Source organism: Onychostoma macrolepis, chromosome 25, assembly GCF_012432095.1.
Source record: "Onychostoma macrolepis isolate SWU-2019 chromosome 25, ASM1243209v1, whole genome shotgun sequence".
Taxonomy (NCBI): domain Eukaryota; kingdom Metazoa; phylum Chordata; class Actinopteri; order Cypriniformes; family Cyprinidae; genus Onychostoma; species Onychostoma macrolepis.
The window spans coordinates 156,281-259,225 of NC_081179.1; the positions used below are offsets into that span (position 1 = coordinate 156,281).

The 102,945-nt window shown below is 35.9% G+C and overlaps 4 protein-coding genes and 2 long non-coding RNA genes across 9 annotated transcripts in view; 3 read left to right on the forward strand and 3 right to left on the reverse strand.

Annotated features, from left to right (window-relative positions):
- LOC131534183 (neuronal cell adhesion molecule-like) overlaps nucleotides 1-27,781 on the reverse strand; it is a 66,889-nt gene extending 39,108 nt beyond the window's left edge. The window contains 2 exon segments of the mRNA XM_058766881.1: nucleotides 2,531-2,612; nucleotides 27,625-27,781. The gene's annotated coding sequence lies outside the window, so the exon portion shown is untranslated.
- Nucleotides 27,782-34,743: 6,962 nt separating this feature from the next.
- On the reverse strand, nucleotides 34,744-58,797 carry LOC131534735 (calcium-independent phospholipase A2-gamma-like). Of its 3 annotated transcripts, none has more exons than XM_058767786.1 (11): nucleotides 58,628-58,761; nucleotides 56,428-56,731; nucleotides 55,134-55,712; nucleotides 52,536-52,685; nucleotides 50,899-51,050; nucleotides 50,279-50,373; nucleotides 48,804-48,975; nucleotides 48,664-48,721; nucleotides 46,509-46,703; nucleotides 38,269-38,464; nucleotides 34,744-37,296 (listed from the first exon to the last, which is right to left on the reverse strand). In XM_058767786.1, exons 2-11 carry the CDS (start codon nucleotides 56,680-56,682, stop codon nucleotides 37,031-37,033), a joined length of 2,118 nt encoding a protein of 705 aa, XP_058623769.1. In that variant the 5' UTR covers nucleotides 56,683-56,731; nucleotides 58,628-58,761; the 3' UTR covers nucleotides 34,744-37,030. The 3 variants fall into 3 exon arrangements, with proteins under 3 accessions (XP_058623769.1, XP_058623770.1, XP_058623771.1); XM_058767787.1 differs by having other exon boundaries at nucleotides 56,428-56,647; nucleotides 58,628-58,738; XM_058767788.1 differs by lacking the exon at nucleotides 56,428-56,731 and having other exon boundaries at nucleotides 58,628-58,797.
- Nucleotides 58,798-67,779: 8,982 nt separating this feature from the next.
- LOC131534725 (endonuclease domain-containing 1 protein-like) lies at nucleotides 67,780-68,751 on the forward strand. The gene is made up of 2 exons (XM_058767770.1): nucleotides 67,780-68,172; nucleotides 68,635-68,751. Exons 1-2 carry the CDS (start codon nucleotides 67,885-67,887, stop codon nucleotides 68,749-68,751), a joined length of 405 nt encoding a protein of 134 aa, XP_058623753.1. The 5' UTR covers nucleotides 67,780-67,884.
- A 6,656-nt stretch (nucleotides 68,752-75,407) lies between these two features.
- On the reverse strand, nucleotides 75,408-80,553 carry LOC131534614 (proteinase-activated receptor 1-like). Its single transcript, XM_058767608.1, has 2 exons — nucleotides 80,448-80,553; nucleotides 75,408-78,736 (listed from the first exon to the last, which is right to left on the reverse strand). Exons 1-2 carry the CDS (start codon nucleotides 80,512-80,514, stop codon nucleotides 77,673-77,675), a joined length of 1,131 nt encoding a protein of 376 aa, XP_058623591.1. The 5' UTR covers nucleotides 80,515-80,553; the 3' UTR covers nucleotides 75,408-77,672.
- Nucleotides 80,554-88,052: 7,499 nt separating this feature from the next.
- On the forward strand, nucleotides 88,053-91,434 carry LOC131534176 (uncharacterized). 2 transcript variants are annotated; one of them, XR_009269321.1, is made up of 5 exons: nucleotides 88,053-88,244; nucleotides 89,531-89,634; nucleotides 89,886-89,962; nucleotides 90,799-90,887; nucleotides 90,996-91,434. It is a non-coding gene; the product is annotated as an uncharacterized LOC131534176 (long non-coding RNA). The 2 variants fall into 2 exon arrangements; XR_009269320.1 differs by having other exon boundaries at nucleotides 90,799-91,434.
- A 6,996-nt stretch (nucleotides 91,435-98,430) lies between these two features.
- LOC131534174 (uncharacterized) lies at nucleotides 98,431-102,682 on the forward strand. The gene is made up of 4 exons (XR_009269318.1): nucleotides 98,431-98,718; nucleotides 98,823-98,896; nucleotides 100,380-100,414; nucleotides 101,989-102,682. It is a non-coding gene; the product is annotated as an uncharacterized LOC131534174 (long non-coding RNA).
- Nucleotides 102,683-102,945: the final 263 nt, after the last annotated feature.

Consider the following 102,945-nt stretch of genomic DNA (forward strand, 5'->3'; position numbering starts at 1 on the left):
AACTCATCTACACAAATCACGCAGGATCTGACATCTTCTTGCGCACACAAACTCGGATTCTAACAGCAGCTTCGTCAGGAGCTCGATGTGGCCTCCATCTGTAATGATCCACAGCTCTGTGATTTATGGAGGTCAACAGAAGCACAGCTATTCAGATCAGTCAATCAGGTCACCCAGAATGCACTGCTGCGGATCATCATCACAATGCCAAAGCTAGAGCTGAGCGCACACATTCAGAGAGACACACACAGCGTTTGTTGTGTTAAATGATCAGCTACAACACAGTGCACTGAGATCAGAGAAACCACAGAATCAAAAAGAAGCATGCTTAAAAACAACACTTATTACAGAAGGAATATACTTAAGTGTGTACTAAATGTAAACATTTAACTCTGTTATTTGCAATTAAATGAAAATGAAAAAAAGTTTACATTTATATTAAATGCAATTAACTTTAGCTGAACTTTACAGTGTTTTTGACCCACATAAGTAGAGTCTTTATATGTAGTTTCATAATTACTTTAATTGTATAATTACATAATGATGTTGCAGTTTAGTGCATTTAAAATATATGAATGAATATCAAATAACACACTAGAGTCAAAATTATAATTAAGTACTTTACATGTGCTTTCATACGTTAGTCAACACATCAGAATAAGAAATTCTTTAAATCATGACAAACGAGTATTAAAACATCATGATTTCAATTGTGCTTTAAATTAAAACTTTTAATATGACATCATTACAATGTGCACTTAAGTGTACTTACTGTACTTAAGTGTGTTAAGAAACAAGTGCACTCTCTTTAAGTACACTTAAGTGCCATATTATATTATTATGTTATCTGCAAATACAGTTTATTAAAATACACTTTTAAGATTTGAAATGCACATTCACTACAATTAAGCACACTTCTTTTTCACAAGGGTTTCTTGTTAATTAGAACATGTAGTTTGTTTAAATCAGCTGAGAGAGATTTGTTTCTAATTTTCTGTTTTCTGATCATCAGCAGTGCACAAAGAACATAGAGGAAAACTCATATGATCACAACTAACAGGAAACCAAACAAACAGTACACTATGTAGTGCATACAAACAGCTAATGCTGACATGAAGCAGTCTGCAGCAGTTAAGATTCATACAGATTAATGAAGTGAGCATACTGTATTCGCAGTGTGAGCAGATACGGAGGTGTTCATTGAGACGCAGTGAGCATCTGCCACCCATATGACCGCTGATCTCAGACCTGCTGCTAAATCTGATTGGCTGCTCACCTGTAGAGAGCCTCCACGCCATATGACACTGATCCGCTCAAAGCATCTGCTCACGTTCACTACAGATCATCTTTACAATCATCAGCGAGAGGATGTGAATCGAATACATCTCATAGCTCCTGTAATCAATCGCAGGCTCCGCCCCCGACTCTCAGAGCGACGCCACAGCCAATCAGACGCCAGCTGACGTTTATGAATGACGTCGAAGCAAAGTGGCATGTTACTGATGTCAGAGACGAAAACACATCTACAGCTCATTTATATGCTAATGACTCATGTTTATTCATGGCATTTGTCATAACTGTGTCAGTATATTGCTGCAAACACATACTTCTTATACTTCTCTGTGTCCGCTGACAAGAAAACAAACACACACACACTCTCACTCTCACACACACACACACACACACACACTCTCACACACACACACTCTCTCACACACACACACACACACGCATTATATATGAATCCAGAATAGTTTGTCTACATGAACGAATTAGTGTGAAATTGTGGTATTGCATTTTTATTATATTATATTATATTAATGTAGCTTTCTAAATTGGGACATTCATAGACTTCTATTGCTTTTTTATAAATAAATACTATAATCTAATCCAATCTGACAGAAAACATGCTGTATTTTTACAACTGAAAGACATTTTGTTTGCTTTATATTAATACTGATATTGCAAACGAACCTCCCAAAAGTAGGTTTTGTCAGGGTGATCTCACTTCTGAGTTCAAATTTGTCTCCAAAATGTCCAAAAAGTCAGTACAAACACACAGATTTTCTGATGTTTTTTATGACTCTCAATTAAAGAATCACAGTGAACATAAACTGTTCTTGATGAATTCTTAGTTTTTGCGCTTCGATGAAGAACAGTGGTAAATCTTGCTTAAATTAAGCCATTTATAAGACGACAGACTTGTGTGACAGAACTAAATATCCCATGATTCAGCATAGCAGTGATAGTTTAAAGCATCAAGACTCGTTCTGATCCATTAGCACTAAATCGACTTCCTGCGTGTTTTAAAAACAAAACGACTTGAAGGATCTCAATGTAATCATGTTTCTGAACTTGTAAGTAGCAAGCAATGGATTCTATCGATCTGAAGCGCTTCCCAGTCACTGACTGATCAGGAAACATCAGAGCTGCGGATCTCACACACAAACAGTGTCAGATAACCACACGTCTCCTTCAGAGACACAGAGAAACCTCACATGAACTCAGTAATAAAGCAGCAGACACTCACCGGAGAAGATCTGCTTCAGCGTCCAGATGAGGAGAACCTGGAAACACAAACACACACGTTCAGAGCGTGGAACCACCGATGCCTGACAGAAACACAGATCAGAAAAACACACATCAGGTCCTCTGGAGCAGATACAGCTCGAGTCAGAGACGATGAGATGATGCAGGAGTCAATCTACGGTGCTGGAGAAAGCTACTTTTAAAAATAATACATTACAATACTGTGTTACTCCATAAAAAAGTAACTAATTGCATTACTTAGTTACTTTTTATGAAAAGTAATTTACTGCATTATTTCTACTTTATGTTTTCTCATCTGGGCCGGGCTCATTTTTCTATTTCCAGCAATAAAAAAAATAAATTAAACACACGTTATGTCATTTTTGCTTATTCATATGGTTGAATTAGATCAATGAAGGTCAGCAGCAAAGACATCAGTTAATAAAATGGGATTAAAGGTTATTTGCGTTTTTATAAACCTATTTCATTATTGTAGGTATGCATCATATTCTGAGTTTGGGCCATGAATCTGGTTTTGTGCAGTGAGATGAGTAAATACATAACTACAGTAAGATGCTTCTACACAATGTTTCTACATTTACTCCTGATTTCTCTCAACATGGCAACATGAGAGCTATCAGTCAATGCATGGGGAACAAAGTAACTGGTGTTACTTATTTGAAAAAGCAACTCAGATATTTTTGTTCAATTAAAAAGTAACTCATTACCAGTTATTTGAAAAAGTAATCTGATTACGTAACTCACATTGCTTGTAATGCGTTACCCCCAACGTCAATCTATGAGGCACACATACTGTACAACATACAGATACAGAGCTTAGAATCACACAGACATCAGAGATAAAATATCTTGTTTTCCTATAGTCCTGCTTGAGACTAAAGAGACATTTAATAGTTCCCACACAACAAAACAATAATTTGCAACAATAATGCTGCTCATATGTTTCCTCATGCTCAATTCTTAAATGTGCAGAGGATGCTGGAAAAACAAACAATGTGCAATTTTCCTGAAGCTTCACGAGTCACAGAACAAACAGAATCATGAACAATCAGGGCTGCGGTCCCTAAAAGCATCCTAAGTTGATCGTAGACCCATTGCCACCAATGCAGCTACGATCAACTCCAGCTTAAGATGCTTTTGAGAGACACAGCCCAGGACGATACACACATCAGAAGAACCAAAGGACAGAACGTAAACAGGATCAGTTCAGTTACAGAATGTAAAAAGACAAGAGGTAAACAACTCAAGCAATATTTATGATTTCTCTCTTTTTTTAAAGGATAAACATCTTGCAAACTTCTGCACTCAACTGTAGGACAACATCGCTTCACTAAAGCCTGAAATCATCCGAGTCCAACATCTCCAACAGATTCACATGCATGCATTCATTCAAAGAGTAAAGAGCGATGAAGACAGACCTGGATGAGTATTACTCCAGCAGTCAGAAGCTGATGTGTGTTCCTCCGCAGCGTCAGCAGAGACTGAGCCGGAGCTCCGGCGTCCCGCCCCTCACAGCCACATTAAACCCAGCTTTTGTCTTTGACTCAATGGAGGTTAAACATTTCCTGCTCTCAATCCTCACAGTTCAGCACACGCTACAGCAGCAGCAGTTATTCTTATTCATTACTTGAAAATGACAAACAAGTGGCTTTCCTGTAGTTTCAACATCATGGGTTTGATTCCCAGGGAATGCATGAACTAAAAAAGAAAATAACAAAATCCCTGAATGCAATGCAAGTTGCTTTAATATAATAATAACTTATAATAAAACAAAAAGTAAACATCCAAAATTAGAGAATAAAATCAGGTATTTAAATCAAGCTTTGGATAAAAGTGGCAACTGCATAAAAATGTAAAAAACAATATATATATCTAAAAAAAAAAACTTGCAAAAATCTAAAAACCGGGTTTCGCTCTCATTCCTCCATGCAGACAAAATGTTATAGTATATAAAGTCCAAATGATAATAATAATAATAATAATAATAATAATAATAATAATAATAATAATAATAATAATAAATATTAAAAATAAAATATAAAATAAAAAAATAAATAATTAACTTTATTTCATGTAGTGCCTTTAAACAGAGTTTCTCAAACAGAAAACAGGAAAATTGTAAAACAAAAAGTAAGAGAGAATAAAATTAAAGAGGTCCTATTATGCTTTTTCACTTTTTGAATGTTAGTCAGTGTGTAGTGTGTATGTTTGGGCATAAAAAGATCTCCAAAGTTACAAAACTCAAAGTCCACTTCAAAGGGAGATATTTCGTTTTAAAAAAAATCTCTTTTCAAAGAACTACAACGAACGGCTCGTTTGGACTACAAAGTTGTTTTCCTGTATTTGTGATATCAAAAATTGGTCCATTAGAATATCATTAAAATAAATCCCGCCTACTGAAATTCGAATGGTTGGCGGGAGAACGCTTGGTTGAGCACTGCACGTTTCAAAATCGAAGCCCGGCGCGGATGTTTTTCTATCACTGTATTTCTGAAGGAAACCGACTGTTTTCAGAAAATGATGGATGTCATTTTAATTTCATCTTGCATGTAATGTCTGATAAAGCAGCGTTTGAGAGCGGAGCGCTGCTTTGTGTGCAGCGTTACCAGGGAAACCTCGTTCTCTCCAACAGCGCCTCCTGCTGGCAGATAATTAATTTGCATATATATGCTGCCACAAATACTGTAACTCTGTGGGACTATGGTATAAATAAATTCAACTGTATAACAGTATAATCTGTACATAGTAAATGCAGTTATTTTTAAGCTGTTGTTGACATCCTATCTAAAAGGTGATTTAGCTGGAAAAAAACAAAACAATAACTTTAACACTTTAATATGTATTTCAATATTCTCGGGGTCTGAATTGATGGCAATATTGATGAACTTACTGCTTTGGCAAGGGGCGGGGCAGTACTGAAACACCGTCTAAGCTGTTCGCCAATCACAGTGCACTGGGACAGCCAACCAATCACAACACATTTCGTTTTTCGGAAGGCGGGCCTTCATCAAACCCGGAACTAATGGAGCCGTTTCTGTCATGTTTCTGTCAAAAAAGCATGACTATAATCAGTGTTATTTTAAGTATCATCAAGATGCTATTATATATTTTATTATTATTATGAATCAGCATTTTTTTTGTTTGTTTGTTTGTTTTTTTTTCTGTTTTCAGTTTAATTTTAGTTTTTTTTTTTTTTTTAATTAGTTTTTTTATTATAGTTTTTTTGTGGTTGCTGTTAAATGTCATATTAATTTTAATTTTTTTTCCACTTATAGTTTTAGTTATTTTAGTACAATTTAAACTAAATGAAATAAGAAATGAGAAAATAGCTGAAATATTTTGTAATTATTAAAAAAAAAAAAATTATTTAGGTTTTTGAATTTCATTTTATTTCAGTTAACATTTATTGTATTTGAAGTAATGAAAAAGTAATGACAATGTATATATCTCCAGAGAACTGCTCTGTTCATATAGATGCACAGCTCTGGACTCTGGTCTCTGAACACCTGATGACTTTAGGAAACGACTGTAGGAAACAGCATCATGAACGGAGCGCAGCAGATGTTGTGTGAGTCCTGCTGATGTGCTGATGGGAAAGTGTTTATGGCCATCGTTAGGAAGCTCTTTTGACGTCTCTTATACGGTTGTGGCTCGTGACAATGGAGGCTGATCTGTCTTTCAGAGCGTCTCTATTCTCCTGCTCACACCACAATCAGCACAAAAGAGCACGAGCTGAAACATAATCCAGCTCAAAGTGTTTTCTTCATCACTGCGGACAATGAGGCCGATCTCCACGACTTTAGACTCAGAATCACAGCAGATCTCATTACCGGCTCAGCTCTTTCTCAACATCACATGAGAAACTGTAAAGTTCTCCGCTCCTGTTTCTCCTGCTGCTGTCACAGATCTCAGTCTGAACTCACAGTCTCAGCTGCTCCACATTTATATTTTATATTCATTTGAGAACTGCAGGAGAAACATCTGATGCTTCAAAGGAACAGAGAACTTCATGAGCTCTGAAAGAGCAACAGCTGATCCAGGGTCAGTGTGAAACGGCAGATACAAAACAGTGTGTGTGTGTGTGTGTGTATTGGTAGGTTATGGTGACCAAATGTCCCCAAGTATAGTAATAGCAGTAAATTTTGACCTTGTGGGGACATTTTTGGTCCCTGTGAGAAAACAAGCTTATAAATCACACAGAATGACGTGTTTTGAGAATCTAAAAATGCCTGTAGTGTCCTGTGATGAGTAGATGTAGGTGTAGGGCAATAGAAAATAGCCAATCACAATGCACTGGGTCTGTGGGGGGGTCTGTGTGTGTGTGTGTGTATGGGGGGGGGGTCTGTGTGTGTGGTGTGTGAGGCACCATATTTCCAGCATGAATGGATCTGTGCTCTGATTGGCTGTCTGACTCTGCTCTCTCTTAAGTGTGTCTCAAGAGCCCAGCGGAGCCCCAATCGGCCCCTCCAGCATAAAGCAGGGCCCCATCCCGCCGTAGTCTGGGTGACACGGTTCACAAACACACAAACACCACTGATATCCATTAAAACAACATCATTCAGTGTGAGACGCCGCTGATTAACAATCCTCACCGCCGTCAACATCAACCACACACACACACACACACACACACTCAACGTGTTCAGTTATCACACACACCTCAAATCACTGACGTTTTGTTAATATTTCAAATCAGTTTTTATTTTTAGATTTTCCATTTTCATTAAGATTTTAGTTGAAATTTAGTTTTTCACTTTTTTTTGTATATGTCTGTATATGTCTATGTATTTTTCATTATTTTTTATTTCAGTTTTATTTTTAGTACATCAAGTTAAACTTAAATAAACAAGAGAAATGTTGCCTTGGTGATAGCTGGGTTTTTTAGATTTCATTTTGCATCACTTTTGTTTTATTTGAAGTAATAAAGTGTTTTTATGGTTTCAGGTTTAGCAAATGATAGTAAGCCCGACTGAGACGGAGACCTTCATCGGTTCATCTGTGTCGTCTCGGTGAGAATGTGGGTTAATTTAACAGGGAATTAGAGACTCTGAATCGATATGAAATGATTTTATGGGAGCGTCTTACGATACGCGTGAGTATTGAGGTGGGAATGAACACTATTAAAACACACAAATGAAACCCAATCCTGTGGGATCAAACGCAGCAGCCCGGGACACAGAAGCAGGACAATGGAGCCCGTCTGAAGGGATATTTACAAGATTTACAGCCCAAATCTCATAGAAAGCACACTGAGGTTGGCCTGGCCTCTTTACATCCGAACACACACACACAGCAACAACTGCCACGGTTTCCATGGCTCTGAGACTTTAGAGAGAGACAGACAGAGCGTGTTAGATGTGCCGCCCACTGACTCAGGGTTACCATCAGAACTCAAACTATCACAATTACTATTACTGTTACAATCCATCCTGCAGTGATTTATGGTCCCTTAGATGAGCTGGATGTGTTACTCTCAATCTTCCCTGAGGACGGTACTGCTTTGGTACGACTCGGTGACTTCAGAATTAAAATTTAGATTTAAATTTTAAATGACTAGTAATTTTGTTGTTGTTTTAGTGTGTGCATTAATTTACTATAACGTGTTTTGTTAATTTTACAAATGAAAACCATAATAGTTCATTAATGATATAAAACAACACCGATGTGAACACCATAGTATCTGCGCTGAAGTATATCTGTGACTCTCACAGGGTTCGGTGATAATAATTAAACATGCGTGCTAATGACTGCAGATGCTGAGGTGAGAATCAAACAGCATACGCAGATCACAGCACAGGTTCACAGGGCTTTCATGTGCTGCCAGATCAACTCTCACGAGCGCTCGTGTGCTGATCTACAGCTGGACGCAGAACAAGACCAGACACATGCACGAATGACCAGAAATCAAGAGAATATCATTGCAAACACATAGCAATGTTTCCGTTTTATTATAAAATGTCACATTCAATTCTATGTTACTTGTCATTTCTTTGCAATTATTGGTGAATTTCACTAGCAGTTTCTCAGTGAAAATCATGTTGAAGTAAACCAGTGCGGTTTAAATGCAGGTTATCGAAACTTTGATTTAAAATCAGATGAAATGTCAATGAAACCAAAACACTTTCAAGCTTTCAGTCGAACGCAGTGTAATTCTCGATTCATTTCCGCTCATAAACACTGATATAATACTGATATAAACCTGTGACTCCTGCATCAAATCACAAACAAATGAGCCCCTAAAATCCCACAATCCTCAGTGTTTTAATGACGAGGGCATCGGGACGCTACAGCAGTCATTCATTTGCAGTAATTAGGGTTATTATAATTAACTGAAACCATGAAAAAATATTAATTCCTCTAAATATTGCATCAGAAGTTCAGTGCGGAGCTAAAAGAGTGTTCTCCGCAAAGTTTGTGCGTGCAGCTAAAAATAAGTTTAAATGTTTTTTATCGTTATTGTTAATACATTTGTATATTGCTGCTGTTGGGTGAAGTTAGTCAGGGACTGAAGATATTAACTGCAATATTGTACTGCCATCACGATCCAGCAATCATTGTTCCTCTTATTATGGTTCACGACAGCTGTTTACACGCTTATCAGAACCGTTACGTGGATTATATGCTTCTTTGCACACGTACAGATGAATGCCTCAAGATTCACGTTGTAAAATATAAAATATATATATATATATATATATATTTCAGCTTATTTGCAAATCAGTATTTCCCATTTTCATTCAGTTTATCTTGATGTACTGATATAACTAAAACTAAAACTGAAATAAAAATGTATAAAAACTAAATAGACATATTTAAAATAAACAACAGCTAATAAAAATGACAAAACATACAACAAAATTACTAAAACTTTAACTAAAATTAAAATCAAAGCAAACATCTAAAATTAACGATACTGTCACCCAAAATAAAAGTTTTTGTTTACATAATATATGTGTGTGTACTGTGTGTATATATATGTATATATATATATATATATATATATATATATATATATATATATATATATATATATATATATATAAATACACACATGCATGTATATATTTAAGAAAAATGTGTTGTTTATATATTAAATATATTTATATATGATATAATTTATATGAATATAAATATATACACATAAATACATGTAAATATTTTCAAAATATATGCAGTATGTGTCTTTATATATACATAATAAATATATACAGTACACACAAACAAAAACTTATTTTGAATGTGATTAATCGCGATTAATCATTTGACAGCACTAATAAAATCAAATTGAAAATATTAAGAATAATATCTGACTGATGCTAAAATAACCCTGAACTGGACTCTGCAGTTAAGCAAACCCATTTCTGCATCCCTGCCGCAGCGTTTGTCCTGGTTTCCGCGATGTGAAACTGGTTCAGGTCAGTTATTACTCTCTTTTTCCAAGCACAGGCTGGAATGAGTTTATAATATTTCCATTCTGTCTCTGTAAATCGGCACAGTTTCAGTCTCTCATTGATTTTCTATCTCTCTCTCACACAGCAGATGTGGGGATGGACGGATGGGATTCAGCGGTAAAAGCTTCAGGTTATCGATCGGAGCACATTAGGCCCGAAGCGCTGGACTTCATGGGTCTGGCCACTAAAACACTTTCTGAATGTGGAGCGGGTCGCAGTTTAAACTGAAAAACAAACCTATATTTGTGACAACTGACTATTAGAGCAACCCGAATGACTAGTTCATCATAAAAACGGGAAGAACAGCTCAATAACTGTTAGATGGCTGTTAGAAACGCTGTTTCTGCCGCCCGCAGTTAGAACCCGCTTCCAGAAGAGATCAGAGGTGCTGAAACATTAGTCACATATAACTCATCTGTTTAGCTGTTCGTGTATTGAATGAGGCTGTGCTACGTCCAAACTGACTGCACTGTATTTTATGTATAATCATTTTCTATTCTTAACTGTTTTAATTCATTTTAAATCAATATTTAAATAATTAATAATACAGTTTTTTTAATTCCTTGTTTTTATTGTTGTGATTATTTTGAATGATTATTTTACTTCCTTTTATGTAAAGCACTTTGAATTACCACTGCGTATAAAATGTGCTATATATATATATATAAACTTGCCTTGCCTTCTGTGAATGCATTTGCGTCAGCAATTAAGAGTCCGCAGACACAGATCTGCATATTCACTGACACTCATCGAGCGCTGAAATGAAGCGCAGAGTTTTATTATGCGTGAATATGCGTCTGACAGCATTAACATGAAAAATGACTCATTGAGTTTAATGAAGAGCAGATCTGGCTGCATTCAGACGTGAACACAGCATCAGCAATCATCAGCGGACTCAAAGTGCTCAAACTCAAGCTGCTCACGTGTGGAGCATTTCATTAAAAAACATGAGTCATTTCAAAAAAGTCATTTCTGAGTGACTGGATGTTTTACAATAATTACAAGCTTTCAAATCAGACCATTCAGTCAATGAATCATTTGAGCCGATTCACTGAGTCATCTGTAGTGGTTCATTGAAAAATATGAACTGATCCAATGAGTCATTTGAGATAATTCTGCGAGTCATCTTAAATTATTTAGGGAGTCATCTGAACTCAATAAATAAGTTATCTGAAATGATTCAGTGAGTCACCTGAAATGTGTGTGTGTTGTAAATTTGTATGTATAGTGTCATTAAAACATAGTAAATGTAAAGATTCCTTTCAACATGCCCATAAAGCTATTTGAATCTGAATCTGAGTCATCTGAGCTGATTCAGTGAGTCACCTGAACTGGTTGAAGGAGTCATCTGAAATAATTCAGTGAGTCATCTGAACTTGTTCAAGGAGTCATCTGCACTAATTCAGTGACTCTTCTGAGCTGATTCAGTCAGTCATCTGAAACGATTCAATGAGTCATCTGCACTAATTCAGCAAGTCACCTGAGCTTATACAAGGAGTCATCTAAACTGGTCTATTTGGTCATTTGAAATGATTCAGTGAGTCATCTGAACTGGTCTAATTAGTCATTTGAAATGATTATGTGAGTTTTTTAAAGCTGATTCAGTCTATGATTCAGACTGATGAAGCCTGTGCTCTATAGGCTGTGTCTTATTTCAAAAGCTGCAGTCTCAGAAGGAAAGAAATGACAGCATGTTGCGCCTCACGAGGAATAAAATCAATTTTATAGTGGCTACTTTTCTGAAATGAGACATCCTCAGTGACATATGCAACACACCACCTCACCAGCCGAGTGATTCGCTGTTAAACCGAGCATCCCGCTGTGCTGTATGTGTGTCAGCGAGGACATGCGTAGTAAATGTTGTATTTTGCAGCGGTCAGTGTTTCAGAAGCACAGCTGCTGACTCAAACATCTGCTTCAGCTTCAGTAAATCCATCCTCTCACACAACAACCTCCATAACAAACACTACCGACTGTCTCAAACACACGGCATCATGGGAAGCGCTCGGCGTGAAGTGGACTCGTTTGGTCACTAGTGGAGACAGCATCTCCTTCACTGATTAATTAACAGATTAGTTGGATCAACACAGACTAATCAGACTAAACTCAAGAGCTGCTTTACTTTAGATAATAGAAAACAGGGTAAATTAAGCAGCTAGACAAACGAACATCAGCCCCGTGTTTGCGCGGTCAGTAAATGGACGTCAAGTGCTCTAAATGTGGTCGGTATTGTTAGGACTGAAGGGCTTGTTAACCCTTTTCAGCCGGTTTGAGTGGAGGAGTGTTTATTAAGGCCGTTGTGCGTCAGGAAACAATCAGCTTCAGACGGCTGTTATTAGAAGCATTCAGCGATGTTTGGCTACTCATCATGACGCTCACTCACAGAAATATAATTCAACACTACTGGATTCTACAAATCGCTCATACTAACTTAATTACAGATGTCAACTCCTAAAATGACACTTCAGTTTTGCAGCAACATTCATTCATCGTGTGACATTTATTACTAAAAACACTGTGAGAGATAATCATAATCACAGTAGATCAATCAATCAACCAATATCTGTCCACTTTTAGATATTTATACCTGCACACATAATCAATCAATTTTTATTTAAATATTTAGATATTATTTTTGTAAAATAAGTGTTTTTGACTTAGATCATTAACACTTTTTAATAATTTTTTTATTATGTAATAAACCAATTAATTCATTAATTATTTATTTTTATTATAATTTATTTAGTTAGTTTGAATATTTATATATTATGCACTTCTTGTATTAAAAAAAAAAAAAAAAAAATATATATATATATATATATATATATATATATATATATATATTTATTTATTTTTATAAAATTGCCTGCTACACACAAAACAGCCATTAATGCTGGATTTAAATCACATATGAATCACCAACATGTTTTAATTTATTAAAATATTTATATATGATATACTCATTGTAAAATAAGTGTTGTGTTTAATTCTGGATTTTTTAATATATTTCTCATTGATTTGCATGATAAAATGCATATTGAAAAAAAATAATAATAATGTTGAGTTTTGGTGAAATAAGCAACACCTTGCTTGAGACAATACAAAAGAGCTATTAAGCATTTTATATTCGGCATCCGTCAGAACTCTAAAGAGTCTCTATAATCAGGAATGTTTTTCTATGCTCACGTTCGGTCACTGATGTCATTTCAACTGTCATCTGCATGAATGAGTTCCAGCGTCAGTAAAAACCTCCAGAGCTTCTTTCATTCTGAAACTTCTGCTCTATACATACCAAAAGCCAAGAATCACTGCCCGACCAATCATCAGGAGCCAAACACAAAGCCTGTCAGAGTCCACCAATCATCAGCGGACAGGAAGTACAATAAGCCACCCAATGGAGAAGTGGAGACCCTTCCAAACCACCACACACAGCGCCAGGCGCTCTTTCTCATGATAAACACCCATCATGTTCCCTGCTTTGTCATGTTTGGCTTCAGTGTCTGGTTTATGGCACGGTAAAAATGCATTGTCCCATTGAACGCGGAGACTTTGACCGTGACATGGAGCAGGAGGAGGTCCATCAACCTCTGACCAGACAGACCCACATTCTCCATTCTCCACAATAGAGCCAGAGACTCTGATCCCAGCAGGCCGAGCATTCACTGGCCAGGCAGGGCCGTCAGCGTTACGGGCGTCTGCACTGGTAGGGGTGCTTACGCTAGCTGAAAGTCAACAATACGTCCATTCACTCTCAACGCTTTCAAAGTGTCTGCCAGGAGCGTAAGTGACTTCAAACGCCAAGAATCTTTCACATTACTGTCAGCTGTGATCTTCACATTCACATCATCTACAGTGAAGGCCTGCAGCACACTACACTCACTACTGATGCTGTACACGTCACACAGAACACTGTGCTATTCTATAGACAGCCACTCCACAGTTGGGGCGATACTCTTTCATTCTCTTTTAACTGTACAATATCATATCTACCTGCGACAAGTGTTACATTCAACTGCGACAAAAGTTACATTTAGCTGCTACAATATTATATTTACCTGCTACAAATGTTGCATTTAACTGCCACAGTGTTACATTTACTTGCTACTGTTACATTTATCTGCTACAATGTAATATTTAATTGTTACAATATTATATTTAATTGCTACAATGTTACACTTAAGTGCTATAATTGTTACAATTTTACATTTAACTGTTTTTTAAACTAAAACAGAGTTATATTTAGCTGCTACAATGTTTCATTTAACTGTGAACATCAAAACTGACAATAGCACGAATGATTCTTGGTGTTTAAACTCTCTGCATTCTCACTTACGCTCTTCATATCCAGGTGTAGGAGGCCAATCAGGAGTTCATTTAATTGGATAACACACACACTGTAATGACTGGAACTGGGATGAAGGTCTTAAACCACTTAACTGCTCCCCGGAGCCTCGTTTAACAAGTTAACAAGCTTCTGCTAGCTCTGAATGACTGTATCTCCACTATTAACTATCAAGAACTAGCTCACTAGAAAACCCAACAATGCACGAAAAGCATGATGATGACATGAGAATATGATAAGATTAAAAACAAGCTCATGCAATATGAAAATCAAACATCACAGTTAATGGTCACATGCTTCTAATGAATATTATCCCTCATGCTGTCACAAAAAAGGTTCTTCCAGCCAATTAATATGGAGTTTTATGTCACTGTGTTTTTAATAGGTCTTTGATTTGAGAGGCTGTTTCAGCAAAGCTCACCATGACAACAGCCAGAAGAGCCTCTTGACACGCTGACATCATCAATGTGAGACACATATTTCACTGTCAGAAGAACAAGCGCGGCACAGCATGTCTACGGCAAGCGCTTGGAGACATATTTCATTATTTCCTAACAGAACGACCTCGTAAACGCCCGCTGAAGGCCGAGAGACGTGCAGCTTTTAAAGTCAGACGCTGTATAAACGCTAAAGGTGTAAAACAAGTCAGAGATTGAATGTGACACGTCGAGGGAACGCTTTGTTGAATCGCTTAACCTTGCCCGACTTCAGAAGCTCTCTAGCTTTCTCTTGATTGTCATGCAAATGCTGAAGGACAGAGGGCTGGGGAATTTGTAACTTGTGTTTTCAAAGGATTCTTAACCCGCCTTCAGCTCTAATTACATTTCACCTCTTTTGTTGCCAGCACAAGCTAGTATCAGTCCTGAGCGTGTTTCCCAGCGCATAACTCTAACTCTCCCCGCAGACGTGTTTGAAGCTCTCGAAGCATCAAACCATCAGCGGCATACAAGCGACGGCCGCTCTCCACGTCTGGATATTTGAGCTGAGTATGCTTGCTTTGGACACGCGGTCAATGAGAACAAGCAGAACGCACTGGAGACACTGTTCACAGCAGATTCTAGTTCCTAAAGATTCGCACTGCATTTGTTTATTGAGCGTGAAATGAAAGCATTTGGGTGTAAAAATCAATTTTCCAAAGCAGTTGGTGATTCTGTGATTTGTCACACATTACATAAGACTCCTACAAACGTATATCCAGTGTTTCCCACACAGAGTTTACACGGACTGCACAGGTATATTTGGCATCTCTATCGCAATTATATTCACATGACACTGCCGTGTTGCTTTCGCAAAGCCTTTTCAAGCATTTCTAAGCTCTGCTAGTTCAAACTTTCACTCCATTTAAATAAATCAAGCACAATAAAGCTCAAGTTTCTTATTGTTTGTAATAATTTGTTGTGGTCTTGTCTTGTTTTCAATAAGGCTGGGAACGTATTATGCATCCATTAATTAGACAAGTGTTAATTGTTGCTGTGGTATCAAAATAATCCAAAAAAGTGGCATCTAACAACGTCATTTTCAGCAAAAAATAACTATATTGTGATAAATATAGTTATGGTGAAAAATTACTCGTGATAAAATATTTTTAGTAGAAATATTAATAGAAATAACTGAATAATTAAATATAAATATTGTATAATATATATTTGTAATTTATTCTTAATCGGAATATTAATAAAAACATTGCATACATTGTATATTGTATTTTATATAATGATGTATTTATAATTTTTCATTATATTTTCATTCATTATTTTAATAGAAATATAAAAGAAATAATTGTATGCACTAATATAAATACTTTATAATATGTAATATTTTAATATTAATATACTAAATATTAATATCAATAAATGTATACTTTATAAATATTGTACAGAATAATCATTTACATTTATTTATTTTTAATAGAAATAATTGTTTACTTTAATATCAATATTATATAATAATTGATATAAATAATATACTTTTTATTAAAAATATTGAATGCATGAAAACATTGTGTTAAAGGTCACATTATTTGTTGTTTATCGCATGTTTTGTGTATTTCCAGCAGCTAGCAGCTCCAGTGTATTTCAGACGTGTGGGAAACGGCGCATCCGTCATTGAATGGTCTCCACAGACTCGATCCCTCCACACCCTCGGGACGGGCACAGGCTGTTTGTTTTGTGCGTGTGCTGGATTTATCACTCTCTCGCAGGACTTTAGACGGATCGTAATCCCAGCAGGTCTGACTGCGGGCACCGCAAGGCTAATTGGATTTTTTTCTACCATGGAGAATCCAATCACAGTCGGGCCCGTTCAATTTCACTAGCCCGCGCTTTTAACCAGCACAGATAAACTCGCAGGATCTGGAGTGATTTTACCTCCTACTGCACTGGATGTCTTCACTCCCACAGCACACAAATCAAATAAGTGGAAATGAAAGCACGCGAGCATCTGTTAGGTGTGTCGGAAACACAGAGCCGGTGCATTTAATACAGACGGCAGCTTACGTTACAGGTTAACAAAACTAGCCGTCTCTAGTTACGCTGAGAGGGGTGTGTGCGACCTCAGCCTTTCACAGGCAAACTGGATCTATAGTATCCGGATCAGCCTTCCTCTGGACCCCTATGGAGATTCCCAGGAGAACAGATTAGAGCCGGAAAACACAGCCGGAGGGAATCCCTCCACATTAATGAGAAACATACAATTAATACACAAGCGCTGGTGAAAATACTCAAATGTATATCTGTAAAGTCAGAATATATGAAGATCACAAACCCCCTAGCAACCACCCACACACCTTAGCAACCGCACAACACTGTGATAAAACCACCAACAAAAACACACAACACCCGAGAATCATATGGAAGTAAAGTTTGCACGGACAGCACTCACATCTTCAGAAAATGTAAATAAATAAATAAATAAATAAATAAAAACACATTTTCTTTAGCAATATGTCTATACAAAAATACATATCACAATTTCAGAAAATAGAAATTATAGAATAAAAATATAAAATCTAATGTTCTTCAGGAAACTAATAAAATCTCTCCCATTTTCTTCAGAAAAAAAAATAAATAAAAACTTTACATTTAAAAAATACATATTACATTTTCTTCAGAAATATATATATTTTTAAATTAAATAGATCATTTATATTTCCTGAAGAAAATGTAATCTATATATCTATATAGATACATATATACATATATATATCGTTTTTTATAGATTTGGAGAAATTTATTAGAACTGGAGAAAATATGTAAACAACGTATAAATGAAAGCTATTTTTTTTTTTATTGTTGCCTGTATTAGGCACAGTGGAATAGTGAAACACAACCTGTAAACTGACCATGACACCAACTCAACCGAACATGAACATCTCAGACATCAGCTTTACATCGTCCTCCAGTGTTTCTGAAAAGATTTGCCCAAGACTGGTTTAAACTCAGGTTCACAGACAGACGGCTGAAGCCCAGCAGAGAGCGAGAGCTAAACGGCAGGCTTTACACGCTCAGGGCTAAGGATCATGGTTCTAATCTCACTGCGTCTGTGGGATTGTTCATTTCTCCAGCTGTCTTTAACTCTCTGCTCATATGAACTCGTCTGACAGCACATCTGTAAGCATATGGAGCAGCAGACTCTCAAAATAAAGAATTTCAGTGACAGATGAAAAGAAAAAGCAGATAATGTGCAGTAAATCTGATATATGTGCTCACGCTAACACAGCTGTTCGTGAGAGATGCTGCGCTTCATTTCATCTGGACTGAGAAGAACAACTGCATTTGCACACCAGGAAGAAAACAGTGAATCAACAATCCAGTGAAACGACATGAGTGTAACAAAATAACATTTAGCTAACGTTCTCATTACGTTATGAGAACGTTATTTCTGAATGTTATCTGAACGTTCAAAACGTCCAGTTTTTAAATATTTCAGTGATGTTTTTTCTTAGTTCTACAAATGTTAAGGGAACATTCCATTTCATCATTTTGAAAACATTATAGGAACGTTACTTTTGAATGCTCTCTGAACATTCTCAAACAAGTTGTAACATTTAAAAAATATAGTCTAACTAAAACACTTAAAAAAAAAAAAAACATTCCATGAATGATGCATAAATAATGTTTTTGTGCTTTAACATTATTAATGACCAGATAACTCTGAATTAATGTATTATCAACATAACTGGAAGAACTTCAGAGAACCTTGCCAGAACGTTCTGAGAATGTTCCCAGTTAGTTCATGAATCTACATGAATGGACACACTTTGATGACGTCTGAGATTCAGTTTGCATCTCAGTTATAAATCCATAAAAAGTTCAAACAGTGAGTCTCTGGTTTGATCACAACATGTTGAAGACGGGTCAAACGAGAGGCCAATCACATTACTCTCTGCGGTCCGTCTCAGAGAGAGTTCTGGTCTTGAGCTCTCTGGAGATCCAGTCCAGCTCTGAAAGACCTCCATTAGATGCAGCTTGAAAACTTCTGCCAAGCCACAGGAACACGTTAACCTGATGAGATGAGGTAAAACACTGACCTGTAATGACTAGACGCAAACACCAACTCACTTTAGCTACATGACGGCTCGCCATACATCAGCCATTAGAGGTTATGCGAGGATGCTGGGATTCGCAGAAGGACACAATGGGCTAAAACAGACCAAACATCTGATATTCCAGCACAAAACACATACACTGAAAAAAATGGTGTAGAATAATGGCAACTAATGCATTGAATTAAAGTGAAATTTTGATGCAGAAAAAAAACTGAAGTTTTTCCTGTAAAACAGCCTATACTCTAATAATCTCTAATAATAAACTATTGTTTATAGTATGATTCCAGATCAACACGCAGGCTCAGAGTCATTATGACTGATTATAATTATTACGAGTAATTATATTCTAATCTTTCACCTCAAGACTTGGACATTAATTCACTCTGGCAAACAACTGCTTTACTTTCTGTGCGTCTCTGACAAACATTACCAGACTGCAATGAGTCGAATGAGTCTGAGAGCTGGAGGTGTTTCTCTTCATGTCATACTGATGAATTACAGCGGCAGAGCAGAGAATAAACACACAAGGGTTATCTGAACTGTTCTTCTTAAACAACGAGCCTTGATCTTTTCTAATGTGCTATAAACCAAAACACTGAAGAACCTCTAATGAAACACCAAGAACTTAATCTAGGAATCAACAAAGAATCAGATTGTAAATAAGGAATATGCAGCCAAAACTGGAATACTAACAACTAAAGAATGTTTATTGCTTTTGTTCTGTTTATAATTTGAAAAATATGCTGTTTCATAAATGATGACCATTCAGATTAATATCATAATGCATAAAGTAACTTGTTTTGCATTACATGTTTTTCTGAAATGTTAAGTTTAAATAGACAAACGAGGCATTATATAATTAAATCTGCATTAATTTGTAAGCATTTCCAGAAAATAAATGCGTTGGATAAAGCCAGATTCTAAATTCTTGTTTGATTTTGTTGACATGATAGACTTGAAGATTTTTACAGAGGATATTTTGGATTTATCTTTTTATCACTTCATAAATCAGAAAATACTGTCAACAGACAGAAAAAAAAAATGTTTTTAGAATTATAATGTTGTATAAACCAGTGTGAATGATATATGAACAAACCCCTCAGTAAAAACCTTCAGAATATAGAGAGGAATAAAACTCTAAGTGTTGGTGTATGTCAGTGCTTCTGGAGTGGAGAAACAAACTCATTACCTTTAAATATAGGCATTATCGCCATGTTTTTAGGTATAAAATGTTGTATAAATCAGTGTAAATGAAATATTAACAAACCCCTCAGTAAAAACCTTCAGAATATAGAGAGGAATACAACTCTAAGTGTTGGTGTATGTCAGTGCTTCTGGAGTGGAGAAACAAACTCATTACCTTTAAATATAGGCATTATCGCCATGTTTTTAGGTATAAAATGTTGTATAAATCAGTGTAAATGAAATATGAACAAACCCCTCAGTAAAAACCTTCAGAATATAGAGAGGAATACAACTCTAAGTGTTGGTGTATGTCAGTGCAGCTGAAGTGGAGAAAAAACTTGTAAAGATATGGACGTAAATTGAAATCTACAGACGGAAATAGCTAAAGTGCAATAAAATAAACACTTAAATGTGTATTTGAGATGTTTTCTTTCCATTAGTCTGAAAGACGACACGATATGGAAGCAAAATAGACCAAAATCTTGAAATTCACCAGTGCTTTGCCTGAAGTGTCTTGACTTAACCAAGCAAAACAACTGAGCGCAGAATGAAGGCTCTTCTAAGACTGATCTGAGATCTGTGCTGCTGGGTTCGTGTGAATGTGAATCTGTCACAGCTGACACACTGAATTAGGCTCCTGCAGAACAGCACTAATACCCATTGTCCTTACGCCTGCTCTGATTGGCCCGTTCGAATCCCTGGGGTCACGTGACCTCCTGGCTCTCTCCTGATTGATGTGTGGAGGGTTTTTCATTTGATTCAGTTCTAATGTGCTGATTTTAATGGGTTTTTGACCTCAATCTCTTATAAGCATTTCCAAGCCCAGACGAAGATTAGAGGAGGGAGATTATGATTTCAGCCAGCAATGGAACAACAAAACAAGACCTGCATTGTTACCCGCCGACATCATGTATTTTATAGCTTAATACTGTAAACTTTGGGCAAAACTGTCCTCAGAGCAGCTGGTGTTGGCCTCATTAGAAGGTTCCCAGGATTGTGAAGAAAGGCTGATTGGTCTCAGCGCAGCAGAGAAAGCAGGAGAGAGCCGAGCTGTCAGCCTCTCTGGATTAAAAACCCCTCGCTGTTCACGTGTGAAGGCACACAGCGGTAAACGCGAGGTGTTTTCTTCATGCTGCGTCTGCCTCCATCTGTAATCTGAGATCTTCCCTATAGAGTCAATCTGTCCATCCGACCTGCATTACAGCTCAATAACGCAAACAGCAAGAGCCTGACGGGCAAACCCTAAACACACTGCAATCAAATTATTATTCTGTTTACTTTAAATGTTTCATTTATGAATTTAGGCCATGTTCAGTTAGGTTGCACATCTACAAGGATTTCTGTTGTTGAAGTTTTTGTGGTTATCATGAGCTTATGGCAGCACTGAATTTACTGCATAACAATTTTCACTCAGAAATTGCTTGTAAATAAAGGAAGTAGAAAGACTGAAATAGTATTTTCTTGTAAAATATAGTCCATTTTTTTACAGTGTAGGTTGTACAATGGCATGTTGCTTCATTCAATGAATGTAGCGTGTGCTAATGCCAGTGGAATGACAAACTAAAAACACATGTTTGAAATGAAGATCAATTAACTTGCCTTAAAAAGGAGTAAAATAAAGCGTGTACACTGAGAAAAAAAAAAAAAAGCACAGAAGGAAGAGCAGCTCTGAATACTTCAGTCGTTCCACTTCAAAATGTCACATTTAATTTAATGTGTTGCTTGCAATTATTTGAGAAATTCACAAGCAGTTTCTCAGTAGAAATTGTGATTTTTTTCAGTGTATTTATTCACGTTGTTAATTTTACTTAAATTGGTGAAGTGGATTTTTTCTTTATGTGTGAATTTCTTTGAAAAATGTGCGTGCAAAAACTTGAAAAGACTATTTTCTTCTCCTTCTTGTTTTTCAGACAGATTGAGGCTGTTTGAGTGCAGACGCGTCAGAGCTGCTCATGAAGAACAGTTTGCAGAAGAAACGCTGCATGAAGCTGCACTGCTGTGTTTGCTGAGCAATTAAACTGCACAAGTGGGTCGAGAGTGTGTGTGTGTGTGTGTGTGTCTCGGGCCTCTTCAGATTATGCTAATGTGAGGAGGATTTGGAGAGCCTGAACTGAGCGTCTCTGTGTGTTGTTGTGAATTCTCACACTGCAGATATTATTATGATCATGATCTGCTCATGTTCTCCAGTCAGAGTCTGTTCAAACACACTAAACCTCCATCAAAACCGTCCATCAGCACAGAACATCAGCAAAATCACATTTATAGTAATGCACTTGCTCTGCCTCATTTTGACACTTTAGATTCAGATCAAATATCATACGCTAAGTTTTATAGAACCCTTTAACCTGGGACTGCAAGAGAGTGCTTGGGGCCCATGGAAATGTTAAAATAAATAAATAATATTACAACAAATAAATATTTCATTTAAATAAATAACTAAATTATTAAAAACTGATTAGATTAAAATAAACAAATAATAAACAAAAATAAATAAATAAATAGGTAAATTAGATATTTCATTTAAATAAATAAAATTAAGTAATAATTTGACATGAATAAATAAATAAATAAATATTATATTAAAATACATAAATAAATACAAAATGCGAGTAATTACAGTTTTTAATTAAGTTAAGAAATTAGTAAATAAATAAATAATACACCTAAAAGTACAATGCTATTAGCAAAAAACATAATAATAATAATAATTGATATTATTAATATTATTATTATTAATATTATTATTATATTATTAAATATATTATTATTATTATTATTATCATCATTACACTAAATATTTTTCAGATACATTTGGACATTTAATTGTTAATTATGTAATTACATTAAATATTAGTTTAAAATAAATTTTAAAATACAAAATGTGAGTAATTACAGTTTTTAATTAAGTTAAGAAATTAGTAAATAAATAAATAAACAATACACCTAAAAGTACAATGCTATTAGCAAAAAACATAATAATAATTGATATTATTAATATTATTATTATTATATTATTATATTATTAAATATATTATTTATTATATTATTATTATTATTATTATTATTATCATTACACTAAATATTTTTCAGATACATTTGGACATTTAATTGTTAATTATGTAATTACATTAAATATTAGTTTAAAATAAATTTTAAAATACAAAATGTGAGTAATAAAAATTTTTTAAATGAATAAATAAATAAATAATACACCTAAAAGTACAGTACTATTAGTGCAAAAAGTAGAATAATAATAATAGATAGAAACTAAATATTTTTCAAATATATTTGTACATTTACTAATTGTTAATTAATTAATATTTAAAAAATATATTTTAATATTTAATTAATTTTGTATAAATTTGGGGCTTTATACAAGAAATTACATAGATGCCTTATGAATTTGAGAAATACTTTAACTCAAATATTTCTGCTCGAAAATGATTCTCTGTAAAGGACTATTGCTCATTTTTACAGGTGATGGATCAGACTCAACTTTAGTGAAGGGTTCGAATGTTGGTGAAGACGTCTAAAGCATCTGTCACACAGAGGTCACACGGAGTGCAGCGGTGCATGCTGGGAAAGAGGACATTCCAGAGCCCCGTCTCCCAAACCCTCCTACTGAAGATAAAGACGAGAACAACGAGCCACCAACAGAGACGCAGCAAACAGACCGTCTTTGTCCTGCGCTTCCCCCCGTCCTCAGGCCTGAGATCTCACACACACACACACACTCGCACTAGTCCTGTCTCTGTGTGTGTCCTCTCGTAGCTGATAGGAGCACAACATCACAGCTTCAGTCTGTCAACACAGCATCCCGTCTGATTAACCTCAAACCGAGAAACACCACACAGGCGGACGACGAAGCACACAGCTCTGACCGGCCACCACTCTCGTTCTCAGCGCTAATAACTGATCGCTTCAGTGTCAGTTTCACATAATAAAATCATTCACACTTACATCGTTATCTCATGTCCATTTATTGATTTATTGGTGAAGTGTCTGTGTAATAGGATCTAATGTCCAGTCAGTCGGTCAGTTTTCACTGGTTAATAATCTGTTGACTCTGTAGATTATGTTCATAACCTGATATAAAATCTTCATCAGATCACACATCACATGATCTAACAGACACCGAACGATTACCAATTATGCAATATTATACAACAGTTTGACAAACAAGAATTAATATAGTTACATTTTACACACTATATTGTCTGTTTTTGCTCTATTTCACAAACGAAAATAGCCACAAGATAACAGCAATGTTTCATTACTCAGTGAATCCATGGTTTTGAACGAATCAGTGATTCAATTGTCAATTCTGTATATGAAATCATATACTTCCCTACTATATAGTCAGCGAAAAACAAAATGTGAACAGAGTAGTATGTCCGAATTCACCAGAACATACCTTTCTAGGCAGTTGCTAAATAATTACTTATTCAAAATAAGTATTTTGAATGAATCAATGATTCAATGATTCATTCATAAACACAGTCACTCGATTCATTCTTGACTGAATCAGAAGGACAGGAACGGTCTCATAGCAACTAAAACTCATGCTTAAATATTACTTTGCATTAATATACTTTCAAAGATGCCTGAAAGAGAGATTATAATCAGATGCAAAACAGATGCAATTATTCAGAAGCACCCTGAATCAGACGCAAAAGAGAAATAATGTAAAACAAGAATAAACGAGCTGAACATCATGAAGTATTAATGCTGATCTGTGACGGAGAATATGAGCTCAGATCTTGAGTTATAGACTGTACTGGACTGAAAGAGCGCAGCTCTGTGAATGATCTCTGATCTCAGATCTTTTGAGATTGAAGATCATACTCATTATTTCTCTTTTATTTTTGGAAAGAAATTAAAGCTTTTATTCATCAAGGATGCATTAAATTGATCAAAAGTGACAGTGAAGACATTTATAATGTTACAAAAAATTTCTACTTCAAATAAATGCTGTATTGTATTAATTTGTGAATCCTGACGAATAAAATGTATCACGGTTTCCACAAAAATATTGAGCAGCATGACTGTTTTCAACACTGATAATAATCAGAAATGTTTCTCAAGCAGCAAATCAGTATATTAGAATGATTTCTGAAGATCATGTGACACTGAAGACTGCAGTAATGATGCTGAAAATACAGCTGCGCATCACAGAAATAAATTACAGTTTAACACATATTCACATAGAAAACAGCTGTTTTAAACTGTAATAATATTTCACAATTTTTACTGTTTTTACTGTATTTTTCATCAAATAAATGCAGCCTTGGTGAGCAGAACTTTCAGAAACATGTACAAATCTTAATGACACCAATCTTTTGACTGCTGTACACACAGCATATATTCTGAACATAAAAATGCTGAGTACTTATATGTGTATTTATTTTGTATACTGCATATCTCAGCTCTACGCTGTCAGCTCAGTTCAGGTCAGTTTATATATCTGTGTAGAATCTGTGCAGGTATTTTTAGACTTTAAAATCCAAACCGGTCCAGGACGGGGAGAAATCTGCTCAAAAGACACTTGAAAGTGTTTCTACGGGATTTGGTGACGAAAGTAGGCCAAGCGGAGCACAGAGATCAGCTCGCGCTGATGAAAATATTAATATGACACACAGACACAGGAATCAGAGATGACATCAGGACTCTGTGTGTGTGAGTTATTGTCATCTTCTTGGGTTTGTTCAGCGTCAGAATACCCAGCATGCCTCAGCAGCCCACGGGCTGGAATAAGCAGCATTCGCGTCCTACGACACGCTTCTTTCCCACGGCACACGGATCATCCGCGAGGAGGCCATCGCTCATGTCACACAAACACGTGTCTGCGGAGCCTCGGCTAACGCGGCCCATCTGCTGGTTATGGATCGCTGGGAAGCCAGCAGTATATTCACTCAAACACAGACTCCAGTCATTCAGTGTCCCCAATACTCTCCGTCTGACTGGAAACGTGACGGTTGAGCTGCTATTGTCCCGTCGACCTGAAGCGCTCCGGAGCAGCAGACAATGGAGCTCCTCACTCATTAGCATTGTATTAATTGGGAGACGTGACCCAGTAATGGAATGTAGTGAGAGTGTGTGTGTGTGTGTGTGTGTGTTTTTGTGAAAAGTCAGGACATAGATGTGTATAATGATGAGGGTATGGCAGGTATTACAAGGTGAAGGTGGCATCTCAGGACATTGCTCCATGTCCCCACTTTTCAAAACGCTTATAAATCACTCAGAATGAGGTTTTTTTGGGGAAAGTTGAAATGCACAGTCTCCTGTAAGGGGTAGGTTTAGGTGTAGGGTTGGTGTAGGACAATAGCACATACAGTAAGTACAGTATAAAAACCATTACACCTATGGAGAGTCCCCACAAGGATAGCAAAACAAACCTGTGTGTGTGTGTGTGTGTGTGTGTGTGTGTGGCGGGTCACCAGAAGTTAGCTAAACATGAACATGACACCCTCCACATTTGGAAATGGACTTTTTCAAGAAAAACTGGGGTGTATATATATATATATATATATATATTTTTTTTTTTAAATTATTATATTCAATTTTTCTTCATTTTTATCTTAATTTAGATCATAAAATAAAAATAAACTCTAAAATTATATATATATATATATATATATATATATATATATATACACACACACACACATATATACACACACACATACTGTATATCATAAAATAAATTAAATGATTATTATTACAATTGTTATTAAATAAATTATTATTATTATTATTATTATATATTAATTATTAAATACATTATCGTAATCTATATTTTTAAAATATTTATATTTATTATAATTTATAAGATTATAAAATACATTTTGTTATAAAATGATTTTTATATTATTTTCACATAATTAATCCTAAAAATAAACCTATTTTACCTTTTTTTTCCCCCATAAATATATATACTATATATATATATATATATATATATATATACACACTGACTAGTTAAAAAGTTCATAAACAAAACCATTGCTCTAACTCGGGCACTAACTGAAATAACGCTGTTGGTTTTTCCATTAAATGTGGACAAAATAAAAAAAAAGTACGTCATAAATTAAATATAATCGTATGACACCTGATTCAAACCGCGCGCGCGCCCGCGCTGCACCTGCTCGCGTCACCTGAACACATCACAACTACTATAACATCAGCATCATCACATTACACTACACAACACAACACAACACAACACAATAAAATACTGAGTATTACAGTCAGATATTATATTTCATGCCATTCTGTCCCCGTCTGACACTTCAATCCGATTAATAAACGAGACGAACTCACATCAATGAGAGCAAATAAGAGCGAAATATCACCTGAAACCGTCACATCTGAGAATATCACCTCATAAAATATCATGTCTCAGATAATGTAGCTCATAATCATGTGAGGAGCGAGAAATTAGAGATTTTGACACATTTGTCCAGTCCAGCGGTCCCGCGCGCTCCTGCGCGTTAAACTCGGGAATAACGCGATTAAAGCCCGATATAAGAGAACAAACAGCAGCTACTGACCTGATAAACCCGGTCTGCGGCTCGTCCGGTACCGTGTCCGTGTCCGTCTCTGTCCCGCGCTGCGACTGACTGCTGGACTCGCGGATCTCGGGTGCGCGCAGCCTCGGGGACGCGCAGGGCTCAGCTGAACTGGGACCAGCAGCACGCGCTAAAACACACACACACGAGCATCACTGGTGCAGAGGGATCGAGTTCAGTGTCAAATATGAAGAAGAGAACATGCTCGATATGATTAAGAGTCTTTTAGTTCATGTCTGCGGTTTTCGGCACAGCATATACTCCTGAAAGACGACAGTATCCACATGTATTATTTCCCAATCTCCAATAACGTTTTTCTACGGTTTCCATTAAGTTATGAGACCGTAATTTCCTAAATATCCAGTTTGTTTAAAAATAAATAAATAATAAAATATGAAGGTTAAGGGAACATTCCAATGTATCATTTTGCAACATTATGAGAATGTTACTTTTGAATCTTCTCTGAACATCCTGAAACAAGTAACAACAGTTCAAAGCCTTAGATGAGCTAAACACTTCAGAATAACAACATTTCATGAGTGATGCATAAATAATGTTTTTGTACTTTAAAGACCGGATAACTCTGAAGAAATGTTCTATTAATGTTATTTAAAGCATGTTTGATGATAACTGAGAATGCACTGCCAGAACATTCTGAAAATATTCCCTCTTAGTTTTACCCTCTAGAAATTAAAACAGCCAATAATATTGATGATTTATGTGTATATATATATATGCAGTGAGAGTGTGATCTTCATCTGAGGAGAGTCTCTGTCCTCTGTTCGTTTGTGAAAGTGCAGTGGGATGATGCAAAACTCAGGAGTCACTGGACATTTCCCAGAATTCAATTTGAAATCAGCCAGGCGTCACGTCTGAGAGCAGAGCGCCTTAAACTCCATCAGATACAGATGAAGGCCTGATGTCACTGCAACAGATGAAAGAAGCTGAATACAGCTGAGCGCATGAGTTTACATGAACAAAGCGCTCGCAGAACTCATACAGACTGAAGATAAAAGAGCTGTGTTTTTCAGTGCTGCCCTTCAGAAGCTACATGAAATATTTTCATATTAAAATAATAACAATTTACACTAATGACCATTCTGTTCTAAAGTTTACAAACCCAAACACGCAGCTCTGACAGTCCAAAAATATCACATACAGGAAAATGATTTCATAAAAAATGATTTCATTTTTAACAGTAGATAGGAATATTTTATATTAGTATGATTTAAGGCAAGACAGCACAGGTGAATAAAGTAAAGCAGTATCTAATCGGTTTTACCAAAGTTCCCCAATTGATTGATTGCATTAAGAATAACAGACATTTTTTGGTTTTACAAGTTTTCTGAATATGCAAATGTACAAATGTGGCAACATATAATTAAATATGCACTAATCTGCATACATTTCCAGAACAATGACATGAATATTGGTTCAAAATTCTTGTTTGATTTTGTTGTCATATTAGAGTCCTAAAGTCATAAAAAGTCAAAGATTTTTCCTAAAAATCAGAAAATACTGTCAACAGACAGAAAACAAACACATTTTCACTGTTTTTAGGAGTAAAATATTGTATAAATCAGCATGAATAAAATTTAAGCCTTAAAAATAATGAGAGGAATAAAACTGTAAAGTTTGGTGAATGTAAGAGAAAAAACTCTTTAAAGATATGGATGCAATAAAATAAACACTTAAATGTGTTTTGTCCACTAGTCTGAAAGAAGACATGGAAACAAAATAGACCTAAAAACTGACCAGTGCATGCAAAACACTGGATTTGCATGTAGTTTCTTGACTTCATAATCATAACTTCTATGTGATTATTCAGCAGATGTAGGAGCGGGATGTTTTAGAAGATCATCACATTATATCATTCTTCTCAGGTCTGATGGCAACACGACATCCTCTTTCCATCAACTACAGACTGATACATACAGATAAACCAGAGGAAAGCGAGTGTGAGACACAAAACAGGCCTCCAGATGTTACCAGAACATTACAGGCATTAGAGCAAGATTCCCCAAATCTTCCAGCTTCTCCAGCATGATCTCCATCAGCCCCTTGGGGTCCCAAACATTATAAACAGCAAAGCGTTATAGGAAGCCTGTCCTTGCTCTACAGCTGTCAGCAGAGGCAGACAGCAGTGAAGTATTTTTACTGTACTCAAGTAAATTTAAAAAGTATCTGTAGTTTATCAGAGTGTTTTTCTTTGGAAAACTTCACTACATTCCAAATACATTTTACTGCACTACATTTCATAAATAAAAGTTGTTGTTTGTTTTTCCTTTAATACTTAAGAACATTAAAAATGTAGTACTTTCTTGTACTCAAGTAAATCTTTGAATTATTTTTACTTGAGTAAAATTAAGAAAGTAATATATTTCTAATGTAATTTAGTATTAAATTATATTTAATATGAAACGCAGTGCAGTAAATAGTACAATATTATGCTTTGGAATGTTGTGAAGTAAAGTTTTCTAAAGAAAACCACTCTGATAGAGTACAGACACTTGAAAAGTACTTTTAAACCAGAGTAAAAATACTTCACTGTCCGCCTCGGTCTGTCAGAGGGAAGCGCAGCCTGCAGTCATTCACTCGTCATCTGCATCCAATTAAAACCATCACAGATCAGCAGCAGCGTGAGATCTGAGTTCAGAGAGAAGAACATCAAATAAGACTAATCTAGTTCATACTCGAAACATGGAAAGATAGAACTACATCTGAAAGTGAGTTTGTTTCATAATTGAGTTTTGCAACATTAACATGACTTTATACATTTCTCATTTTCATTTACTTTAACTTGATGTAGTAAAATAACCAAAATGACTAAAACCTTAAATAAAATTAAAGTGAAAACTTAAAAATAAAATCTAATTCAAAACAGTGATAGTAAAGACAGGAAAACTACTGTAAATGTCATTTTCTTCCTCTGCATTTTTGTCTTGGTTTCTAATGTTACGTCCTTGCGTTGTATTAATGTCTCTTTATTTCTTTCCCCGAGTCTCTCTTGTTTTTACTTTCACTTTCATGGTCACGTCCTATTGGCCCATGCTGCTCACCTGGTTCCTGTGATCCCGTGAAGTCACTGACCAGCCCTTAGATGGAATCAGGTCTAACATACATGTTGTTGGTTTAGATGATTTAACAAGTTTATACAATTCTTCATTTCCAATAGAAGAGAATGAGTGGAATTATTCCTCAGGGGATCTCTAGAGCACTATCTGATTCAATATTGTAACTGCATGGTTACAATTTTATCTCTAATAGTATCGATCTTGGAAGTAAAGTAATTCATAAAGTCATTACTGCTGTGCTGCTGGGTAATGTCTGATGATTTAGCCACTGTATTGAATAAATACTTGGGGTTGTGTTTGTTTTCTTCTAAAAGAGACGTAAAGTAATCAGATCTATCAGTTTTTAAGGCTTTTCTGTAGGAGAGAGTATTTTCCCGCCAAGGGATCACCACAGACCTCATCGTTAGTTTTCCCTCGTTCAGCTGAGAGGATAGAGACGGTAGCGATGCCTTCCCGCTGCTTTGTAGCGCTGCAGAATACACCTTCAGTGACAGTGAAGTAACAAAATCCTCCGCTTTCTGAGGAGAGTCGAACATCATCTGCTCACCTTTGTGCCGTAGTTTAATTAGCGCCGGATAGATGAGGAAGGACTGGAGACCAAGTGCTGTCATCTTCTTCAAGACTGGATTAAAGCTCTTTCTCTTGGTAGTTGTGGCTGGACTAAAGTCGGGAAAAAATTGTAGCGTGACATTGTCCTGCGTATATTTCACCGGATATGCCTGCCGAGCACCCTTCAGGATTGCCGATCTGTCATACCACCTTAGTACACGGAAGATGAGAGTACGCGGCCGATCGGAGTTTTTCCTTCCGTCATACACGCTCTGTGCCCGGTCAATCTCGATGCCATGGCCTTTCAGGAAGGGATCCAGTGGAAAGATTAGCTCTGAGGAAGCCAGCTGCATCGGAGCCCTCCGCCCCCTCCGGCAACCCCACCAGTCACTCATTATTTCTCCTGCTCCTATCTTCAATATCCGTCATCTTCTCAGTGAGTTGCTCCAGATGATTTCTTAAGTTTGTGACTGTCCTCCTATCCTCAAGTGCAGCTGCTTGCACGGAATCGACCCGGTCACGTGTCTGTTTCGCCGCGATGGCTAGCTTTTCAACTTCTGGTTTTAGCTCTTTTACAGAATCGTTGGTTGTTTGTATATCCAAATGTAGATCACGGAGTGCTGTGGTCAGCACAGAGTCTATCGCGTCTCTTACAGTCGAAGCCACTACCGAATCGAGAGTACTTTGTTGCTCTTTAAGCGCTAGCTTGATACCGTTAGCTATAGCAGCGTCGAGATCCTCTCTGGAGACGGTGGAATCTTTGAATTTCTTCTTTATTGGTGATTGTTCACCCATAGTGAACTAAATAAAGAGTGGTTTAAAATTTACTGACAGGATATATACAATTTCTGACAAAGTGAGCAGAGCGAAGGACTATGCGTGCAGTGCCGCCGAAGGGTCACGTCATCCTACTTTTATGAATTTTAAAAGACAAATCCTAGGATATTTGTCAGAAATTCTTACTTGACAGAAGCAATGAGCTCGTGGGAGGGAGAACCGGATGATTCCCGATGCAAAGCTTCAGCAGTCTCAATGGTTATAATTAATCACATTCTGAAGAGCTGATAATGGTCATCTTATTTGTGCCTGTTTACTTTGTCCATTAATTGACCATATGCACGATTAGTTCCTGGTTTTAGATAAGCCAGCTCAGTCATTTCCGGTCAATTGTACTGTGCTGTAAGAGGAGCGCCCTTTGCTCAGTTTCTCTACAAAATCCATTCACAATTTGAAGAAAATTTTTGTTTATCTAAGAGGACCAAACGTCTATGTATACCATTTCAGGAATGACAAACGCGGGTAAATCTGCTAAATTGTTCTGCGACTCATTGCTATGCCTGACAAGCCAATGTCAAAACAGAGCTGTGCATTAAGTGATTCAGACTAAATTCAGATCAGCAAAACTACAACAGTAACAAGTCTGTGTTGACTGAATACATTTAGCAGCTTTTACAGGTAAAGATCAAATTAAAAAAATGTAGTTACTAAATTAAATCTAAAAATATTTCAAAATATGTAATGCATTATTTAACTGTTATTCCATTAATAAAGAACTCATTTCATTTGTAGTTAACTAGTTATGCATTTAAATCATTCTCCCTTATACGCTGTTGGTGTCGGGGCATATTTATTTTTCACCAGAATTTGTGATTCCTGCACTTGCTATACTTTATACTTCAGTACAAAAAAAAGTACACAAATTTGGAAATTTGAAATGGCAGCTGAGCTAATGAGCGATCCTCTGCTGAGCATCTACTAGTTATAATGATAATTTAATATCATTTTCATCTTAAAAGTCTTTGTTTTCCGCTAGGAGACACATTTTTTTCATGTCATCTTCATGAATGAAAAGTATATCTTTAAAGTGAATTTTACTGCACAGCTATAGAGTTGAGAGGGCAAATATTTTAAGTGTTTAAAATGTGTTCATGACTATGAAGGTAAGTTATTGATTATCAATAATACCATTGTGATGTAATTTGGGAGATAGCATCTCTAGCTACCTAATGTTAGCCTAAACACTTACAATAGTGTTTAGTTGTCAGCATTTTAATGTACAGTTACGTGTCTAGGTACTCGCCTGGGATTACCAGACACGGCATATAAAATTATGTTGTTAAATAACATGAAACTGTATGTTAATGCCATCATCTATCATTATTGTTATGCTATCATTATGTAATGTTGCAATTATTATAATTTTTTCTCGATTTCTGACAAAAACAAGGCAGGAGAGGTTTCTATAAGGGTCTAAAGAGTCTCTATATAAACCACAATATTAAATCAGCTTTACCGGACGTTTATGATCTGGCTTTATGTGGAAGTTCTAAAGAGCGCTCCGTGCATATGGTCAATTTTTCCTCATTTTTAAAAAAAATGTATTTGAAGTAATACATCACTAAAGAATGCCAACAATAATGAGTAAATGAATCAGTCAATTAGGGTTAGTTTTTTTTTTTTTGAAAAATAAGTTAATTTCAATAGGCTACATCCATTATTATAATAAAGTAAATTACTAAATAAAATGTATTACAAGTAATTTCATTTAAATTCATTCACTATTATAATAAATAGAATTAATTAAAAATGAGGTTATTTAAATACATTATTATAATAAATCATTTTCATTAAAATAAGTTCATTAAATATGTTAATTTAAAATAAGTTGCAATACATGCATTATTATAATAAATAAAAATATATAAATAAATTAATAATAATTGATAACTACATTAGAAAGAAGTTATTTGAATAATATTTAATAATAATCTATCTACCTAGATTGCAGTTAATGTGTGACCACTGGAGAGTCTTGATGTATTTCACAACACTTCATCTTGTGAGTTTTATTATGGTAGTACAGTTATTAAAATAAAACAGAAAAAAGAAAGAAAGATACTATTTTGTGTTGCCAGGTTAACAAACAAGCAAACAATAAAGAAAGAAATAAAATAAAAAGAAATAAATGAGCTTAATTATATGAAAATATAGATTATTTTCTCCAGTAAATGCATCTTGTTTCGAGGTTGTTCTGGAAATCAAGACAAAAACACTGATGAAGAACACATTAGTGTTCATGAACACTGACAAGAGTTCAGCTTTAACACGTCAAAAAAAAAACATCAAGCGATACAACAAGAGCCCATTAAACTCAGCGCTTGAACCGTCTCTCATGCGCTCCTCCTCATAGAATGAAGGAGGAGCAAACACAGACATGAAGATTCATTATAACCAGCGCTGACTGTGTCTGGAGCGCAGAAGAGCACGAGCAGCACTCCTAAAAACACACCAAACACGCTCGACTTGTGCTCCAGACATCAGCCATTCCTCAGATCCTCAGCATTTTCACCTGCTGGAGCAGAAAACAGCTGGAACAATCCCACAGACCAGAAGATCACGAGACGCAAGACTGATCAAGACACCACGTGTGATGAGCAGCCAAAACCAAAGATTCACACAAATAAATACACCTCAAGGATGACAGATCATCATTTATTATACTGAAATATCAGGATCAGCAGTTACAAAACAAATAAGAAGCTAAAACTACATCACAGCAGCTCTTCATCATCTTCATCGTCAGAAAGCGTCTCATTGCTTCTCATGAGCTTCACTCTCAGTGTTTTCTGGAAACGACTTCATTTATTCTGGGATTTACTGAGCTTCAGACAGTGGAGAGGTTTACAGTACAGACTCAAACAAATACAACACTGGCTTATAAAGGAGCTCGATAATGCTGAGACGCTCTATCAGCAGAGGTCAAAGGTCACCATGAGCTAGATGTTTTAAACTACAGAGCACGAGTTCACGGGGGGTTAATTGAAATAAAGCTGAAATACTAATATTACAGAAATGTTGCATTGCAAACTAACTGAAATAAACTGATCAAAGCATTCAAGTACTAACTGGAAATAAATAAAAAATGACTAAAACAAACTTCAAATTAAATAAATTAATAAACCTAAATAGTAATATTAAAATAATAAAAATAACTAACTCTTAGACTAGAGCTGGACAATCATGCAATATCAATATGTATAGCGATATTTTTTTTTTTCAATATCGGTGATATGATTTTTAAACACATTTCCGATATTTCGATATACATTACCAGTGTTTCCCAAACATTAGTTTAATTGTGGCGTTTGACTTCGTTGAATAAACATGAGCACTGCACGTTTCAAAAAGCAGGTGATTTATATGAATGTATCTCTGAAGGGAACATACTGTCTTCAGAATAGTTTTGATGTTATTATAATTTAATTTTATCTGATAAAGTAGCGTTCAGGAGCGGAGCTGCTTAGATTACAGCCGTTACCGTGGAAACCGCTAGTTCTGCCGCTCTCAGAGCGCCTCCTGCTGGAGAGAATCAGATGCTACTCCGCTGTTTTCAATATAATAATAAATGTGTTTTGAGCAGCAAATCAGAAATTAGAATGATTTCTGAAGGATCATGTGACTGGAGAAATTATGCTAAAAATTCAGCTTTGAAATCACAGGAATAACTTACATTTTCAAATAGAAAACAGTTATTTTAAATGGTAAATATTTCAAAATGTTACTGTTTTTGCTGTATTTTGGATCAAATAAATGCAGGCTTGGTGAGCAGAAGAGAATTCTTTAAAAAACTAAAATCGTATGACTGGTGGTGTATGTTAGCCTATAGTTTGAAGTTAAAGATATTAATATTAATAAGGTGAGTCTGAGATGTTTATTTGACAGTGATTTCACATTTCTTGTTTGTATGAAGGCTAAATACAAATAAAAGGTGAACATTAATTTATTTTAATAAAATAAATTATATAGTTTAATAGGAGTTCATAGACTTGGCAAATTCATTTTTCATAAGTTTGTAGGTACAGACTGTAGTGTTTAAGTCTTTATTTGGTTTCCTAGAGTGAAATAAAGATATGAGCTGCCTTTATAAAATAAATCATCTCACGGTCGTATAAATGATCAACCGTGAGAGTGCTTTAAAGTCTTTATAATGATTCTAGCGGTCCAATTTTGCATCAATGTTTCCAATCCAAACTCTTGCTCTACAGCAGGTTACAAATGAATCAAACAGTTCTGAACTGAACTGAATGATGATTCTACTGTCTTCTGTAGAGCTGCTTTACAGCTTGGATTTTACAACATTCACACTGTTATTTTCCTGTTTATCACTGTGAAGCTGCTTTGAAATGATCTGTATTGTATAAACTGCTATAGAAATAAATGTGACTTGATTATTTTCTTTACTGGACTTTGTCATTTTCTGGATGCCTGATTCTCAAAGTTTTATTGTGAGCTTTGTTTCAGTAAAATAAAATAAAATAAACACAAACCCTAAAATAATAAAATAAAATAAAATAAAATAAAATAAAATAAAATAAAATAAAATAAAATAAAATAAAATAAAATAAAATAAAAAAAAAAATAAAATAAAATAAAATAAAATAAAATAAAATAAAATAAAATAAAAATAAAATAAAATAAAATAAAATAAAATAAAATAAAATAAAATAAAAAAATAAAATAAAATAAAATAAAATAAAATAAAATAAAATAAAATAAAATAATATTAACCCTAACCCTATGAATAAAAAATAAATAAATAAATATAAAATTAAAATAAATACATACAAATAAAATAAAAAAACATCGGTTTATTGCCCTGATGATCTGAACTGAGTCCCTGAGTGTGTGTCCCTGATGAACCCCGGAGCTGGAGTGCATCTGGTGTGCAGGTTTGATCTGAGACTCGTGGGAAGGTTGTGTGTCCTCTATCTCTTGTAGAAGCTCTCGTGCATGAGCGCTCGGAGCCGCAGCCACTCGCTCAGTCTCTGGACGGGGCTCTTGTCTCGTGAGAGCTCGCTGACGGCTCTCTGGAGCTTCTCCTGGTTTCTCTGCAGATACTGAAGACCCTCGGCCTGCATCTGCTCCAGCTTCTCCTGCCGGCTCTCGTCCAGAGCCACGTCTTCGCTCATGTACGGGTTAAAGCGGAAGTACGTGTTCGGCGGGAGCATAGCGTCCAGCATAGCGTGCACTTCTGCAACACAAACACAGAGACGGAGAATCAGCGTGTGATCCATCTGATGAGCGTCACGCTCTCCGGTGACTCCGGGCTCGTCAGTGCAGCTTCAGTTAATGCATTACTGCGTCAGCATCGTGCTACGCTTAAATTAACACATTAACCTACTAAATTTGCATTGTTAAATTAATTTACTACATTTAGTAACTTAGTTAATGGTTTATTCTGTTTGCATTGCTAAATAATGCATAAGAAATTCACATGAACGAGGCTCAGTGAATCGCATCATTATATAATGAGTCACTGTAAATAAAATCATAATTCCAGCAGCTGCGAGTCTCCGTGTGCTGATGCAGTGAACGCAGCGCTCGCTCCGGGAGGAAGGGAATTAATCTGGATTTATAATGACCCGTGTGATTACAGCACGAGCAGGTTTAATCTCAGATGGAGCAAAGGCTTCTGGGTAACACAGGTTCTTCCATCACGAGCGCTGCATTACTGAGAGACACGGCTCTCATAACACGACAAATTATCATTAACAAAACTAAAAGATGCCAAGATGACATTTCTCATTTTCACTGTTAATGGACTTCCTAAACTTAGTTGCTGGTTTACTTCATTTGCATTGCTTAATTAACTCAACTCAGTAATGTAGTTGCTTATTTAATGTATTTGCATTGATAGATTAACTTACTTGAATGAAGGGAATAAAGGGGAGCGCACATCGGTTTATCTAAATCTGATTCCATTCGAAGCTGTGAATTTAATTTGTTTTAAAAATTTGAATATTGCATAAAATGGATGGAAAGACAGACAGAAAACTAAGACCATAAAAAAACAGACATTTGAAATAAAAAATGTTAATTTAAATAAAATAAAACAAAAAAATAAAATATACAAAAAAATATTCTATGACATTTCTCATAAAAAATAATAAGCACGACTAAAAATGAAGTAAAATGAAAATCTAAAGAGGAGTGTGTGTCTGACCCTCGGTGTCGGTGGCGCTGCTGATGACGTGGCTGAGCTTGGTCTTCAGGCTGGTGTAGGAGACGCTGGTTCTTCCGGTCGTCTGGAAGCGTCCCGTCCCCAGAGACACCACACACTGCAGCGGGACGTCCGGCCACAGACACTGACACTCGTGGATGGCCAGAGCCGTGGGGTTATTGATCAGCATCCCGCCGTCCTGCACACACACAACACACGGACCTCACTTCAGCACAACACGGTCAGTGCACGACTGAGACGGCCAATCAGATCAAAGTGGGCGGGGCTTTAGATCACAGAAGCATGAATTCCAACGCAACACTTGGGTAAAAAATGGGTAACACTTTATTTCGATAGTCCACTTTAGACATTCTACTAACAGTAAGTTTGTAACTACACGTCAACTAGCAGTCATTAGAGTATTAGTAGACCGTCTGATTAATATCTTCTAACACTTTATTTTGATGGGTTCACAACATACAACATACTTACTCTACTAACCCTAAACCTACCCTACTGAGAGTTAGTAGACATGTAGTTGAGAATTAATGAGAATTAGTTGTATTTACATGTATTTACAAAGTTACTTATAGTTAGTGGACTATCAAAATAAAGTGTAACTGGAAAACATTTAATTTCTGTGACACACGGCACATCGTAACGATTACAGAGAACGGATGAATACACTTAAATTAAAATGCTACTTTTAAATTTTACATTTTTTATGTCTAAAATGCTTGTTAAACGAGTTAAAATGTATGTAGTATTCTAAACTATGCTGTATTCACCCAAATAAATCCAGTTTGTCTTGTATTTTGGCCACGTGTTCTTGCTTGATATTAAATGTTCATCATGTTTTGATTATTGCTGTTGCCGCTAGTAATTCTGTGTGTGATTTATAATTTCCAGTCCATTTTAAGCCAGCAATATAATAATTTTTAAACAATAGATGACTTAAATAAAATAACCCAGCATGTGTTCTGTCCAATATTTACCCAGCGCTGGGTTGCTAAAAAACCCAAGTTGGGTTGTTTTTAACCCAGCATTTTAATAGAAATGTAATAGAAAAATAAAACAACCAATATTGAGTTATGCAATTTTTTGGGTTTCATCTGAATTTTGTTCTGAGCTGTTTCTGACATAATAACCATATAATTAATAGTGAATGTGTATTTTAAAATAAAAAATATTGCTTGCTGTTAGTTCCAAAGGATCACTTTACAACACATTCTAGTTCTTACACTGAACTGAATTCCCTTTAAACCTTTTAATAGCAGCGACGCAGAACTACTTGTTTTTGTCAAATTTCAGAGTTCAGAAATGTATGATTCCTGTAATTCATAACAGAATATGATGAGATAATAAACATTAGCAGAGCTGTTTTCAGCATACTAGGAACATGATTAAGAGTGAACGTGTAAATTATTTTACAAAACATCCTAGATGTTGTATTGCTCTTTCTTTTGTCCTTTATTCCTTTCTCAAATCCCTTAAAATCCTTGAATTGTTTCATTACAAATCTAAATAATTTGAATACATGGTTGGGGCTTCGAGTATTTCATTAGTAACTGACTGTGGGGTGAAATGGAGGATTGTGAAATCTGTTAATCTGGTTGGTGATCTGATATTTATTATTATTTCGTTTCCCTGAACGACAAACATTGCAGTCCAATCTGAGGATCTGCGCCTGATTTCTGAATAACAGCAGAGGATGATGGGCAGGGGCCTGATTAGCACAGAGACCCGCAGGGGCCCGAAGAGAACCGGAGCCCAAGGGCCCTTTCATCATCACACACCGCGTCAGAGCCACAAGAGCCGCTTCATCTTCTGAAGACTCAGACAATCCTTTATCATCAGTGCACATGACTGAAAATCATTCAATTACTCTTTTAAATGACTGTCCTTTTCTGCTGATGTCATCAAGGCCGTGTGGGCGGGGAAATAAACACTGACCAATAATATCACAGCTCAACATTCACAACCCGATCAAATTGATAGCAGATACTTGAAAAAGGGAAGAATACTAGAAGAATATATACTGCTAACAATGTGATATTGACAAAAACCTTTAGCCAAAAAATATTTTCTGGGATTTGGTCGATCAGTTAGACAATATTTAATTTTTATGAGAATATCCTTCATGTTCTGTGCAATGGTCAGTTCACGGCAGCAACTGAATGAACTCGTTCATTACGTTAATTACCTTTATAAGAGCAAGTTTTCTAACCTTATTAGATCTATGCATCATCTAACTTGTCCAATTCTTACATTTAATCAATAAATTCTGTGATAACAACACAACATGATCAGCTGTTAGCAATCAGATGAAATCAGTATCAATAAAATCCATCTTTGCACTTCAGAAGCAGCATCTGAAACATGTATTTACACTGCTTTAAAATATTTTGAATATTTAAATATGAAATTACTTTTAAATATGAAACTAAACCTGAAAATAGGTCTTAATGCTTGAGTCATTGAGTCATTCATTCAACTGATTCGTTCAGATGGCTGATTCATTCGGTGATCAAACAGGTGACTGTCTTAATGAACGGATCACTGAATCATTGCTGATTCATTCAGAAAATATTTTCATTGGTGAAATGCAGCAAATACAGACAATATTACGTCTAAAATGTAACACAATATTAACTTCTTGCTTACCTACTGCACATTTGTGCCGATATTCAGAAAAATCAGCAGTAATGTTCCTGTGATAATAGCTTAATTATATAGAAATACAAGACAAACTCAAACCAGTGCATATATTGAATTTTGGGTCGACTGAGTTATTGGTTTCCAAACAAAAACTCTCAAAGCTGTTTTGGTTGTTTGGTTTTTGCAAAGTGAGTGACACTTGATGTCGGTTTACAATCACTAAAACAACAATTATGATATTATCATCAACAACAGATATCGCACATGCCACTGATTTAATTCGCTTCTTTCATTTACTGAACTATCGCTGAATGGACTGCTTATCAAGAGCTAGACTTCCACAGCTCTTCTGAGGATCACAGTGTTCGGGAGGTCAAAGGTCACGCGACCTGCTAATGTCACTCTCTCTTAAAAGGCAACATTAAGCAGCAGAGCCAAACGCGGCAGGGTCAAAGGTTAAAGAGGTCCAGAGATATAACCAGCAGTCAAATGAGACGTCCTCAAATCAAATGCATCTTGAATCCTGGTCTACAGCTCAGTCCTGGACTCGTTTGAAAGCAGGAAGAGTTCAAGAGAAGCCCAAATAGACTCAAAAGCGACTAACAATTCTGTACGAAACACTAGGATTTCAGAGGCCTCAAAAATATTTGAAATCGAGACAAAAGTTTGAGTTTCAGGTCTCTTTCCTCGCTCCGCCGTCTCTGATGAAATCCGTCAGGTTTTCTCTGTTTGTATGAATGCTTTTGTTTACTGCATCATTGCTGCATCACAAACATAGTCTCTTTTCTGCTTCTTTCTGCTTTTTAAAGTATTACTCCTGCAATAATGAACTGATTGAAACAGATTTCATGTCGAATCTTAAACTATATAGCGTTTGAAAGCTGAAAAACTTAAGAAGATGAATTGAATACCGGGTAGAACGAGCCGGTTGGTGGTACAGTATACGAGTTAAGAGACTTTGAGACCTTGAGACAAGTGTTGATTAAACATATCATTCAAAAATGTTGTTTACTGGCAAAATGGAACCCGATTATAAGAATATTACAAAACCAGGACAGAGAGAAAGCAGGAACAAGCAAGAAATCAGACACATATTTACTGTGTGTTATTGTGCTTGATTATAAGTTTGGTTGTTGTTGTGTATTGTGCTTGTTTTTATGTTTCTGTTCTATTTATTTGAACTGAATTAGGTGCCAAGACCTATATTTCTTCAAACATTACGATGGCCGGTCTGCACTCATTAAGTGTTTCATCAGAATCGAAGCAGGGGTAAAGGGTTCTGCCTTCATCAGGACCGGTGATAAAACACTTGCCCTCGTCAGAACGAAACGCTTGTCTATTCTGTCCCCTGCTTTGATTCTAATAAAACACTTAATGAGGGCAGACCAACCATTTTATTTTATTATGCTTTGCATTTGCACCCCTGTTGGCACTTTTAATTTGATCTATTTGTGATAATCCACAAGAACACGCTGTTTCTAATCAAATTGAACTGTTTTATCCAATCCTGTGTGCTGCATTTTCCTGTATATTAGATTCTCACATTATTAGTTAAACAACATTAGAGCGGCTGTCTGCTGACTTTAATGCCCTCAAAGGCTATTTTTGTACAGCAGTAAATACACAATAAACACACATTATAATAATCACTGCAGGAATAAACCCATTCTTCCATTTACTTGATGAATCTAGTCATCCTTATTTCATCAATTTGTGCAATATAAGTCAGTCCTCACTATCATGCTGCACATTGAGACTATTACTCACTTTACTCCTATTTCTTACCAGCAAATAATGGACACATAAAACACACTTCTATAAAACAGACAGAACTGTATGATTTTAATGCTTTTTTGTATTATTTGTTATTGCTATATATATTTTAGTACTTGTTGATGCAATGCTGCTCCTCTGTTGTTGTTGTCTGATAAACGCATACACGTCATGTAAATATTTTGTGCATTAATGTTTTGATAATATTGCATGCAAACACAATCATGTCAATAAAGTACTTTAATCTGAATTGTCATCTATATGAAACGTTTCCTCAGAAAATGCATGCACAATGCTCTCTTAGTAGGCAGCTGCTCGTGTAGTGAAGACAGTGTGACTCACACTCGAACGGTCGGGGCACGAGGTCATTACGCCTCATTATCTAATTACTCTGACGGCTTCTGCTCTCTGACCTTTGACCTCTGGAGTCACAGGCCTTTAAGGAGGTTCAAGTTGTGCTGATGAGGAGCGTGTGAGAGAGAGAGAGAGCGAGCGAGAGACCTGCCCTCAGGCTGAGACTGTAATGTCAGCAGTGAATAACGCAGTGCTGTGGGATTGTGGGTAGCAGAAGAGTGATGCTGCTCGCCATGAGCTGCGGTTAATTGTCAATTACTTCTTTAATTGTGTCTCATATTAACACAGCTAAAGCTCACAGATGAGGATCAGAAACACTCATCTGAGAATCAGTCACATGACCACAAACGACTCTAATGAATCACTTAGACACTTCAAAATAAAAGATGCAATTAGAACCTAAAGGTGTTTATAGCTTCTAACGCAGCTAACGCTTAATTCTGTAGTTCAGCAGAGAAACACTCTTCTTCTGTGGTAAACTCACTGTAATGTGGAGTTTCAAACACATTAATGGTCTTTTACACACAAACACTGAGTTATTTGACTCACTGCATCTAAGATATTATTATTATTATTAACTAATAATTTTATTTTGTTATTTTAAAAATACAAAATACAAAAATCAATTAAAATTGATTTCAATCAAATAAAAATATTACTATTCTAATAATACTATTAAACTGTCAAATAAAAACTATATTTAATTAATAATAATAACAAATAATAATATTATTATAATTCTAATATATATATATATATATTTTAATATATAAAACAAAACAAACACTGACATATTGACATATTATTGTAATATAATTAATAATATTATATTATTTTTAAATGTATATTTTTATTATTTAAAAATACGAAACAAAAATCAATTAAGAAATATATTGTAATATATTATTAATATTATTCTAAGAAATATTTGTATTTTATTATTACTAAAATATATACAACAAAAATCACTTAAGAAATTATTTACTGTTGCAATAATACTATTGCACTGTAAAATAAACCATATTTATTATTATTATTCATAATAATTTATTATTAAAACTAATACTTATTTTATTATTATTAATGAAATATAAAAAATATATATATTAAGAAATATATTACTGTCACAATAATACTATTGCACAGTAAAAAAAAAAAAAACAGGTATTTAATGATAATAATAATTTTGCTTTTAATAATAGCTTTTACACAGATGTAGGAGATTTAGCTTGTGCTGTGCTGTCAGAAATGATCCACGCATTAAATATATGTATTTTAAGTAAATATGAAAACAGCAATATTTTACATTCATCAGACTTCGGATCAGAAAATACAGAAATCTGTGTAAATACGTAACAATCACATTCCTCTGTTGTGTGACGCGTCTCAGATGTGAATGAAAACCGTCTGAAATGAGATGTCACGTGTTTTCTGGGAATCTCCAGCAGAAATAAGCACATTGTGATATTCAGAGCGCCCACCACGAGCGTCATGAACCCACATCCAGTGACTGGATCTTCCTCCGAAGCGTCTGTGCGTCAGTCTGAGAACAAACAGCCGTCTGTTCCTGCTGGACTGACAGAAACTAGCATTCTCATCCGTAACGAGCCTCAGACAGATGATTACACCAGTGTGTTAATGAGCCGGCGGAGATCATCAAATAATCTCTTTCATCCTGTAATTAGTTCCTCAGAATCTGCTGAATCTACAGCGCCACGGGAAACCAATCATATCTCACTGCAACTGAACGTCTGCCGTCTGAGACCAGAACACAAAACAACACTACGACACTTTACATTACACCGTCTGCATCGACAAAACACACACCGCTTCTGCTAAAGAATCACTCGACACGACGCGCATGTAATGGGTTTGAATCATTCTAACGAATCATTCACTGAACCTATCAGAAAGACTCAGGGTGAATCCCATTTCTCTGTCTTACCCCTAGCCCTCGTCCCTTGAAACCGAGTGGTAAGCGCTAGGGGTGAACACATACCACTATGAAATGAGACACCACTTGGTTACGGTTACGTCATCATACACCGTCGCTAGCTGGCTGCTACGTCACCAGAGCCGACAAGTGTTGATCACGAACTTTGGATCGTTTGACAAACTTGTTAAAACTGTAGACATGCATGGAGTCCATTCAAGGCTAGTCTGCGGGACCGTTGTGCAAATCAGCAATGTAACGGTAGCATCGCAATCTAGCGATTTTTTAAAAACGTTTCAATTAAGAACACGGTTGCAAATATATATGTACAGGACTGTGTAGAGCACAAAGCAAGACTGTCGTAATTTTTAAATAAATTATTTAAGCCGAAAATACTTTAATACTTGATGATCTGGCCGCCATTGTTGCCGGTTGCGCAGTGTGTTCTGGGTACCCCTCGGTTTTCAAGCTCGCGGAAATGCTTGGTTTTAAGGGGTATCTACCTCTTCCCCTTAGCCCTGCCCCTCTCACGTGAACGCGCAAAACTAAGGGGAAGGGGTAAGACAGAGAAATGGGATTCACCCTCAGCCTGACTGAAGCACATGGTTCAAACTAAATAAAGTGATAATTAGTCACTCACACACTCCTTGTATATACAGATGTGGCCATTAAGAATGCACATCATTTTTTCCCATGGCATGCCACAATTCGTCCCGCGGGATGCTGCTGAATCCCCGTTGTTTAGAATTTAAATAAATGTGTTGTACTACACAGAATGGCCACAAGAACAACATACTGTATCTACAGGCCAGATCAAATCACTTGTGAACACGTCGCAATTATTTATTGTCAAATATTTTATAGATTATTACAGTACATCTGATCAATTATTAACTGCACGTAATATTGTGAGAAAATATCCACAATAAAATATAAATAAAATTATATTGTAAATTAAATTATAGTACTATATTGAAATATATGATAAGGTAATTCAGACGCTCACGCTGCATTCGGGAGATCATGTTTACAGTAGGCTACACAATTAATATTTGCTGTTAGCTTACTGTATGAATAAAAACACTATAACGAATTTAAATAAACAGTGAATAAACCGTACATGGCAAATTACAGTATATGCATATACAAAGCGTAAACCTTTTTTCAGGGTTTAAAATGAGCACTTTGTCATTTGTAATACATACGTTGAGGATCTCATCCATCTGATGATTGTCAAGTTCTTCTGATGTTCGCTACTGTAATGTATAGCCTATGTATTTATATTTTATTTTTTATATTATTTTATTTGTATCTGTAATATTTTTAGTATTTACTTTTTATTTTTTACAAATATTTTCATTATTTATCTATTTTAATGTAAATTTTATATGTATGCACAGTTTTTCCTGCTGGACGTGTGAAGCTGTATTTGCGTCTCTGCTGCTGTATGTACAGTATGCTGCAGGCTCGTGCTGGCGGTGTGATCATTGGTTTCGTCAGGATCCGTCGTTAGGGTCAGCCGTACCTGGTGCAGGTCGTGACCCAGAGCGAACTCCTGGAAGTATCCCGGAGCAGCAGAGGAGGCGCGGATGGCCTCCCAGAGCCGGTGTCTGCAGGAGCCGCGGTAATGAGAACGCACCCCGAGAGGAAGCCTGTAGTTCCTGAAGACGAAGGCCTTCACCGGAGGAGTGCGGTTCACCACAGTGCTCACCGCCGCCACCTGCAGGACAAACACAACACAGTGCTCACCGCCGCCACCTGCAGGACAAACACAACACAGTGCTCACCGCCGCCACCTGCAGGACAAACACAACACAGTGCTCACCGCCGCCACCTGCAGGACAAACACAACACAGTGCTCACCGCCGCCACCTGCAGGACAAACACAACACTGCACGACTGTTCCACCCAGACCCCAAAACTCCCATCATCCTCACATTTAACTGACCCAATTTATACTGTCAAAACTATTAATACTGTATTATAAATATGTGGAAAATATTTAGTTTATATTACATTACATGAGATTTTTATGAATATTCTGAATTAGATTTTATTTTTAGATCAAATTAATATTAAATTTTTCTTTTTCAGTTTTAGTTTTTAGTTATTTTTATACATCAAGATGAAGTAAACAAAAATGAGAAAAAAAGTTAAATATAAAATAAAATGATAAAATAAATATTTTATATTTATTTTTATACATATTTACAGTGACGTATTGATGCCACACACATATTATTTTTCCACTGACTTAATTATGTCATAATAACGAGATGTATATAAATTAGTGCTGTCAAATGATTAATCACGATTAATCGCATCCAAAATAAAAGTTTTTATTTACATAATATATGTGTGTGTGTACTGTGTATATTTATGATGTATATATAAATACACACACACACAGTATATATTTTGAAAATATTTACATATATATATTTATATTCAAATAATTTATATTATATATAAATATGTTTAATATATAAACTTAATATATTTTTCTTAAATATATACATGCATGGGTGTGTATTTATATATTTACATCATAAATATACACAGTACACACACATATATTATGTAAATAAAAACTTTTATTTTGGATGCGATTAATCGTGATTAATCATTTGACAGCACTAATATAAAATTACATCTTTTTCTCGTTAAAATTACATATTTTCTCGTAATGAGACGTCATTAAAACAACATTTTGTCTCATAGTAAGATGTTATGTTAAAACGACATTTTTTTTTCTCGTAATAACATGCCATAAAACATGATTTTTTTTTTTCTATTGTAGAATCGTTCTGTTATATATCAATACATTATTGCAACAATATATCTTCTATAACAGGAAAAACATAACGTTTTTATGACATAATACGTTATTACAAGAAAACTGTCATTTTAACGAGATAATTATGTTTTAATGACATATCTCACTATTACAATAAAGATGTTGTTTTAACGAGAAAAAGACACCGTTTTAATGACTTAACTTCTTGTTATAACTAGAAAACATCATTTTAATGACATCTCTCGTTATTACAACACAATTTAATGGAAAAATAATATGTGTTGCAGTAATGCATCATTGTACATATTCATATTTCATATAATGTTTTGGTTTTTACAAATACGTTTTTTAATATTTCATTTTATTTCAGCTATTTATTCTATTCAAGTCACAAAAATGTTTTTATAGTTTTAGATATATTAGTTATAACTTTAATTACTTTTATTATGATGTTTCTTTTTCTATTTCTGTTGTTATTAACAGTAAAAAATATATATATTTTTTTTTACTTATGTACTTATTCATTTATTTATCTAATGTTTTTATTTTAATCCTGTTTTTGTTATTTATTTTAATAAAAATGTTTATGTATGTACAGCATTTTAACATTCAAGCATTTTTATCATTTATTTATTTTGACATTTTTAGCACATTTTTCTCTAAACATTTCCCAGGAACCCAGTTTGAAAAGCCCTGCAATAAAGGACAGATTTAATGCGCACTGGGATCTATTTTATGTTATTTCTTTATTTTAATTTCATGAATTTGTTTTAACCAATTTTGATGCATGTATTTATGTATTTTAAAGAGTTTTTTGTTTTTGAGCCGTGCTGACTGCACGTGTCTCGGGGTTCAGAAGTGAAGGAGGTGTTCAGAGGCGTACTTTGGGACAGTCGGAGTCGCGTCTGGTCTCGATCAGCAGCTCCGAGCCCATCTTCTCCCTGTGAGGAGGTTCAGAGAGACAGTGGGCTTTCAGGAGACGTCTCCACACATCCACCGAGCTTCTCACACTCACTCACTCACTTCAGCACGGTCTCCCAGATCTCACTGTCGTAGAAAGCGTGACTCCAGCTCATCTTCATCGTTCCCACGATCAGGTTCTGCTTGAAGACGTCTGAGCTCAGCGTCCTGTACAGATCCTCACACTCCTTCAGAGGGATCTTCAAGATGCCCAGCATGAAGCCCAGGATCGCACCTGAGAGACACACACTGATCAAAGCTGGAGCTGTCAATCAACTCATCATCTGTAATATTATCATCATTCATATCATTATCGGTAATAAACCGGAAAATATCGGTAATAAACAGGAAAATATCAGTGTTAATGTCGCAAAATTAATTTATTGTGAAACTCAATTTCAACAACAGAGCCGCTCTACAGAAAACAATAGAGACATTATTCAGATCAATTCAGTTCAAGATTTGTTCTCATCTAATAGCGTGTGCATTGAATATATATATATAATATTACTGAATATTAATTGTCTTTTAAACCTCATATATATATTCCTTTATCAAAAATAAATGCCTGGATCAAAATAATTACTTAAGCTTTTTGTTTCATAATTTTCTTGGCACTTTACTCTAATTCAGTTCAATTCCAATTTAAAGTATTTTATTGGCATGATTGTGTTGTTCCTATGCAATATTACCAAAGCATTATTACATAAAATAAATGATTACAAATAAGAGGAAATATACAATATAAAAATAACAAATAACTGTAAAAATGTTATTACATTCAATTATTCTAAGCAATGAATAAAAATAAGATTAAAATATATAAATGGCATGTAAAATGTATATAATATAAATCATGAAAAAAATATCTAATCTATTGTACTGTATATTGGTTATTTTTGATTGATTTTTTGTTTTTATTGGTTTGGTGTAATAATGCTCTAGCAATACTCCACGTAAACACAATCATGCAAGTAGCTCAGTTTTCAGTTTATACTGAAAATTATAGTCATAAATGTCAGCTTTCTGAAAACACACACACACACACACTCTCTCTCTCTCTCTCTCTCTCTCTCTCTCTCTCTCTCTCTCACACACACTCTCTCTCTCTCTCACACACACAGGCACACTGATGTTTTGAGAGTAAACAGCGCCTCCTGTGCTCATCAGGGGAAACGAGGGTTTGTAATGCAGATCCTGTTCAGTCCAGACTCCCTCTCTCTCTCACACACACACAGTCTCACACACACACACACACACTCTCTCTCTCTCTCACACACACACTCTCTCTCTCTCTCTCTCTCACACACACACACTCTCTCTCTCTCACACACACTCTCTCTCTCTCTCTCTCTCTCACACACACACACACTCTCTCTCTCACACACACACTCTCTCTCTCACACACAGGCACACTGATGTTTTGAGAGTAAACAGCGCCTCCTGTGCTCATCAGGGGAAACGAGGGTTTGTAATGCAGATCCTGTTCAGTCCAGACTCCCTCTCTCTCTCACACACACACAGTCTCACACACACACCTGTGCTGACGCCGCAGATGTAGTCGAACAGCTGATGAACAGGTTTTCCTGACAGCTCCTGTAAGCGGCGCAGCGTCTGAAGGGCCAGCAGACCCCTGAAACCCCAAACTCAGCTTTAACATATAATATAACATTTACATTTATGCATTTAGCAGACGCTTTTATCCAAAGCGACTTACACTGCATTCAAGTAACAGTTTTTACATTTTATCAGCTCTTGCTTTCCCTGGGAATCAAACCCATGATCTTAGCGTTGCTAGCGCCATGCTCTACTATTTGAGCTACAGGAAAGCTGTGCTCAAACACCTGCACAAACACAATTAATACTGCACGCCATTAATAAACCCATTCACTCTCAAAATCAATCAGGTAAATCACATTCATTTACTGAATTAAACACATTCAACTGTGAGTTTAAACAATAAAGACGTGTTTTGTTCAGTATTTACACAGTGAAGTTGGTTTATGTTCTCATTTATCAATTCACACATGAAGGAGAGGTCCATCGATACTGGACTCGCAGTCAAGTGTAATAATCACATCTATATCACAGCACCTTGATTCTCCTGTCTCTGTCCTCTAAACCTCTCACAGTGCTAACTAAGACAGCAGGCTCTCACCGGGTTCCTCCTCCGTCGATGGCCAGGATCCGGACGCCTCGCTTCTTCACAGCCTCCGTGAAGCCCAGCAGAGCCAGAGCCTTTCTGACCGCGGCCTGCAGAGAGACGTCCCCGGCCTGACGCAGACGCAGCAGACACGGGATCGCACGCTCCTGCACACAACACACACTTACATCTGATCTTCCTCTACAGCGCTTCACAAACATCCATGTGTCACTACAAACATGATTCTTATCTAATACTTCATGTTTTTATCCTCTCAGATTGTTCATTCAGGAGTCACACTCATGTCAAAACAGACCGCAGAACATAATCATATCATCATTTAATGTTTATGAAGTGAATGTTATATATCTGGCCGGTGAATACCAGGCAATCTACCTCAGTTAAATATTCCCACCAGTGTGCAATAACCTTATATTTATGTACCACCTACATCCTAGCATCTCATGCTATTCTAGTCATATTCTATCTATAGCACAACTGTACATACTATTTTTTGCAATTTTTTTATATTTATATTATATTTTATATTTATATTTCCATGTGTATTTTTATTCTCATCTTATTTCTTATTGTCTGTGTGTTGTTGTGACACTAAAACAAATTCCTTGTATTCGCAAACATACTTGGCAATAAAGCGCTTTCTGATTCTGATATATTTCATTTTAATAATGTTTTTATTTATATATATATATATATATATATATATATTTGGTATTTTCAAGGGATTTTATTTCATTTCATCTAAATTATGGAGCATTTATTTTTGGTAAAATGTAAAAAAGAGAGAGAAAAAAAAAAGAAAGAAAATTATGCTATTTACCAATTAATGCAGCACTTATGTTAAAAATGGAGCACCTAAAATGTACTGAATGGAGGCAGACTGGTGCCACCTGGTGGAAAAGAATATATAAATAAATAAAAATTCAACAACAGAGGGTTCAAATGCTACAGATTAATGTAGCTTCACATTTTTACATTTCCAGGGTTTCTGCAGGTTTTAAGGGTAAATTTAAGACCTTTTTATGACCAAGTAAAGAAAACCTAAGGAATACACTGAAGGGAACAAAATCCATCAATACGGTCTCTAAATGTAAATTTCTACATTACAATTTTTAGGATTTTAGGAAACTTTTTTTTTTTTTCGTTTCATAAAACAAAATAAGGGAATATCTTTTACTGTACACACTGCAAAAACAAATGAAGTGCGTTTATGATTAAAACAAGAATCTGCCAATAGAGCCAGAAAAATCTACTTCATTCAAAGGGAAACAAGTTTTCATTCCTCACTGATACATATTTGTTCTTGTTTTAATCATAAACGCACTTCATTTTGTTCAGTTTCTCAGAAAACAAGACTTGATGTGTTCATTTTGCATCTCCAGTAAATGTCTCTTGATTTAAGGATGTTTAGATGTTTGTACTGAAAAACAAGACAGAAATACTGAGGAAGATGCAGCACATGCAACATTTAATTCCACGACTTTATGAGTGTAAGACTTTAAGCTCTTAATTTGTGTAATTAAGACTTTTTAAGACCACAGAAACCCTGAAAAGTGAATGTTTTTCCTCAAGGTCCTTTAGCCGTGTTGTATTTCTGGGTTACAGCACACGCATACGGACTGAAGGCTCACCTGGACGGCCACGAATCGTGTTTCTGGGAACTCCAGCAGATGGAGACTGAGATCCTCCACCCGCCGGATGTAGAGCCGCACGTCTGACGCCCGACGGAGAGCCTGAACCAGAGCCCGGGTCCGGTTATCCACACACACCCGCGCCACGATCTGAAACACACACACACCGTCATCAGCAGAAATAACCAGAAGAACAACAAAGAGCAGTAAACGGTGAACCTGTTTGTGCTACAACACAGTGCGTTCATAATTAAGATAATGAATTAAAATAATGCTTGACAATGTCAAGCACCAAAACCAGTGGTTTTATACAGCTAGAAAAACTAGAAGAGGATGACTCCAGACACCAGACACATTACAATCGGCTGCGCCCGCTCTTACGCTGGATAAACACACAACAAAACTCTTCAACCTGCCAAAATACAAGTTCGGTTTAACTTGAAGAAATTGTGACAAATATATCGCTATTGTACAGTAGAAAGTATGTTTTACTGGTACTGCTACTAATAAAATTATTATGAAAACTTTATTTTTAAGGCATAATCACACAAATGTTCTTCCATGCTTTTAACGGTATTCATTTTAAGTATTAATATTAAGTATTAATAACTGTTCATTTTAACAGTAAACCTCTGCTGTGCAGCACTTTGTTTACAAAAAGGGTTTGTGTTTGTTTAATTTTCATTACATTAAAATATTAATTAAACTAGTGTTTTATGTCTTTATTTGATTACCAGAGAAAAATAAAATACATAACAGAATTTCAGGGAAAAAGACATATGGCCATATTATTGTTTAAAAAATGAGTTGTTTTATGAATTAAATTAATTACAGAAGCTTTTGATTATTAAAATGTATTTAAACCATTAAATGGAAACCAGAATTTGATTAAAAAAAAAGAAAAAAAACAGGTGAAGAAAAAAAAAAAAAAAAAAAAACATATTTCTCAGGAAAATAATTTAAAAAATTAAGATTTTATGTTAAACTTAACATAAATTGCTGTTAAATTGTATAAGTTGTATGATTTCAATTAATTAGACATGCTTTTTGATTAATACAATTTAATTTAACGAAAAATTAAAATGCAAAATAAATAAATAAAACTGATTTTATAGAACCACATTGTAGAATCATGTATTCAGGCCAGATTGCTGCCATCTAGTGTAAAAAGAACAATAACATCAATATCATAACTGGCCACAATGATGTAGTGACAATAACGGCCAGCAGGTGGACAAAGCTTTCTGAATTAAGATTTTATGCTCAGCAAAAGTGGATATTTGAGATATTATCCAGTTATTTTTTATTCAGGTTAGTATTTATTTGCTTTAAACCATTTATATTAAATAAACAAAACTGATCAACAAGCTTATAAGGGCTGAATGAAATGAACATATCAGTATTATTTGTGTCATTCTGAATCCGTACGCTGCTCACTTTTCTGCAGATTCATGTTTGTGTAAATGAGTGATTTTATGACACTTGTGTTGTGTGTTTGTGACACATACAGATCCTTCAGAAACGAACGAGCAGCATGAACATGACATGAGTACAGGCTCGTGTCTATATGACTGAACATTAATATCTTCACAGAAGAGCTCTGGAGAGATTTCAGCGTGTGTGAACTGAGTTATGAGCAATGAGGCGTCTGATGGGAGGTTATTTTTGACAGCTTTCCAAGAAATGAGCCGAACACACGTGTGACGTCATCATCAGAGGATCATATTACAGCAGATCAGCACGAGAAGCATGTGACACACATGAACACAACCCCAACATATACACTACTGTTCAGAAGCGTGCGCATTAAAATAAAAGATTTCAGTTTCAAATAAATGCTGTTCTTTTGAACTTTCTATTCATCTGTGAATCTTAATAAAGTGTATCACAGTTTCCACAAAAATATCGAGCAGCACGAAATTTTCAGAAATGTTTCTTGAGCAGCAAATCAGCATATTATTATGATTTCTGAAGATCATGTGACACTGAAGACTGGAGTAATGATGCTGAAAATACAGCTGCGCATCACAGAAATAAATTACAGTTTAACACATATTCACATAGAAAACAGCTGTTTTAGATTACAATAATATTTCAAAATTTTTACTGGATTTTTAATCAAATAAATGCAGCCTTCACTCTTAAAAACAAAGTTTTTTTATTTGGTTCCATGAAGAACTTTTAAACATCCTTTGCACAAAGCGTTTTTTGAAGTGGAAAAAAAAATCATTGTATTATTAAAACATTCTTTGCACTTGCACAATTTGAAAATTTTGTTATTTTAGGAACAGTTTTTTGAGGAACCAAAAATGGTTCTTCTATTCTTTTTGGAAACTTGTCTTAAGAGCAAAGGCATCTTTACACAGCTGAGTTAAGGCTCTGCTCAGAGTCGTGTGTAAAGACGTAATGCAGTATAAAAGCCAGATTAAACTATGCCTGCACTGAGCCACTTCAGGATCAGAGTATAGAGTTATAATAACAGTGTAAATGCATTCATGCCACCTCCGAGCAGCATTAAACAGTCTGCGACTCAGTGCCACCTCTGCGGTGTAAATCTGGCATAAGAGACGTTCAGAAATCTCACTAAACGTTATATACCTTCTCTCTCTGGAGCAGCAGGCGTCTGGCTCTCTCCTGATCGTTGCTCCGGACCGTTTCCCTGCGTCCAGCTTCATCAGAAGCAGCTTCATCCGCCTCCACCGGTGCGCGTCTGGGCTCCGTTCTGAACCGGGGGACCAGCGGCGTGATGTAGCTCCCTATGAAGCCCTGGACTCTCGGCGCCGAGGAGCTCAAGTAACTCCCGAGTCCTTTACCGACAGAGACAGAGGTTTCCGGGCGAGAGGACGCAGGCGGGGCGACATCTGACCCGGGTTTAGTTAAGCTGCTGAAGTAAGAGTTGATATGCTGAGACAGATAGTCGTAAGTCTCGCCCAGATACACGCTGAGGGAGCCCGGGTGGAAGAGGGGCGTGGCCTGTGCTGTGGGCGTGGCCTGTGGTGTGGTGGGCGGAGCTGTTCCAGTTACTTTGCACTCTTTCTGTTCCTGGCTCTCAGTTGCAGTTGCAACAATTGCTGAGGGCGGAGCCTGTTGTGTAGTGGGCGGGGCTGTTCCGGTCACTTTGCACACCTTCTCTTCCTGGATTTCAGTTGCAGTCTCAACAAGTGTGGGGGGCGGAGCCTGTGATGAAACAGGCGCAGGGTTAATATAGTTACATAAGGCTAAAACCAAAATCATAAAAAATTATGTTACATGAAATAAATGTTAAATTAATAAATATATATAAAGAACTATTTTAGCTAGTTTCCAAGGTGAAATTTCTCATTTTCATTTAGTTTAGTTTGATGTAGCTTAAACCTTAAATAAAATTAAAAGCTATATAGACATATTTAAAAACAACAAAAACTAATAAAAATGACAAAAAACACAAAATTATTAAAGCTTTTAACTAAAATTAACATGGAAGCAGAAAATATAAAAATAAAATCAAATTCAAAATATGAAAGGGGCCCTTTTATGCTTTTTCATGTTTTTAACTTTAGTTAGTGTGTAATGTTGTTAATGAGCTTAAAAAGAAATCTGCAAGGTTACAAATCTCAAAGTCTGCTCTAAACGAACTACAACAAACACCTCGTTCGGACTACAGCGCGCTGCTTCTGGACATTGTGATGTCACAAAGTCACTCATTTACATAATTACATTTACATAATAAGGAATATGCAACAAGGGGGCGTGGCCTGGTTGAGAGAAACTGGGAATAAAGATGCTGCAATAATGTCAAATATGTGAACAATAATGCATTTTTGAAATAAACCTATTCTATTCTACTAAAAACCAAATCAACAAACACTGTGTAAAAGAGCGTAATCTCAGTGATGGTGAAGTAACACTGAACCGCAGGAGTGCTGGAGGTCTTCTCGGCTTTGAGTCGCGTCGCTGCTTTCCAGGCCGAGTCCAGAGCGCTCCTCAGACGGGACGCGTGGTATCTCAGGTCCGTCGACCCGCGGCGCATCGACGTGCTGAAGGCCGAGACGCTTGCGTACGATCCCGCCCTGCAGAACCAGAACCTCCGGCCGCGCCCGGGCCTCCAGCTCAGGGTGGACACACGTCCCGGTCTGTGGCACAAACACAGCAGACAGACCGCGGTCATCACGACGGTTCTTCAGCTCACTTCAGACAGATCCTCATCCATCAGACGCCTGTGAACCACAGCAGCATCTCAACATGAACACTGCCACATTACAGCGCCAACGCCTTCACAACAACAGAGCTGATCACTGCAGTGCAATACTGACTCATTCAGATCAGCTTTAAAACAAGAACAAAATATATACACTTTCTTCTTCTTTAAGGAATATTAATTGTAACAGTACAAAAATGCTACATTTTCATTTTAAAATCACATTTTAAAAGATTTGTTACATCATTAATGTTTTATGCCTTTATTTGATTTATCCCACAGTCTCTTATACATTTGTATTAAATTATAAATACAAAAACAGATAACACAGAACTTTTGAAAAGATAAAACATTTCACAGGGTCATACTATCGGGGAACAAAAATTATAATAATAAAGAGAAAAAAGAAAATAGAAAAAGTAATAAATCGTAAATTGTTAAAGTTTTATAAACAATTGATTTGACATGTTTTTGGTTAATAACGTTGAATTTAGCAATTAAAACAGAATCTAGAAAAATTAAAATGCAATAAATAAATAAATGAAATCCAGAATCATTAAAATAGAAAGAAAGAAAAAAAAACTTAATTTTTTTTAAGGAATATTAATTGTAACAGTATAATAAATGTAACATTTTCATTTGATCACATTTTTAAAAATGTTACATAGTTAATGCCTTATGCCTTCATTTGATTTATGCCACAGTCTCTTATACATTTGTATTTAATTATAAATACAAAAACAGATAACACAGAACTTTTGAAAAGATAAAACATTTCACAGGGTCATACTATCGGGGAACAAAAATTATAATAATAAAGAGAAAAAGAAAATAGAAAAAGTAATAAATCGTAAATTGTTAAAGTTTTATAAACAATTGATTTGACATGTTTTTGGTTAATAACGTTGAATTTAGCAATTAAAACAGAATCTAGAAAAATTAAAATGCAATAAATAAATAAATGAAATCCAGAATCATTAAAATAGAAAGAAAGAAAAAAACTTAATTTTTTTAAGGAATATTAATTGTAACAGTATAATAAATGTAACATTTTCATTTGATCACATTTTTAAAAATGTTACATAGTTAATGCCTTATGCCTTCATTTGATTTATGCCACAGTCTCTTATACATTTGTATTTAATTATAAATACAAAAACAGATAACACAGAACTTTTGAAAAGATAAAACATTTCACAGGGTCATACTATTGTAAAAATAAATAAATAAATAAATCATAAAATCATAAATTGTTCAGGTTTAGACATTAGACACTCTTATTATTAAAATTGAATTTAACAATTAAGTGGAATCTACAAAAAAAAGAAGAAATTCAGAATAATTAAAATAGAGAAAAAAAACTGAAGTTAGGAGAAAAACTAAAACAGAATTTGTGAAATTATCATGTGTTTTCTCATTATTCTCAGCAGTTACAGTGGCATGCAGCAGACTTACAGTCAGATAAACAAATACTGCTACTATGATGCATACATATTTTACTCATATTCCATAATGTCCAGTAATGAGAATTTAAATGTAATGTAAATTTCCTGTCAAAACCTGCTCATTTTCTTGAAATTAATTTTGTTAGTTTCACCTTTGTAATTAATTGTATACAATACAATAGTTGCAGTATGTAACTTTAATAAATCATCATAAATATGCTATATATCTCCTTTAATGTGACTTTATAAACTAGTGTCGGTGTGTTCCAGTGAATATGAATGTGGGATATAATATTATATGAACAAAACGCAAAATAAAGATTACATTGCACCTGTAATTCATAATAAAGCATTCATTTCTGCCCAAAACAATTCTGAAATATGAGTGAATGTAAATAAGGGACTGTTGTGCTTTAAATGTAGGACAAACTGACACAAACCTCACACACAAGCAGCGAATAACGACATACCTGCTGGTTAAACGCGCAGAATGAAGGCTGGCCGTCGGTTATTATACTAATATGAGTGTTATTATTATAGCTGGTTATTAACAGTTGTTTGCGGGTCATTCGACACTAAAGTACATTTGATAAACACAGCGCGCACTTCCGCGTTCGGTCACGTGACACACGGCGGCGCGTTTGATTGGGCGCTCAAAGCTGTGACATTGTAACAACCGTATATACAGTGAGGAAAATAAGTATTTGAACACCCTGCTATTTTGCAAGTTCTCCCACTTAGAAATCATGGAGGGGTCTGAAATTGTCATCGTAGGTGCATGTCCACTGTGAGAGACATAATCTAAAAAAAATCCAGAAATCACAATGTATGATTTTTAACTATTTATTTGTATGATACAGCTGCAAATAAGTATTTGAACACCTGAGAAAATCAATGTTAATATTTGGTACAGTAGCCTTTGTTTGCAATTACAGAGGTCAAACGTTTCCTGTAGTTTTCAGCAGGTTTGCACACACTGCAGGAGGGATTTTGGCCCACTCCTCCACACAGATCTTCTCTAGATCAGTCAGGTTTCTGGCCTGTCGCTGAGAAACACGGAGTTTGAGCTCCCTCAAAGATTCTCTATTGGGTTTAGGTCTGGAGACTGGCTAGGCCACGCCAGAACCTTGATATGCTTCTTACAGAGCCACTCCTTGGTTATCCTGGCTGTGTGCTTGGTCATTGTCATGTTGGAAGACCCAGCCTCGACCCATCTTCAATGCTCTAACTGAGGGAAGGAGGTTGTTCCCAAAATCTCGCAATACATGGCCCCGGTCATCCTCTCCTTAATACAGTGCAGTCGCCCTGTCCCATGTGCAGAAAAACACCCACAAAGCATGATGCTACCACCCCCATGCTTCATAGTAGGGATGGTGTTCTTGGGATGGTACTCATCATTCTTCTTCCTCCAAACACGTTTAGTGGAATTATGACCAAAAAGTTCTATTTTGGTCTCATCTGACCACATGACTTTCTCCCATGAGTCCTCTGGATCATCCAAATGGTCATTGGCAAACTTAAGTCGGGCTGGACATGTGCTGGTTTAAGCAGGGGAACCTTCCGTGCCATGCATGATTTCAAACCATGACGTCTTAGTGTATTACCAACAGTAACCTTGGAAACGGTGGTCCCAGCTCTTTTCAGGTCATTGACCAGCTCCTCCCGTGTAGTTCTGGGCTGATTTCTCACCTTTCTTAGGATCATTGAGACCCCACGAGGTGAGATCTTGCATGGAGCCCCAGTCCGAGGGAGAATGACAGTCATGTTTAGCTTCTTCTATTTTCTAATGATTGCTCCAACAGTGGACCTTTTTTCACCAAGCTGCTTGGCAATTTCCCCGTAGCCCTTTCCAGCCTTGTGGAGGTGTACAATTTTGTCTCTAGTGTCTTTGGACAGCTCTTTGGTCTTGGCCATGTTAGTAGTTGGATTCTTACTGATTGTATGGGGTGGACAGGTGTCTTTATGCAGCTAACGACCTCAAACAGGTGCATCTAATTTAGGATAATAAATGGCGTGGAGGTGGACATTTTAAAGGCAGACTAACAGGTCTTTGAGGGTCAGAATTCTAACTGATAGACAGGTGTTCAAATACTTATTTGCAGCTGTATCATACAAATAAATAGTTAAAAAATCATACATTGCGATTTCTGGATTTTATTTTTTTTAGATTATGTCTCTCACAGTGGACATGCACCTACGATGACAATTTCAGACTCCTCCATGATTTCTAAGTGGGTGAACTTGCAAAATTGCAGGGTGTTCAAATACTTATTTTCCTCACTGTATATATATATATATATATATCTATGGTAACAACTGTGTGCCGCTTTGTCTCTTGTTACTTTTCACTACTGTACAATTAATTTACAATCAGCACAAAAGCGTGAATGTTTGCAGTTATTCACTGCATTCAAAGAAACGCTCAATGGTTTAAGTGTCACGTGACATTATGTCACCACATTTTGGGAAAAAAATAGAGAAATTCTTATTTACAGTAAATTCGCAGAGGATCCGTGATTTTAAATCCCACACTTTCGGACTGAATCCCTGATGAGACGCTGTTTCGTGTAGAGACTGTGACAAACATACATGTCATATTAAAGGCATGTTTTTGCACAATGTCACGATAAATTGTATATTACCGAGATCAGACTCTGAAGCTTGAGCCAGGACATATTACATACACTGTAAAATGAAATTACAGAACTGCCAAGGACTTTAAACACTGCTTTTTTTGATTTTCAAAGACTTCAAACAAATCTCACTTATGTCTTTCAAATTCTAAAAAAGGTCATTTATTAAACGGCAAAAATAAAGAGAAGCACAAGTATGCAATGATGTAAAATGAAGAAAAAGTGTAAGAGAAATAAAGCACATAACATTTCAGATGGACAGTTATTCTAGCAGCAAGCTGTGATACCAATTTAAAATACAATTGAATACATTAAAAACAGGCTACATCAGCTCAAGACGGCCTGCAGCGGTAATTTTGCATGAAAAGTTATGTGTGTATTGAAGAAGAAGAAAAAAAAAACTGAACAGTTCTTGCAAGGATACATTGTCTTTTAATAATTCAAACACTTCAAGTATTCAAGTAATATTTTCCTTAAATTTCAATTAAAAAAAAGATCTTTGCCCGTTTATCATCAGTTTGAGTCAGTTTCAGTGAACTCCTGACCGCAGCATCAAAGAGAGAAATGCAGAACCGAGTAGCACTAGTGATGGAGAAATAAGAAATGACACGAAGCCTTCGGGTGAACCTTTGTGTGACTTGAACAATAAAACATGGCAGCATTAGAGGTGAGGGTGGAGGAGGTCAAACTAATAGAGTGGAGGTGATGACGGACACCAGGAGGTGATGGAGGAGGAGGTCAGGTGTCGCAACAGTTGTCATGTGACACACAGCAGCCACAAAAGCACTTGTTTTATTTGTTATTTTTCCTTTTTATTTGAAACATTCCCAAATGCATTCTCACCTTTATAGATTATGTTGGTCAAAGTACTAATGTACACTCTACTAACTATTCATAAAAACCTGTCTGTTTACTTAATTAACAGATATGTTCCTTACAGGAGACTGCAGGCATTTTTAGATTTTCAAAAAACTTAATTCTGTGTGATTTATTAGCTTGTTTACCCGTGACACGAGTCCCCATGAGTCTGTGTGTGTTCAGGTTTAAGTCCCCACCTGAATAGAAAAACAGGTACACACACACACCCATTATTTATTTATTTATTATTTTTACCTGCATGTCAGTGTGACCATTAACCAAAATTAGAGAACTGTAAACATGCAAATTGGTAAATTACTGGAATATTCCCTTCCTCAGAGATATTTCAAGTAGATATTTTATTTTAAGGGGTTTGGTCACACAAACATTTGGGAATCCCTGAATTACATGAACAAACATTAATAACCATTAAAACTGCAATGACAAAGTCCTCCAGGTCTGAAATCTTTCAGTCCAGAATCAGCCGTTACTGAAGGTGTTCCACAGCTCTACATCACCAGTGTTTAGTCACTTGAGTAATTATTTCTTTCAATTATTGCTTTGCAGATTTATTTCCATGACAGCTGTGAACAGTGTTGGGCAGTAACTAGTTACTAGTAATTTAGTTACTGTAATAATATTACTAATTACTAATAAGATTTCAGTAATAACATTACAGTTACTTTCCATAAAACAGCTTATTTACTTAGTTACTTTTAATGCCTCAACCCCGCTGATTTAAAATCTTAAAATAATTCCTAGATTTATTTTCATAATTTTCACGACTCGCACATGCATATGATGTCCCCGGTGCAGCAGGCAAGATCGGAATATGGAAAAGCTTACATTCAGCAGATAGAAATATTGCATTATATTGATTTTGTCAGGAAAAAAGATCTGTTGTGTAAGTTGTGGCTTTACTTTACTCTGGCATTGCATCCCTCTGATCAGCATGTGCTACATTATATTAATTTAATTTAAAATATTTTTGGAAAATTATACAGTTTCTTACAAACTCATGTGATTTGATAAAATACATAAAATGTAATCACATATGGGTAACGGAAAAATTACTTCAAGCTACACATGACAATTAATGAGATGAATACAACACTTCTACTTGAATGCCACTATCAGTCACTATCAATTCAGTACAGAGTGTTTGTTAACTTCTGACTGCGATCTGATGTGGACTTTGGTCAAATGATGAGACAGAAATATGTTGTTAGTAACATTCTAGAAGAATTATATCTGGAAGATACACAGTTACAACTTCTGTGGGGCGTGAAGAAAAAGAGAAAAAGTAATGTAACTAGCAGTGTAACTAATTACTGTTGCCAGAAAGTAATAAGTAAAGTAACAATATTACTTTTGAAAGGAGTAACTAGTAGTGAGTAATATATTACATTCTTTGAGTAACGAGCCCAACACTGTCTGTGAATATAGTTCAAGCTGAATGCTGTGACACACAGCAGGGTTTTTAGAAAGGAACATTTAGAGCGAGAAAACTGAAGAATTAGGGCAAATCAATAAATTATGAACAATTTACTGCCGTTGTGTGAATGCTCACCTTTATTCTAATCAAGTCACCTTTATTTATACAGTGCTTTATACAATACTGATTGTGTCAAAGCAGCTTTATAGTGTTAAACAGGAAAATAGTTTGTCAATAATACAAGAGGACAATAAAAAAAGAGTCATTTTCCAGCTAAAGTTGGTTCATTGATTATTCAGTTCAGCTCTCTTCCAATAGTGTCTGTGCAATCAGTCAAGTGTCCCCAACTGAGCAAGCCAGAGGCGACAGCGGCAAGGAACCAAAACTCCCTCCGAGACAGAATGGAGAAAAAACCTTGGGAGAAACCAGGCTCAGTCGGGGGTCAGTTCTCCTCTGACCAGACGAAACCAGTTCATTCCAACTGCAGCAGAGTCAGATTGTGCAGAGGACTCATCTGGTTCCTGTGGTCTTGTCCCGATGGCTGTCTAGGTGACGAGGTCCTCACTGGGGATCTGTCTCTGGGGTTCATCTAAGTGTCCTGATCTCCGCTGACGTTCAGGGCTGTAGAGGTCATCTCTAGGTGCTGATCTGGATACGGACTGGATCGGGTGACTACGGTGATCTCGGAATAAGAACGAAACAGACTAAAAAAATTCATATGTTACAGCAGCAACACATACATTACAGACACAATCTGAAGCATTTTCTTTCAGAAATCTATTACAATTTCTTTAGTTTAACATGCATTAAGCTCAAGGAAATCTTACCCCAATCCACAAAATTCTTAATCACCTCTCTTTGTTAATCTTCATTCAGACCTGACCTGTTGAAAAGAGATGGTGTTCATCCCTCCTGGGGTGGTGCCGCTCTTCTCTCTAGAAATATGGCACATAGTCTTAGAGTTTGTACTTGACTAACTGGAGCCCAGGTCAGGAAGCAGACAGACTGGCTAAACCGACCGTCTGCTAGCCGCCTCACGCCACCAAAGTCAGTTAACTCTCAGCACATAGAAACTTTTTCACCTAGATATCACTCTATAGAGACTGTGTCTGTTCCCCGAACTAGAAAATACAGAAAACATCCAAACCAAAGTAATAGTAACAATTTAATTGATGTTCAACAAATAGCTTTAAACGACATTACTTTAAACGAGTCTACACCCCAAGATTACGATTACAAACGGTAAAGGGGGAGGTGTTGCTACAGTTTATAGCAATATTTTCAGTATTTCTCAGAGGTCGGGTTTCAAGTATAATTTGTTTGAAGTAATGGTGCTTCATATAATGTTATCCAAAGAAACAAGTGTTAATGATAAATCCCCTGTGATGTTTGTACTGGCTACTGTATACAGGCCACCAGGACTGTGCGATTTGGGGAAAATATCTAATGGCGATTTTTTTGACAGATATTGCGATTGCAATTGCGATTTGATTTGCGATTTTAATTTTGCAAAGTCAAGCTTCAGCTCAATATTGTCAATAGTGTGCGGCACAGTATGGGTATTGTTCTCGGCTGAAAAAAAATAATAGAAACCATCACAGAAATTCTTATGGTTTCCATTAAAACCATTACAAAATTCCTTTTTGTAGTGTGTTTTGGGCATTATTGCAATAGGAATTACTGTTGTTCTATTGGTTCCCATCTGCCAGATTACATCCCACCAATAGAATCCATCAAATGCCTGTAGACACCATTATATTAAAACCAATACAATTCCCATTATAACCCTTTATTATAATTATATTCATTATAAGATTATAATGGTATTACTACTTTTACAGAATTTACTTAATTACTGAATTTCGCCAGAAAGATTTGTTTATTTTGTGTAAATAAAGAACTGTATTACTTTAGTCAATTATTCAAGTATTACATAGGTTACATAGGCTGATTAATTCATTTTTAAGTATTTGGGATTTTAAGAACAAGTGGAAAATGTACTGAATGTTTCATTTCATCCAAGTGAAATTAGCAAAGCAGTTAGACTGAATTTACATTGGTTTCAAACACGGAGCCAGGTGCCGCTGTGTGTGCGATTTTCTGAATTGGGAATAGCGAACATGCATTATAAACTTAGTTCAAATTAGAATCTGTTGGGGAGATAAAATGCGTAAGATAACGTTCATGTACTAATAAAAACAAATAAGAAAATGTATATTTTATTCTCCAGTACTAAAAGCAGAACCGATAAGGGAGCTCTTTTGCATTGTGGCACAGCTCTTGCAAATGAACCTTTTTTGTTTGGTGTCTGTCATTTCAAAGCTGAAGTAATCTCATATTACATAAAATGTTCTTTAGTATTACTTTGCCTGACTATTGATCTGACTTTGTAGATGCCATAATCCCACTTGCACGCATTTTAAATTTTACATTTTTTTTTGCCACTCAAGGCTGGCAGTCATGCATTTGCGTTTGATCTGGAACAGAGATATCGCGTCCACATCGCAGGCTTTGCGATTAGTAAATCGCAACATTTCAAATCGCGATTGCGGTTCGATTTCGATTAATCGCACAGCCCTAATTTGTGGTCATGATTTTATTTTAATGCAACATTTAATTTTAAAAGTGTGCAGGGAAATTATCATAAAAGTTATATCTTCCCATTCTGTTTTTGCTGGAGGTAAACAATAAGGGCTGAATGCAGCAAAAACTTTACAGAGGACGCTCCCGCATTTACATTTATGGATTTATGGATTTAATATCATAACAATTTAGCGATAAATGCGCACACATTGTCCTCTGCATCTGCTGGTATAGCTGCGGGGTGAAGAACATGCTGAATAATGCTGACCCTGGGAGGAACCAAAGCTTGCAGCCGTTTTCAAATGAGTTTTAAAGGGTACTGAAGCAATTATGAAATTTGTGTCACTTTTTTAGGGGGCTGAGCAGAAATGGCTGATGAATGCTTGAAGGAGGCCTTCAAAAGGGGCCTAAAGCCACTGGTTTGTTTGTGTATGTCTTCTCTACCAACAAAACTAATCACAAATGAACCCAAGGCATTGAGCTCTGGGTATCACCAAGAAAACACATATTTGGGAACAGTCAGAGTCTTATTTTTGTAATGTTTCCACTCCAGGGCTTACTGCTCCAGCTTCCCGCTCACCTGTGAGAGAAACACACTCTGAGGCCTTGTCCACACTGAGACAGCATTTTTGTAAAGAAAAACAATTTTTTGAAAATGTGAACATGCAGTTTTTACATTGTAGTGTAGCGTTGGAAAACAATGACGCATGTTTAGTTATGTGACGCGTAGTCTCAGCCTCAGACGTCACGCCCACGGACTGTTGGCTAAACGTCTGAAGCATATGGCACACAAAAGTGGAAACACTTCAGGAGTGTCGAAGTCGTCATTGGATTGGTTGAATTATACAGGATTGAATTATACACAGATGTGTGTGTCGTGTTTCTTAACGTTCCGCAGTTGGAACCAGCTTCCAGAAGAGATCAGATGTGCTGAAACATTTAAATCCAGACTCAAAACTCATCTGTTTAGCTGTGCATTTATTGAATGAGCACTATACGTCTGAACTGATTGCACTGTATTTTATGTATAAACATTTAATATTTTTAACTGTTTTTAAATTCATTTTAAATCAATTTCTAAATAAGCCCCCTCACGAAAGAAGAAAGCCGTCGTGTTTACAACTGTGACAACAAACGCTTATCAGGATCAAATAAATGCTGGCTTTTCAAAAGTATGTGAAACATTTATGGCATAGAATCTTTCAAATACGTCTGAGAGTTTTACACACCGGTCTGTTATAGTGGAGACATTTCCACGCCCTGAAACGTGACGCTGAATGAAACGAACTGTGATTGGTTGTTTGACATGTCGATCAAACGGCCTCGTGGGCGGGCCTTGACCAATGAAAGCTGCCATGGATTCCAGACCTTCAGCCGTCAGTCCGAAGCTCTGGCTATGAGAGACTGCGATGCGTATAGATAGATATTTATGTTTATACTGGTATTGTGCCTGTTTTGTGTTATTCACTTTCACACTGTTGATAAATATATGTTACTCTGTACACTCTTCAGGCCTGAAAAGATGACAGAAAACATACTCACAGCTGCAGTTCTGCAACAAAACATGAGCACAGCTGCGTTTAAGATATAATGGTGAGTGAGCACGACCTCGATGCGTCAGTGAATGAGGAGATATTTTGGTCAATAAAATGATCCTGCCAGAAGAATTGCATGAAAACTTATTTCTATTTTGTCTGTATCATCTCAGTGAGCTTTTATGAGGTTTTACACAGTTAGGCAAATTTAACATTTTACGATATTTTAGTGTGGATGAGAAACTTTTGGAAAATGCTTGAAATGCTAATGTGAATGGAGAGCATTTTAAAATAAATGCCATTTTCAAATGTATCTGGATTAATGTAGACGTAGCCTGAGTGAGAGGAAAAACAGATGCTTTCAAAACAAACCCTGCTCCAAATTTAGAAGTGAACCAACATTTATTAGAAAACTGAAGTGAAAACAGCAAACACTGCATTTACACTACTGAGAAACATGAGTATATTCCTCTATATGTTTTATTTTAAATCCATGTTTCTGTACATGTGACCGCTCTAGCATTAGTCCCATAAGCATGATGAAGAAAGGTCCCATCACACTCCTCATTTCTCCTGATTGGTTGATTCAGTCACTCCCACAGCAGCATCACTGACAGTGACTGTATCTAAAGCAGCTGAGCTTCTGCTGTCTCTGCTCTATAACACACGAGCAGCTTCACACCATGCTTGTTCTGGGTCTGATCTCCTGTATCGTGCTGAGAGCACTCAGTGCTCAGGCTAAAGTGGTCCGTAGCTTTGAGGAGTGTAAAGAGTTTTTATACCAAGGCACAGAACCAAGAGGAATGGATCAGAATGCCAAGAAAATCTGTCAGAAGCTGCAAAATAGAGGCTTTTATTATGCTTCTCTGTACTCGGTTCGTCACAAGATCCCTCTCTACAGCGCCTACACACTGGATCCTTACTGCTCAAGCGACACTGAAAGGAAAGACATCTGGCACCTCGAGCCACAGGTGATTATGAGCTAAAGACAAAAGACTTTCATTAGCAGCTGAAGCTCTGCATTCCATAAGAATCAGTTCAGTTCATTAAACTGTTGATCTTCATTCTGTTTTGTCATTGCAACCAGTATGAAAAATACATTAAAAAAAAAAATAAAATAAAAACATACAAATTAAATTATATTGGATGGTACTTTATTGAACATTCTTATTACCATAATTGTATTAAAATGTCCACTAAAAGACAATGCAGACCAGTGGTTTTCAAACCTGTCCTGGAGGCACCCATGCCCTGCACATTTTGTATATCTCTCTTATCAGACACCCAATTCAGGCTTGAAAACCCCTGATGTAGATGGTAAGAAAAAAGCCTTTCCCCCTATGAAATTTAGAAAGAAAAAACAACCCACAAAAGTCTATTCTTACAAGCAAGAAACTATAAAATGACCGTCTAACATAATATTTCTTCTGCAGATTTCACAATCTACACCCCCAATGTATCATCAAATCAAAATACTCAAAACCTTTATAAAGGAAATCAAGCCATCAGCAGCGACTACAGTCGCACCGGGTATGATCGTGGACACCTGAACCCCAGCAGCTTCCAATGCAGTGACGGCAGAACAGCGACGTTCACACTGACCAACGCTGCTCCTATGATCCCGCGTTTCAACCAAAAACACTGGAAGAGACAGGAGAGAATGCTGAGGACAACTTTATTAAAGCAGCTTGTCATGGATGGTGGTTTGGCAACAGCTTTCATTGTCACAGGTACAGTACCTGATCCCAATGTACGGATACCACAAGACCGTAAAAAGGTGACGGTGCCCTCTCACATCTGGACGGCCATCTGTTATAAACACCACACTGATGACAGTAAGTCCCTTTCCTTCGGCTATATTGGGAGAAACCAGCAGGAAGAGCCTGACATACGCCTGATGAGTGTCTCAGAGCTGAATAATGAGCTGAGGTCGCACTTTGGGACCCATCAGCCAATTGAGATTTTTGATGATGATTGTTTTAGTGACAATAATAAAGTAGTTGAGGTTCAGGGCGTGTTTCAGAAATTAATTAATCTTCCAGTGAACCAAGGAGATCAAATTAGCTCAGGCTTACAAGACACGTATCTCGCGGTGAAAAGGACCATCAGCTGTGACAGCACACCTGAAAAAGAGTCAAGGTGAATGAGAATACAGGAAAGATGTCCTTTAACAGCATGATCACTTACTACAGTCTGGCAGAGGACCTGAATGCTTTTGCTAGGATTGCTTGTTTTATAACTTACATATGGTGAGAAATACTACTGGTGCTGGACCACTAACAGCTGGGACTACTGCAGCCCTCCGCTGAGGAACAGTAAGACTAAAAACGGGAAGTGCTGCCGCAGCAACCACGCCTGTGCCAAATATGGTGAGAGAAATACATGGTGCTACACAGATGATAAAGACAGCTGGGATTACTGCTGAAGACACTGTAGCTAGTAGATGGTTTACAGTGTTTATTACAATTAATACTAAAGTGTGACTTTGCAAAGCTGATTGTGATTGTACGTGCATTACTTACAAACATATAGTCTCTCATATGTGCTTCTGAAATTAACACCAGCTTAAAATGTATTTTTCCTGATGATTTGTATGCAAAAACAAAAGGCACAATAAAAACATCTATGAACCTAATATTACATTTGCAAATTCTTACAGAAAGTAGTATGATTTGTTTCCAGTAAAAACAAATCTCTGACATTTATGAGTGTAGACTCACATAAACACACCTCAAAGCTTGAAGAACAATGATGTGATGTTCATGAGTAATAATTCAAGCGGTGTTCACGTGCGCAGAGTCACAGCTGAAAACACAAAGACCTCCTCGACAGATGCCCCACGCTTGATATTCAGCCCAAGAAATGTTTCATCATTTCAACTCACATTTATTTGTGTAGCACTTTACACAATACATTTTTTTTACAAAAATGATGTCTTAATAACGAAATGTTATCTCACTTAAAAGATATCTGCTCTTGTAATAATTAAAATGACATAAAATGACATTTTCTTGCAATTACAAGATGTTGTTGTTAAAACAATGTTTTCTCAAAATAATGACATTTGTTATAAAAAAATGTTTTTCCTATTATACCGAGACATAATATGTTTAATTTATATTGTTAAAGCATTATTTTATATGCGACGTGCCATAGGCCTTTATCTACTGATATAATAGAGAATTTATAAAGATCATTGCTGTCATAATCAGGCATCTGCATGAGACTGACCGATATCGAGTAGCCTACATCTTGAATAGGTTTCGCACTTACAGCACACATTACAGACATTTATGCACAAACAGATTATTTTCTAAATGTCTAATGTAAATAGAAAGAAAGAATAAACATGACTTATAAACTCATTTTGCTTAACATCCTAAAATATGATCTGCATGCACAATAAACTATAATAAGATTCAGGTTTTTCCATGTTTTAATAAAAATGTAGGCCTATTTAATTAAACTAGTCATTTTCTTTGTCATTAAAGAAACCTGTATTGTGGCTCGTTCAAGTCCTCTGTGATACACACACATGCATATCAGCAACTCACTCTGAATCCTCGACAGACTTCGACTGTTAGTTGAACCTGCTCATCTTAAAATTCAAAAGTAACACACAAACAAACCCCTGCAGGTTTTTGTAAATGTTTTATTAAGTTCTGTAAGTCCTCTACTTTTTGGCATAAAATATTACAGTACACAATTCATCTTAAATTAAAATATAATATGCATGCACAATAAACTATAGTAACATTATTAGCAGTATTTAAATCATCACCAGAAAGGTTTTTGCAGGTTTTAATAAAATGTTATTTAATAATAGTAGTCATAATTAGTGCTGTGATTTTTTTTTTTTACATTACAAGCCTTTCAGAATCATTTATCTTATTCATTTATATCTGATAAGGGTTTGTATCATGTAAAATGCATACTGTGCAATTTATAACAGATAGGAGTTTAAGTCAGGTCAAATCATCTTTATTTCTATAGCGCTTTATACAATAGAAATTGTGTCAGAGCAGCTTTAAAGTATTAAACAGGAAAATAGTGTGTTGATAAAAATATTTAATTTTGCTGTAAAGCAGCTCTAAAAAGTGAACAATCGTAAACACTCGATTTTAAGTTTATCATTTATTCATTTCAGTTTAATAACTGTCTGAAGTTCATCAATTATGGAATGTTTAATTATTCAATAAAGCAGCTTCGGAGAAAACAGTGATGAGACATCAGCTCAGTTTAGTTTAAATAGTATCTGTGCAATCAAGTTGACGATATCTCTGGAAATGAAGTGTCCCCAACTAAACAAGCCAGAGGCGACAGCGGTAAGGAACCCAAACTCCATCGGTGACAGAATGGAGAAAAAACCTTGGGAGAAACCAGGCTCAGTCGGGGGTCAGTTCTCCTCTGACCAGACGAACCAGCAGTTTAATTCCAACTGCAGCAGAGTCAGATTGTGCAGAGGACTTGTATGGTTCCCGTGGTCTTGTCCCGATGGCTGTCTAGGAGATGAGGTCTTCACTGGGGATCTGTCTCTGGGCTCATCTAGGTGTCCTGATCTCCTCTGACGTTCAGGGCTGTAGAGGTCATCTCTAGGTGCTGACCATATGATCTGGATACGGACTGGATCGGGTGGCTACAGTGATCACTGAATAAGAAAGAAACAGACTAATATTAGCGTAGATGCCATTCTTCTTACGATGTAACAAATACATCGGGTATTATGGGAAATCAAAATATGGCATTAAATTTGAAATGAGCTCATTTAGTGGATAAAAGTGTAAAATCTCTCAGTTTAAACATTTGTTATGTTCTCTATGTTCTATTGCAAATAAAATATTGGCTCATGTGATTTGAAAGCGTTTTAGTTTTCATTTTATTCAAATTTAAAAAACGTCCCAACATTTCTGGAATTCGGGTTGTAATTGATGGTTGTGCAATTATTTGTCATATTTTTTTTGTTTATTATTTTAATCACTGAGAATAAGAACTATATTGTTTGTTTGATGCTAATTATATAATAAAAAAACATCACAATAATTTTTTTATAGAAATATATTATAGAAAATACAGATCCATGGCAATAAAATATAATAAGTATATTACAATAAAATAAGCATTACCTTGTTATAATAGTGTTTTATAATTCATATATATCGATAACTATTATATATATATGACAATAGAATAAATATACTAACATATTTAAAAATATATATAATATTACCTTACTGTATATAGTACTTGTAATAGCGCTTATAATTACAGTTTTTCTCAGTGGCTTTGGAGCATTTCTCAGATCAGAAATGAAATTCCCAAAACTACTTGTTCACATCCACATCATCTAGTCACTTATGCACATCATAAAAGCAGTTTCTCATTCTTTTGAAAAAATTGCGATTGCTTTGGCACATTCATGCAACTGATTATGTACATTTGTCTGCGGTTTCCTACATTATCAGTTGCTAACGTCTTGTTGCTCAAAATGTACTAAAATAGTTCTCTGTGCAAGAGTCTTATCCCCCAAAACATCTAGTCATGAGTTCATCGTATAAGTCATTCAATGCAAAATGGTTCTAGTTGTCATAAATTGCCAAGCATATTTTCTACACATTTCTATTAGAGTTTTTGTAAATTTGCCATGAATTGTGCAGGTGAAGACTTTCACTAATGAAGAGAATGTAGATCAGCTAATGATAAACCAGTTCTCTGAAATAGCTCAAAGGTGCATCTCATGAACCTTCAATTAGAAACCAACAACATCAGCATCAGAGCGCTGGGTGTCTTTATCACGCATCACTTTATTTTAATATTAATTGAATTGGACCCAGGATGATTCTGAAATAAAACTCTGCTGTTGCTGTAGTAACGAACACAACTTTCATGCGCATCTGATTGACAGATAAACCGCATGCTCTTATTTCAGTGTTGTTGTTTTATTTTGTGGATATTTCAGCTAACAGTTTGATTTGTACATTCAGTTGAACAACATTAAAGTTAAAGACTGTCTGCGGCGGCTCAGGATGCTGTTCCAAATCCTGCTGCACCACAGAGTGCCACTTACATATTTTTACCATAAAATCACATTATATTTGTCCCAAATTATCGTTCATGTTGACTTTATCCTAGGCTGGAAGATTGTGTATCTTTCCGCACAACCTTTTTCTGTCCGAATGCTTTATATAGGGAGCTAATAATAGCCATAGATTGCACTTTCTCTTTCCGTTTGCTCTGTTTTGTCAAACACCGTACTTCAAATTTAATTCCTGAAGTCAACTTCTATATTAACCGTGTGTATGTGTATATATGTGTGTGTGTGTGTGTCTGTATGTAATATATATATATATATATATATATATATATATATATATATACACACAGTACATTTATGCATTTAGCAGACGCTTACATGTGTGTATATATACAGTATATATATTTGTTTGATCAAAATTATTGCTAGGGACAGTTTGGCAGTCGCTGGATATTGGTAGAGACACATGCCTGATATGTCAACCACACCTTCTGCTTTCGGTCAGGGCGAAGCCAGCCTCATCCACATATATGAAGCTGTGAGATGGTTCACTTGACTCCAAATCCATGTTGCATTGCAAAGGAAGATAATCGTTGTGATGTAGATGAGAAACTGTGGGCCGACTGACTGGCACGTCAGGAAGTGCTGCATGCAAAACTGCTGCATGCAAAAATAAAGTTCTGCCTAAGCGTGTTTCCTGTGTTTGCCTTTTCTAATGTAGTATTTTTGCCTTTGTGCCCATATTTCTTTTCTTTATCACAATGAGGTTGTGATGTTTTTTTTTTTTTTTTTGCTTTTAGTGATGTCTTCACTAGTAAAGTGTAACTGAATCCTATCGAGTCTCTTTCAATCAATATCCCACATACAGTAATGTGTAAATTTGTACTTTTGAAATGGATACATGGCATACATAAGAAGTGCAGCCTTCTGCATTTCACTACAGTAACTGTCATCCAAACTGTTGCCATAGTTTACATCAGGTAACACTAACAGCCCTTACGAAGTGTGCTATTAGAATACTTCTTTTAAACAAAAAAAAAAAAATAGAAAAGAATATTTTTTTTTACCTTTTATGTACTTCTCAGAAATATACTTAAAATTACATTTAAGTATATTGAGTTATAGAGCTATATATGACTCTAAATATATTTGAGCTATACTTGTGCTCCTAGAATCCGTGTTTTCATTGTTATATGGTAGGAGGCGCTAGTACACATCTTCTGTACAGAATTTCCAAAAAAACACAAGAGAAGAAGAAACCGAAACAACAGATGCTTCCACGTGTAATCTAACACGATCATCAGATATAAAACAGCATCAAAACTGTGTAACGTTATGGAATAAAATGTCGACCAATGAAGAGGTAATAAAAGTTTTGGGGTGTTTATCGAAGTTTTGATTATCATTTTTGAATCCAGTTCATAGTCTTTTTTATTCAGCTTTTTGTTCAAAATGTTATTTCTTTCTTTTCTTTTTCTTTTTTTAATGAAACATACCCACATTAAAGTGTTTAAAAAAAAGAATGTAAGAAACTAGAATAAAATGTTTTTGTTTACAAGCAGATACCCTGTCTTTTTTTTTTGGATGTTTCGCGTGTTCAGATATTCACATAACAAAATATATTAAAATTAATACCTAAATAGGGACATATTTAAAGTATGAGGTAAAGTTCATGTAAAGAAAATACTTACAGGTATACTTGCAGTATAAAAATATTAAACTAGTAGTTTACTGAAACTATACTTCAAAGTGTACTAAAAATGCTACTACAAGTATTTAATTAGTAATGTATTAGTATACCTATAAGTTCACTTTTAGTATAGTTGCAGTACAAACTAAAAGCATAGAGGTAAACTAGTTGTGTACTCAAAGTTTGCTACTGTTATACTTAAAATTATACTTTTATATACTAGAAAGTGGGCCAATTTAGTCCCAAGGAGTATTGAAATAGTACACTTACAAGTATACTACTAGTACACTGATATTTGTATACTTACTACATAAAGTATACTTTAAAATATACTTGAACTTCACTTAAGTATACTTAAAATAAAACTTGAAGTATACTACTTTTTGGTAAGGGAGAGTGCACTGTTATATTGACAACATGATTAAGCATTTTGACTATCTTGTTTGTGAAACAATGACACAAGGACATTTGATCTGATGGCACTGATATGTTCATTGACATAAATACTTTTGAGAGATGAACTAAAGATTTTGAGTAAGTTACAGGCAGGTAATCCATTGTGTGATGCTGTTTGTACAAACTGTTTTGAGAAAAGCACATACTTCTTTGCAAATGTAACCCCGGCTTATTCCCCCGGGGGGGAGGGGGATAAATAAATGTAACACCACACACAACGTTATGCTAACCAGGAAAGTGTATTTGAAGCAATTATTTTGAATGCTTCCGTTTCCCGGCACTTCAAAAAAAATGATGAAACCAACAGTGTACAATAACACAATACCCAGCAATAATTACACTTGGAAACTGATAAACCAGTTCAGCACAACTGTGACCCAAAATAAATGGAGAGTCCAAACTTTGAAAAAACTCAGTTCCTTGTGATGTGCGTGTAAAAGAAATGTCTCAGTCCTATCGCTCCCTTAGGAATGGCATTCAGTTTATCAAAGATGTATGAATGAAGAACTGAAGAGTTGATAGATGACGAGATGAAGAGCTGATAGACGTCTGTTTGAAAGGAACTCACTCCTGGAGGAACTACTCAGAGAACTCAAGTCCCAGTATCATCATCCAACGAATAGGTCAAGGGGAAAAAAACAGTCTGAAAAAAGTGTACATCTCAAATTAATAACAACAACTTCGTCAGAACATTTAAACCATTACTAATGAGAGAAGTCAAATGTATTTTGTACATTCTGTATGCATGTTTTGTCCCTTTTTATAATACAAAATAAAGTTTGGGAAATAAATATGATTTAAGCTCTTTTTTTCCACACATTGTGACAAAACACAAATCAAAATACAGATCAAATAAACAAAATTAATTACATCTTAAATCGCTAACAGTTCCACTTAAACGTGGGAAAAAATATGATTCATATGGGGCATCGGACACCGCGTGCTCACCATGATTAGCAAAGCTAGCACCATATAGCTGCGCTTAGCTGCTCTCTTATCAACTTTACATCACAGTTACACACTAATTTAACTGTATTTCCTTCAATACAATCACACTCTGACTGGTATTGTTTTCAGATAGTACTACAATGACAACAAAATCGACTCACCAGAATGTATTGGAAAACAATGAACCACAGAAAGGAATGAGAAGTATTTCTTAAACTTCGGCAACTCTCTCAGCTTGTGTATGTAACAATAAAGCATATACTCAAAGAATATTCTTCACAACAGAAATGCTTAATCTTTATCGAGGAAATAAGACACTCACATGCTGTGCGTAGTCTCTCATCACATTCACTTAAGGGGCAATAACAAATTAAAGCAGTGCTGTCTTGAAGTGTTGAGGGTTACACAAGTATTTAGGATGATTCGAGAAATGCACCAAAGCGACTGAGAAAAACTGTAACACATCATACAAATATATAGTATATTTGATAACTATATTTTAATAATATATAATATTGCGTGCAATCTGTCAAGCCCACTGGAGTCTCGTCAGTAGATCATGCATGCGCTGATAGCTCTGAAGTGAACTAACCCGGAAACAGAAGCTACTCCGGAGCAGGTTATCTTCAGAGAGTAAGTTGCTATGGTTACTTAGACTGATAGTTAGTTCCGATTTTGGAACTGAAAGCTGAGTTTATCCGCTTACTTACCTTAAACATACCTGGGTATGTCACATAACCTGCTTTCTGGAACACCCCCCTGGAGAACTGCAGCCTCTGTGTGTTTCTTTTAGGAAATTAGTGGTAAATATCGTGTTAATAAAGTTAAATAAAGTTTAATAAAGTTAAAATGATCAAATTAAAAATAACCAATTTAAAATAAAAGACTACATTAAATAACAGATTTGTCTACCACAAGTTGTACAGTTTATTTAGCCAATGTTGGGTAGACAGATAAACACCATCACCTAGAGGACCGTTTTAAATTACAGCTACGCAAATGTAGATCCAAGGCATCAGTAAAATCAATGATCACATTCAGTCGAATGGTAATTCAGGTTTTGTTATTTTGTTTATTTATTTATTTATTAATAGAGAATAGAGAGACAGGGATATGGGTGCCATGATCAATCGATCAATCAATAGATAGTTTGCATATTAAGTATTACAACAGTCACAGATTACTCTAAACATTTGCCTAGTAACACAGTAGTCTATTTACTTTCTCTCTTTCACACATTTACTTACTACAGAGTGAGATCTGCTTTTTCTTTAGGCTATTTTGTTTTACAGTGCAGCTTAAATGAGAGGATTCTGTATGAGCATGTGATTGTGTTTCATGGTACGTTAGCTTTTTTGCCTTGCTGACCCAAAAACAGAGCGGATCTGCTGTCTGTAATGAGATGATCCGTAGTAGTACAGCAGAGGGTCCAGAAAAACACTTGAGCTTCCCAAACACACAGCTAAAAGGTAAGGTGGGTACGTATCCCACCCATTGCCACCCTTGAGTAAGGAAACACAGTGGCGCAACAGGAGGCCATTAGATGGTGCAAAGCACACAACAAACTCAGTCAGCACAGCAGTAGCCATAATTGCAGCCCTCCTTCGGTTGTCTGAGGAAGATGATGAGTGATCACGTTTAGCACAGAGCACATATATGATAATAGAGTAGCTCACTAAGATGACAATCAGTGGCAGGACGAAGCAGATGCAAAGAAGGACTAAGAACACCAAGAAGTATAACATCATTGAAGAATCTGCCCAAATGTCAAAGCAGGAGATGCCACCCCTAACCTTAGTTGTTTGTTTCATCATGAGAAGTGGTACTATGCCAGCGAGCGTCAGCAGCCAGACCACCACACATACGCATGTGGCTCTCCTTGCAGTCCTCCAGGTCAGAGAGGCGATGGGGAATGCCACGGCCAGCAGCCGGTCCACACTCATGCACATCATCAGCAGTACGGAGCAGTACATGTTGCCGTAGTAAGATGCACTGAGCAAACGACATGCCGCCTCACCAAACACCCAGTTTGAAGCATTCAGCCGGTAGTGGATCATCAGAGGCAGCAGCAGGGTGAAGAGCAGGTCCACACACGCCAGGTGAGCCATGTAGATCACAGCTGGTTTCTTCTCTCGAACCCTACAGGTGAACGTCGCCATGGCCAAACTGTTCAGGGGCAAACTAATGAGGATGATGAAGATGTAGATCAAGGGCATGACGCGTGTGACCATCAAGCCTTTAAAGAAGTCAGGTATTGACCAAGAGGATCTTATACTTTGGTCATTGTTTATAGTTTGGATATTGTTTATACTTTGGTCATTGTAAAACGCTTCACTAATATTTCCCTCAAATAACATCTGATTTGTCTGGTTAAGAAAGCCAAATGGAAAATCTTTCTTAAGGCCAGAATCTGTAACAAAACACAACACAATCCTTTTATTTACTGGCTAAAGTGCAAACCAAAACCCATCTGAATACAGATCTTACTTACTATAATAACTACATATCACTAGATTTATAAATGCCTGTTGCACTCTTTTACCTAATAATCAAGGTAAATTCATTTTCAGCAAATCAGCAAGTCACAACTGAAAATCTTGTCACTCACGAGATCACTGATGTACTTACTGTTGAAAGTATGATCTGTAAATGAAGGAAATTCTCTAAAGTCCACCATGATTTCTGATTAGCTAGCAGTTAGTAATATTTCACAAATTTAGACCTTGATTGAAAATAAACAAACTTTAGAGTCTCTAGACGTCTGAAAGCTAGAGATTCTGAAATACTAGTAACTGATAGCTAATCGGAAATCATGGTGGACTTCAGTGAACGGTCATACAGTGTTGTGCTCAAGAAAGTGATTTCTAATGTGTGAAGATTGCTGGTGCTGTCACTAAAGCCTTCAGTGAGTGAGATGAGAAGATAAATAGATGTTGATTGGTTTGGGTGTGACTCCTAAAGCAGCAAATAGCATATATATAATAACCCGTAGCAGATCTATACAGGTGGAGCTGGGGAATGTGTGGGTCTCAGAGGAACTCTGAAAGTGTGCTGCAAAATGCTCTAGTGAATGCTAACCAGCAATTTTAATGTAAAGCAGCAAGCTCATTGGCTGCGTATGCAACATGAACCAATCAGCTTGCGCCAAGTAGTTTAACGCTGTGAATATCATCAGTTTGCATCTGCATCAGCATGTAAGTTATGAAATCTGTCTACTGTAAATGTTACACTTTCAAGAAGGATACGACGTCCGTTCTTATGGCAACACATTTATTTTCTGTTAAAACAGACAAGAAAATCGAGGAGCGTCTTTTGCGTGTACCACAAAAGCTCATCACGTACTGAATACTGTTTACTTGCTATTCAACTACTGATGCATAGAGTAAAGCGTGGGTGCCCCCTGCTGGCGAACCTGAGTTTAACAAGATTCATTTTACTCACAACACAGTGTAATCCAGTAATACATAATAAATTGTCACAGGAATTACCATTGTTCCCGGATCGGAAAAAGTTCAAAATTTAAAGGGGGGCCATTTTTATTTGTCTCTTTTAAGTTACTCCGGGCTACATAAAGGAACAAACATGTCTTTGTGATCCATGCCATTATTACTCATAGCAAAGGCTATATATAGCAACAAAAAAACATGCATTACAAGCCTGAGGCACTGTGTTATTCAAATATGGGTTCATACTTGATAGGTGAGGCAGCTACAAATAATGTGAAATCAATCTACTCATAGCCTACTTATATACACACTGGGTACCCAAAACATAATAGGCCTATATGTTTACATACTAAAATATACTGCTTCATATATACACCACAGCAGTACACTCGTGTACCAAAAGTGACACACACGTCCAGCAGAGGGCTAGAGCTTCATTAATATCTCACAAATCAATTTAGATCAGAGAAACATTAAAAGAATATGGGGGAAACACTGTTATTTTTTTAAATGATTACTTTTAGACATAAATCAAAAAGTAAACCTCAATATAACTATGCTAAACATTTAGAAATTAAATTTAATTAACATTCATAATCAAATAAAGGGGTTTTGTATATGAAAGTCTTAAGATAAGACACCTCTTTAAATATAAACAAGAAAACAAATTCTTACTTTGATTAGACAGGTTCACCCTGATTAAGATAAGCCAAGCGTGAATCCAGATCAATCGGTACACCATTATTCCTGCAAAATTAACTGGAACAACTGTATTTGTCGAAGCGTGTTCTGTTCCTGTCATTAATGTAAACAGAATCAGCTCTTTATAGTCAGGTGTGCAGCTCACCGTCCGTCAAAGGCATGTGACCTTACCTGGGTCACGCCCTTCAGGAGAACTGTGCTCAAATTACACATTTACATATGTAAATTATGTGGACAGTTTGTATATATTTTCTCAGTTACAGCAAACACATACAGTAACTTCAATGTACCTTACATTTGTCAGAACAAATGCGCTCTGTTTAGTCGCTCTTCATTTTTCTGAACTAACGGGACTAGGTTCTATAGGTGTCAGGGTCTCCTCTGAAAGTCTTGTCTGTCCTTTCTTTGTTTAATGTTTCTCTGTTTGTTTTGTGTTTGAGCACATGGCTCTGTCTTTCTTTGTTTGCCATGTGCTCCTCCTACCTCCTTGTTTCCCTTTACCATGCCCCCTTGTTTAGTCCTTGTTTGTCTGAGTGTTGTCATCTGTTCCTCATGTCTCAGATCCCTTTATATTGTGCTCCCTTTCCCCTCTTGTGTTGCCAGTTTGTCTTACTATATACTGTGTTTCTGTGTTCTCCCTTGTCACTAGAGTCTGTAGAGTATTGTGTCCAGTAAGCTGCATGTAGTTCTATCTGTTTATTCCAACACTATCTCACGGCCGATGCGTATGTATTTTACGAGGTGGCTAATTTGTCTAGACCCCAGTGACGGGTGGCTTTAGGGGCAGGGTTAGGTGTAGGCCACTCTCTCAGCCTGCCTGTCTTTGAGTCTCATCCCTGCTTATTGTCTGGACTGTGTTCCACCCCTCCTCACCTTCTCTTCTCTTGTCTCGTCAGCAGTGTTGTAAATAAACCCGTAATCACTCATTCTGCATTTGAGTCCTCTCTCATAGAATCCCTGACAATAGGAAGTATGTCCCTTACTTGTGATAATATTCACTGTGATATGTGAGGGGCATTAGAGTGTGATACAGTTAAAAATATTAACCATCCGTGATGTCAGCTGCTGACAGTTGAGGTAACATGACCAGCAGTCACTCAGCAGAGTAGATACACAGAAAGATGACAAATCCAGTGACTACTAAATTTATCCTGACGTAGTAAGCGAGAAACCCACCAGACATCTTTCAGAAAAAGACATTAAGTAGTTCTTCAACAGTTAAGAAGTCAGCCAGTAAGACAGTTGATAATCAATGTAACAGTAAAGATATAAGCAGAAAATCCTTGGAAAGAAGCAGCAAATGTATGGTTTACTTGTTTCACTTGTTGAACAGAATCTGTTTTCAGTAATGACACAAAGTCTGTTCACATCTCTGTGGTTAGATCAGTGCACTCAATGTGTCTTTGACCTTTATTATGTATATTTTGATGTTACTGTGTTATAAAATACAAATAATCAAAAATTTTTTTTTTTTTTTTCAATCTCCTCACATTCTCTCTTACCTGCCTCAAAGCAACAGTCACACAGATGGGCCATTATTGGAGGCCCTTTGTCTCTCAGGTGTGAATCACTAAATATTCATAGCCATTGTCACTCCCTCGCATACACCATTCTAACACAAAACATGTCTTACAAAAGTTAAATCAATATATTGTTTTCTGTGAATGAGTGGACAGGATGATTTTCACATCACTTTGTAGTAAAAACTCTAGGCCCAGTTTCACAGACAGGGCTTATACTAAACCAGGATTAGGCCATAGTTCAATTAGGACATTTAAGTAATTTTTATAAACATGCTTAGAAAAAAAAAACATTGCCTTTGTTTTGTCTCAAGATGCACACCAGTACTGATATATTTTAAGATCAGTCAGTGCAAGTTTATTTCAGTTGAAACAGCTCAGACTTACATTTTAGTCTGGGACTAGGCTTAAGCCTTGTCTGTGAAACCGGGGACTAGTCTACTATACCCAGTTCTCAAAAGTCTTGTGAACGAATATTATTTATGTGTTTCATGGCCTTATTTCAGTGACTTAATTTTAGTTTTTCACGAACCACACATAAACTTTGTTTTCTCAAAAACACAAACATGTACGTTCATTCGGCACAAGAACACCAGACGAGTCCTCTGCTAATTCTGACCCGTGTTGCAGCCTGGAATTAAACCCCGGGTTTGCTTCTGGCTTTACTACTGTTCGGACGCTCTTGCTTACTGCTTCACGCTTTGCTCCCTGTTTATGTACTTTTCTCAGAACTTTCTAAGATTTTTCTTAGACAACACATTTTTGCCATAAACACTAAACTGAAAACTTTTCGGGACTGGATTAATACTACAAAAAGACGGGAAAACACAGCTGTCTACATTCAAACAGACGGGAAAGAAAATGCCTCTTGTGGAATCTACTTGTTGCATGAACTGCCACAGACTTCTACAAAAGGATTGTGGGTCTTGAAACAAAGTTACTTACTGGACCTCCAAAACAGGTGGAACACACAGCAGACAGTCATCATGGACCCCCTCAGCATACAGCCGGTGAGTCCTGTGAATCTCAACAGTTTATACCAAATGTAGAGGAACAAGCTGAAGCTGATCGACAGACTAATTGATGGCACAAACAGGGAGCGAGACCCAAAGGCACTCGAGACATCAGATTGTCACGAGCATCTCGTATTGCTGCCGTAGCATCCTCTACCCCAGATACGGCTATGACAAGACTTGTAAACACTGGTATTCTACCACCCCCTATAGAGCTTGGGAACAGATTTGAAGCATTAATGAATGTGGGTGAGGAAATCCCCAAATGTGACTGAACATAGATCGTATCAGCCAGCAGCTAACATTGCTACTAACAGGCGCTGAGGTCGAGCAGACAGCAGCACTCAGCTCAGAGCGCAGCCGAGCCCAGGACTCTGATAGTGGGCGACTCTATTATCAGAAACATCAGTAGCAGGACTACAACTACATGCTGCTTTCCTCAAGCAACCGTCTCTGATGTGAACAAGGAACTTCGGAACATTCTGATGAAGCACAAGACTGCAAACCGAATCATCATCCATGTGGGGAAGAATGATATTCGGAAAGAGCAGTCAGAACTGCTTAAGAAGGATTTCAGTGAACTCTTTGAAAGACTTCGAAGACTTAAAGTTGTGGCAATTTCCCCCATTAATAAAAAAAAATAAAATAAAAAAATAAAAAAAACACACCACACACACACACACACACACACACACACACACACACACACACACGTGGCAATATCCCCAATCGTGGCATTTTCTGTTCAGATCTGTAAAACAAGAAGCCATGAATTAAAATCACATCTGCTGTGTCAGCTTTTGTGATCATGTGACCCACAACACTCTGAATATTTAACTCACTTCGCATTTGATTGGTGTAGAAAAAGATGCTGACAAAACAGTCACAGAAGTGATTTTAAGAGTATTTACAGCGTGACCTGGTTTCAGTGCATCTTGGATGATCTTCAGCGCTTAAATCTCTTCTAAACTCCAAAGCAAGAGTTGGTTTCTTCACAGAGCAGCAGACCAGAGACTCACCTGAATGATGGTCACTTCCGGCTCAAACTCCTCCAGATTTTCTTATATAAGGAATGATTGTCAGATTAGATCAGCTGTGCCTCATAAACCAATCACATTACAGACCGACCCACTGAATCACTTCAAAACACCATTTTATCACCCTAAACTCCAGAAACAGATCAATCCAAAATCCATGATTAAAGTGGAAATGAAGCGTGTTTTTGACACTAATGTCCAAATATATGTCCAAAGAGAAATGCTCATCTCGGATCAGCTGTGTCTCATAATCAATCACGATAAAGAATCGATTTGCTCCTGAATGAATCAGCTGTTTGAACGAATCATTTGAATCAATGACTCGCTCATGAAGACAGCGACTCGCCACCTGCTGGCGGTACCATTAAAAAAAAAATCCTATTTTAATTTTTAATGTTTTAAAAACATATATCACTTTCATTCAGTGTTTTTAATCAGTTGAGTGAGCGTTTTTAATGATGACTCAGTTATAAAGTTCCTGTGGCTCAGTGGTAGAGTATTGTGTTAGCAGCGCAAAAGGTCGTGGGTTCAATTACCAGGGAACACACATACTGATAAAAAAATTTATAGCCTGAATGCACTGTAAGTCGCTTTGCGTCTGCTAAATGCATAAATGTAAATAAAGTCAATCCATTGTAATGGTGATTGTCAATCTAGCACTGTTACTCCTGATATAGTCAGTGGAAAAAGAAGGTCTTAAAATGACAATAATATTGTTTCTCACAATTATATCTGTGGCAATACATCACCAAAAAAAAAAAAAAAAAGAATAATAATAATAAAAAAAAGTTATTGAGACTGGCCTATGGACAGGTGGCCTAAAATACTTGATGAGCATGATTGTGGTTTCAGGAGAGTCTCCAGCAGAAGATCCAGATCAGATCGATGTGATTCTGAGAGGAAAGACCAGATCAGGCTGGTTCTGCTGGGAAAAACTGCATCTGGTCATCGAACGGAATCCTGTTTCAGTTTATAACTACCACCAAGATCTAGATGTGGACTTTAAATCTGCATTGGGTTCAGAATTATGTGTTTGCACTGAAACATGTTAAAGAGGTGATGCGATGATCTCATTTCAAATGATTAGTGATGGAGCTGTTCGGCTCAGTTAGACATATTAATGAAAATAACAAATCAAGCTCAGCTCTCTGGGTTTCTGAAAGTCCTGCTAAACTCTGCAGGGAGGAAGATCAAGAGAAGAAAATACAAAATCAGCTGAAAACCTCAGTGTATTTGCCACAGGAGGATCTATCTTTCCTATCCTATCCTAGAATGTTTATAAAGTATACTGTTACTGAAATTAAGTGTTTTTTTTTTTTTTCCCATAGAAAGGGGATGTTTAAATGGACACTGTTTGCAAAAACAGAATGTGTAACCCGACACGACTGAATTAAACAAGTGAATGGTTCAGGAAATGTGAAATGTGTGTCACTGGCTGCGGTGAAATTGCTACATCATCTGCTGTAAAGTATTTCACTTTTCAAACTGATGTCAATATTGATTTACATTAGTTGGAGGATGATGATGTTTTAAATTGCCAGTATGCTTTGTTAATTATGACCGGCGCTCAATCTGCCCGGGTTTGAGTGATACATTGTAATTTACTCTATAGGGGACCTATATTAAATCTGCTAAATATGATGAATGGAATAACAGACTAGTAGGGAAAATCACATTTTACTCAAATAAATCTCCTTATGATAAGTTGTTTTCTCGTGATCAAGACATAAAATAGCTGGAATCCCGTGAAAGGAAAAACGAAATAATTGAATAGTTAAAAACACCTCTCCCACTTTTAAAAAAAAATAAAATAAATTTGGAAATGATCCTTCTTTACTCCGTAAAGACTGATCTTGAGCTGGACTCAGAGGCAGACAGTAGTGAAGTATTTTTACTGTACTCAAGTAAATTTAAAAAGTATCTGTAGTTTATCAGAGTGTTTTTCTTTGGAAAACTTTACTTCACTACATTCCAAAGCATGATGTCATACTTTTTACTGCACTACAATTCATAAATAAAAGTTGTTTATTTGACCTTTAATACTTAAGAACATTAAAAATGTAGTACTTTCTTGTACTCAAGTGAATCTCTGAATTACTTTCACTTGAGTTAAAGTAAGAAAGTAACAGTTTTTGACTGACTTTTCCACCTTTGATGTCATTTCTAGTGATAAATTAGTATTGTAGTTTGATACATTTCTAGATTTTTCTTTGTTTTCTTTTTTCCATATTGTATATTCTCTATTTTCCATATTTTCATATAGTATTTTCTATGTGTGTGGGGCTAAAACTTCTGTCAGCATTCCTCTAACAGAGAATGGCTTACAGCCAATCTGAGGAGATACCGTGAAGGTCAAGATCCTTGGACAGCCTTTATCAGTATCAAAGAAACTGCACCGAGCTGCCTTTTGTATTTCTCACACACAGAGGGTCTGTGTTTTTCACTCTCGGTCTTAGAATTTATCCACAACCATACTAATTAAATATTCGCTTATTTCTACGCAAAGCTTTGTTGTTGTAGTTCATTGCCGTGTTATGCTGCCCCAGAAGTCTGTCTGAAATCAGGAACCGTGTTCAAAGAGTCATCAAAGCTTTCAGACGGAGCCGCAGCGAGGTGAGTTGTCTGCTGAGTTAAATAAACACTTAGAAGCACAGACAACAAGCATGTGAAGAAAACAAGTTCATTAAGACCAGAGCAATTTTGTGTTTTTGTATGTTCATGTGAATGATTGCTTCAATGTTTAGAGAGCGCGATACAGTTTAGTTTTGATATTCACTGGATAATCAGTTGTTGTTTAAGAGACCGTCTGCAAATTCCAGCCACAGTTAAAACACGTAGGTCCAATCATTCATTCAAATTAATGAGTTTTTAACGTTGTGGTAAAGGCTACAGACACACCGAAAAGTCAAAAATGATTAAATGTCCAGAAGAAGGATGCAATACTAATGCAGTATTAGAGATTGCAAAATCAAAGTTTGACCACTGGACAGTGAAATGCACTTTGGGTCAGTATAGTCACAAAAAACAGAAATGCAACCTACGCTGGAGTCTCCAGAAGCACAAGGTATCAGGTTCTCAGAGACAAAGCTAAGGCCAAGAATTATGAATCACCTCTACTTAATAAAACTCACAAGATGAAGCGTTGTGAAATACACATTCAATCAGGCTAATTCTTGGACAACTTAATTGTTTTAATGTAATTGGTGGAGCTGTCAGACGGTCATCCAAGGATCATGTTGCCGTTATTGACGTTATTTTAAAACACAGAACAGTAAGCTATTTGTGTGAGTCTCCTGGTTCATTAGCCGCTGTAGAGAAATAATCAGAAGAATAACAAAGTGCTGTAAACCATAATACTGCTTGCATTAAAAACCAGTGTGTTCACAATTAAGATAGCCTAAAACATTAAAATAATATGACAATACACACCACTTTGCAATATCAAGCAGCAAAACAAGCTGTTTTTTACAGCTGGAAGCAGATGACACTCGAAGCCAGACACATAAATTAACAAATGCCCGCTCTTACGGGAAAATAAGGTGATAGCGCTTCAAAGCAATTTACTGTACACTGTAAAAGTGATAAGTAGACTTTACTTAAAAATTGAGGAAACCAATTGACTTAAAATTATTAAGTACATAATAATTTTTTTTAAAAAAAAAGTTATATTTTTAATTCCTATTTTTAAAAATTTTAGTTTCCTCAATTTTTAAGTTGAGTTAACTTATCACTTTTACACTGTAAAAGTGAATTTGGGTGTAAATTGGATTACGATAACTATTTGAGTCTACTTAACCTGACTTTCTGCTTTCCAAATTGTATATTCTCTATTTTCCATATTTTCATATAGTATTTTCTATGTGTGTGGGGCTAAAACTTCTGTCAGCATTCCTCTAACAGAGAATGGCTTACAGCCAATCTGAGGAGATACCGTGAAGGTCAAGATCCTTGGACAGCCTTTATCAGTATCAAAGAAACTGCACCGAGCTGCCTTTTGTATTTCTCACACACAGAGGGTCTGTGTTTTTCACTCTCGGTCTTAGAATCTATCCACGACCATACTAATTAAATATTCGCTTATTTCTACGCAAAGCTTTGTTGTTGTAGTTCATTGCCGTGTTATGCTGCCCCAGAAGTCTGTCTGAAATCAGGAACCGTGTTCAAAGAGTCATCAAAGCTTTCAGACGGAGCCGCAGCGAGGTGAGTTGTCTGCTGAGTTAAATAAACACTTAGAAGCACAGACAACAAGCATGTGAAGAAAACAAGTTCATTAAGACCAGAGCGATTTTGTGTTTTTGTATGTTCGTGTGAATGATTGCTTCAATGTTGAGATAGCGCGATACAGTTTAGTTTTGATATTCACTGGATAATCTCTTGCTGTTTGAGAGACCGTCTGCAAATTCCAGCCACAGTTAAAACACGTAGGTCCAATCATTCATTCAAATGAATGAGTTTTTAATGTTGTAGTAAAAGCTACAGACACACCGAAAAGTCAAAAATGATTAAATGTCCAGAAGAAGGATGCAATACTAATGCAGTATTAGAGATTGCAAAATCAAAGTTTGACCACTGGACAGTGAAATGCACTTTGGGTCAGTATAGTCACAAAAAACAGAAATGCAACCTACGCTGGAGTCTCCAGAAGCACAAGGTATCAGGTTCTCAGAGACAAAGCTAAGGCCAAGAATTATGAATCACCTCTACTTAATAAAACTCACAAGATGAAGCGTTGTGAAATACACATTCAATCAGGCTAATTCTTGGACAACTTAATTGTTTTAATGTAATTGGTGGAGCTGTCAGACGGTCATCCAAGGATCATGTTGCCGTTATTGACGTTATTTTAAAACACAGAACAGTAAGCTATTTGTGTGAGTCTCCTGGTTCATTAGCCGCTGTAGAGAAATAATCAGAAGAATAACAAAGTGCTGTAAACCATAAAACTGCTTGCATTAAAAACCAGTGTGTTCACAATTAAGATAGCCTAAAACATTAAAATAATATGACAATACACACCACTTTGCAATATCAAGCAGCAAAACAAGCTGTTTTTTACAGCTGGAAGCAGATGACACTCGAAGCCAGACACATAAATTAACAAATGCCCGCTCTTACGGGGAAAATAAGGTGATAGCGCTTCAAAGCAATTTACTGTACACTGTAAAAAGTGATAAGTAGACTTTACTTAAAAAAATTGAGGAAACCAATTGACTTAAAATTATTAAGTACATAATAATTTTTTTTAAAAAAAGTTATATTTTTTTAATTCCTATTTTTAAAAAATTTTAGTTTCCTCAATTTTTTTAAGTTGAGTCAACTTATCACTTTTTACACTGTAAAAAGTGAATTTGGGTGTAAATTGGATTACGATAACTATTTGAGTCTACTTAACCTGACTTTCTGCTTTCCAAATTGTAACTCAGAATTGTAGATTCTTTCAACTTAAATGTCTAGAAATCAACTTCACATGTAATCATATATTTCAGTTTCAGACCGAGTCAGATCTTTTTTTTTGACATCATGATGCACGAGCTTGTTTGCTGCGTGGAAATTTCTGCTCGACCGCCATTTTCTTTTTCTCAGATGAAAGGTTGGTTGGAAATTAGTTTTAATTAATATACTCAATAATGTAACGTTTAGCTGTGTGGTTCAGTTGATTAAGTGTTTGTGCTTGACTCATAGGCGTAAATCCCAAGGGGGACAGGACCCCCCCTATCTGAGGCTTGTCCCCCCTAAAAATATCATTACAAGCGACTCTGTGTGTTGAAAATAATATAATGGACATATACTTAAAATAATTGTGTGATTAGTAAAACAAAATCCCCCTCTCTTTCCTCACAGTGGTTTGGCCCACTGCCTGCTTTCCTTCTTTACCGATACACACAGGAGTCCGGTGAGAGAGAGCAAGTTAGTTATGTGTAAGTAGGCTGTCAAGGCTATTTTATTCTCTTTAAACATTGGGTGAAATGATTCTTTCTCTTTAATACAGATGATGCTGGATCATTAATAAATTAGTCATGACAAAAAATTATGACATCCGATGTATTTTCTATGAGCGATTATAAGGTTAACAAGTTTAATACCTTAGCTTGTCACCCACTACAACTAACACGGCGATGAGCCTGTGTGTGAACTGATATTAGGCTAATATTGTAGACCTACGTGTTGGGTTTCGTTCAATATGATGTTAAGTGGCAGATCAGTGGGTTTAATGCAGTTGAATTAATGCGAAAGAGACATACTAGGTTTCAGACGAAACCTAAAATACTATGGATGACGCAAAATAATAATTATAATATGACCACGTGGTGAACCATGAACTCATATTTAAACACGGTCTCCATGCTATGTACACATATCTATCCTTACAAGTACAATTTTGGCTGTATTATTTGTGTCCCCTTCAAAAATTGCTCTTGAGAAATTTATTGTCCCCCCCTACTGTTAGATGAAATTTTCGCCCCTGGCTTGACTTAAAATGTTACATTTACTTAAATTGATTATTTATCTCAGAAATTAAGTACTTATAATGAATTGCAGCAACATTTTAAAAGTATATCTTAAAAATTAATACTCAATACTCAAGTCGTACTGTTGTCTATTGACCTGCATTTCATCCTCATTACCAAACTTTAGACTTATATTAATTTAGAATTATCTAACCAAAATTTTAATTAACTTTGCTTATGCTTTCTCAAATGCATGTGAATTTATTTATTTTGCTAAAAATATCTGTTTTGGTTTTTCTATGCAGTGTAAACCAGTGAACCAGGAGCCTGTGTGAAGGATTTTAACGATGAGGTGCCTGGGATTTTCAGTCATTATGGGGTGTTCATCAAAATGGTTAAAGTTCTGTTTTTACTGGCTAAATGCATTATTTGGATAATATAATACAATGTTGCTTGTGCAGTTTGACTGTTGTTAATAGTTTGTTTTTCTGTTTGATTTCAGATCAGTGAAGAGTTATATAGACTATTCTATTTTTATTTATTTTTCAGAACAAAAGCCTACATTTGTGTGTTTTGTAGGTGCAATAGTAAAAGGCAAGGATTTTTGTATTCCTTTATTTTCCTGTACTCTGCTTTAGAAGTTAAGAACCAGGCAGATAATTTTGAGCTGAACACTGCTTTGATGAGCTGAGCTCAAGGTCGTTATTCAGAAGAACTTCATGAACCACCTGATAACATTGGCGTCATGATCGAGGGAGTCAAAGCTGTAAATCTTCTGAGTAGACTACAGTAAACACACAGTAATGATGTTTGAGTTTATTTATGTCTAGTCTGAGTTTGAAAGAATGTCTCAGAGTTTTAGTCGGTAGATGTTTCAGTTGTTGTTGTATGTTTGTAAGACTATCCAGTTGTTGGTTTGTATGTGTATGTCAGTGTATAAACTGAATGAATGTTAATAAATATCTCTAAAGCAATTTGAGTCTTTTGTGATGAAACTATTTTTTGCTTTTTTAGAGAAAAAAAATATATATATAATGGGAAAATATATAATTTGTAATTTGTAATCAAAAGTACATTTAAAATCATGAGGTTTTTACTTAAGGTTTTAGCAGGTAATTAAAAATTATTTGTGGAAAAATTCTTACATTTAAGTTGGAATGCAGTAAATTAAGTTTGGCTAATGTAAATAACAGAGGTGGACAGTAACAAAGTTAATTTACTTGAGTATTGTACTTACGTAAAGTACAGAAACTCAAAAAGAGTATTATTTTTTTTCTGGAAATGTATGACTTTAACTTCACTACATTTAAAAGACAAATATCATACTTTTCACTCCACTACATTTCTTTCAAGGTCCTGGAAGTAGAGAGTCGTTACTTTGAAAGCCAGTGAGTGATTTTATTTTATTTTTTTCCAGACAGTCTATCGGTAATCACTCTTGTTAGAGCTACATGAAATGATTTCTTGGCATTTTTTGAACACTGAGCAGTTGAACATGTGATATTTATTTACAGCAATTCAATAAGTAGTTAATTTTGTGGTATATATTAGACAATATTGTTTGATTTTGCTAAATAGTGTAAATGAAAATATTAGCTCTAAAGCCACTGAAGAACTGTTGTGTGTCTCCTAACAAAACACAATACTGTAGGTGTTTGACTGAAACAGCGCTGCAAACCGTTCTGTGTTTGACTTCAAAGTACAGCGAGAGCGATTAGAGAGCATTTTGGTGTTTATTTTATTTATTTTTTTATGAACTCACTTGTTTCATTTCTATAGGCTTTTAACATTCGAAAGGCTCTTTACTTCAAAGATGCTAAAAGATAGTCAGTGTATTGTAAGTTGTTTCACAGGCATAATGTATTGCAAGAATTACAGACAACAATAATAAAAACATAAAATGGAAAATTTACTTTTGGTCTTTACAACTTTCACTTGTAATGGAGTAATATTTGACCAGCAGTATCTATACTTTCACTCAAGTAATGGAACAGTGTACTTTGTCCAGCTCTGGTAAATAATAGGATTGTATGAACTCAAATAATATAAGTGTCATTGACCTAGTGTAATTAAGTTTATAAAGGCAAGGCAAGGCAAGTTTATTTATATAGCACATTTCATACACAGTGGTAATTCAAAGTGCATAACACAAAAGGAAGTGAAATAGTCATTAAAAATAATAATAAACACAACAATAAAAACAAGGAATTTAAAAATAATAATAATCACAACAATAAAAACTAAATGATATAAAAGTTGATTTAAAAATGATTTAAAACATTTAAGAATAGAAAGTGATTATACATAGTGCAATCAGTTCGGACGTAGCACAGTGCTCATTCAACAAATGCACAGCTAAACAGATGAGTTTTGAGTCTGGATTTAAAAGTGGCTAATATTTTAGCACATCTGATCTCTTCTGGAAGCTGGTTCCAACTGCGGGTGGCATAATAGCTAAAAGCAGACTCCCCTTGTTTTGTGTGAACCCTTGGCGTTTCTAACTGACTCGATCCTAATGATCTGAGTGGTCTGTTAGGTTTATATTCAGTGAGCATATCTGCAATGTATTTAGGTCCTAGGCCATTGAGAGATTTATAAACGAGTAAAAGTATTTTAAAATCAATCCTAAATGTAACTGGAAGCCAGTGTAAGGACCTGAAGACTGGTGTGATATGCTCTGATTTTCTGGTTCTAGTCAGAATCCTGGCAGCAGCGTTCTGGATGAGCTGCAGCTGTCTAATGGTCTTCTTTGGAAGGAGACCATTACAATAATCCACTCTGCTGGTGATAAAGGCATGAACAAGTTTCTCCAAGTCTTGACTGGACACAAAACATCTAATTCTTGCAATGTTTTTGAGATGATAGTATGCTGATTTAGTTACTGCTTTGACATGATTACTAAAACTAAGGTCTGTCTCCAGAGTCACCCCAAGATTTTTGACTTGGTTTTTAGTTGATTGACCCCTAGAGTCAAGGTATGCATTCACCTTGCGAACTTCATCTTTGTTTCCAAATGCAATGACTTCAGTTGTCTCCTTGTTTAACTGAAGAAAGTTCTGGGACATCCAACAGTTTATTTCATCAATGCATTGGCAGAGGGAGTCAATGGGGCTGTAGTCATTTGGAGATAAGGCTAGGTAAATCTGGGTATCATCAGCATAGCTGTGAAAGGCAATTTGGTTCTTTCTCATTATTTGACTTAGTGGGAGCATATACAGGCTAAACAAGAGCGGTGCAAGAATTGAGCCTTGTGGGACTCCGCATGTCATGGACGTCCACTTAGACTTATGCTCTCCTATACTCACATAATAACCTCTCCCTTCTAAGTATGACCTGAACCATTTACCATTTAGTACCATCCCAGAAAGCCTGACTCAGTTTTCCAGTCTCTCTAGAAGTATGTTATGATCAACAGTGTCAAACGCAGCACTGTGCTTTCTTATGAGTTTCATATTATGTTCAATTGCCTTATAATGCATATGTGTCACTTGTAGTTTGCTTACTCTTTCATGAAGGAATGTAGAAGTTTTTACAAACTGTGTGTGTTCACTACTCACTGCTGTGTGTGTGTGATTTGTGTGTGTGTGTGTGCACTTGGATGGGTGAAATGCAGAGCACGTATTCAGAGTATGGGACACCATACTTGGCCACACGTCAATTTCACTTAAACCTGCAGTTGTCTGTGTCATTAAAGGGTTACTCCACCCCAAAATGAAAATTTTGTCATTAATCACTTACCCCCCATGTCATTTCAAAGCCTTAAAAGCTTTGTTCATCTTCGGAACACAATTTAAGATATTTTGGTTGAAAATCGGGAGGCTTGTGACTGTCCCATTGACTGCCAAGTAAATAACACTGTCAAGGTCCAGAAAAGTATGAAAAACATCGTCAGAATAGTCCATCTGCCATGAAGCTACGAGAATACTTTTTGTACGCAAAGTTAAAAAAAAACGACTTTATTCAAGTTCACAATTCGTCTCCTCTGTCTCTCCGCGTCACTGTAGTGCCATTTTGGAGAATATCCGCTGGACGCAAACTGTGTCACTGTGTTCTGTGTCAGCCGCACCGCACGGATACGTCTTCTACGTTTATTTACACTTTGATTTGAATGAAAACAGCGTATCCGTGTGGTGCGGCTGACACAGAACAGCGTACGCAGTTTGCGTCCAGCGGATATTCTCCAAAATGGCGCCACGCTGACACAGAGGAGACGAGTTGTTGAATAAAGTCATTTTTTTCCTTTGCGTACAAAAAGTATTCTCGTAGCTTCATAATGTTATGGTTGAACCACTGATGGCAGATGGACTATTCTGATGATGTTTTTCATACTTTTCTGTGCCTTGACAGTGTTAATTGCTTGGCAGTCAATGGGATAGTGACAAGTCTCCCGGTTTTCATCCAAAATATCTTAAATTATGTTCCAAAGATGAACAAAGCTTTTACGGGTTTGGAACGACATGGGGGCAAGTGATTAATGACAAAAATTCATTTTGGGGTGGAGTAACCCTTTAATGATTATCAAACAACAAAAGAAAAGGGAAACATCACTCTCTGCTCTTGACTGAATGGCTTAAGTTGCTTTAATAAGTAATATTTGTAGGCTATTATTTACATGAATACTACTGTTAGACATTAGTTGGCCTAGTATATATGTTTTTCTTTAGAATCAAAATTTAATTTAAACTTTATGTATATAAATCTTTAACACTAAAAATTCATTCATACTGGTGCATTTACAAATACATGTTTTATATACATTTGTTTTTTTTTATATAATTGCAATTTGTTCAAGCATGCTGTTTCTAATCTTTTAAAGGGGTCATATGATGCAATTTCTTGTTTTCCTTTTCTCTAGTGTGTTATGTAGCTGTTTGTGCATGTATAAGATCTGCAGAGTTACAAAGCTAAAAGTCTCCCACAAAAGGAAAGCACATTATTTGGCCTTCCAAAAGTAGATGCAATTACGAATCATTGTTAAGATTTGTTTACAACAGAACAGCGCAACCCAAATGTTCGAATTTGTGCAACACATTTTATGGATGACAGTTTCGTGAACCTAGGAGAGTACAAGGCTGGGTGTGCACAAAGGCTATTTCTTAAAAAAAAGGTAAATTCCGACTTTGCTATGACAATCTGGCGCTTCTGAATCAGCGACTGTAAGTATGTTTTGTTATTAGTTTAAGTATTTGCTATTGACAGTTCAAATGCGGAGTTTTGCGTGTGATGCATCATGTGTGTGTGTGTGTGTGTGTGTGTGTGTGTGTGAGGGGAACAGGGTCACATCACAGTGGAGTGTACAGCCCGTTAGAAATCGTTTTAACCGCGGCTTGTGTGCAAATATATACGAGCATCATCATCACGCGACTCTGTTCCCCTCTCGGGCTTGAACTGATAAAACTAACTTGAAAGCTGAAGCTCGCGATTATGGTAAGGGGCATATTTCTGACTTGTGCTTGTAGTGTTTGGCCAATCACAATGCACTGTGTCAGCTGGCCAATCAGAGCAGAATGTGCTTGTTGGAAGGAGGGGCTTTGTAGAAAACAACATGTTTGAGAGAGGCGGGGCATAGAGGAACTACAATAATGTACAGTATTTGAAAAATAATGTGTTTTTTGAACATTAAAGCATGTCAACATATTCTGTTACACCAAATACACAAAATAATGATCTTTAAAATAGCATCATATAACCCCTTTAAATCTTCTGAATTAGCTTTTCTAATCTTTTTGTATTCTATCTATTTGTTTTCTTTTTATTTATTATACAATTAACAAAAGCAAAAAAGGCCTCTAACACTAGCTTGCTCTATTCTTTTTTTATTCTGTTTTTCTTTTTGTATTCTGTTTTCCTACTTGAGAGATATCCATCTCATTTGTTTTCACTGTTACTTAGCTGATTTTTGTATTTGCTTTGTATGATTATATTAATACATTGTTCTTTACTTCTCAACAACTTTTAATGTCTGCTGATTGTATTTACATCCTGAAAAAGTAATTTTCTAATTTTAGTTTTAATATCTGACAGCAATTAAATATGTTCTCTGTTTTAAATTTCTCAATAAAGCTTTTAATCGACTAATAGACTATATCTCTCTTCATTCATGAATGAGATGGCTGTTTGTTTGTGTTAGCAGAGGCAAAAGTACATTAAGTGGGGGCCCTAGGTTAAATCAATCAATGAGGCTCTTCTAAAATATATATATTTTTATCCTCGTTACTTAAAGTGTAGAATTAATTTCTAATTCATCTGATATGCGATTCCCTGACCAATCCTCTAACAGGACCGTGAAGAAGAGGTCAGATAAAATAGAAATTGATTTTGACGATTTTTTAGTTCAAGGAATACAAAGAGACTGGAGTAGGGAGGTCAAGAAATAGGAGAAGAAGGAACGTCGCAGACGGGCCCAAGAGAGAGCGAGAGGACCAGAAGATCATCTTCAAAATGAAGGCAATATTGAGACTGATGAGAAAACATATAAGAGGATAATGAAATTGATAAGGGAGATGATTGAGTTATGTGATTATTCAGCTGAACTGCAAAAGTTAACAAATGATTTAGAGACAGTGAAACTCTAGACTCCTGTTATAAAAATATGAGTGTTGAAAGCTGTGTATAAATATATCCTATGTTGAAACCATAGATGATGATAACTTTGTAGGTCTAACAGTTATATAGTTGCTGTGCTTATTTTGTAACATAACGGTTAAAAGCAAGAGGATGCATTTTGCAATGATATGCAAGATGGAATTTTTAGCTAACCGTGGCATAAGATGCTCATAACACCTGTTAGAGGTGTTATATTGTGGCTTAGACATATAGGCTTATGTGTTGCTTATGTTTTAAAAAGGTGTCACAATTATTCCTATAGTTTAAAATAGAACTAGACACGTTTGCTATCTAGAGATGTTGTAATATTTCCTTTTGAACTTTTGACATTACTTTGTGCAGACTCTGACATAAAAGGTCATGCTTCCTGCCTGAGATGGAGGAGGCAGTTACAAGCAGTAACAGAAAGAATGGTTATGGGAGGTTTTAATGAGATCAATGCAAATGATATGCAAGAACTATATAAATGCTTGTTAGACTATTTGTCAGTGCCGACTTTTCGTGGTGAAGACTACTCGCTGTTATTTTTTTATTTGCTTATGAGTTATTTGTTTTTTTTAATAAAACGAAACCAATGCTTTGGTGATTCGTTAACTTTCTTAAACAAGTCTCTGAGTGATTAATTAACAATAATAACTTGTTATCTGAACCTGAATACAACCTAATCGAGCTTCAAGAGGTACGGACTTGACTGAGCCAGGACGGTCACCGGCTGGAAAGCATCCAGAATCATTAACGACATCCATCCAGATAAGAGGTAATTAGACAATTGCTATTTACAAGGTACTTATGAGTGATGAAGATGTGAATTATGAATTTTTGGGGCTTTTAACCAGTATAGAAGCACAACAAAAGATATAATTATACAACACACAAAAAGTAGTCAAAACACATCTAACAGAACATAAATTGTAGGGATGCACAATATTATTGGAACGTTATCAGAATCGGCTGATAAAGGCTTAAAAATGTAAACATCGGCATCAACCCGATATGAAAAAATATACCGATATGCCTTGCTGATAAAACGAATAATAACTCCCCAGACAGCAGTTGACTCTGTGCCGGATCCGTTTTCAAACTGGCAAATCCGTATTACAGTCACACCCGTTTCAGTGCTGTAACACGGATCCAGCCTGGTCCGGTTTCAGTGGGCGGGAACTACTGTCACAGAGCAGATCCGGGCCGCGTCCGAAATGAGCGCGTGTTTATCTGCAGTTCAGAACAGAAGACATCAAAGATATTTGCTTTGATCAAAGCAATAAATTGTATTTTGAAGTAAATTAAAATAGAAAAACATTATTTTAAATTGTAATACTTTTTTTCTGTATTTTTGATCAAATAAATGCTGGCTTGATTAGGATTTCGCGGAAAGAGTAAAAAAAATGTGTTGTAATATACTGTTTCAATATCTTAGAGAAATCAATTTAAGTGGAAGGATATAGTTTTTTTTTTTTTTTTAAACAATGCTTATACACAACATTCTGGTCCACACTCACACCAGATGGTGGCGGTAATGCACCAAAAAGTTGTTTGCCAACCACCAAAAAACCTTAATAGAAGAAGAAGACGTCAAGACCATTGAGGCACGGGCTGTTATCCTCTAAAACTTCTCCAAGGTATGTCACACCGTGTGATATCACACTGTTCTACTAACAAATTGATCTCTTATTATGTTGTGTACTCGATAACTTAAAGGTTTGATGTTTTTATTGCTCCTTAGATCGGTGTTGGACCGGCGAACACTTAGGCCCATGTTATCAGAGGACTTGCTAACATGAAGAAAACGGTCCAGAGGTCTGTAATTATACGTAATTTACGAATTTTAACTTAATTACTGAATTTAAACTATAGTAATTTTGACTGCTTCTATTAAAATTTTATGTTTAAGATTGCTGCCTGTCATGGTGGGCTAGCAGTGTTAATGTTTAAGCGCTAACCCTCAAGGCTGCATGCATTTATTTGATCAAAAATAAAATTAAAAAAGTAATATTGTGAAATATCATTTGAATATATTTTAAAATGTAATTTATTCCTGTGAATTTTCAGCATCATTAATGCAGTCTTCAGTGCATGATCGTTCGAAATCATTGTAACATGCTGATTTAGTGCTGGATTTATATTGGTGCTCAGTTATCAGTAATGGTTCTTCTTATTATTATTATTAGATGTAAAAAAAACAAAAAAAATACAGTTTTTGCTGCTTAACATTTTCTGGAAACATTTTTATGATTCTTTGATGAATAGACAGTTCAAAAGAACATCATTTATTTGAAATATATTTTTTGCTTCATTAGAAATGTTTTTACTTTTATCAATTTAATGCCTATTTGCTAAATGAAAACAGTCATTTCTATTAAATAACACACACCAAACATGTGAATGGTTGTATATCATGGTTTCTGCATATATTAAGGAGCATAACTGTTTTTCAACTGATAATAATCAGAAATGTTTCTTGAGCAGCAAATAATAATATTAGAATGGTTTCTGAAGGATCATGTGACACTGAAGACGAGTAATGATGCTGAAAATACAGCTTTGATCACAGGAATAAATTACGTTTTACAATATATTCATAAAAAAACATTTTAACTGATAATTACTTTTAAAATTGTAATTAAAATATAATTTATTTCTGTGATGGCAAAGCTGAATAAATAAATGCTTTTCTTTTTAACTTCTTTTTATTCATCAATAAATCCTGAAAAAAGTATCACAGGTTCCCAAAAAATTAAGCAGCACAACTGTTTCCAACATCGATAACAACGGAGTATCAAATTAGTATATTATAATGATTTCTGAAGGATCATGTGACACTGAAGACGAGTAATGATGCTGAAGATTCAGCTTTGATCACAGGAATAAATTATATTTTGAAGTATATTAAAATGGAAAACCATTATTTTATTTCATTTCATTATTTTTAATACTTCACAATATTAGTTTTTTTTTCTGTATTTTTGATCAAATAAATGCTGGCTTGATGAGCATAAGAGACTTATTTCAAGAACATTAAAAACAGTAATGTGTCCAAACTTTTGACGAGCCCGGTCCCCTTGAATAAGCAGGCAGAACGCTTCAGGCACACTGAATGATAGAAACAGAGGGGCACTGAGGAGACAGACATGTATTACATTATATTGTTTGGTATGGTTTATTTATAAAAGCTTTGCCAAAATATGCTTTTATTTCTGTTAACGGTATGCTCCATGTTAATTGGGTAAATTAACTGAGAAATTGTCCAGCAACACTATATAACGATCTGTTTCAATTTCAGGTTCCACCTGAGAGCCGGGACTGTCGAATAGTAAGGTGAGTCCATTTTTTTTATTTTTTAGTTTTCAGTGGAGTTTGAGTTATTCAAGCTATTTGAATGCCACAATTTATAATTGAGTATTGATAATAATGAGTGCCTGATAATGTTGCAACTTGTGCTGTTCAGAACATACTGTTTGTTAGGGCCGATTGAGGCTTGCAGCTTTCTGGAGAAATGCTCCTTCAAATAACTTCACACTCATCCTGAACAATATACCTGTTATGAGAGTCACAGTCATCTAGCAATGCTATAGTCTGTGCGTCATCTGGGTACAAACCCTTTTTCATCTCAAGTCGGTGATTAAAGGAAGTGTGTATGACACTGATGTCCCATGCACTAATTTCCACAGTGGAGCATGTTAATAAACTGTGACTCTTATGTGTAAGGCTTAAACATTGCCTTCCTTGCTTTGTAATACTAAATGAAACAAATACATTCATAACATATCTGTGTAATATGCAATTAGTTGTGTATTTTTTAATATATAAAACAGGTGGCACAGTTTCCCCTTGCTTTTCTTCTCTGTTATATCAGTTGTTATACTTTACACCTATGGGCAGTAAGCAGAATGAACATTATCTTTGTTACACACAAAGCTGGACAAAATTACTCGATTACAGGTAAATTCAATATTCTGATCATATTTTTTTAAGCACTTTTACCGAATTCCAAACCACATCAATCATAATAACTACTATTAATTTTGTGTACGATCATTTTATAATTATATAATCAACAAGAACTGGAAGTGAAAAACGCTTACTGATGCTCCAGAAGGAAACACGATACATTAAGGGGGTGAAAACTTTTAAACAGAATGAAGGTGTACATTTTTCTTATTTTTCCTAAATATTTTTTTCATTTAGTACTGCCCTTCAGAAGCTACAGAAGATACTTCCCAGACAGCAAGCAGTGTCAGCCCAGATCTGGCCCACATCTGGCCCGCATTGATTTCACGTGGGCCAGATGTGGGCCGGATCTGGGCCAACACTATGTTGCTGTCCGGGTTACATGTTTCCCACAAGACAAAATAAGTTCAATTTACCCTTCTTCAAATTCAAAAAGTTTTCACCCCCTTAATGCATTATTTTTTCTTCTGGAGCATCAGTGAGCGTTTAAACCTTCTGTAATAGTTGCATATGAGTCCCTCAGTTGTCCTCAGTGTGAAAAGATGGATCTCAAAATCATACAGTCACTGCTGATTTTTCTGAAGAACAGCAGACAGTTTAACTGTTCAGAACAAACAAGGGACTCATGAGCAACTTTCACTAAACAAAAACACACAGCTGTGGATCATTCAAGGAATAACACAGTATTAAGAATCAAGTGGATATAAACAACGGGGTCATTTTTATAAATTCAACAATTTTTTCTCTTGTGGACAACATGTAAATGTCTTATCCCTCTTATTTTGGTAAAATAATTAACATTTTGCAGATTCTGCAAGGTGTATGTAAACTTTTGACCTTATGTGTGTGTTTGTGTATATATGTACTGTATGTATATGTGTGTGTATAATATTTAAAATTAATATTTTAATATTAAAAAGATAATCTTTTTTTTTTTTTAGAGACAACGAAAAGGGGGGAACTGTCTTTAAGCTGTGGAGTCAGATGGAGGGCTCGCATTTACCTCAAAAACGGCATTGCAGAAGACTCGAACAACTAGAACCAACTCAAGCACACAATGGTGACACCCATTTGTAAGACATTTCCCTGTGATATAAAATTTCCCTGTGGTAATTATTCAGATTCTTCTCATTCTCATTGTGTAGCACTGTTTTAAGCTTGTTTAATATTATGTACAGTAAGCACTAGAAGTAGAGACATATACTACTTGGGGTAGTTTTTTAAATTAACTTTAATTTTGCTTTTGATGCAAAAATTATCAAAAGAAAAGATGTAGTGTAGTAATTCAATTGTTTTAATATGAATATTATTTTAATAGTGTTCAGGACAGTAATTGTCTGTACATCTAAATCATTTCTTTAAACTTTTTGTTGTCTAAGACCTTCGTGTTATACCTTAAGACAAAAAAAAGATATTTAATTATGTATTATGTACCCAGACAGCAACATAGTTCTGGCCCAGGTCCAGCCCACATCTGGCCCGTGTGAAATCCATGCGGGCCAGTTGTGGGCCAGTTGTGGGCCGGATCTGAGCCGACACTGCTTGCTGTCTGGGTAAGATGCTTGTAATCATTGCTTTAAAGGTATTTATAATTTCTACTTAAATAGTCATTATCTACTTGTATGATTTGTATTATCCGGTAACTGTACAAATACTGTGGCATATGGACATTACTCTTTTTATTTGTAACTTTTAAATGCAATACTCTTTTTAAATGCATTTTCTGTAAAGCTGCATTGGAATATGTATTGTGAAAAGCACTTTACAAATAAACAAATTGTGTTTGAATTCTAGATATGTATACAACTTATTTGTGTGTGTGTATGAAGGCATATATAATAATACACAAAATGAGCTGGCCCAGATCCGGCATGGTACTGGACCAGATCCTGCCCACA

Bases quoted from the DNA above. Each gene is read 5' to 3' on its own strand.
- LOC131534614 (XM_058767608.1), bottom strand. From the start codon at position 80,514: ATGGTGTACCGATTGATCTGGATTCACGCTTGGCTTATCTTAATCAGG. The intron at 78,737-80,447 runs GTAAGAATTTGT...GTTTTGTTACAG, and splicing joins GGTGAACCTGTCTAATCAAA to ATTCTGGCCTTAAGAAAGAT.
- LOC131534735 (XM_058767786.1), bottom strand. From the start codon at position 56,682: ATGACCGCGGTCTGTCTGCTGTGTTTGTGCCACAGACCGGGACGTGTG. The intron at 52,686-55,133 runs GTATATAACGTT...TGTGTGTTTCAG, and splicing joins TGCTGCTCCAGAGAGAGAAG to ATCGTGGCGCGGGTGTGTGT. The intron at 37,297-38,268 runs GTCAGACACACA...TTTGTGTTGCAG, and splicing joins CAGCGCCACCGACACCGAGG to AAGTGCACGCTATGCTGGAC.
- LOC131534725 (XM_058767770.1), top strand. From the start codon at position 67,885: ATGCTTGTTCTGGGTCTGATCTCCTGTATCGTGCTGAGAGCACTCAGT. The intron at 68,173-68,634 runs GTGATTATGAGC...TTTCTTCTGCAG, and splicing joins TCTGGCACCTCGAGCCACAG to ATTTCACAATCTACACCCCC.